At 41.0% G+C, this 144,179-nt stretch overlaps 1 protein-coding gene across 2 annotated transcripts; it reads right to left on the bottom strand.

The window, feature by feature from the left end:
• Positions 1–26,341: 26,341 nt before the first annotated feature.
• On the bottom strand, positions 26,342–142,374 carry THBS2 (thrombospondin 2). Of its 2 annotated transcripts, XM_075597052.1 has the most exons (22): positions 142,054–142,374; positions 107,157–107,231; positions 105,330–105,886; positions 103,198–103,282; positions 79,258–79,448; positions 69,578–69,718; positions 65,121–65,214; positions 63,878–64,048; positions 63,161–63,337; positions 62,237–62,410; positions 60,060–60,187; positions 59,816–59,968; positions 58,104–58,322; positions 57,099–57,206; positions 53,800–53,959; positions 53,048–53,166; positions 45,535–45,769; positions 40,458–40,685; positions 38,920–39,191; positions 37,819–37,916; positions 34,357–34,496; positions 26,343–29,220 (listed from the first exon to the last, which is right to left on the bottom strand). In XM_075597052.1, the coding sequence occupies exons 2-22, from the start codon at positions 107,224–107,226 to the stop codon at positions 29,213–29,215; spliced, it is 3,528 nt and encodes a 1,175-aa protein (XP_075453167.1). In that variant the 5' UTR covers positions 107,227–107,231; positions 142,054–142,374; the 3' UTR covers positions 26,343–29,212. The 2 variants fall into 2 exon arrangements, with proteins under 2 accessions (XP_075453168.1, XP_075453167.1); XM_075597053.1 differs by lacking the exon at positions 142,054–142,374 and having other exon boundaries at positions 26,342–29,220.
• Positions 142,375–144,179: the final 1,805 nt, after the last annotated feature.

Here is a 144,179-nt window from a genome sequence, read left to right as displayed (position 1 = left end):
TCACACTGACACACACTGCACACTGCACACACACTGCTCATTGCTCACACTGCACACACTGACACACTGCTCATTTGTCACACTGCACACACACTGCTCACACTGACACACACTGCACACTGCACACACACTGCTCATTGCTCACACTGCACACACTGACACACTGCTCATTGCTCACACTGCACACACTGCACACTGCACACACACTGCTCACACTGACACACACTACACACACACACACACACACACACTACACATATACATAAATCAGCCTTACCTTGGGAATGATTGGTGAGGCATGTGGCTGCAGGGGGGGGGGGCGTGCCGGTGGGGGTGGTGCTGCGGTGGAGGGGGATGATGGCTGCGGGGGCCCCCGATGCTGCGGGGGCTGGTGGGATGGCCCGGTGCAGCGCGGGGGGGTATGGGGGGGGGCAGGACGACCCTGCGCTACGGCAGGGCCAGGGGGCCCTGTATTGCGGCGCGAGGGCCCTGTGCTGCGGCGGGGGGGAGCCGGACCGGAGGGGAATCCCCCCTCCCATCTCCTGTCACGCGGTGACGGGAAGCGGAAGCCGGAGGGGCATCCCCCCTCCCATCCCCTGTCCCGCGGTGACAGGGGAAGCTGAAGCCGGAGGGGAATCCCCCCTCCCATCTCCTGTCACGCGGTGACAGGGGGAAGCTGGGACCGCGGGGTAAATATGCACTGATGCGGCGGCCATTTTTTTTTTTAAAATTAGCGCGACCCCGTTAGTAACGCGGTGGTCTCGGGGTGGACCCCGAGGACCGCGTTATAACGGGGTTTAGCTGTATGTAGACGTTTTGAAATGTGGAGTATCATTCAAATCATTCAATATTGTGCCTCTAACATATTTCATAACATTCGTTTTTGGGACAATAGCTATTACTGCATGACAATATTTGTATGAGTTAGAGGTATATAGCACTCAAGTGTTCCTTTTTAAACATAGTTTTCATTTAGGGGTACAGAACAATACGGTATTCATGAACGAGTGACAATCTGAATATGTACATCATGGTTACAATATAATGTGTAATACAATGGATTATGTGTACTTAAATTTGATTATACATGTGCATAACACGTGATGATATTGAATGGTTTAAAGTTCAAAGTATATCCTATTTGTATGTTATTGTGTGAGACAGAATTTTGAAGGAACAATACCATGACATACAGGCATTGTATTTAATTTCATGTGTGTATGTTGTTATTGGCATGTGTTTAAAGTCAGTCAGGTTTTGTTATCAATCATTGGATGATTTTCTAAATGTTTCTATTTTTGCTCCGTGTATTAGGTATTTATATGCATGGACATAATGTTTTGATAATGATGTCTACCTTTACTATAATATAACCATAATGTTTTAATTTCATCATACTGTACATAATAACAGCAACAATAACCACAAATACTGAACAGTCATATTTATTTATTTTGTGACAGCAGGTTTTGTGAATGAGTCATTGGACGTTGAATTAGTTTCTCTTCTGGATGTGTTGGCTCTCTGCGCCACATTGTAATATTTTTAGGATTCACATTTGTTGATTCCTGGGTTGTGTTTGGGGTCACAATGGCTGAGTGTGTGTCTGCTATGCAACTAGGCGTGATCATTATGTTTGCAGGTTGATCTGGCATTGGTATTGGTGTTGGCGTGGTCAGGCTGCTTGATTGTTGGTCTGGCATTGGTGTTGGTGTGGTCAGGCTGCTTGAAGGTAGTAAGGCCTTGGTGTGGTCAGAGTTGGTGTTTGTTCATGTGTGAACCATGTGAATGTTTGAGGACACCAATATTTCCTCTTTATCTTATGTACTTTTTTCTGTTTTTTCCTAGGTGGCTTTGCAATTTCTACTTCTGTTGACACCTCAATGGCTGTTTCACGAATCACTTCCGTGGGTGTGTGCGTCAAGGATTCTTCTTCAGGAGTAGATTCCATTGGTGGTTGTGGACACCATTCCATTTCTGGAACTTGACCTGATTCTAGTTATGGCACTAGACATGATTCTAGTTGTGGCACTGGACACGATTCTAGTTCTGGCACTGGACACGATTCTAGTTCTGGCACTGGATACAATTCCATTTCTGTTTGTGTCGAACATGGCATTCGTGGGGGTGTAGACAGTTCTATCGTTTCAGCAGGTTGCCCAGTAGATTTTGCAGGAGAAAATAGTGATCCCTGTAATGTGCCTACATAGGTAGCAGGAAATAATGAAGATGCCAGTGCAGAGTAACGAAGATCATTTTTTTTTACCAAACTGGTAGCAATGGATTCCATGAAATTATTATGGATGCTGAATTCAGCAGCATTCTTCAACAAAATTTCTTTCACCTGTCGAATTTCACTGACCATTTTCTCATGAAAAACCATCAACTACTCATGACGTTCTACCTGGCTTTGCATTAAATGTTCCTCGGCTCTTTCTATTGATTCCAAGTGCTCCTGGTGGGCAGGATCAGGATACAGACGTGCAGGTTGGTGATGGCTTATCACAGGACTATCCATGAACGCTAAGCACGGAGAATTCATTAATCCAGATATACTTCCGGGACTCGGTATATCTGTCGAAAGAAAGAAAATAATTATTAGAACATTCCGTTCTTGAAACATTAAATGACAATGACAGTTAGTATTGCACATTGAATCAGTAGGCATTGGAATAGCTAAAGGCAATAGATGATGTTCAATTGTGTATCACTTTTATCCACATGGAAACAGAAACAAAATCATTTGACATTAATTAAATTAACTCACATTTATGAAAAAGCGGAAATAATTAGCTTGATTTAAGACTACACTATTTATATATTGCCGCTACTTCACATGTGTATTAGCATTGAACTCCAAACTCGGCCTATTTCAGTCATACTTGCAAGTGTCACAAGGTCATATGCAAGTGTTACTGTGGCATAGAAGGTGCTAAATTATTATATTATACTCTTCATTGATGGGCTCACCTTCAATTAATGGTAATTACTCCTGTGATACAGGGGATGCCGTATGTGAGGTGACTTGGGCTGCAGTTGGTGGCACATCTGCTCCAATCTGGGATGCTGGGCACACTGTGGAGTTACATAGTTACATAGTTACATAGTAGATGAGGTTGAAAAATAACGTAAGTCCATCAAGTTCAACCTATGCTAAATTTAGACAACAGATATTTTATCCTATATCTATACTTACTTATTGATCCAGAGGAAGGCAAACAAAAAACCCAATTAAGGGGAAAAATCAATTCCTTCCTGACTCCAAGAGTTGGCAATCGGATTAATCCCTGGATCAACATCCTTCCCATGTATACTTATTTGGTATATCCCTGTATACCTTTCCCATCTAAAAAGATGTCCAACCTTTTTTTGAACAAATTTATTGTATCTACCATCACAGTCTCCATGGGTAATGAATTCCACATTTTAACTGCCCTTACTGTAAAGAACCATTTCCTTTGTTGCTGGTGAAATTTCCTTTCCTCCAACCTTAAGGGATGGTCCAGAGTCCTTTGTACTGCCCGTGGGATGAATAGTTCTTTTGAAAGCTCCTTGTATTGTCCCTGAATATATTTGTATATAGTTATCATATCCCCTCTTAGACGCCTCTTTTCTAATGTAAATAAATCTAATTTAGCTAGCTTCTCCTCAGAAGTTATACTGTCCATCCCCTTTATTAATTTAGTGGCTCTTCTCTGCACTCTCTCTAGTTCCATAATGTCTTTTCTTAGGATTGGTGCCCAAAATTGTACTCCATATTCAAGGTGTGGTCTTACTAATGCTTTGTAAAGGGGCATAATTATGTTTACTTCCCTTCCATCCATTGCCCGTTTGATGCAAGATAAGATCTTGTTTGCCTTTGCAGCTACTGCATGACATTGGGCACTATTGCTAAGCCTGCTGTCTACAAGCACTCCTAAATCCTTCTCCATCAAGGATTCCCCAATATATCTCCATTTAATTTGTAAGTCGCCTTTTTATTCTTGCATCTCAAATGCATAACCTTACATTTATTTGTATTAAACCTCATCTGCCATTTACCTGCCCACGTTTCCAGTCTCTCCAAGTCCTTCTGAAGAGAAATTACATCCTGCTCTGATTCTATTACCTTACACAATTTAGTATCATCAGCAAAGATGGAGACTTTGATCTCGATCCCAACCTCAAGGTCATTAATAAACAAGTTAAAAAGCAGGGGTCCCAGTACCGATCCCTGAGGTACTTCACTCACGACTTTAGTCCAACCTGAAAAAGTTCCATTTATGACAACCCTCTGTTGTCTGTCCTTTAACCAGTTTTCAATCCAGGTGCATATATTATTACTGAGTCCAATTTTCTTTATTTTGTACACAAACCTCGTGTGTGAAACCGTATCAAAAGCCTTTGCAAAATCTAAGTAGACCACATCAACTGCATTACCCTGGTCTAAATTCCTACTTACCTCCTCAAAGAAACAAATAAGGTTAGTTTGGCAAGATCTATCCTTCATAAATCCATGCTGATTATTACTAATAATTTTGTTTTCCATTAGATATTCCTGAATATTATCCCGTATTAAACCTTCAAGTAGTTTCCCTACTATTGAAGTCAGGCTTACAGGTCTGTAATTTCCCGGTTGTGATCTAGCTCCCTTTTTAAATATAAGCACCACATCTGCTTTAAGCCAATCTTGTGGAACTGAGCCTGTGGAAATGGAGTCCTTGAATATTAAATATAATGGTTTTGCTATTACTGAGCTTAACTCCTTGAGAACTCTTGGAAGTATGCCATCGGGGCCAGGTGCCTTATTTACTTTAATTTTTTCAAGTCGCTTATGAACTTCTTCCTCAGTTAACCAATTGTTCATTAATATGGAGGTTGTGGTTTCCTCCTGTGGCACTACTATTGAACTTGATTCTTCCCTGGTAAACACAGAGGCAAAGAATTTGTTTAATACCTCAGCTTTTTCCTTATCTCCAATAATCTGCCTACCCATCTCACACTGAAAGGGTCCTATATTTTCTTGTCTCGTTTTTTTGTTATTAAGGTACTTAAAGAACTTTTTACGGTTGACCTTACTTTCTATTGCAATCCTTTTTTCATTATCCATTTTTGCTAATTTGATTGCCCTTTGCAATTTTTGTTACATTTCTTATCATTCTGATACGATGTCTCTGTCCCTTCTGACTTAAAGAATCTAAACGCCTTCCTCTTCTTGTCCATTTCCTCCCCTACCTGTTTATTTAGCCACATTGGTTTTGACTTATTTCTTTTATACTTATTACCCAAGGGTATACACTGATAAGTGTGCTTTTCTAACAATGTTTTAAAGACTGCCCATTTATCTTCTACATTTTTCCCTGCAAAAACATCATCCCATTGTATTACTACCAGATTAGACCTCAGTTTATTGAAATCTGCCTTTCCAAAGTTGAAGGTCTTTGTTGAACCCAAGTAATCTGTTTTTTGATAATTTATTTCAAATGAGACCATGTTATGATCACTGTTACCCAAATGTTCCAGGACTTGAATATTTGTTATTACTTCTACATTGTTTGATATGAACAAATCCAGAACTGCCCCTCTCCTGGATGGTTCCGCAATAATTTGGGTCATATAATTGTCTTTAAGCACCCCCAAAAACCTGTTTCCTTTTGTTGTATCACTAATCTCATTGCCCCAGTCTATGTCTGGATAATTAAAATCCCCCATTATGCAAACATGACCCAGTTTTGATGCCTTCTCCATTTGTAAAAGTATTTTAGCTTCCTCAATCTCACAGATATTTGGTGGTTTATAGCATATTCCCACATACATTTTCTTTATACTTTTATCTCCACTGCTAATTTCTATCCACAAAGTCTCTACATTTTCATCATTCCCTTCATAGACATCATCCCTTATAATAGGTTTTAGATCCGGTTTAACATATAAACATACTCCACCTCCCCTTCTATTTGTTCGATCCTTCCGAAACAGAGAATAACCCTCTAAATTAACTGTCCAGTCATGAGTTTCATCCCACCATGTTTCAGTAATGCCTATGATATCATACTGCTCCCTTGCAGCTATTAATTCAAGCTCCCCCATTTTATCTGTCAGGCTTCTTGCATTAGCAAGCATGCATTTAAGTTTTTTTTCAGCCTGTACTATTATCTTATCTGCTCCATCCTTTCTGCGCCCACTTGGTTTAGTCTTTAGAAGTTTTCTAGTATTATCTGTATTTACTATGGGTGTCTCACTGCTTGTCAAACTTGCACTTGTCCCCATTCTATCTCCATACCACCTTGTATCCTCATCTATTCCATTTAGTTCATTATCTGTTTCATTCCCCTCCTCCCTCCTTCCTAGTTTGTGAGGTGACTTGGGCAGCAGTTGGTGGCACATCTGCTCCAATCTGGGATGTTGGGCACACTGTGGAGTATATAAATGTATTTTGTTACCAAGCAAGTATATGCAAATTTAATTCTCACAAACAGTAATAAAATAATATAATTAAAGTATCACCTATCCAAATATTAACATTAATTGAATTGTGAAAGTCATCACCTGTTTATGGTACATAGCAAGAATGTTTGTATATAACTAATTAAGTTTCTCTAATTATGTAAATATGTTATCATATAATAGTTGATTTATAGTAACATGTGTGTAATAGTGTAAATTTATAATCACATAATAAATATGAAATGATGACACAAATTAATGTTGCCATGTATTATGAATAAATTACATGTTATGACTACAAATTAAACTAATTGATGAAAGAGTATTGAGAACAAGCAAACTATATTAAAATCAACATTTTATTTTTATCAACACTAAAAATAACCTTGTGGAAACTGATGATCTAACACCCCGATATCCAGATCCCCTGGCAAGCCTTCAACCTGAATAGGCGGCAATTTCGCACTCAACTGCTCCTCCAAGGGAGTAAGGCTTAAATTGGCTGCAGGTGGGCCTCCCCCTGTGCCTGAAGCATGTAAATGTATTGCTTGTATTTTTTCTTTCAATCTCGTTTTGATATTGTCAAACCTCTTGTGGCAATTATCATGACTTTGAACTTGATTCCCACAGCCAGATACTGACACTCTAATGTGTTGCCACAATTCCCTCTTCACCAATGCCGATGTCTTGCCTTGAAATATACAATAAAATAACCTTGATCATGAACATATCTTCCAATCTCTGTTTGATTGTAATGTTAATGTTTGAACTCAGCTACAATTTATGATAGATGATGTTTAACAGAGTGTATATTAAACACATGTATCTATAAACTATTTGTAGGCATACGTCTACAATCAATATAGATGTAAATATAATATTTACATAATATAAAACAGTGCATCTATTTGTAACATTGATGCTAACACTATAATATAACATGTTTGTACATATACACAATGACATTTATGTTAATGTCAGTTCAATGTGAATGAGTACAAAAAATATAATTGATTTGAAGATAAACAGTGACATTCATTGAGGATTAATTTCTTACCTACTAAATGACCAAATAGCCGATCATAATGCTCCAAAATACAGTACAGGTCACGAGCACTCTGTTTTCCTCATCGTTAAAATTTAAATTCCTTTTTTGGCAATAGTATTTGCCTGGCCAGATCCAGCCCCTGGCATTTGCTGCTTACTGCTCTCTCCCTCTCCAATTCAAGAGAGTGCATTAGAATTGCACTCTCACCACCACCACCACCACCAGACACCATACCACCACCACTCACCCTACCACCACCACTCAACCTACCACCACCACTCACCCTACCACCACTCACACCAATCACCCCAGCACCACCACTCACCACAACAGTCACACCACTACTCACCCCAGCAGCACCACTCACCACACCACCTTCACTCCCACTCCTACTCCCACTCCTCCCTTCCATACCTCTAACACTCACAAAGAACACAAATAGTATGAGCGTTTAGAAAGAAGTAAAGCTCAAAACTATACTGTGGCAGTGGTGCCAGCCCTTGGTTTGAAATTGGTTTTATTGTTTTCTAATTTAATTTCAGTTGATATATTTTGGCGTGGGAACTGTAGGGGAATACGATGTGTTATATAGGGAGTTTGGGGTTCATTTTGGTGTTTAAAAAACATTTTTAGTTTTCACCAAGAAGCTGCAGTGATTCAACCCAGCACAGCTATACTTTAGCTGGGGTGGTAACTGCAGCTTCAACCCCTATCCTCTCCCTCACCACTGGTTGTTTGTTTTTCTTATTCACTTTTATTTTAAGTTGATTTGGATTTCATTTGGACTTGGGAGCTCTGTGTTTTTAAAGAAAAGAATACTGAGGTGCTGCTCCTTGCTAGGGAGAGAGGTATTAATAAGGGAGGAGGTGCTCGATCTTGAGGAGCGGTTGTCTGTGTCAGGGGACCAATACCTGCAGAATGCATATGTAGAGAGGAGGTGCGCTCTTCGGGACTTGAAAGATTGGAGAGCTCAGGGGGTATACATGCAATCCGACATCCAGTTCCTTAGGGAGATGGGTCGCGGGTCACACCTCTTCTATGCGCTGGAGAAAAAGAGGGGAAACCGTAAACATGTCACCTGCTTACTGGCAGAGGACGGTTCCCCTCTGATGGAGCTGGAGAGCATCCGGGACAGAACCCAGATGTTCTACATAGACCTTTTCTCTCCGGAGTCTATCCAGCCAAACGCATGTAGGGTCTTATGGGAGGGTCTTCCCACAGTAGGCGAATGTGGAAGGCAGAGGCTTGAGTTTCCATTGACTCTGGCCGAGCTCTCTGAAGCCTGCCATCTCATGTCCCGCGGAAAAGCACCGGGGCTAGATGGGCTGACTGTGGAGTTATTCCAGCTTTTCTGGAATGAGCTATACGGGTTTGTTTGGACCCCGCGATCTCAGAGGTGGTAATGTTTATATATATATGTATATGTATGTATATATATATATATATATATATATATATATATATATATATATATATATATATATATATATATATATATATATATATATACACATATACAAAACCAAGAAGTAGCGCTATCAGTGTGTGAGTGTTAGTGCGTTCTAAAATATATGTTGTAACTGATTGTGTTATAAAAAATGTGTGGTGATGTGAAAAAGTGAAAAATATATATAACAAAAATTGGTTATATATGAATAACACAAAAAATAAATAGAACAGAGTCCAGTGAAAAAAATAAAATAGAACAGACCAGTCCAATGTGATAGATGAAAACAAGTCCAGATTGGTATTCCAGTCACTGTATGGAGAGGCAAGCTTCTATATGATCTAGCCAGATCAAATGAATCTACAAGAACAAAAGAAAAAGAAGCGCCAGCTCCATAGCATAATACTGTATGTAAAAGACACAAATTTATTCAAAATTAAGAGAGGCCGCCAGGACATGCACTCACTTAAAATATATAAAAAACATTCATGGGAGACAATCTGTTAGCTTCCAGGAACTGCAGGGGGGTTGGGGGGTGGGCGAAGGTGCAGCCAAGGTGTAGTTGGAGCAGTATAGCTGATGATATGGGTGTGCAAGGCAGATACTTATCAGTATAAGATGTCATCAAGTCAGGAGAGGGGAGAGATGCTGTTTTCCACTTCAGTGGTGGTGTGACTGGATCCAAGGTGTCGGCACTAGTAGCACTAATAATGGACTCCCAGCATCACTAAATGAATGTCCACACTCTATGTCTCCAATATGAGAGCGCCCCCCCAGCAATGCAGCATAAACTGTCTTTCTCCTCTCAGTCTGCTTCAGAAAGAATCGCCAGCTCTAACTCACATGTAACTGCTGCAGACTCCTCACATACACTTCCTGGTTAGCGGATGACGTCAGTGCGTCATGCGTCACGACGTCTGACGCATTTTGTCACGTGAGTGACTTCTTCAAGGGATTGTATATACATACAGTTGTGTGAAAAAGAAAGTACACCCTCTTTGAATTCTATGGTTTTACATATCAGGACATAATAACAATCATCTGTTCCTTAGCAGGTCTTAAAATTAGGTAAATACAACCTCAGATGAACAACAACACATGACATATTACACCGTGTCATGATTTATTTAACAAAAATAAAGCCAAAATGGAGAAGCTATGTGTGAAAAACCAAGTACACCCATACTGCTTCATTAGGAATTAAGATGCTAAGTAGCAGACAGGTGCAGCTAATCAAATGCCCTTGATAAATTGATCATCAGCAAAAGTGACCACCTCTATAAAAGCCGAAGTTTTAGCAGTTTGCTGGTCTGGAGCATTCAGGTGTTTGTTAACACAATGCCAAGGAAGAAAGACATCAGCAATGATCTTAGAGAAGCAATTGTTGCTGCCCATCAATCTGGGAAGGGTTATAAGGCCATTTCCAAACAATTTAAAGTCCATCATTCTACAGTGAGAAAGATTATTCAAAGTGGAAAACATTCAAAACAGTTGCCAATCTTCCCAGGAGTGGACGTCGCAGCAAATTCACCCCAAGGTTAGACCGTGCAATGCTCAGAGAAATTGCAAAAAAAACAAGAGTTACATCTCAGACTCTACAGGCCTCGGTTAGCATGTTAAATGTTAAAGTTCATGACAGTACAATTAGAAAAAGACTGAACAAGTATGGTTTGTTTGGAAGGGTTGCAGGAGAAAGCCTCTTCTCTCTAAAAAGAACAGGACAGCACGGCTTAGGTTTGCAAAGTTGCATCTGAACAAACCACAAGACTTCTGGAATAATGTCCTTTGGACAGACGAGACCAAAGTGGAGATGTTTGGCCATAATGCACAGCGCCACGTTTGGCGAAAACCAAACACAGCATATCAGCACAAACACCTGTAACGAAATTGTGGGTAATCAGTGCATTAATAAAGGCAGTATGCTCAGCTGGTTACCCCTATTTTGTATTGGGGATGAAGGGGTTAATTTTACTTGCACTGTACATGTGTTATTTTTTCCTTTGCCCTTATTGTCCCCATTTTGCAGGAGTGTATGTGCCTGCAATAGTGTATAACCTAGTACACTGACGTTACTGGCTTTGGACACAAGATGCCGCTGTAAACGCTAAACCACAAGTTAAGTGGATAAGCGTGGCGCAGTCTCTTTGTTCCATTGCCGAGTATAAGTATCCATTACTGAGACTGGAAGCCGCAACCGCAGAGTCAATTGAATCAAAGGGCTGCGGTTTCCCGTCTCAAGTGGTACTCGGATACAATGTATCTCCATCCCGGTTAATGGCGCGTCTTGAAAGGCAACTCGCAATTGGTGTGGGAACTCGGTCAATTGACGTGAGAACCCCGCAAGTCAATTGAGAATTCCATAGCCCAGCATTACCAGTTCAAGAGGAAGGCATAACTCGGGAAGAAAAAGGGGCCAGCAACCTGAAATTTTGAATGCAGCCCCAGTGTAACACCCTAAGCATCCACATATTAAAAATATATTTGTAGGATATGGGAGACATGTATTTTTAATAAAGTGTATTTTTGCTGCAGTTTTAAAAGGGCAGGCAGGATGAGGCTTTTTTCTACTGTCATTGAAATGCACACAGGGACCAAATGTTTTGACACCTATGAGCTGGGACACTTTCCTATGCAAGCTTCTTAGACCTTGCATATGAAAGCCCCAGAGTCAGATGGTGTGAATTAGCCAGGATGGTTGCTAAATAGGAAATCCTGTTAGCCATCTGGGCTGGCTCACACCCTGAGTTTCCCTCCCAGCCTGGGAGACGCAAGGTAGAAAGGGGGGTACACATATGCTAAGCAGGCCAGGTAGCAATGTCGCAAAGGCGTTGTGTTAGCATGAAATCCCTAGAGTGCCCACTCTCCAAACTGTGGGCAAGTTGGGGATTGGGGAATGAGAAAATTCCCACGAGGGGGACTGGGTGGGTATGTTGGAGATAGGCTCTCAAACCCTATATACATGCTGCCCACGCTATCCCCATTATCTTTAGTTTTTCCTTCTACAATGTGAGCGGACTTCCATCATGCTTCTCAGCGGATAAGAGCAGCAACAACCCTGGGACGCAAAGAGTCTTATCACATCGGAACCAAAGATTAACTCTGCGCCAGGACTCCGTTATTGCTGGGGGTATCTATCAGACCCCAATGGACCAGAAAGATCTTTGCACCGTTCACAGAAGGATTGGGCTGGCAATTTGCGCCTTTGCAAAAGGACTGCACTTTAACGGACAATATTCTGGTGCTTTGCACTTTTCTGGAAATTCTATCCCGTTTCTCTATTCAGTGTGTTTTGGTTAAGGATATTCTGAGGTTGTCGTGTGTTTGTCTAGTAAGGAAATAAATGACAATTTATGTTGCTCAACTTGTGTGCTCAATCTAGTTCCCCAAAAATATAAAATTGTATTACAGGTCTGTCCCCGTGACAGGCTAATAGTAATTACTGGTGGCAGCTTGTGGGATACTGATTGAGCCTATATTGCAGTTTCCTGCGGGGTTCTGTAATATAGTGATGACCTCATAGATTGCGAGCTCCTCAGACAAGTGGCAAGTTACACACACTTCCAAAGAAGCACGAGACAATTCACTGGTCTCTTGACCCATACCCCGGGGGCACCATGAGTCTACGCCCAGGAAGGTTTTGTTCCTGGAACCGAGAGCAAGTCGTGGAGAAATGTACGGGATATGGCTTAACGACAGACGGTCGTTCCAAGAGTCAGCTGGAGGAGGATTTAGAAGAATATGAGGGCAGAGTGGCCGTATTAGCTGCTTTGGCAGCGGACAGTACTCAGCACGGAGTGCAGGAGGTCCCTCCAACTCTAGGGCTGCAAGGACAGGGGGAGGATGTTGCCGACCACCCGGTCGTGGGTGGCTTGGTGCCAGGGGTTGCGGATGGGTTCGCGGCTGCGGCCGCCGGACTGCCGGCCAATGGACTCGGCTCACTGATCACCACCTGGGGAGAGGGATTCAGCTACGAGCAGCAGTTAAGGCTCCTCATGGTAGCAGTTGGAAAAGGTTCCCAATCCCACCTTGTAAACGGGAAACAAAAGCTTTCCCGGCCGGATCACCACAGTTTTAGCAAGTTCATTGATGGCACGGATGACCTGGACTCATTTCTTAATGATTTTGAGAATCAGTGTGGCCGGTTCCGAATACCAAAGAGGGACTGGGTGGTCAAACTACGACCACTACTATCCGGCAAAGCCAAAAGAACCTTGCAGGAGCTTCCCGGTGTGGATGCTGAGGATTATGGGCATGTCAAGCATAAGCTGATGGTCCAGTATGCCATGACTCCTGAGGGGTATAGGAGCAAGTTCCGGACGGGGGATTTGAACCCCGGGGAATCATTTGCAGACTATGGCAACAGAATGGTCAGGCACGGGACCCAGTGGGGTATGAGGTTACCAAATACCATACTTTGCTGGACTTAATATTCCTAGAGCAGCTGATGCAACGCTTTCTCCCCAACATGTGGTCTTGGATCTTTGACCATAAACCCAAGACCTGGGAGGACGCTGCCCGGATGGTCGACGAGTATGTGGCAGCAGGATATATATACATACATATATATATATGCAATGTGTTATATAAAATTAGATTATATATATATATATATATATATATAAATATATATATATATATATATATATATATATATATATATATATATATATATATATATATATATATGCAAATATAACTGTATGCTCATCTGCATGTCTTAGGCAGGTCTGCAACCCCGCCTTTCCCCATTATCACCCAGCATACAGCACTTCCACTGCAGCAAGGGATTCTGGGATATGACATGCAAATGAGCACACAGTGTCACTTTTTGCCTCAATAACCATTTTTAACATGGTTCCCTATAGGCTTAAGCTTGCTGCATGGTCACAGCTTTGAGCACAGCCAGGGTTAAGGTGCATACCCAGAAAACCACCCACAGACAGCCGTTTCGACCTTGATGGGTCTCATCAGTGTGGGGTTGATTTTACTGGGAATGCAAGAGAGGCTATGGGATAGGCTAAACCATAATACTGAGTTAAGTTATGGTGAGTAAAAAAAGTGACAAAAACCCTCCACAGGAAAGCAAATATGCAAATATAACTGTATGCTCATCTGCATGTCTTAGGCAGGTCTGCAACCCCGCCTTTCCCCATTATCACCCAGCATACAGCACTTCCACTGCAGCAAGGGATTCTGGGAAATGACATGCAAATGAGCACACAGTGTCACTTTTTGCCTCAATAACCATTTTTAACATGGTTCCCTATAGGCTTAAGCTTGCTGCATGGTCACAGCTTTGAGCACAGCCAGGGTTAAGGTGCATTTTTTGTTTTGAAAATTCTTTTATTATGCAGCGAATCTTTACAACAAGATTATAACAGTACACAAATCATTTTCCAAACGAAAAAAAAACCGCGACGTTAACAACGGCGCAGTGCATATCCCACACAACTCACATACATTTTTATTAATGGTTTCCCCAAGAGTAAAAAAAACTGTGTCGAACACGGCGGTGCAGTGCATTTATACGTATGCACCGCACCACAGACATGACATATCATACACACATTATCTCTAACTTTATTGCACAGAAAAACTTTTGGGGCGGGGGAGTAAAGGGGGGTGGGGAGGGGGGGTGTTTAGTCCTCCTCCTCAGGGCCGTCAAAGATGGAATAGTCCTTGAGCAGGCTGTGGAGCAGCCTGCGACAGTCCTGTACCGACATCCTCTTCTTCCCCTTGATCAAACGTTTCCTGGCGAATAGTAAAACGTCCTTGAAACAGCACATTAGACGCCAACCGGCTTCGATTGCGTCCTCTGTGTGTGTTCCTGTGAAAAGTCCGTGGAACACCGAGTAGTACGTGACGCACTTCCTCGGTATATAATCGTTTAAGTCAGTGTCCAGTGCGCGCAGCAAGGACTGCGCAAAGGGGCAGTTCCAGAAGAGGTGTATGATGCTTTCCTCCACTGGGTTGCACCTGGGGCAGTGCCTCACAAGGCTGAGTTTACTCTGGTACTTGTCCGCATTCACAGGGAGTCCCCCGTGTATGGCCTGCCAAGCAATGTCTTTGTGTTTGTTCATTAGTCTTTTCGATGCCACATTCCTCCACACCGTTCCAAAGGTGTTGGGGTGGAGACCTGGGACCGATTCCATGATGTCTTTAGCCCTGATCATTTTGTAGATGACCTTGGGCTTCCACAGGTCTGGTTTTACTCCCTCCAGATTGTTCTGCCGCACAAACTTCTTCACGTCCTTGTAGAACCAGGGCGTGCGCCAGCTGTAAGGGATGGAGCTGTCCCACTTGTCCCACCCCAGTGCTCTCCAGAGCGGCAGGAGTAGGAGGCGGGACATGGAGTAGCCAGAGGAGTCTTTGTCGCAGTCTCTCATTGTAATCCGCACGCAGTTGCTTACAAAGAAGGCGCGCAGCATAGTGGGGATGTCGGGGATTCCTCTACCCCCCTTGTGCGGCTCTTTGTACATCACCTCGCGCTTTCTCCTCTCAAACTTGGCCCCCCAGACAAAGGGAACACTGCCATGGAGATCTCTTGGCAGGTTCTGGTCGAAGGCGGGTATGCCTGGGCCACGTACTGCAGGGAGGATCTCGTTCAGCAGTACCAGCTTTTTCCCCTCAATGGTGAGGGGTCTGAGGCGCCACAATCCGATCTTCTGCTTCACCTTGTTCAGCCTCTCATTCCAGCTCTTCAGGGCAGCGGCCTCGCTCCCCACACCAAACCAGACTCTAAGGATTTGAATGAGGCCTGCTCTGATGGGGAAGGGGAGGGGATCGGCAGACAGGTTCCAAAGCCCAAATAGCTTGGTCTCTGACTTCCCGCAGTTGACTTTTGCTCCTGAAGCTTTCCCGAAATCCTCGCACGTCTGGACCAGCGTCCTCACCGACCGGCTATCTGCGCAGAAGATGGTGACGTCATCCATGTAGAGCGAGCACTTCACTTCGCGTCTCTGGGGTCCTGGCACAACGATCCGTCTGATGCACTGGGCGAAGAGCTCTATACAACAGACAAAAAGGAGAGGTGAAAGAGGGCAGCCCTGCCTAACCCCTGAGCGGACAGGGAAGGGGTTAGTCTTCCATCCGTTCACGATCGCCACACTGCAAATGTCAAGGTACATCAGCTTAACATAAGAACAGAACATCTCCCCCATCCCATACTCACGCAGCACCCTGCCCATGAAATCATGGGAGACACGGTCAAAGGCCTTCTCCTGATCAAGGGTGACCAGGGCCGCGTGTACACGGCGGTCTTTGATGTAGTGGACTGCGTCTCTGATTAGGGCGAGGCTGTCCGCGATCCTGCGTCCGGGGATGCCGCACGTCTGGTCTGGGTGGATGATCTGGCTGATGACCTTCTTCAGTCTGTTCGCTAGGACTTTTGCTAGGATCTTGTAGTCCGCGTTCAGGAGGGAGATGGGACGCCAGTTCTTGAGGTCGCACCTCTCCCCCTTCCGTTTGTACAAGAGCGTCAGCATTCCTTCCCTCAACGTTGGGGGCATCCTACCTTCTGCTTCCATTTCCCTATAAAGCTCGAGCAGGTCCGGGCCGATCAGGTCCCACAGCTTCGTGTATAACTCAGCTGGGATACCATCTCCGCCCGGCGTCCTACCCTTCTTAAAGGATTTGGTTGCAGCGTGGAGCTCCTCCAGCGTCAGGGGGGTGCTCATGGCTGCTTTTCCTGCCGGGTCGATGGTGTTTGTAATCCCTGACAGGAATTTGTCAGCCTGGTCTCGGTCTGATGCTTTTGGGAAGTAGAGGTCTTCATAGAAATCTTTCACGACTCCCATGACTTCCTCCTTCCCCTGCTGCACGTTGCCATCTTTGTCTCGCAGCTCCCTCAGGGGCATGTGGGCAGAGTGGAGTTTCTTGAAGAAGAAGGCATTGCATTTCTCCCCCCTCTCAAGGTTCTCCACCTTGGAACGGAAGATGATTCGTCTGGATTCCTCCTCAAAGTGCTTTTGCAGGCTCTCCTTGGTTTCCTCCAGGTCGTCATCCACGTTCCATCCAGCGTTTGAGGTCATGCAGGGACTGCAGCTTGCGCTGCAGGCCCTCGAACTCCCCCTTCCTCTCACACGCCAGGCGTCTGCCCTTTGCCTGCAGGAAGCAACGGATCCTTATCTTCGTGAATTCCCACCACTCTGCAGTGCTGGGGAAACAGGCCTTTTCTTCTTTCCATGCTGTGTATGCTATTCTCAGCTCCTCCATGATCTCATCCCTTTCCAGCAGTGCGCAGTTCAGCTTCCAGGATCCTGGCCCTTGGGGGAAAGCTCCTCCCAGGCGCCCCTGGAGATGAATGGCTCTGTGGTCAGAGAAATGTACTGCGACCATGGAGTGCTGTCTGTGCTGTACCTGCTTGGTGGTCAACAGGAAGTCAATCCGAGAACGCACGAAACCATTTGGGTGGCACCAAGAGTAGTTTGCGGCACCTGCTCCCATAGATCCCACCACGTCCTTCAGGGATGCCTCCCCAATCATCGCCGTGAGTAGCCTGGACGTCACATCTATCTTTGATGATTTGTTGGGGGGCACGCGCCCCCCCACCTCAATCGTGCAGTTGAAATCCCCACCCATCACCACTGCCCTGGAGGTTGCGAGCCAAGGGCGAAGGTGCTGAAAAAGTTCCAAGCACTCATTTCTCCGGGGGGCGGCGTACACATTGATGAGCCTAATCGGCTCCCCTGCCCACGAACCGTCTACGACAAGTAGTCTGCCGCAGACAAGTTCATGGACAGAATCAACAGTGAAACATCCCCCCCCGGATCAAAATGGCTACACCCGCGTTCCTGCACCCGTTCCCCCCAGACCAGTAGGAGGGGCCGTGAGACCACTGCCCGCTCAGGTGCCTGTAGGATCGAGAAAAAGGTAAGGCACATTCCTGTAGCATATACACATCACATTTCTGTAAAGAAAGGAATGTTAGTACTCTGGTACGTCTCATCCGCTCTCCTATGCTCCTTACGTTAATGGAGAAAATGTTAAGAGACGCCATTAGTTTGGGGATAAAGGGTTGGACAGACATGCAGTGATACTAGTTACCATCCTCGCTGGCGTGGGTGGTCTTGTTGATCTCCTCGCACAGCTGGACTAGCAGATCCATGGTTTGCCCAAGGTTGTCATGGAGGAGGAGGGTCTCTGCTGCCTCTCGCCCCTCTCTTATGAGCTCTTCCACGGTCACCTGTGTCTCGCTAGGTGGCTGTTCTAAAATGGCCGCCTGCTCCTCTGCAATGGCTGCCTCCTGCATCTCTGCTTCCTCCTCCTCCAGGTCGCTTTCAAGGTCACTTTCAGCGTCGCTGGAAGTGGGTGAGTCTCCGATTTGCATTAGGGTTAAGGTGCATACCCAGAAAACCACCCACAGACAGCCGTTTCGACCTTGATGGGTCTCATCAGTGTGGGGTTGATTTTACTGGGAATGCAAGAGAGGCTATGGGATAGGCTAAACCATAATACTAAGTTAAGTTATGGTGAGTAAAAAAAGTGACAAAAAACCCTCCACAGGAAAGCAAATATGCAAATATAACTGTATGCTCATCTGCATGTCTTAGGCAGGTCTGCAACCCAGCCTTTCCCCATTATCACCCAGCATACAGCACTTCCACTGCAGCAAGGGATTCTGGGAAATGACATGCAAATGAGCACACAGTGTCATGCAGCAAGCTTAAGCCTATAGGGAACCATGTTAAAAATGGTTATTGAGGCAAAAAGTGACACTGTGTGCTCATTTGCATGTCATTTCCCAGAATCCCTTGCTGCAGTGGAAGTGCTGTATGCTGGGTGATAATGGGGAAAGGCGGGGTTGCAGACCTGCCTAAGACATGCAGATGAGCATACAGTTATATTTGCATATTTGCTTTCCTGTGGAGGGTTTTTGTCACTTTTTTTACTCACCATAACTTAACTCAGTATTATATATATATATATATATATATATATATATATATATATATATATATATATAATTTTATATAATTTTATATAACACATTGCATCATTATTCTAATTCACTTATTTATATATAGTTTTTTTAATCACTTTTACACATTATATTATTATTTTTATTATACAGTTAATCAAGCACATCATATGGTCTATTTTTACCATTTACTATTTTTATAGAGTCACAATCGCTTTCTTTGGTATAATAAGTGCCTTATTTCTCCCATACATTCATTTATGTATGTGAGGCTCACGCCGTCGGGGTGCTCCCCACTCACTTTCACCACTGTGGGCTCTTCCGCAAACTTCGCAAACTATTATCGCAGATTTATCCAAAGTTTTTCTTCTACTGTACAGAAGCTCGCATCACGGTCTTAACCAAGAAAGGTGTAGATTCTGCCTCCGGGTCCGCAGTTGCCATCTTAGCCTTTGACCACCTGAAGAAAGCCTTTGTGTCTGTTCCTACCCTCATCCACCCAGACCCAAAACTACCCTTTACCCTGGAGGTGGACGCGTCAGACGTTGGGGCCGGGGCTATCCTGTTGCAAAGAAAATCACCATTGGCTAGACTACATCCAGGTGTATTTAAAAAAAAAAATTCTTCAGCTGAGTGAAATTAATATGTGGGGAACCGGGACCTATTGGCAATCAAGTTTGCTCTCGAGGAATGGAGACACCTCTTGGAGGGCACGTTAAATCACATGACAATATTAACCGACCATAAAAATCTCCTTTACATACTATAGAAGTTGCTCGCCGCCTAGGCGCTAGACAGGCGCGTTGGTCGCTCTTGTTCTCCCGCTTCACTTACATCATCTCTTTTGTTCCTTGGTCCAAGGACCTCAAGGCAGATGCTCTCTCTTGACAGTTCCTCGCTGAGGATAAGTCCGAAGATCTACTGGACACTGTGCTGCCTTCTAAATTGTTATCTCTGCCAACTCCTTTGATGTTATGGACCAGATCTGTCTGGATCAATCCCATCACCCAGAGGGTCTCAAAGTCCCGGAGGGCCACCTCTTCACCGCAACTCTATACCAAAAAAGGGTCCTTGAGTGATGTTACTCCTTTAAATTGTCTGGACACCCAGGTGTTCGTAGGACCACCAACCTCGTACAGCGAACCTTTTGGTGGCTAGGTATGCAGGCAGACATCAAAGAGTTCGTCCACGCATGTGCCACGAGTGCCCGTAACAAAACGCCGTGAAGCAGACCCCTGGGACTTCTACAGCCACTCCCGATTCCGGACCGTCTTTGGAACCATTTGTCTATGGACTTCATAGTAGACCTACCTCCTTCCAAGAATTCAACCATAATTCTCTTTACAATGAATCCATCCAGGAGTCACCATTTTTTATTAATTATGAATTCAACCCTTCCCAACTGCCATTGGCCTCTTGTTCCTCTGAGGTACCAGCCATGGATAATCGAATCCATCTCCTTCAGGACTTATGGAAGACTCTTCTCTGCCTCCACAGTCTTGCCTTATCTTGCTCCTAATCTTCCTGTGTACCAACCCAGCTTCCCTCGACCATTCCACTCTCTCCAAACCTAACCTCGGCAAACGGACTAAAACGATTCTGCGCTCTCCAAACCTAGACACGGCTAATAGTACCTGAAACGTTCCGTACCTCTCCACCTCTGACCCCGGCAAGTATCTCGACCATCCGCACCTCTCCAACACCAACCCGGCTACCCCGACAAACTCTACAATCCGGCTGTGAGTGGCGTAATATCCATTCCCACATCAGCACCGTGGCCCCACCTTGTTTGTGGTGAGGACAGCGTGACAATGTACTTGTAATTGTACTTATTAATTATGTTATGGCATTTTTCTTTTGGATTATTCTGATTGTATAGTTACTGAGTAGGTTTCCTGGCTATGCACTTCTTTAACAGAGGCTATGCTAAAAAGCTGTGTAATACGGCATAGCTCTTATGGATATATGTTAAAATGGATAAGAAATGAAAGGTGTCATTTATTTTCCCTGAATGCTAAGAGATAAAGTTGTAAAGCAGTGTTACAGACCTGTCTGAGACATGTTAATGTGCTCATAAGTGGTATTTTTATTTGCTATACACTGTACAGTGGAGGATTATTTTCACTTTTTTACCTACCATAACTTAAGGTGACACAAAAATAGATTGAGGTAACTGCCGCTCCAGAGAAAAAGGAGAAAACTCACCAGGTGTATACTGTAGGTGTGCAGGTGTGTAATATATTAAACGTTGTGTTTTATATGTCCATGTTGATACTATCATTATTTCATCATCATAGATATGATCTCTATTTTACTATGATCTATGTTATCATGGATATTTGTTGAGTTGATATATCTACATATATCTTGTCCTGAATGTGAAAATCAATTTGCGATCCATTAGGATTACGACATAGCATACTGAATAATTTATGGTCAGTGGTACTCTCTTTTTTGGATACAAACAACAATATGTTGGCAGTTACTATTGTATTCCCACATATCTGTGGATTACTGCAGTATTATCCAATTTAGTTTTTTCTTTTCAGGACACTATATAGTATTGCATTTTGGTCTCAGTTTTTAATTTGTTTTTCACTCCTTTCGTATTTTATTATTCTGTTCATGTTCTTATTTATGTTTTATTCCTTTGTTATTCTTTTTATTTTTCGCACTTTAATTGAAATCAGTTGTCTGATCATTGGTGGTGGCAGGTATATATATATACTATTCACCTCCCCAATGATTTACTCCCTGAGAAAGTGCCACAGTTGGCGTGAAAGGCATGGGAGGAGTGTCCTATGTATTTGCACATTTTTAAAATGTAGTTAAATTAATTGTTTTTAACTTTTTTTCGGCTGGTGAGTTTTCTCCTTTTTCTTTGGAGCGGCAGTTACCTCAATCTATTTTTGTGTTACCTATTTGGAGCGATTGAAGAGACGCCTTCAGGGGACCATTGGAGGATCCATGCAGCAGGCAGTGTTTCATAGAAACTATCATGAGATGCAGGACGGTGATTTTTCGTGATTAGTGGCTACTCCACACCAGGCATACTGGGGACTTAAGGGTTGTATATAGTGAGATCTAGCCATGTGTGACACTACTAGCTAACCCAGGATAACATACTTGACTGTATATTTATTAACCCCTTATATATGTCTCCTCCTCTCATTATCTCTGCATATATCATAGCTGCATTGATTAGCCTCTCAACCCGGCTTTTTGCCCCGCTAATTACATCATATATTTGTTACCATTTTATGGTCGTTTGCCCTCCTTGAGCCTAAATTCCGTTTTCTCTGGTGCATAACTTATGGTGTATAATGTATACTTGTGAAGAAGGCAATGGTACCCTACATAAAGTTTGATGAAATGTTTAGTAACCACCTCCTGATGGCATACGTCATGTGTCCGAAACGGGTTGAGGTTCTTACATTGTTGCGCTAACACGAGGTTCAGAGGTTGTTGGAGCCACAGCATCAGAGACTGCTGCTACTTTGGAGGAAAGCAGCCGGGTGCGTTTCCTTGCTGAATAGCAACAAGTTGCATCACTGTTTGCTTCATCCGAGGTGTGCACATGATTGATTTTACTATCTTGTAAGTAACTGACACATGCTTTAATAAAATAATTCTACCATTTTATTAATTAATTTCTTCAGTTGTCAAGACTCTGTTGTGTGGTCATTTTGGTACAGCGGTGTGGAGTAACTGCACATAGGAAGATGCTGCAGCGAGAGATTTGACTATACTGTCATTATCAGACCACTAGATTAGGACTCTTCACAGTAAGCTTTCACCCGTTTCCTGCTATACAAAGATTTCAAGGATTTTACACAATTTAGTATTTAGAAGCAGGAACAGTTAAGTAGGAATGAACTTGAGAGGTTGAAACACATCTGCCCATTTCCTTCCCAGGAGGAAAAGTGAAGTCATATTGTCAGTAAAACCACAGAATACGGGAAGAGGTATCTTTATCTAGACTCACCACCAGTGAATAATTGCACCTAAACACAAAATAGATCAGTGTTCAAACTATTCTTGTTCTTCATCTCACATAAAAAACTATTTTACCCATTCCAGCATTACATAGAATAAGCAAACCCTTGTTATTGCCTGAATTGTTGTACAGATTTAATAGATGTTATTACCCCCGTTAACATGGAGAAATGCAGGACAAACATAATGGTAAATATCATGTGCGTTAAAGAGATAACACACGTGTTCCAATTTTTCAATGGGGCTTGTGGTAAAACTTGCATTAATAATTTGGTAACACGAACGTATCACGTTAATTGGAATAATAATGTCTGCTACATTTGTACCTACAAAACTTTGCAAACCACACTTGTAGAACACATGATGCTGTGCAATTGTGTTATACAATAATAGTTACATAGTAAAAGAGTTAAATAGTTGATGAGGTCGAAAAAAGACGGGCGTCCATCAAGTTCAACCTATGCTAAATGTAGACGACAGATACTTTATCCTGCATCCGTATTTACAGTATATTTATCTAGAGGAAGGCAAACACAAAACCCCAGTGAAATATCATCCAATTATATCTCATAAGGGGGAAAATAAATTCCTTCCTGACTCCAAGAATTGGCAATCAGATTACTCCCTAGATTAATATCCTTCCCATGTGTACTTTTTGGTGTATCCCTGTTTACCTTTTCTTTCTAGAAAGATGGCCAACCTTTTTTTAAAAACAAATCTATTGTATCTGCCATCACCGTCTCCATGTATAATGAATTCCACATTTTAACTGCTCTTGCTGTAAAGGACCCTTTCCTTTGTTGCTGGTGAAATCACCTTCCCTCCAACCTAAAGGGATGACTCCGATACCTTTATACTGCCCTTGGGATGAATAGTTCTTTTGAAAACTCCTTGTACTGTCCCCGAATATATTTGTATAATTATCATATCCCCTCGTAGATGCCTCTTTTCTAATGTAAATAAATCGAATTTGCTAGCCTCTCCTGATAAATTAGATTTTCCATCCCCTTTATTAATTTAGTGGCTCTTCTCTGCACTCTCTAGTTCCATAATGTCTTTTCTAAGGATTCGTGCCCAAAATTGTACTCCATATTCAAGGCGTGGTCTTACTAATGCTTTATAAAGGGGCATAATTATGTTTACTTCCCTTACATCCATTGCCTGTTTAATGCAAGATAGGATCTTGTTTGCCTTTGCAGCTAATGCACCCCTAAATCATTCTCCATCAAGGATTCCCCTAATTTATCCCCATTTCATTTGTAATTATTTATGTTTCCCAAATGCATAACCTTACATTTATCTGTATTAAACCACATCTGCCATTTACCGGCCCAAGTTTCCAGTCTCTCCAAGTCCTTCTGGAGAGAAATTACAGTAAATCCTTCTTTGATTCTACTACCTTACACAATTTAGTGTCATCAGCAAAGATGGAGACTTTGCTCTGTATGCCAACCCGAAGGTCATTAATAAAAAAGTTAAACAGCAGGGGTCCCAGTACCGATCCCTGAGGTACTCCATTCACAACTTTAGCCCAAACTGAAAAAGTTATATTTATGACAACCCTCTGTTGTCTATCCTTCAATCGATTTTCAGTCCAGGTGCATATATTTTTATTGAACCAAATTTGCTTTATTTTGTACACTAACCTCTTGTGTGGAACCCTATCAAAAGTCTTTGCAAATTTTAAGTAGATCACATCAACTGCATTACCCTGGTTTAAATTCCTACTTACTTCCTCAAAGAAACAATAAGGTTAGTTTGGCATGATCTATCCTTCATAATCCATGCTGACTATTACTAATAATTTTGTTTTCCATTAGGTATTCCTGAATATTATCCTGTATTAAACCTTCAAGTAGCTTCCCCACTATTGAAGTCAGGTTTACAGGTCTGTAATTCCCTGGTTGGGATCTAGCTCCCTTTCAAAATATAGGCAGCACTTCTGCTATACGCCAATCTTGTGGAACTGAGCCTGTGGAAATGGAGTCCTTGAATATTAAACGTAATGATTTGGCTATTACTGCACTTAACTCCTTAATGAAACCTTGGATGTATGCCATCGGGGCCAGGTGCCTTATTTATTTTAATTTTATCAAGCCGCCTATGAACTTCTTCCTCAGTTAACCAATTGTTTAATAATATAGAGCTTGTGGCTTCCTCTGGCGGCACAACTACTACTACTATAATGTTAAATAAGCTATTCTGTAGTTTTTCTTTTATTATCCTACCTGTATCAGAGGGTTCCCCAGAGCTGATCTGTGGTCCCCCAATGTTTGGAAAACCTCAGACACAGGAGAAAGCCCTGAGCGAAACTGGTAGACTAACAATAACTGTGGGGTCATTGCTTATCCTTTCAAATGTTTACATTACTTATATAATAAGTAAGACCAAATAACAAATAATACTTTATCACCAAAGGGAGATCTTTGTGCCAGATTTTTTTTTTACAGACTCACTAGATCTAAATGATTAGAAGCTACAGTAACTGTGATTTGGTTATGTACTGTAGATATGACAATTTAAGTACTGTAATTTATAACAAATATTCCATCCTTCATGATTTGTCTAAAATATACTGTTCAATTTTGCAAAAAGTAAACAAAGGGGTTAATCCCATATCTTAATCGGGATAGCTTTTATTGATAGAGGTGACACTTTCACTGTGGGGATAAACTCAGAATGGGTCATGTGTGTATTAATCTGATATATACAGTACAGTATGGTAAAAATAAAAAAGTGAAACGTGAACTCTTTTCCTTGTGATAAAAAAAGGTTTTAAACTTTTATCTTTAGTATCTCTCTTGGCTCTTTAATAAGGACAGGTCAGGCTAACGGGAAAAAAAACACTTTCCATGTCAGCAGCCAAACCTTTACTATTAGCAGCGTTGGATTTGTTTAGGAAAGCCAATTACACTGTTGTTTACAAAAGGTTGTTTTCTGGTCGGCTATGTGGGATTGCACCTTTAAGGAGCACTTTGTGAACATACTGTAGTCTTCCTATTTTGCCTTAGAGCACATCTGATGTTAGGGTTATTTCCCATACTTAGGGTACCCACATATCGAACGTTTTCAGAATTTTAAAGTGATCACTATTTGCAACAGCAAACTGATGAAAAACATACTTGTAGTTTATACTAAGATCCGTATTGAGATTTTTGCTTTTATCGTTAGCTATTTATTAATTAATTGTTAACAAAACATGTAACACATTGGCTCATAACACTATCAATTGTCAGGGAGATTTGATTTCAAACAAGTTAATTTTACAATTGTCATTCAATGCAATTTTTGATTTTGTGGTCCTAAATTGTATTATATTTAACAATTTATAAATCCCAGATTGCACTGGGGTGAAAGGCAAAATTCCAGTTCTGAATTAAGTATCTCTCCAAAGGACAACCAAACAAAAATTATGTACAAAAGAGAAATAATTTTACTACCAAGACAAAAGGTAAAGAGAAATGTTTTGTTGAAACCTTTGTTTATAGTTTATTTCCTATAACAAATCTTTAAAAATGTATAAAAAGGTAGTAGCTGGCTAAATGAAGGACTTTCAATTGTAAAACTTCGTCCACGTAAACAAATAAATAATTATTTACAATCTTTGGCAAACAAATTTTTTTTTTGTTACTTCAACAGAACTAAAAAATAAGAGGAAGAGAGAAAAAAAAGACATCATAAATAATTTACAAAAGCAAAAATTATGGTACAGTCTATTAATATTAACATCTTCTTTCCCACTCAGAATTTTGTGGAGCATGACCCCAAATAGACTACACATCAATTACAATGCATACATTTAATGAAGATATGGAATGTGTTGTATCAAACAAAAAAGACACTACAAACTTGACAATTTAAGGGTAAAATATGGATTCCTTAACAGGACAATAGTATAAAATGTGCAATAAAACCAGAACACAGTGGGTTTATTCTAATGGATAAAGCAATAAAATGTAAGGAAATTAAACGCACAGTACTGTAGATCACAATTAACAGGTGATTCTTTTTGATCAGTGACCAATATAATATGATTCCCTTATTAAATCCTATCTGTACATCAAATACTCTTAGTAAATGTTTTCTTTTAAACAAAGCTCTGAAAAAGTAAAAAAAAAAAAAAGTGTATATTGTAACTGACCAACTGTTGTTTCTAGCTAGAACAAATTCTGGCATCCACTAGCATTAGCAGAAAGTCATATTTACACTAGTCATACAGTACATAACTACAAAAACTACTATAATCAAGCAATTAAAAGTTATCAAAAACTGTCAAAGTACCATAGTCCTAAATCAGCAGACAGAGGTCAAGAGAGTGTGGTGCAGAAGAAAATACTTGCATTAAACCTACTTTGAATATCCATTTCTTGCCATTGAAACAATATACTGCACCAACATGTTTCAGTAGGCAGCTGTCATGTAAGCCCAAAGTAAAACAATGTGTGTTACCTGTCAACATGTCAATGCACTTTAAATCAGCAGGATAACAAATGTGCATTTTGCCATGGCATATGTACAAGGTTAATATGTTTTGTTTGTTAGGTTTCTTATGGCATACAGTACAGTATGAGGAAAAAAAAATATCAGTTTGTTATGATTATGAATTGGGGTTTTGTCTGGAAGGAAAGTAATAATAGTAAAAAGGTGACAATACTCTTTTCGTTACATTCTAAGCTAGTGGCATAATTAAGGTACTGTATTTCCCAGGTTCATTAAGGTTCATTTTATACCAACAATAACAGCTGTTTCATTTTAATTCATAAAGTGCCATTTTTCCAATAACATGTCAGCTATCAAATATAATTGTCTTCTTTATAATGTCAAGAGAATCATTTTGAAAATGAACCTCAACATCAGTATAAAGAAAGTATGTTGGGGTTATTCACAACATTTGATATTTGATGAAGTTTGGTTATCAACATGTAGTCAATAATTTTATTTGCATCAATTTGCCCTGGGTGCATTGGCAATGAATATTGCGGGTGATTATGTAGAACAATAGGCAGAGCTCGCGGCAAAGGAATTTCTTAACATAAAAATGTTAATTGGATATATTTGTGTCTGCCTTCTTTTTTTATGTGCTATGAAATTGCTCAGTGGTCTGTTTACACTGGAAACTTGCATCAATTGCATCAAACATGAATAAGAAGTGTTACATTTCACACGGATGTTCCAAGACAGAATAGCAATTTGGGGAACTACAGGAGTTGCAGTACACAGTTCATGTATTGTTCAAGAGTTTCATGCTTATTACCAGCAACAAACTAATAAGGCTACAACATTAATCAGCCAATTTAACTGATTAAGAAAAAAATACACCTACATTTACTGGCTACTTATATGTACATTACATTTTCTCTTTGCTTATAGATGTCAAAAAGCAAATATCTGCATACTCTGCTGAAAACTGTTCCTAGCTCCAAAAGATAGCTACTAACCACCCGTTCCCATTAGAAACATATAAAACAGCCTCAAAACATTTTATTAACAAACACCAGAATCACAAATGTAGTAATTCTAATGTTGTATGTAAGTTAAGCACAATATGAAGCTATTTTCATAATTTTATAAAACAAACATTTCTTTTTGTACATATCTTTTTTTTTTTTTAAATTCTGGTGGGATATGTAATAAAACTCAGTCCCTGAAAAATTAAATGTAAATGGAATCTTGCTTATGCTGGTTTTGTTACAAATACTCAGTTTATTATATTGTAGTGCGCTAACAATAGTCTTCCCCTTTCACTAAAATATGGGGAAATATCTACGTACTGTAGATTGATATAATATTGGAATCAGAGATGAGAGGGAATTTATGAGAATCTGTCAAAATTATATGTACTGTAAACAATTTAGAACTGTCAACATATCCATGGAAGTGTATAGTGTGTGAGTACTCTATGTTACAAAAATCTGCAGATTTCAGAAGACAATAATGTTACAAATATGTTGCAGATACTCAAATAATGGTGAGTTTGGTAGACAAAGGAAAATTATGGTGAAGTATGTCAAAATGTATACATTAATACTTATGTTTTTGTTTATATGGGCCAGGAATTATATATTATATCCGCATCTTATATTATACTGTTATATCATATAGGTATCTATAGAGAATATTTCAAACATTCACCCATCTCTATATGCTGATTTAACAAACCAAGAAATGTCTAACATGTCTTTTTGTCTCCTCTTCTCTGATGTGTTTGATGTTCATCATCTGTTCCTCTTATATTTTGTTCTCAGAAAGTACATAAGGTGTTTCCCTCCCTGTGGAAAAGAGGCATGCAAAGGACATGTGGGTGTACCAGGGTGAGCTGAGGTGTCTTGGTCGCATAGGATATACAGTACTTTCCAAGTATTGTGGCAACCAAAGATCAGACATCTGCAAATAAGAAAACAAAATTACTGTTTAGTTACCATAGCTGTTATTTGCAATGATATTGAGAGTGCAATGGTAATGATTTCTAAAACAAAAAATTGCAAGGTCCTGAGTGTACTCCAAGAAACCACACAGATAACCAATTCCAGAAAGTACCAAAAAACATGTATTTAAATTTGCAAAAAGTAATTCTGTCTGCTAAACACTTACTCTAGTTAAAAGTGAACTTCGCTCAGGTTACAATAAAATTATGCTTTCGTTAAAAATCAGTAACCCAACACTGGCATTATATAGCATTTACAAACAACTGTTCCAGCTCAATAGTTTTGGGGTGTCATCTAAAATTCTGAGCAGCCTTTAAGAGGGCCAAACGATGTGCTTTAGTTTTTTTTTTTTTGTTTAAATCTCTCAAGCTTCAAAGAAGGGTTCACGAAAGCAAATGGGCAGCAATTTTTTTACAATAATTTTGATGATAAAAAAATAAAAATAAACAGATGTTGAGTGTTTAAATCACCCAGAGACTTCATACACAGTTCAATTACAAGCAAATACATTTTGGATGCTCAGAGAACGATGACGTACTGTATGCCATTGTACAAACATATGGAATTATTAATGAGAATGCATAATGAACAGGCTTGTTTCCATCATGAAGTTATGGTGAGATCAGAGACAAGAGCAAAATACTAGCCAGCACAGTTTCCATGGTGAAGTGTATTATATGTATAGTGCTGCCCCCCTTTACATTAGTTTTCTGAAGCTCTGTTTTATAACTCAAAGTCTTTCTTTATGCTCAAAGTTCGACTCTCTCCCTTTTATTTTATACTGTACTCACTCTTTAGAGTTTCAGGGACAGTGGCAGTTTTTGTCAAAAACATGAAACTTTCGTGAAATCAAGTGACAATGATAAGTGAGTGACTTGTAAAGACTAGACCTTCTTAGGCCGCATCCATGGCCGGCGAGACCGTGCGACGGTGTGTGCAAGGCACACGACCAATTATATGTGCCTCTATGAGGCAGTCTTTAGAGGGCACTACAGTGCGCCAGTCGAAGCTCAAAAGCGTGCAAAATAGAAGGATGCAAAAAAACTGATTTCTCGCACGACGGCCGGGTCATGTGAGAGGTTCACCCAATGAAGGCGAACCACCTCTGTGATGTCACGGTCACGGTCACGCCCACTGTTAGGACCAGTAGGTCAGGCCAGAATATGCACTTGTGTTAAGCCATCCATTTTGTCTGTTCATAACCAGTTAAGATTCTGTAGTCAGCCTTTTGCTGAAATATAATTTCTAATGCACTCAGTATTCTGCCAAGTTACATTTCCTTTTTCCCTTGTTCAGGATATTGCTAAGATACTTTTTGTATTGTCAGTTTCCTGCTGTTTTAGTCAGTAAACAATAAGACTGGTTCTTTTAGAGAGGCAGATCCGTATAACTTAGTTGCTAGAGATTCAAGGTCTCTTTTGATAACAGTCAATGAATAAGCTATGTATTCAGACAGTGCCTTTATTGGGAGAATCACGTCCCAAAATCATGCCACTAATATGTCCTGACCCTAAATCACGCCTCTAATCAAAGCTGCGCCCAAGCTACACCCAGGTTACACCTATGTTATGCCTTTAACCAAACCCCTCTGTTTCCCTGTATAAAAATCATAACCCTATGCTTAATAAACGGAGACAAAGGAATTTGAAATCTGGCTTCTGTTACATTTCTTTTCCTTCGTTTTCCGGGCCCGTGATATCATCAAAATCGGAGATAACAAGTGTCAGTGCGTGAAAAGCTTCCCGGGGGAGTCTGCTGCACGGTGCAGATGTGTATCCAGTCACAGAAGCCTAGGCAGGGAAAAGGTTTCCCTTCACCCCCGACACGCCTCTCCATCACATTTACCCAGGCCACAAATTGCTGCAGCTAAAACGCGGGTGACGTTAGGGGCACAGTTGCGTGTGTGCGATAACCATGGACCCAGCCTTAGGGGCATATATTGAAGTTGCAATAAGTGAAATCACTCAGCCCTTTAACAACTTCTGCATAATGTTTAAACTGTTTAAGATGTTTCTTTATATTTTTGCCAATTAAGAGTAGCAGCTGTGAAAAACACAAAATACAATATCAACTGTATTTACAACTTGTTAATTATTATTAACTGAACCAGTACATTACAAAGCACATAACTAGGATGAAAAATGCAAAGTACACACAATTTGTAATAAAAAAGGGTTTTTATAAATGGCACTGGATCCTTAACACTTCTGTAAAAATGGGTGAAATGTGAAAATCAGTGGATTTTTGGCACTGATTTTGCCAAAATCCAATCTGCAAATGGAAATCTATATTTGAATCCTGTCTCAATCACCCTTTGATCTGTCTCTTAATTAAATTCAGCTTTTGCACTTAGGCTGGACAACACCCTGTTTAGAAAAATCATTTGTTTTAATGTGCCTCACATGTGATAATTAAGCAGGCTGGGCTGAACTTAATTCAGTCTGGCGTCTTCTTAGGCCCATATAATCACAAACATAGTAGCCCTTGCTGTCTGCAGCCCATGTTCAAGTAGCTCATTGTATGTAGCAAGCAAAGTGGAGATTAAAAAGGAGGAAAAAAGGAGTGGACAAGTGTACAACACCTACTGGTCCTAATACCTGAATTTGATCTACGCTGGAAAGGAGGATATTATCTACACCGGACTGCACATATCATCACTCTGCTATTGCTAGGATGCCGCTTTTACTATTTATATTTGCTATGACCTCACTTCTTTTCAAATTATCTACTTCTTTCTACCAGCCTCATTATGTCTCTAACTGTATTCATATATCTCCATCTCTCCTTCCTTCTCAACTTATCAGTTCACATGAACTCCTTTCTTACCTGCACCCTCTGTCACTACACAGCTATACCCCCTGCATCAAACCGCACCCTACAAATCCTTCTCATGGATTTTGTGTAATATACCAACAGATTTGAGCCTAAATCTGATTCCAGCTTTGTACAAATCCGAATCCATTTACTGATTCTGAATCCCTGAAATATGGCTTTAAGTGGAGAGAGAGTCAGAGGAGGAGGGGGGGAGGAAGGAAAGAGGGGGGGAAAGAGGGGGGGGAGAGAGGGGGGAGAAGGGGTAGAGAGGGGGGATGGGGGAAGAGGAGAGGGGGGAGAAAAGAGGGGGTAGAAGAGAGGGGGAAAGGAGGAAGGAGAGACGGGGGAAGAAGGGAGGAGAGAAAGGAGGGGATAAGAAGGGGGAGAGGGGGAAGGGGAGGAGGGGGTATTTAGAGGGATTCAAGCACTATAGATATATTCCCTCAAACTTCCCTCCAAATAACATTGAAGAGACACCTGGCTCAAAAAAGAGCACACCTAAATACCTGGAACTTCCATAAGAACTATATTGACAAGACCGAGCTCATGGTGGCTGTGTCACTACGCACTTTAAGGACTCTTACCTGATTGTCTAAGGTAGTTCCTCAAGTGCCTGTAGCGCTTCGCGTGTTGACGCAGCGACATTTTGCCGCCACAACAGAAATTGAATTTTCGTGCTGCAGTAGTGTGACATCAGCATCATGTGAGCTGGTTCAGTATATGAGGGCAAATCAGATCCGTGATGCGGACGTGCTGCGTTTGCATGCCCTCGTTACACCCCTGATCGCCGTGACCCATCTTCTGCAGCAAGCGCACACTTTGCTGGAGATGCACGAGTGCATGTAGGGTGCACATGGAACTGCGCGCCCGAGCCGCCACTGTGAGCTCGTCCTAAGGCTGCGGCAAGGGCATGAGAGCATGCTGGCGCTCGAGCTCAGCGCTCATTCTGCTCAGAGGATCTGTCTCCTGCTTGTTGCATGCACAGGGGGGCATATCGGGGGGGCATGGCCATGACGTCATGGATGTCACATGACGTGCCAGCGAGCTGCAGATAAAAATGTACTTGTCTGAAACCAGCTGTGCGCCATGTGCTCACGTGCAAGCACTCGCGAGCGCTCATGCTGGACAAACACATCGAAGCAATGTGTTTGATTGCGCTGAGCGTGACTGCGCGCACCCGCTCAGCGTCACCCTGACCGCAGCCTTAGTCACCTTGTATGGAATGGGGTACTGGTGTCAGTCCCAACAGGACCAAAACCCATAACTTCTGCTAATCTTGGCAGAAGCTAAACTTATGAGTTCAACCAACTTTAGTGTGAGCTAAACCCGCTGATGGGTAGCATCACTGTCAAAGCATACATTTGAGCTCTCCTGCTCACACCGTGGCTAATTCAGCTATTAGCATATCTCAGGTGTGCTCCTTTTTGTGCACAAGGAACATTGAACTGGCAACCAGGAAATGGAAGTGATCTGCTTTTAAAGGAAGCCAGGTATGAGCAGTGAGAAGTGAAGCTTAAAAATATGCTGCCACAGTGATGCTAAACAGCAGCTGGTTTTGCTCATACTGCTAGAGTTGCTAACCAGACTAGAAAAGGTTGTGGGTTCTGATCCTGTTGGGCCTGACACCAGTACTTTTTCTCTCCCCTCTCCAAAACCCACATTCAAGGGATTTCAGTGATATTTGGAATTATAACAATCTGAATCTGCCCAGCAGATTTTCCGTGTGAGAAAAAAATATGTTTTTTGAAACTGATCTGCAGTTGAAAGGAATTTACAAATCTACGGCAGATCTGAATTTCTTTGAATATTTCGCCCATCTCTACACTTCTGCTGATTTATTAAATGTATATGACAGCAGAAATATTACATCATTGGGTGAAATGGATCATTAAACATGAAGGTGATAATCCACATAAAACAGAATTCATTTGTGTACTCCAATGTAATGGTTGATAAATAATTGTATTTTAATATTTTAATTATCAATAAACATAACTTGAAAGTTCATATAAGTACAGTAACTAACTTGTTCAGGACGGATTGCTAACAGTTGTTAATTCCCACACACTGGCAGCCCCCTCATTATACAATGTCTGAGAACTCAAATGATTGTGATTGGAATTTATAGTTCAAAACACCAAATCAATAGTAATACCATAATTTGGCTTCAGTGTCACAGAAATAGTAGGAGAGCCTGATAGCTAAGCAATTACTTAGTTTGGGAATGTGGCTGTATTTACACGTGTATCATGTAGAATTGATTTTGCAGCAGATTACTAACCTTTACATTCATATTTGAGATCAGAGAAGAAAACCATCTCTTGGGAGAACACAAAGAGTCCCAGCCGTCCGCCAGCATACGTTTGGTCATACAGTGGGCCAGAGTCTGCCATTATCTGTTTCCCTTCAAACACTACCACTCTGTAAGGCAAAATAGAAACATTATATATATCATAGGAACAGTCAGGCACTCCTATCTAATAATTAACATGGCATTGTGAAAAAGGTCACGAAACGTCAATCACTATTTAATAAATACTAATTTCACCAATACTGGTCCTCCATTTACTGTATAATAGAATAAAGATATACTTCACCAAGAACCAAAGCACAAAGAAGAAGACACAGCATATCAAGGTATGTGTTTAAACACAAAAAGTGTATTGTACAATAAATAAATCCAATGTTCCGGTTCAGCTTGGGAACCTTCATCAGATATAAAGGAGATAAGACCGCTCATCCCATATATACACTAAACACAATCAGAAAAATATGAAACAGGTGCTCAGAGGGGATAGTGCAACTATTATAACAGGATTGATCCCAGTAGGATCAGAAAGGATTCCCTCTATACTTAGCACTCAATGTTGGAATACAATGGGCGGACTAACAATGGTCCAACAGGTAAGTACTGTGAATAGGTCAAATTGGCCTATAAAGACCAGGAAAACCAGGGAGAAAAATAAAAAAGTTTTATTCAATTATTTTGGTTAAAAAACATATATATCGCATTCACACATTAAAATAACCCCATAATGAAGTGGCTAGACATGCAATCTATCAAGGTAAGTATCCTTTTTCATTTATAAATCCAGATTGCTGTCAAAAAAGCATCTATTTACTTTGATCCAAATATCTTACAGGTAAGCAGATTAATGGTATCACTGTATAGCCATATACAGCATAGATTATCTCTAGTAGGAACAGTCAATACAATTAAATGTCAGAATTCGTAAGGACCGTCCTGTTTCTAACAGGTATATGTATCAGCATAGGCAGTAAAACTATTGGTATGTTATAACCAAAAGGCACCCAAGAATTATATGGATTGTCTATGCTTGTGGCTTAGAGTGCTCCTGTGTTATGATCATAGGTGCCTTTGGCTATACAGTGATACTATTAATCTGCTTACCTGTAAGATATTTGAATCAAAGTAAATAGATGCTTTTTTGACAGCAAGCTGTCTTTATAAATGAAAAAGGATACTTACCTTGATAGATTGCATGTCTAGCCACTTCATTATGGGGTTATTTTAATGTGTGAATGTGATATATGTGTTTTTTAACCAAAATAATTGAATAAAACTTTTTTATTTTTCTCCCTGGTTTCCCGGTCTTTATAGGCCAATTTGACCTATTCACAGTACTTACCTGTTGGACCATTGTTAGTCCACCCATGGTGTTCCAACATTGAGGGCTAACTATAGAGGGAATCCTTTCTGATCCTTCTGGGATCAATCCTGTTATAAGAACCTTCATCAGAGTTTTGTATTTACATGAACAAAACATACGGATATATACACCCTCATACCCGGAAGTAATACGGCATCTTGTCCCTGCAGCGTCCGCCACAGCGAGCGCTGCAGTAGCCAGCGGGGACCTGGCCTTAACCGGCAGAGGCTACAGCTACCCTTTGCTTGGCTAGCTGTAGTAAACTGTTTAGTTAGTTTGTTCCAAGCAGCCATAGATACATTTACTGTATATATTTAGTTTCCTCTACTGCATGTCATAATCTACACTGAGTTGTTAACACTTGTTGCTTAGCAACGCTGTGGAGTGAGCGTGGCCCTTGGATTTTGCGGGCTTTTACAGCTAGTATTACTTCCGGGTATGAAGGTATCCATATATGTATGTTTTGTTCATATAAATACAACACCTTGATGAAGGTTTCTTAGCTAAACAAAAACAAGGAACTTTTTTATTGTGTTGAGTTTTTTGTTTAATTACCTTCCTGGATGTGCTGTCTCTTCTTCTCCAAGTCGTTATTGATTAAATCTCTCTCTCTCGCAAATGAGGGGGGCACACAAGTACTGTCTCTTACAAATGCCTGGGCACCTGATAATTGTCTTGATAAAGGTCCTAATGGGGGACTGGCATGTTGGCCTCTAGTCAATAAATATTTTTATTCGCAATAGGTCCTTTAAGTGCAGAGCCATTTCTATATATATATATATACACTGAAAACACAATCTCAGGTAGGGCTATAACAGCTGTCTGAAGTTATTTCTGTTATTTTCGCTTGGCTGGCCTCCAAATATTTCCAGTTTTTCCCCAAGAAGCCAGCTTTGTAGAGCACATTAGGCTGGCCAAAAGCCAAGATTCGTTTAAGAATCAGTGTTGGTGTTTCTCGATTTATTCTAGCTTGGATAAGACACAGAATGTCTGCAGAGACTATTAATACACTGTAGCATATCCCTTGACATAAAGTATCATTAAAAGGGTTTGCTTTATGACCCTTCCCACTTGTAATTACATATAACATTTTTTACCAAGTTTAGTATATTATAACAGACTAAAAAAAGTATTTTAATCGCTGGGCAGTGCACTGTGGGTGTGTTCGCTCCATAAAGGAACGTTCTTTACAGAAATGTTTTAGGATTATATGAAATATACATTGATATAATGCAGCAGTTTTTGTACTGTAACCTATTTTCGACTGTGTAACCCTTGAAAAATGTCTTGTAACCTCTGTTTTAGTTATGTACCTAAGAAATCATTGTTTATGTAGTATGACCCAGTGTAACCTGTTCAACGACTACATCAAAAAGAGACGTTTTGCCCTTTTATAAAGAGATAGCGGTGTATTAAGTGCTGAATTGCATTACATATACAGTATATCTCTATATATATCATCTATGGTTATTAATAATAGTTAATAATATTCAATATAAACACCTTTTTGCATTCCTTGATAGAAAAGCCCCAACACATTGCCGTCGAGAAATGGTGGTGTCATGAAAAGCAAAGCATTCGCTATTACCACATTTTTATGGAATCCCTGTCTACCTCCCAGTAAACGTCTGGGTTCCATGGAACAGAACTTGAAAAGCACAATTATTTACTCATGATTGCTGGATCTGTAAAAGACCTTAGCAGAACTGCACAACAAAATGGGCCTGGAACCACTAGAAGCTTGTCAAGTTTTGGCCAGGTTCTGAATCACGTTTTAGTGACCAAAATGGTTTATGAGCTGCAGAACCGGCACACATTTTTTGCTATATTTACTAAAGAATAAGAATGCTCTATATTGCAATGAGGTCTGAGGGTCTAAATAGAATATAAATTGCACACATTTATATATCCACATTTCAGGTGCAACTGAAGTGAAATATTACGAGCAAATCTGGTGCACCTTTCCTTGTCTCAGAAATGCTTCTGTTTTGTACTAAAAACATTAGTAAATACCACAATGTGTCAGTTAGCTGTGGGGACCTGTAACAAATGCAGTGTTAACTTGCAATTACCTAATGAAACCAGTCTTAGGTCTATGGGTCAGATGCCACCTGTAAGCAGTATAATCCTTCCACCCAACATTTTTGGGATCATGCCACAAGGTTCTTACCTAGGGATAGAAAAGGAAATATTTCTGTATAATATATAGTCAAAATACTGCTGTGATTATCTTAAATATTTTGGTCTCCTTACTTAACATCAATTATTTAATTTCAAGTGATATATTTTTATGATGTGACTTTTGTGATCTCAAAAGTTTGACTAAAATAATCTATAAAATGTGCTATATTTGACCACTCAGTCAACCCAGTCTTCTGCAGGTAAAAAAAGCTCAACTGCAGTTTCAGCAACTTCATAGCGCCACATATTATCATGGATATGCGCTGCTTCCACTTTCTGGGACAGTCTGCCATGTATAGTTCGAGAGGTTCCCACTTTGGAAATCTATAAATACAGACTAGTGTACAGTACCTGTTTATCCAGTCATTTAATTATTAAACCACAACTTGTCTGGCATTTAATAACTACATTACTGTCCCAACCTGTATTGTATATTTCATCATGTTTGATCTCTTTAATAACCTTAAATGTTTTTTTGTTTTCCCTCTTTGTAACTGTGAAGTGCATTGAGTCCCATTGGGAGAAAAGAGATTAATAAATAAAGTTATTATTATTATTATTATTATTATTATTAATAATAATAATAATAATAATAATAATAATAATAAAAAAGTTATTTTTAAAAGTTATAAGTATATTTATTTGTATTCTGTTTAAGCTAGTTGTTTGAGTATCTATCTATCTATCATTATAGCTCTCAAATGAATTTACTTTTTATTGTTTTAAAAATGAAATTCCATTTAATTTAATATGAACTCCCGTCTTTATTGAAATTAAATTGGCAAAAATCTTCAGCCAATTAGTACACCTTTTAATATCTATTCTACTGTATGTGTGCCCTGTAGGATTCATCAACAACATTAGGGGCAGCATTATTAGATATAAAAGTGAACATGAATACATAGTTACAGTACCTTTGCTAATAATTGCTTAGAAAAAGGAATACTGGAATTACAAGAACCTCCTATTTTATCTTTTTTTATATACTGTACCTCTCCAGGTGTGTTTCCAGTATGCCAGAGGGCATTTCTTAAGTGCTCCCCAGTGCCTGTCGTGGAGTTCACAACTTTCAGAGACACACCGGAGTATCCATAAGCCCTAGATGGCTTATCCTCCCAATAGGTCTGGGTGACCTGCTTCCACATCAGCACGTAGAACCTACTGCTGGACTGATAGCCAAATACAAAGCCTGCATAATCATCATCACGATCGGTGTTCACATAGAAAGTACCACTGAAGTCAACTGAACTGAACTCATCAAAGCCTGCACACAAGAAGAAAAAAAATGAAGTGCTAGTTTAAATGACCTTATGACATACCCCTGCATTGCTTATATTTTTGATTGCTATAGTTTTATAAACAGTAGCCAATTCCCAAATTCAATAATGATTTCTAAGATATAATCATTTGTCGCACTCTCAAGGCTGCAAAATTAATAAGATATACAAAAAGCATCCGGAGATCTTGATAACAAAATGTGCTAAATAGATTTGTTTTTTCCATAGTAGGACATTTTTGATAAATTGTCCTGATATGTATTTTACCACCAAAGACCAATGCTTGCATTTTTCTTATTTTAAATAAACAACTCCTACTGTAAGTAGCCTTGAAACTAAGTTTAGATACACTAGGTTGCACATTGTTTGTTCTCTCCTGTATATTTTCTCCTTCCTTCTAAATGTACTGAATATTTATAATGTCTGAGCTTTAGGCTGAGTCCCCGCTGGTGCTAAGCTCGCTCAGCGGGCAGAGCTTGGCGCGGTTACATGCATATATATATATATTTGCAAGTTCTGGCTCATGTGATGCGCGCGCATGCGCGGGAACACATGCTAGGTGCTTTTGTAAATCAAAATTTTAAACTTTCCCGCTTGCTCAGATAGCCCGCAATTGCGCCCCCCTCCCCCCCGTGCGCAAGTTTCAGAACACCCGGCGCTCATGCTCTAAGCATAGGCACGTCAGCGCCAGTGGGGCCCAGCCTTACAAGTGGGAGAAGCATCATTTTAAATTTAAGGATCAAAATATCACCTCCGTTACAATGCTATAAAAGTATATTGCATAGCACTCAGTAGTCATTTTTTTTTGTGACTGTTTGGAAAATACCATTCTAGAGGCCTTATTGATTAAGTAGTGATTGTGCCAATTGCTACAAGATTGCGGGAAAACTGGCCTTCAAGTCAACAGCAGTTTTCCCTCGATTGCAGCACTACTGTACCACAGTGTAATGAATAAACCCCTAAACAGGCCATGCATTGATTCTACTTTCATGTACACATGTTTCAGGCTGGTCGAAAACCTGCTCATTATAATGTTACATATCAGTTTTAACGCTGTACAGCCAATTCATTGAATAGAATATTTGTTCATGTGTCACTATTCTTCCTTGAAATAAGGAATTGTAGATATGACGTTGCATTTTCCCTTAATATCTGTGGGGACATCAATGTATTATCACATTAGACTTTCTCAACCAGAAAGCAATGGATGTTTTTCAGAGAAAGACATTGGGTGACAGGCAACATTGACTTACCAACAGCTATGCCAGGATCTGAGTTGGCAGTCTGTACCAGCTCCTTGCCCTGATGTCGAATGACCCAGTTAGGATCAATCTGAGCTGTTCCCTTTGGATCCAGGGGAACCATTTGGAATTTTCTGAAGTCAGTCTCGCTAATGCCACTGTTCTCCGGGCAGACGTCAAAGATATCAGGAATGCTGTCATTATCAAAGTCGTCCTTGCAGGCATCACCTCGGCCCCCACCTGCGAGAATAAAAGGTTACTCAGCAGAAGTGACATTAGGTGCTTTCAAAATTAGAAAGCTACAGTAGATACGTTGCTGCATGCAGAAAACAGATGGAAAGGTTCAAGAATGTTTTTTCCCGCCCCTCTAACTGTTAACAATCAATTGAAAACACTCAGATTTAAGCAACATTTTCCCCCTGAATCATTTCATGTGACAGTTGCAGTCACATCTATCACAAGAGAGCAGCATTCATCTTTGTGTCTCGTTCTTAGTGATCTTGGGAGCGATGCCTGGTACGGTGAGATCTTCCTGATTCATTATATTCTGGCTTGCTGCAAGGTATGTTATTTAGAGGTGAATGACTTCTGCCTTTTATCCCTGACGAGGTCGCCTGCAGCAACATTCCACGATGGATATTTAATATCAAGCACATACTCTTGTGGCTTCTCGATCAGGAAAATATACAATAAATCATAAAAAGTGCTGTAGGCCACATGTGTTTGCAAGTGAATAATGAGTCACTTTGAGAACACAGTCATTAAAAAATGCACGGCAAAGGGGAAAGTAGTAGTGAAACTGGAAAGAGACACATCCAACGCAGACCCTTAATATATCAAGTCATGCTATATCTTGCGATCAGACAAAGGAGAGAATGTGTGGATTAGTAGCAAAATCACAATATTTTATTATTTGCGAGTAACCTATTCAAGGTGAGGTATGACTACAGTAGTACTGAAGGCACACTCTTTGTAGTGAGAAAACCTAGTTCAAAATGCACAGCACTGTAGTCAGTGCGCTTGACAGGGTTGGAGAGCAGGGACTCCTGTCCCAGGCCCGGCGACCACAGGGGGTCTGGCAGGCTGGTGCTAGAACTTGGGCACAGCCAGAAGTTGGTATGAGGCACTGTATTGGGGAGGGCTATTATGTGTATTGGGGGAGGGGGGTATGTGAATTGGGGGGGTTTATGTGTCTTGGTGGTGTGTTCTGTGAATTGGGGGTTATGTGTATTGGTTGGTTGCTATGGTTATTGGGGGAATATGTGTATTGGTAGGAGGGGTTAGTGTGAATGGGGGAGGGCACTTAGTGTGCATTGTGGAGGGGGTTATTGACTGTGGGGGTGGAGATGTGGAGGTAGGGGGTGGGAGGGAGAGATACAGGTGGAAAATGGAAGATAGTTGAGTGGGGTGTAGGGGGATGGGAGAAGGGGGAGTAAGAGAGAAAGAGAGAGGTGATGTGGTAGAGAGTGAGAGATGGTGTGTTTGAGGGAGAGACAGGTGGGGGTGCGAGAGGGAGAGAGAGGTGAGGGTGTGAGAGGGAGAGGAGAGGGTGTGGGAGGGAGAGATGAGGGTGTGGGGGGGAGAGAGAGGTGAGGGTGTGGGAGGGAGAGAAAGGTGAGGGTGTGGGAGGGAGGGAGAAGAGAGGGTGTGGGAGAGAGAGGTGTGGGTGTGGGAGAGAGAAAGGTGGAGGTATGAAAGAGAGGTGGGGGTATTGGAGAAAGAGAGAGGTGAGAGATGGTGTGGATGTAAGAGAGGGGAGGAAGGAAGGAGAAAGAGGGTGAGAGGGAGAGGAGAGATGGGGGTGAGAGATAGAGGGGAGTCTCGCAAGGCTGTCAACAGGGGGGTGGAGGGAGGCAGTGGAAAGATCAGTTGTAAAGTCCAGGGCCCTGGGAAAGCGGTCTGCGTCCCTGACTGTAGGAGGAGATTTAATAGTAGGGACTGCACCAGAAGACTATGACAAGGTGCTCTGACATGGTCTGAAAAAACCTGTACTGCCGTATTAAGCTGTCATAGGAAAACCAGACCATATGGTATCTTGAAAAAATCAATTTGCATTCCATCTTCTAGCCGCATCGCCTTAAGCACACTGGGGGAACTAGCTTGACTAAAAGCTGCATTAACACCATAGATTTCATGTAAACCAATAGAATGGTATGCCTAATCATTTATAGATGTATCTGTGATAATTTGTATCATATTTGAATGTATTCATTTTAATTTAAATAAATCATGATAAAAAACATTCCTGTATTTTTATTGCGTCATACAGTAGAAATCACAGATTCTGCATCACCTATTAGGTATACACTTCCATTGGTTTGGATTAGACATCAAGTCTATGGTGGTAAAGCAGCTTTATAATAATGTAGTTCTTCCAGAACACCAGCAGATATACAGTAGCAAGCCTTACTGTCCTTGTGGGGAGCACATTTTTTTTAAATTGCTTCCACAGGGACAGCACGTTTTGCGGTCCGGAAGGGTTAACGCTGCGGGGGTCCATGCTTTTGAATGTGAGCATTAATGCTTTGCTTGAATTGGCTATCTGCAGGGAGAGAAATACTGATACTCGCCTTTCAGATGAGCTGCATAGCCGTCTGCAGCCATCTCTCCATCTGGATCCGTGCCCCTGCAGCGCTGAAGGTAAGAGATGCAGGGCTATACTGTAATTCCTTCCCCTGAATGACGTAGATGCCCCTATATGGGTCTCTATAGCAGGGGTGCACAAACTGGGGGCGGAAGATTTTGCTGGGGGGCGCGGGCGGTTGCAGTGGCCCCGCGCTCTTCCCCCAGGCATTTAATTAAATTCTAGGGTATCGCGTGAGGCCCCTGCAACACTCTACTTACCAGGATTCAGCCGGCTGTGTGACGCGTCGCCATGGCTGCGGGGCCATGTGACGTCACACACGTCAAATGACGCTGCAGATCAGTGACGTCACATGACCCCACAGCGTCATTTGACATGGATACAAGGTGAGGGGAGGGGGGCGTGAGAGCCAGGGAAGGGAACACAGGGGGGCGCAGCTTCAAAAGTTTTTGTTCACCTGCTCTACAGCATAGGGGATGATATATGGTCATATCTGGTCATCTACATCATCAAGGGGCTTTACAGTGTTACGTGTCCTGACCGTCTTCCTTGATGATGTAGGTGACCAAATATGGCCACATAGCCTCCCCATCATGCATTAGATACCCATATTAGGGCATCTACGTCATCCAGGGGGAAGGAATTACACTACAGCCCTGCATCTCTTACCTTCAGTGCTGTGAGGACAAGGATCCAGATGGAGAGATGGAGACACGGCTGTAGCTCATCTGAAGGTGCATATCGGTATTCTGTCCCTGCAGATGACTTCAAGGATTAATACTGTGGGGTCCCATTCAGAAGCATGGAACCCCGCAGAGTAGATCCTACTGGGCATCTTGCTCTCCTCGAGGCCACGAGAGCTGTAGCCACAGTGCAGCTGTGGTAATTAGAGCACTGAGGACAGTAAGTTTTGCTACATCTGTACTTAAGGCAATCTGTCCAGAAGATTAATTCTGTAGATGGAAGTGTGCTTAGCAGATACCATCTTATATTAAAATGAATTCATTTAAAAAACTGGACCAAGTCTTCTGCACATTGTGTCTTTCCAAGTTGGACCAGGTTAACCAGCAGCAAAACAAGATGCTTAAAAAGAAAACACCTTCCAGCTACATATATATATATATATATATATATATATATATATATATATATATATATATATATATATATATATATATATATATATATATATATATTAACAATTAATGGCATTAATAGAGAATGCTTCATAGATAACCCACCGAACAAAGGTTAAAATGGAATATATAAATATACACAAATTGAATTCTGCGCATAATGAGTCCACTTAGTACAGTATCTAGGTTCCATTGTGGCTCCTGATTATATTATTATGTTATCTATGTGTATTTTTGTAATACCTTTAATAACTTATTATTAGGAATGGTGATGTGGAATTGACAGTATAAGAGAAACAATTCTGTGGTTACTATTTTATGGAATAATACAAAAAGCAGAACTGTAAATTCAGAACTGAAATTCTGACAGTGAAAAACTCAGCGTTCGCAGCATAAACACATTTGAAATTAAATGGAATGAAAAAATATAAAATAAGTATAAAATTGCATAACCCCTATGCACTTTTATACTTCTATCATGCCTGAGCTGATACTGATATAATATACTGCAACTGTCAAAAAGGCCTTTAGCATTAGCTTTCCTGTGGATTGACCACTATTTTCTTATTTTCTAATCAATTTGACATCATATTTCCTTAGGACATGCTCACACCTTTAAACCAACTACAGATTGTTCAGGATAGTTTTATCCATTGCTGCTTTTTAATTCCTGCCTATAAACATTCTGGAATTTGTAGCCCTGACTAAAAAAAAGGAGCAAATTCCAGAATGCAAACATATGTCAGGTTTAAAACCAAGACTGGATCAAGTTGTCATGACTATTTATTTGATAAAGCGCCTCCATGGCGGGAAACGCGTCAGAGTTTTTTTTAATTGTGTGTCTGTCCATATGGCTTATATGCCCAATAAATAGTTTATTTTCATTTTTTGCCTCCAGCCCTTTTTGCAGTGCTCTACCTTCACTCCCGTTTTTCATGACTATTTAGTTGACAGGTGTGCATGCATGTATGGCCTTTATTTTTCAGTTTAGTATTCTTGCCAACCTCAATTTATAGACAAATTGAGAGATTTTCGACATCTTTTCAAATAATCTTCTGTGCAACACATTGAAATCTGAGGGTTTAAACATGTCTAAAAGACTGCTAATAGTATATTGTTTAGGATATTGCAGCAGTCAAACATTCAAGGCAAATATTTTGAATGCATACACCCATCTTCTCCTTGTATACCAATACAGTATTTTCAAGGGACAAATAGGTGGATTCACAAAGCTCTGATAAGGGATATTGGAGCTTGATTGGCGTTAACTGATGGCAGTAACTAATGGCAGTTAACCTGGATCAAGCGTGGATTTACCTTATCAGAGCCTCTTGAATCGCACACAAAGATTGAACCAACCAAGTCTTACCACTGGAGTCCTTTTGGTCAGGGTTATAAACAAGCCGGCAGTTGTCTCTATCATCAGGAACACCGTCATTGTCGTCGTCAGAATCACAAGCATCGCCTCTACCATCCTTATCGTGGTCGGCTTGGTTTGCATTGGGGATATAAGGGCAATTGTCCAGGTTGTTCTGGTAGCCGTCCTCATCAATGTCTTCATTATTGTCACACTGGTCTCCAACAAGATCATTATCGACATCCGTCTAAAAGAAAAAGGTATATTTATTTAGGAGAGGCCTCAAAAGCTACGGTTAGAAATTGCACAGGAAAGGATCAGAGAAAAAGAATAACTACGAAAATAAGGTAGGACCAGTCAATTCTGAAGACATTTAAACTGAATATATTCATGTTAGAACATCATTGAATACATAGGGGCCTATGCAGTAAGCGCCGATAAGCCACTAACCGAGGCCTTTTCGCCAAAAAGCCTACTGCTATTCAATAAGCCCCGATAAGTCGCCGATAAAAGCCCTTCTTGGAAATTTTTTAAAAAAATTGCCAAACAAGCGGCGAGAAGCCACTTATCGGCAAGTTTTCAAACTCGTGCAATTCTAGTAGCCACGATTAGCTTATTGAGGCTAATTGCAGCTCTAGAACAGAGATTTCCTCTCAAAATTCTCCCCCTAGGAAAAGTTGGCAAGAAGGTGGTGGGAAGCTGCCTAGAAGCGATGAGAGGGAACTTGAAAAAAAAATGCATTTTGCCTGCATCGGATTGATGCCGGGAGTCTCCGGAGCTGAAACCCATTAATACTGTATCAGCACCAGAGACCCCCGGCATGAATCCCATGCAATAAAAATGAATTTAGAGGAAACTTCATTACCTTAGCGGCTAACTGCTAAGGCAATGAAGGGGTTAGGCATCTTTATTGGAGGCAGAGGGGGTGAATGAAGCTGGTACTTGGCCCTTCTCTCACTCCCTCTGCCCTCAATAAACATTACAATATGTACTAACCACCAATACACAACCCACCAACCCCCTGGACCCCCACATAAAAGCATTTTTTTATACATAGGATTGATACCATAGACCAGTGGGGGTCCCCGGTTGGTCCCTGTGAGTGTCCATGGGCCTCCAGATGGTCCCTGTGAACATCTGGGGGCCCTTGGGTGGTCCCCACTGGTGTCTGGGGCCCCTCAGTGGTCTCCGCAGCTGTATGGGGGCCCTCGGATGGTCCCATGGGTATTTGGGGGCCCTTGGGTGGTCCCAATAGGTGTCTGGGGGTCCTTGGGTGGTCCCTGCATGTCTGCGGGCCCTTGGTTGGACCCCACAGGTGTCTGGGGGTCCTCTGGTGGTTCCCGCGGATGTCCGGGGGTCCTTGGGTGGTCCCCGCTGGACTGCTGTACCAATCCTGTTGCATAAAAATGTGGAATACATTGCAAAAAATACACCTCCCCCCTCCCCCTCCCAACACATATAGTACAGTAATGGGCAAAATAACTATTATCCCGATATGGATAATAGCTCATTGGTCCATTATAAACTCAAACATTAGCCAGCCAGCATAAATAAAGTAAATAAAACGTTCAACTTACCCCTGCCATCATGAAGGGCATACTAACCAGCATACTGCAGGTCCATGTCATCCGTTACCAGAAAGAATACAAGAAAAAATACAATCTAATGGCCCCTAACCCCTTAATCACCTTAGTGGTTAATAACTGCCATAGTAATTAAGGGGTTAACCCCTGTCCCACACTACCTACCTGGGAGGCCTAAGCACCAACCCTGGACTCACTATACCCACCCTGTACCCATTGATTGGCACAGTGGTACATCATACTCATATAATATGGGCATGATAGGTCACTATATCACTCAATGGTCAAGCTAATAAAAATAATTAAGGCCAAAAATATACAATAATCACATAAATACAGAAGCATCTAAACACCACAACAATAAAATAACTAAATAGTCTAATAGTACACATCACAAATAATTATCTATCACCAAAATAGCTCAATTACAATTATGTTATTCCAAAACAATACAATTAAATAAACAACTATCCAAGCAAACTATTAAACAAATAAAACCACAAACCAAGAAAAAAATTAATTAATTTACAACACTAGCTAACAAAACAAATAATTAATTAAAACCAGTAGCCAACAAAATAATGAATTAATTAAAATCAGTAGCCAACAAAACAAATAAATAATTAAAAATGCTAACCAATCCTAAAATGTACAAAAAACAAGCCATCCAAATTCAAAACAATTTCATCCAAACAATAAATAGAAATCGAAAAAAATAACAATCAACAGAAAAAAAGCATTTGCCAAAATATTCATTGTCTGTCACTGTATTTATCTGTACCCTAAACAGGCACAGATTAATACATTATCAGTCAATGGGCAATGAAAAACATAAAAATAAAAAAATACAATAAAAACACCTGTAAAAATAAGATTACATACAGGGTACATTCAATATTTTTCTTACCTTTAGAAGTGTTGTCCCTCTGAATCACGGCGATTCTGCAAGCTTTCGTACCGCAATGTCATCAAAGTAAATCCAACGCCATCCACCTTGAAGATCCCGAGCAGGTAACAAAATTCTTCTTTCTTTTATCTTCTATCACCGTCTTCTGTCATTATTTCTTTCTTTTCTTTAATCTTCTATCTTCATCTGTCAATCCAAACCCAATGGTAAATCCAGAACAGGATGTTCTCTCGTCATCTTCTTCCTGTTAAATGAGGCATCCAGGCCTTATATAGGGCCTTTGGCGTCTCATTTTCAGGTCAGATGGTAGAGCTCCAATCTGATTGGATGCTGTATCATTTGCCCGTCACCTTTTTTTTTGGCTAAGGATGTGACGTCATCTCCAAGGGAGGTACGTCACATCCTTTCAACCAAATGGCTATATCACATGGTATTACAGCCAATGGGATTGAAGACAATCCCATTGGTTGCTGTACCATGTGATAGGTTACATTAGTTCAAAAGGATGTGACACCACTTTAAGGGATGACGTCACATACTTTTGAACTAATGTAACCTATCACATGGTACAGCAACCAATAGGATTGTCTTCAATCGTATTGGCTGTAATACCATGTGATATAGCCATGTGGTTTTAAGGATGCGACTTACCTCCCTTGGTGATGACGTCTCATCCATAACAGGAAAAAAAGGAGGCGGGCACATGATACAGCATCTAAACAGATTGGAGCTGTACCATCTGACCTTAAAATGTGACGTCACAGGCCCTATATAAGGCCTGGACGACTCATTTAACAGGAAGAAGACGACGAGAGAACATCCTCTTCTTGATTTACCATTGGGTTTTGGATTGACAGATGAAGATAGAAGATTAAAGAAAAGAAAGAAATAATGACAGATGAAGAAAGAAGAGGGTGATAGAAGATAAAAGAAAGAAGAATTTTGTAACATGTTCCGGATCTTCAAGGTGGATGGCGTTGGATTGACTTTGATGATGTCACGGTACGAGAGCTTGCAGAATCGCCGGGATTTAGAGGGTCAACACTTCTAAAGGTAAGAAAAATATTGAATGTATGTAATTTTATTTTTACAGGGATTTTGATTGTATTTTTTTATTTTTATGTTTTTCATTGCCCATTGACTGATAATGTATTAATCTGTGCCCGTTAAGGGTACAGATCAATGCAGAGACTGACAATTCATTTTTTGGAAAAATGCTTTTTTTCTATTGATTGTTGTTTTTTAGTTTTCTGTTTATTGTTTGACTTAAATTGTTTGTAATTTGAATGGCTTGTTTTTATTTTATTTTCTGATTATTTAGCTATTTTAATTAATTATTTCTTTTGTTGGCTACTGGTTTTAATTGATGTGTTGGCTAGTGGTTTTATTAATTGATTTGTTGGCTAATGGTTTAAATTAATTAATTGTTTTGTTGGCTAATGTTTAAAATTAATTGTTTTGTTGGTTAGTGCTTTAATTTATTAAATTGATTGGTTAGTGCTTTTATTTATTAAATTGATTAGTTGGTTACTGCTTTTATTTATGTATTTAATTGGTTGGCTAGTGCTTTTATTTCTTGAATTGGGGTGTTTAGGTGCTTGTGTATATCTTTTATTATTGTGTATTTTTGGCCTTCATGCTTTTTTTATTAGGGTGACCATTGAGTGATATAGTGGCTTATCATACCCATATTATATGGGTAAGATGTACCACTATACCAATCAGTGGGTTCAGGGTGGATATAGTGGTCCCAGGGTGGGTGGTTAGGCCTCCCGGGTGGGTAGCGGGGGAGGGTGGGTTAACCCCTTAATAACTATAGTGGTTATTAACCGCTAAGGTGATTAAAGAGTTAGGGGCCATTTGATTGTATTTTTTCATGTATTTTTGCTGGCATAAGAGGACATGGACCTGGAGTTTGCTGACGAGGATGCCCTTCATGATGGCAGGGGTAAGTAGAAAGGTTTATTTACCTTATTTATGCTGGCTGGCTAATGTTTTTTTTTATAATTGGCAAATTAGCTATTATCCATATCTGGATAATAGTAGTTTGTCCATTAGTTTACTGTATGTATTTGGGGGGGGGAAGGTTGTATTTTTTTAATGTAGGCATATTATTTTTTTTTAGGCATAGGATTGATACAGCAGGCCAGCGGAGAACCACCCGAGGAACCCCGGACACCCATGGGGACCACCTGAGGACCCCCGGCCACCCATGGCGACCACCTGAGGACCCCCGTACACCCACGGGGACCAACCAAGGGCCCCCAGACATTTGTGGGGACCACCCGAGGGCCCCCAGACACCCACTGGGACCAACCGAGTGGCCACAGGCACCAGCGGGGACCACCCGAGGACCCCCAGACACCCGTGGGGATCACCTGGATCACATCAATCCTGTGCAGAAAAAAAATAAAACGTTTTTATGTTGGGGCACAGGGGATGGGTTGTGTATTGGTGGTTAGTACATATTGTAATGTTTATTGGGGGCAGAGGGGGTGAGTGAAGGCCAAGTACCCCTTTCACTCGCCCCCTCTGCCCTCAATAAACCTGCTATTGTGCCTTAACCCCTTAATTGCCTTACCAGCTATCTGCTAAGGCATGAGTCTCCAAACCACGGCCTGGGGGCCACATCAGGCCCCCCACAAGATTTGATCTGGCCTGCAACAACTTGAAATATACATATTTTTACTCATTATATATAATTTCCCAGTGTAAGCACGGCTTCCTTTCTGTGTAATTCAGATTTCTCTTTTGTTCTGAATCATATCATGCTGATTACCCCAAAAATATCCAAATAAAACTTATTCATTCATTTATAAAATATATAAATATATAAAAATTATAAAAATATTTTTTTTCTTTGGCCCGTGAAAATGTGTAGAATATACGATGTATCCCTCGTACTGAAAAGTTTGGAGACCACTGCACTAAAGTAATGAATCTGCTTTAATGTAATTTTTATTAATTGTGCGGGGGAGCAGGTGGTCTCCTGAGCTAAACCGCTTTGATTTCGGCCTCTGGGACCCCTTGCTTCCCGAGTTACAGGCCCCGGTATGGGGTATCGGGTGCCGGTATTGCCACCATTTTTAAATCATTGGCGTCATGTCACCGTGGGATTTAAATACTTGAGATACTGGCACCCCATTCCAGGGCCTGTAACTCAGGAAGCCGGGGGTACTTGAGGCTAAAATCAATGCGGTTCATCTAAGGAGACCCCCTACTCCCGCACACTATTAATAAAAATTACATTAAAGCAACTTCATTACCATAGTAGATAGCCGCTACGGTAGCGAATTATTTAAATTTTTTAATTTGAGTTTTAATACTAGTGTATTGTAATAGGGGGAGTCCGGAGCATTGCTGTAAAAACTGGTGATTTAAACAGCCCGGCGATGTTTCCCCCCCCCCGGCGCTTAGTGCATAGGCCTCATAGTGTTCATTTATAGGTTAGTGTAAAGTATACTTTGGGTTTTTACATTGCCCTATAATGTTGATCCAGAAGATAGAAAAACTCTGCGTAGAGAAGACAGTAAAATAATTGCAGACATTTCCCTTAGCTACAGAGAAACAGCATACAGTAAGCCTGGACGAATATAAAACGTATGGCCATGTTACTAGGTGATGCTAAGCGTCACTTCAATGGGCCATAGCCCATAGTGGTTTAGTTTAGCACCACTGGGTAAATATGGTCCTTTATTTTATTTTTTTTACTTACTGTAAATCAGTGCATTGATGTGTCATCCCATGACAAAATAATTTGGGATCATAAACTTTCAATATAAACTTTTGCTTTAGAAAAACAAGAGGGTTAAAGGGAGAGTAGGAAGAAGTTCCTTGCATAAGAAAGTTGTATAAAATAGTACGTTTAATTGCACTTTGATGAAAGCACAGTTTTATATTCTCAATTGGAATGTGTCTTAGTGAAGCAACAAAGGAGTTCACTATGTGCCAAGTTCATTTATTTGAGAGTGCTGGACAGAGATGTGTAGTTTGCAGTTTTTCTGGTTGCAAAGTTTTCTTGTTTTTTGCAATGTTGTGCCATTTTTTGTCTAGGGGGGTTTATCTTACAAAAATTGCAGACATTTTGCCCTTTTTCCTGAAATTTGCCAATTTTGTTGTTATCTGCATTTAAAAAAAGCCAAGGTCACATGACTGATGTGACCTGATCATTTGTTATGTGAACGCTGTGAATATTTCTGCTGAACGTTACTGTTTTTTCACACATTTTTCAAGTGCTAACGGTGTTAGGGCAGGTTTGGTACTTTTAGAATGTGGATCACTAATTCACTTTATCTCTGATCATTCTGGAAACATTGTCAGGTAGGATAATATCAACCACATTCCTAAAGATATCTACCACAGCCATTGTCATTTTACTGAAAATGGTGCTGCTGTATGTTTAGTTTGAAAGCTTAAAATTAAAGGTCTGTGTTGAGATGTACAGTATATTAGTCCAATTATTTCTGGGAAATGCTGCAATCAATGCATATTGCTTTCATATAGTATAATATTCTTTACTTGGAAGTGAGTTACAAGAAAGTCAGATCAACTGGTAGACAAAACTAGTAATATTTGTATTATGTAGCCCACAACTATTTCCATGTATTGACTAAAAGTTTTTCTATCATCGAAGTGCACAATAGATATTTGTAATTTTATACAAGATTGAGTTTGTATGCGAGACATTCTAAAAGAGAAATGTGCAGCTCTGAATTTCACATTGAACTGTCTTGCCCAAACAAAGTCCTTAGGCTCTGAATGACTGGCATTGACTCTTGCTATGTGCAGCTATTCAGCCTAAAGGTACAGTTGCATGTAATTCTACATTCCAGAGCTAATGTCTGGGCTAAACCGAATAGAAAATCACCTCACAATCGAGTCTGGAAATTGTCAAGCTGTTTTAATTAGACTGTTAACTCAGTTTACAAGAAACACAGACATTTACCGCTTTGTTGATGGATGGGGTGCAATCTCTCTATGCATATGGTAATCATTTATGGTGTTTTATAGGCTTTTTGTTCTATTCAATACATACCTGGTCAGGATTGTGCAGTAATGGACAATTGTCACACTGATCCCCAACTCCATCCTTATCAGTATCAATCTGGTCTGTATTGTAGACATATGGGCAATTATCCAGCTCATTTAAGATGTCTGAAAAGCATTAAAGAAAAGAATTAAGATACACCCATCAAACATCAATTTGAATAATCAACCACTCATCAGTTGTGATATCTAAAAAAAGGAACATCTGTGCATTACAGTACATTTTTGTATTTGCTGCATTTTACACTGGATTCATATTCGTCTCCCACTTTCAAAACTCATTAGCAAATGAAAATATAACTTGTGAGCACATTCGCATGTCTCAGACAGGTCTGCAACCCTGCTTTTCACCATTCTCTCCTAACATACAGTGCTTCCTCTGCAGCAAGGGATTCTGGGAAATGACATGCAAATGAGCACACAGTGTCGCCTTTTGCTTCAATCCCATTTTGACATGGACCCCTATAAGCTTTTGCCTGCCGCATTACACAGCTTTCCAGCACAGCCTGGATTAAAGTGCATAGCAAGTAAATGTACTCACAAACAGCTATTTCAACCTTTTGGGTCTCATTAGTGTGCGGCCGGTTATACTGGCATTGCAATATGAAGCTGGGATGGCTTTGAACCACACGTTAAATAAGTTATGGTGAGTAACAAAAAGTGACAAAAGCCCTCCACCGTTTATACTGTATATGGTGTGGTAAAAATCATTAGCAAACTCCCCTTGAACGAGGAACATACCATCACCATCGATATCCACTGCACAAAGATCCCCCTCTCCATTATTATCTGTGTCAATCTGCGCAGGGTTGTGCACGTAGGGACAATTGTCACAGCGGTCCCCAACTTCATCCTTGTCATAGTCAAATTGGCGGGGATTGTACAGCAGAGGACAATTATCCTGAAGGAAAAAATCAGGTTCCTTAAAGATCATCCTGACTAGGCACAATAAACTTCTTATTATATGCAGTATTTGTATACTTAAAGATTAATTCTATATTGTCCAACACAGCCTTTCAGACTGTTTTCTGCAGAGAATCCTAAAATAAGTCAGTGGGAATTTTAGGCTAAAAATGGCTCAAACGGCCGTCTTGGACAATATAGAAGGATTCCCTTACTATAAATGCACGTGATGCAGGGTTACAAAGTTATGAGAGGGCTAAGAATATAGATGAGAATGAATTGTATGACATAAGGATCCCAGCATTCTCTCAACTTGTAATTAAAGAGATCTTTCTAGCAAAGCAACAACCTTTTCGGAGGATCAGTGTTGTTTTGGGGAGTGTCATTAAGAAGCAATAGGTTGCATTACAATGAAATATACTATATCAAATTCTGCATATCTGCTGAAATGATCATTTCTTTCATAGTGTTAAAACTCTGCCAGGTTAGCACCAACGTTAACAAGCGTGGTTAACAAGCGCTTAAAATGTGAAGGGGCACTAGACAGGATCTAAAAAAAGAGAATACACCATAAGGGACAGCTCATTTGCTTTAATACACCAACTCCTAAGCAGTGTACAGTATTGTTATGTATTACACTGCCTTATGAATGGCATAACAGTACAGGTGCAAAAGAGCCAACAAGTTTGCTTGTACCACTGCAGACATGCTGCAATGAATCAGTAGTGGACATTATGATTTATTCAATTTGTCTTTAGTGCTATAGAGTAGACGTGGCTTTTGCTGTAAAAAAAAGAAAGAAAAAAAGGAGGGCAGGATAAAGAGGAGGTTGATGTTGAAGCTTGCTAACAATGTGAGTTTCAAACTTAAATATCTAAAAAATGTTTAAACCTAGAAGGCTGCTAAATGAAAATGCTTAGAGTTGGCCATCCTATATCACTAGCAGCTGTAATCAATTTTTTCTCAGCTACTGTATGTTTCTGAGATCCGTGTAAGAAAAATACATGTTGGAATAACTTTACTTTGCTTTTTGTACGGTATCTTAAAAAAAACTGTGGTACCGTTATGATTGCATATAGGACCCTATTTTTATGACCCAAGTGTAGAAAGACTCCATTAATTTAATAATAGTTTAGTTTAATAAAGTTCCCATAAAAGTGACTAGATACTGAAATTAAATATTCAATGACTTCTGTTTTCAATTTACAATATTGACAGTGTTTGTAAAAGTAACTGTGAATTCCTTTTTTTCTTGTAATTTGAATGTGATACAACATTCAAAGTGAAACGAGACACCCTTAGGTCCCACTGCTCTTTACTAGATAACACTGGACTAATCCCATCACTGCTGAATAGTATTTTTTTATGCCTTCCAGTGCGGGACAAAGGACAATGGAAATCACCACCTCTCACGTCCTTCTTCTTTTCATTTTGTTTATAATTATTGGCTATTTCCAACGAGACTGCCGTTTCCTGCACATAGGCACCTCTTTAATTACTTTATCTCTGTGCCCACGTGTGAACATGCTTTATGCACATTAATTTATATTTTATATATAAGTATATTCTGGTCTTTTTCATTTTTATCGTATTATGACACTTAGTAGGTTGCCACCCTATAAATAAATGCTTACAATACCTGCTCACATGAACCTTTTATATCATGAAACATTGATTTAGACCTAGTTTTCTTTTCTTTTTTACTTCAATAGTAGTTTCTGTGCGACAGTGCCCCGACCAGGATTGAGGCAGTTTAATGTATACTGTAACCCTCAATAAATCTACATTGCTTGATGTCAGCCTAATGGCTAGATCCAAAATCTGATCTAATCCGATCTAAGCATATAGAAACTAAGCCAACCGACTCATGATCTGAACTGACAACACATATATTTATCTTGGCACACCTAACATGCTATTATCCCTATATGATGCAGCAATTACTGGGCACAAGTATCGCATTTGGACCAATATTTCATTATACTGCATTCCCTTGGGTTTTGATCCAGTCGCAAATGGATTTTAAACAGATGTATTCATTTAGCCCTTTGTCAAAAGAGCAACTGACCATATACTGAGGGGATTCAAAAATGTATTAAGGAGTTTCATTTTCTAATTTATTCTACAGTTGTATTCCATATAGTACACACTGGGGAATATTTATCAAAAGTTTTGCAGCTGCAAAGTTCTGTCAATACTGATTTATATAAAACAATTAAACAAAATCTGTTGGTTTTTTTTTGTGATAGTTTAAAATCTGGTACTATTTTTAAACTAATGTTGCACCAATTTCCAAACTGGGAGAACTTGACAAAGAGCCTACTATGTTCTACAAGTATAGGTCTAGGGTAAAAGATGTAATACAAAAAAGCGGAAAAATTACTTTTGAACTATTTAAAACCTCTTTTCTCCACTCCCTTTCTTCATATTGTATTAAATTTCATGTAATTTCATGTAACTATGCTGTGGTGCAGTTCTGTGTTATTGGTTTATATATGCATTAAATATATAATTAAGAACTGTTTGTTACTGAATGGCCTAGAGAGAACGAATGAACAAGTTGTAAAACAACTTTGAAGTGGAGGTTACTCCTAGCTACTGTAAGGAGCAACTGTATGCCTCTGCTTTTCAAATATTTGCATACAAAAAGCTGAAAATCTAAAGTTTTCCTCAAGCAAACATACATGTATGGCTCAAATTCCAACCAGTAAAAATTATGAAAAAATATCTTACAAAAATCAGACAACCATAAGACCCCTGCCCAGTTAGAAAGGTTTTAGAATGCACTTGCAGTGCCAGGTAATATTGGAGACGTTTATCGATTGAAAGCAAGAAACAGTAATATGGAATTGGTGATATGAAATTGTAAGAGAAAATCTAAAAGGCAGATAAGTGCATTGTATGTTGGCTTGACAATGATCTGCGGGGTTTATCAACCAAAACGCAAACGCTATAATTGAGCATTAATGACCACTCGCTTTAATGGCCATTAACATCAATCGATAAATGCTACCACACCTACAAGTTGTATCTTGCCTTAATAATATAATTGCACATGGTAAAGAATGTCTAAACCATGGAACTCTTTTGAACGTTTGACGGAAGAAAGGATATACAGATATAGGGCATTCACTTACCTTTTCATCATCCACACCATCATTGTCATCATCTTTGTCACAGGCATCACCCATCCCATCCTTGTCAAAGTCCTCCTGTCCTGAATTAGGTAGTAGGGGACAGTTATCCTGCAAAAATAAAGAAAATGCTGTAAGAAAAGAAGTTTGTGGTTCAAAATCTTCACTGCCGTAGGGGCCAACAATTCACAATTCGTATTACATTTTAAAGCATGTAGTGGGGATAATATGAGGAGTCCTAGATTTTGAGACAATAAAATAAACCTCTGAATTGTCCATCATCAATATACAATATTGTGAACTGTTTCACCCATATCCTCCACTGCTAATGAGTGAGCACCTATTATTTTTTTTTAAATATTTTCTAATGTTGGTTTTTTTGTAATTTATTTTATTTTCAGAGTGTGACCCTGAAGAAATTAAATCCATACGCCTGTTTTAAGATCTGAGTTGCAATAGTTCCAATTCTCTATTGGCTTACTGTAAGCTATATAGACCTTTTACCCATTAATTTACCATGAGTTTTTCAATACACTGATGCACATTCTCTGCATTAGCTGTGTTAACAACTGATAACGACGGACTGCTACTCCCTCACAGTATTTGCAATGAAAACCCAATTACTACATTATTTTACATATCCTATTATTTTCAGATAAAGGCCGAGATTTATTGAGCAGTGCAGAGCCATAAGGCCTCTTACAGCCAGACGAATGGGTTCAGCATTACTTAGTAAACATAGCTATAAGTGCTATTGCCAACCGTAACAACTGAGGATGTCATTAACACTAAACATTTAGAATTTACAGTACTGTACATCAGTTGGGGAAATACTGACACTAGATAGAGCATTTACACTGAAATGTAGTAGAACCGCATACTGGTTTTAGCAACAACAAAAAACTCAGCTATTGTAGAGCGTATGGAAGCTCAATTCTAAAGAGTGCTGAATTCAAAGTAGGCTGTAAACTTTAGCAGCTTTATTCATATTAGCTGAATTGTTCTTACTTTAATGCAGTGATAAGTGGCATTGGCAGCGCAGATCAAGTTATTATTGGGCCATCCGTCCAAATCAGAGTCTTCCCCACAGATAATACCATCACCGGCATAACCTGTTCGACACTCGCACTTATAGACTGGATCACTGAAGTGGCCGATGTAGATACACTCTGCATATTTGTGGCAGTTGTGGCTTTTGTCTTTGCATGGATTTATAGGTTCACATACCTAGGAAGAGAAGATTATCAATATGCAACAAATATTTGTTTTTCTTATATAAATTTGGTATTTCCCATGCACAGGATATAAAAAAATAAAGGTGCTCAGGCAAGTTATTCCACTTCGCCATAATACAACTGCTCTGGACAGATACAGTCTTAGCAAGCTCAAAACTCAAACCCATTTTATTATTTTATTATATATATCAGGGGATATGATAACTATATACAGATATATTTGGGGAAAATACAAGGAGCTTTCAAAATAACTATTCATCCCAAGGGCAATACAAAGGACTCGGGCCATCCCTTAAGGTTGCAGGAAAGGAGATTTCATCAGCAACAAAGGAAAGGGTTCTTTACAGTAAGGGCAGTTAAAATGTGGAATTCATTACCCATGGAGATTGTGATGGCAGTTACAATAGATTTGTTCAAAAAAAAGGTTGGACATCTTTTTAGATAGGAAAGGTATACAGGGATATACCAATTAAGTATACATGCGAAGGATGTTGATCCAGGGATTAATCCGATTGCCAATTCTTGGAGTCAGGAAGGAATTTATTTTTCCCCTTATGAGATATCATTGGATGATATAACTCTGGGTTTTTTGTTTGCTTTCCTCTGGATCAATAAGTAAGTATAGATAAAGGATAAAGTATCTGTTGTCTAAATTTAGCATAGGTTGAACAATAAGTAAGTATAGATAAAGGATAAAGTATCTGTTGTCTAAATTTAGCATAGGTTGAACTTGATGGACGTACGTCTTTTTTTCAACCTCATCTACTATATAACTATGTAACTATATATATATATTTGATTGTGTCAAATGGAGTGCTACTGGGATAGTGACCCAAAGTATACAATGATAGACAAACAAGCCCCAATGTTACATCCAATACGTCAAAATATTTAGTTCATTATCATCTGTTTTGACTCTGTTTGTTCTTGTCCTTAGTATGGGTCATTTAGTTAATCTAGCTTCTCTGGACAGAATTTATTTCCCAAATCTGAATTTTACCATTCATTATAGGAATTTGTTTTCTTTAATAGGCTGCAAAAGGCAAACTTCTGATCTAAACATTTGATCTTAAAACACTAAATAAACAAACTAACCATATTAGGCCACATTCCAATTCTCTTTCACCAGCAATTTCCCATTACCCCTTGCAAGCCCCTATGAATCTAACTGTCACTCTTTATGGGTAATTATGTGCTAGTGATTTTGTTTTGACAGGTGTTTTTCATCTGGATTTCTAGAGGAGTTTAACCCCAACATGGTGGAGAGATTAATGCTAGTGTGACAGTTATCTGAAAGAAGGCAATTATGCCTTGCTTCTGCCTGCCCTTTCAATCCCTAGAGGTTTGCTAAAAGAAACCAGCAGACAGATTCCTGACTTCATCAAGCTTCTGGTTATAAGCGTGCTGTAAAATGGGTATCCAAGTATCATGTATGCATATTGACCTATAACCTTTATGTCCTTAAAATTAGTACTCTTTACTTACTTGCTTATCTTTCTTAGCCACTTCTAGTCCCACACCATAGGGCTGGCTTCCACCATAACGTGGTGGGCATGGCAGGCAATGGAAGCCTGGATCTGTATTCACACAGCGATGAAATCCCCTCACTCTGAAGCAGGCATCTAATACTAGAGCACACTAATGTGGAAAAAATTATATATTTTAAAGGACACAAATGGTCGGATTAAGACAGTAGCAACATGATAAATAATATCCTTGCCTACTGTACCTCATCAAGGTCCTCACAAAATGTTCCATTTCCAATGTAACCATCAGGACATGCTCCACAGGACCAGGATCCATCAGGGTAGCTATTGCATTCAGCTCCAGGAAAGCAAGGATTGGACAAGCACCCATCTAACACGAGATTGAAAAAGAAACTCAGCCAATTTCCAAAACAGAAATAACATATCCACAAGCACCTTGGATGTTTTCTGCTTTGTTTTTACAGGTACAGTATTATACCCAAAGATGTGTGGAGCTGTTCTAGTTTTCTTTGCTAAAATTCCTGCAATTTTGTAAAGAAATGAGTGAATTCTCAAAATGTTGCTGCCAAGGCTATTTGTTGATTCACAGATTTAAAATTTAGTAATTCTAATTTATTTATGCAAATATTTGTCAAATTTGCCAAATTCACAATACTCCTCAAAGTTCACGAGTACAGTATGTTCACCAATATTTGCCATCATTTTTTTAACAAAATATTCACAAAATATTGTGTCTAGATGCTCTCTAACAAAAATATTTACAGTTGGTGATTTCTGGTGAAGTTTCATATGTTTTGTGAATTTCCATACAATCACCAAATTCATCTTTAATCATACTCACCAAACCAGACATACGGTAATTAAATAATGGTGGAGAAAAAGATGGGACAAAATAGACAACACAATACTGTTTCAATTTAGAGCAAAAGATTGATACATTTTGCTTTACTCACTGAAAAATATTGGAAGCTAATACAGCTGCGTTACCTTGAATCATGGACTCGTCTACACCAGGGCACCGTGAACGATTCTTAACCACTACAGGCAGTGTTGCTGTTTTTATTTGAGCTGAATGTATTATATCATATGTTGTGCAACAATAGGTGAATCATCTATGGCAGGGGTGGGGAACCTTTTTTCTGCCAAGGGCCATTTGGATATTTATAACATCGTTCGCGGGCCATACAGACACAGAGAGGCTGGCACACGGCAGCCACACAGGACCCCGCCCCCCTACCTCTGGTAGTTGCTGCTGCTGCTGGGGGGATCGTGTATGGCGGATGCTGGGGTAAGTGCGGGGGGAACTGCTGGAGAAGCATGGGGGAAGTGCGGTGAATGCTGCGGGGACTGCTGCAGGGGGAGTGCGGGGGAAGTACGGTGGCTGCTGGGGGATCGCTTGGGCTAGTACGGTGGCTGCTGGGGATCGTGTAGGGCTGCCGGCGCCTCACACCACCTCCTCCCTCCTCCCGATCAGGCGCGCGGTGGCCATTTTTAAAAAAAATTAACGCGACCCCGGTTATAGCAATTGCCTTAGCAGGGCCAGACCAAATGATTTCGAGGGCCTTATACGGCCCTCGGGCCTGACGTTCCCCACCCCTGATCTATGGAGATCTTATCTCCACAGCATTACTTCTTCCCCTCTTTCATTAATCCCCCTTCCCTGCAGCTAATCTCTAACACTGTCATATCATAATATTCCGAGAGTCACAAATAATAGTATCTGCCAGAACGGGATTTTAAGTTCTACACTTACATTTTCAGCTGACATATTATTTCACTGATATATTGCTAAGCGCTTGTAAGTTTTACAAATCTGTTCTGTTGTGAAATCATATGATATCAGTTTCCACAACAAAGATAGAATAACGATGCACGGATTTATATAATATGCCTAAAACATGGTTTTACACATAAAAAGGCACTTACAGTAGGTGAGACTATGGACAGCTATAGATATGTCTTTTTTTGCTGACAAATGTGAATTGTGGTGTTTTCGAATCATCAATATATTTGCACATTTAAAAAAAAAACATTCAATCTTCTAAAGGAATTCAATCTAGATTAAAAACATACATACAGATGTAGAAGATATTATTGCACTCTCGGTGTGTATGCTCCACAGCAACACTGCAGCGGGAGAAGTGGCCATTGTCTTGAATTAACCACATGCAGATAGGGGCTAAGAGCTATTTCACCCGCAGGAGAGCACAAGCAGGTTCACTAATGTCTACATGGATACAGTATACCTGCATACAGTACTCTATGTGCAAGTTATAGAAAGTACTGTGTTATATTTAGAATATCAAAAAGTTAAACTATGCAAGTAAACACTTTTATATGTTGGTATGTTGATTAAATTAACTGTATAGATACCAGATCATTTTACAGAAATATGTATTCCTGCGTCTATTATTCTCACCAATAGGGCAGTCCTGCTTGTTGCACATTTCCTTTTCTTTGAGATCTCCTGCACATTTCTTCCCAGCATACTGTGGTTTGGGGCTGTTACAAAGACGAGACCTTTCTCGCAGACCTCCGGCACAGGTAACACTGCAGCTAGACCATGGTGACCAGGGACCCCATTTTCCATTAACTGAGATAACACAATGGTGCAAATTAGTTTATATGATTTCGGCACTACAAGTACAACAGGTAATATGATACTGCAGCTTCGGTCAGGATTCTACAATGAAGGAGAGAACATGTTTAGTACATTAGCTTACCTTTCCAGCAACAAGAGGAGTTTTACAATAACACTTTTTATCTTTTGATTTATAAGTTATGTTATATTTTCCTACATTATATGAAATTAAAAATAAAACTGCTTTTTGCAAATGTTCAGTAATTGCATGAAAAGAGCATTGTTATATTGAGCTTTATTTTGCCTGTTTCAATCTGTATTATCCATGCCCTACACATTGTAATTTGCCAATGGGGGACAATCAAAGCAGAGCACCCATTGGTGAGGAACATTGCCATCATGTAAAGAAGAAATAATTACTTCTCTTGCCTCAAATGCAAAAAGTGACAATACTGAGTGGTTTGATAACCAGGTGGTGTGTCAGGACTAAGTAGGAATGGCTACACGCTGCATTTATTGCATCGCCAGTAAGTTACCGAGTGTGAGTGTAACAATAATTAAAAAATCAATCTAACAATAATGAAACGAAATACCAATAATCATTTCTTAATAAACACGCAGACAAAGTTTAATGCTGGTCAGGTGATACACCTATTAATTATTATCGATTATCTTATTCACTTATTTGTATGGCCTTTAGTTGATCACTCCCGATCACCATTTCCTTTTGCCCAGTAAGTTACTGTCTGAAAAGAAGCTTACTCGGACATGGAGCTCCTTCACACTGTTTCGTTTCCCGTCCAGTCCCAGTACAGTTTTTCCCTGCCAGCTGTGGCATGGGAGAGTTGCAGAGACGTATACGGGTGATGTTGCCTATTCCACAGGTCACAGAACACGCTGACCAGGGTGACCAATGACTCCAGCCACCATCCTGACGTACTTTTAATGAGAAAAACAAAACAATCTGTTTAGTGGTATTCATAGAGTTTTAGGAGTATACATTTTTATGGGGGATTTCCAAAATCTTCTACTGTTGTTACTGTCAAGCATGATAACATTTTTACTGACAGTTTACAAATTAGCATGTAGTACAGAATTTCAATAGCTTTATGCATTGGAAGTTATCATACAAATTACAGAACCAGCATGAGACCTCAAAAGTCTAATTTTGAAACATCTGAACCTATTGTCCTCAGACTTTCACAAAAAGACTTGCAGAGTCTAAAAAGCTCAAGTGCAATATATTCTGTGAAGAACTGTAGTGTTGGTCTAATACAACATAGGACCTCAAATATTGGAACAATGAACTACATTAGAATGTGTGAATTGTGAAGCGTTGTGAAATGTGCCAAGTAGTGTTCACCATTATCAACAGTAAAACATTAATATTCTTGTTATAGATTCTTGCAGCACAAAACTTACTATTCCGGGTTTCAAGCATTGCATTTTTCTGAATAAGAGTCAAACTTTGTAACTTACTGCGGTTGTCACATTTCCCAAGGTTACATGTCCTAGTTTGGATTGAGGAGCCTCTACAAGTATTGCTGGTGACATCACATGATCTTCCTCGTTGCTGTGTTCCAGCGCCACAAGTCATAGAACATTCTGTCCATTCAGACCATGGGGACCAACCAGCATCACTATCCATGGCTAGAGGGAGCAACAAAGGGATACCAAAACAATTAAACTATGGAGGTCTGCTAATGCCAACTACATGTGATCATTATGTTTCTCATCATCATATGAACACAACCAATTATAACTGTGTTGATCTGCAGATGTAGCAAACCTTACTGTCCCGTGACTGCGCAAAAACAAATGTTGTACGTAAAACAGTTACGCATTCCCTGGAATGCACAGTCACTAAATATATTCACAGGGCATATACAAAAAAATCACATTAAAAGAAAAAACACCACCTAACAGTAGGATGACATTAAGTGGCCTTCTAGCAGCTTCTTGCGGCTGGAAAGCGGTACACAAAGTGTTCACGCATGTGGAATCTTGTGTGTTGATGCGGTACAGGGAACAGTAAGTAATGTTACATCTGTATTTGCTCACTAGTCTTTTTGGTGATAAGAGGAGAGACTGAATAACAACACAAGCATGATTAATGAGGACTTAAATTCAAATGTAAAATAAAACACCATGGGGGATATGTATTAAAAACAGTGCAATTTGTTCCAAAACAAACATTTAGCTCTGTGTCAACTTGAGCCAGTGACATGCAGAAGTAGCCAATGTTATTGCTACAAGCCCCCTTCTGGCATACATTTGACTCAAAACTATACTTCTTCCACTGTGTGTGTTGTGCATGTCTTGCTGCAGCATGCCACATGTTGCAATAACATTGGCTAAATCTGTACATATGAAGCTTGTTAATAATACATCTTACAGTTGGCACATAACGTTTTGGAATAGAGGTTAACACCACCTGAACCTGCTGGATTTGATGCAAAGAAAGAGGAAAACTGCACCAGTTATGGGCACAACTTTCCATGCATCTCATTAGACTATGACTGACTATTTCTTCCCCAACTCCTCCTATAACCCCCCCCCCCCCCAAACGCTCATGGCACAACTGGAACAAAAAAATGGAGCGACACCTTGATACATTGATGCAAAGTCATGCAGTATTAACATAACTCAAACTGCACCACTTACTCGCTGTACAAGGTTAAGAGTGATATCAATTTTGATAGTACACAAGAATTAAACTTACGGTAGCAGACAGGGCAGCACTCGCCTTCAATGAAAGATGGACTGGCACAATGAACTGAAGGGCAGGAAATTTGATGACAAACTGTTTTTGAATTCTGCCCAGGGAGAAAAAAATTATTATAACTACACTCTTTATGATAGACACACAATGTTGTAGCAGGCTCCATAGTTCTGTTTGTTGTGATATGTTGCTATATGTTTTGATATTCTGCATCAACACTGCCCTTGAATTATGACTTATAATGTGATATGTTGTGTTATCTGATGGAACAATGTCATGCCCTACATCTGCACATTGCACATAACTGCAAATACAGTTAATAATAAAGTTTACCTTTTGGGAAGGATATAAATTCAACTTGACTGCATTTGATTTACTGAGCAGTTATGACATTACAATATTTTGCAAATTCAGAAAAACACTTCCATTCTTGGCTACTGCTGGTCTAATACTGATTTTGAGGTCATAGCCTGCATTCCAAGCTCAAGAAACATTCTACAACTGGCCCTGTTACACTGTAGCAGTAGGCATCTAATGTTACCGCAAGAGCTGATTCTAATTTTCTGGCTATCACTAGAGCTGTCTACAATTTGCTGTACTCACGGACGGGAGTAAGCTGAACCAACTCCTTTAAAGTCACTTTGCAATTAATTGCGCTGTGTTAATAAGTTCTTTGTCAGAACATGGTAACACAACAAAAAAAACTAAACTTTTCTATTTCTAACATATTTAAATATTTATTTTGTGTTTATTTGCAATCAAAGTTTCAGACCAAGACAACATTTATCACAACATTTTATCTATTGAAGTCTACTAATGAAAAGAGCACTTAAAAACAGAAGAGAAAAATTGCAAGACATATGTCACAACTTTGTAGGGGTCCATGTTAAAATGGGCAAGAAGCAAAAGGTGACACAATGTGTGCTTATTTGCATGTCATTACCCAGAATCCCTGGTGGCAGTGGAAGCACTATATGTTAAGAGATAATGGGGCAAGGCAGGGTTGCAGACCGGTTTGAGACATGTGAATGTGCTCACAAATGTTATTTTTATCACTGGATTCTGCAAGATATTTTGCGGAATCACCTCCGCTACAGTATGTCAGCTTTTTAAACCTCATTCTCTATTAAATGTTAACATTAAGGGAGAAAAATATAACACTTGCAGATTGTAAAGTAAGATAAATAAGATTTATGTACCACGGATTCCCAGTTATTAGTAGAGATTGGCGAATCCATCCAAGTCTCTTTATCAAATTTCCCCCCCAAAAAAATCTGTTTTGCGTTGTAAAATCCACAAACAGATTTGGTCGGTTTGAATCTGCACGGGTTCATAAAAAATCACCATTGGATACAACCCATGGACAGATCTTCAAAATCCAATCTGCGGATTCAGCAATCTGTGGTGCCAAGCCAATGGTGCCAAGCCAATGGATTGCTGAATCCGCGGATTGTATTCTACAAATCCGTCAAGGGATTGCAAAGTCCGCGGAGTGGATTGCTAATAATAATTTAAAAAATCGGCAAACCGTGAATCGCCCTTTTTGAGATTGACCCGTTGAAATCCGCGGACCAAAGGAACCGGCCAATCACAATGTCAGTGAGAGCAATTAAGGCTATGACATTGGGTATTTCTTCCACTACTTAATTCATGAGCATATATGGAACAGTGGCAATAACAGAGACTTTATACTGTATATTAATATACATATTTATATATATACATACATAACTGTATTACTGTGTTTTAATGGCGGATCTTAGATTATATGATTGTACACATTACTCAGATTTATGATACGATGATAAACAAGTTAGGAGAGGCTGGGAACCCTGATCTTTTTTTTCCTTTCAGAGTGCAATCTTTGATATCCTTTAACATTAATGTTAGTCAGCAGAAAACTTCACAACGATTTTAAAGACACTGATAATGGCACAAAACCGTGCAACAACAAACGCTGCAAACTCTGCAAACATATTTGCCAAGATCCCACAGCCAGTCACAACCATAGAACATTCAATGTTAAAGGATCATACAGCTGCACATCCAGGAATATAGTGTATATGATTCAGTGCAACAAACGTGACCAAGGTTGCTACATTGGGGAAACCAGCCAAAAACTACAAGGAAGAATGAATATGCACAGACACTCTATACTCCATCGCGAAGAAGGAAGATACTGCTCACCTGTGGGACATCACTTCTCACAACCAGATCATTCCATAAATGATTTACAAATCAAAATCCTCAATGGAATGTTTAAACGCACCCAAGAACGGAAAACATTTGAACTCAGAATGATAAGACTCTTTGACAACAAAACCAAAGGACTTAATGCGGACATGGGTTTTCTCACACCCTATCAAAATTGTTTGTAATTATCCTGCTTGCCTCTATTCTTATCCACACGTTCTCTCCCCCCCAGCATCCCTCCCCCTCCCCACCTTTCCTTGTCACTGTCCCCTGGCTTCAAACACTTTTAACACCCTACCTTATCTACAGTCCATATTTGTTTTTGTTTTTTGCTTGACCTGAAGAAGAGAGGTTAACTCTTGAAAGCTTGTCCTATGACATAAATTGTTAGTCCAATAAAAAAGGTATCACCTAATACTGAAGAACTCATTTATTCTGCACTATATATATATATAAGACACACAAAGGATGCCGCAGTCAAATCACCCCTAGTTGACTAGGTACTCAGTTAACCAAAGGTCAGGGTAGAAAGTGACCCTCTGGTGGTGCTACCGACCCAAAGGGAATATATAACACAGAAAAAGAAAAAGTAGGGTCAAAAAGGTGAACTCAAACACGTATAATGAAAAATAGAAAAAAATGGACTTTATTAGCAAAGAGTATAAAAAACACATAAAACAGACCCACACAGATCATATAACAAGTCGCTGTGTGACACAACGTTAGAACACCAAAGAGGTACAATAGATCATTATTCTTTGTATTAGATCGGCCGATCTAAGTCACACTACTGGGGGAATGTCTTTTCCCCTGGTTCTGATATGGTATATTTGCATTAACTAATTTTTTCTTTGTTTTTCTGTTTTGGTTCTTACCAGACCTATTGTACCTCTTTGATCTGTGTGGGTCTGTTTTATGTGTTTTTTTATACTCTTTGCTAATAAAGTCCATTTTTTTCTATTTTTCATTATACAGTGTTTGAGTGCACCTTTTTGACCCTACTTTTTCTATTTCTGTGTTATTTATATATATATATATATTTATTTATTTATAATTAGAAATGCATATATTGAATTTCCATTTACTGGTATTTAGCATATTTTTTTTGCATTTGACGGGTAGCTGACAAAATAATTTGTTTACTTATCATTGTGAATGGTATTTATTTTAAGAAATCTTGGGTTCTTCTGATTTTTTTATGGAAATGTCTGGCAGATCTGATTTATTTAAGAATTTTGTACAAATATTTTCCATAATTTAGAGGGTATTAAAGGGGCCTTGAAAAAGTCTAATGAGATTTCCAGAATCAGGATGCTACTCCACTGTGCATACTCATAAATTAAAATTTGTGTCCTAGCCTAAGGATGATTATTTATAGTCCCTTAAATAATTTAAAGGAGTTACATTTATCATTTGCTATGCATAGTTTTGAATAACCACTAACCTGTGGCCCAGAGGAGGATAGCTATGGTACAGTAGGGCACGATAAAAAATCAGTCAAGTTCACCCAGCTGCTGTCCCACTTCATGTACAAGTCCCTATGAGTGCCATGGCCGGTAGACTCACTGCCGCAATGAATTCTGGGGCCAGATTTTTCCAGCATCTAAAGTGATAGGCAGTGCCTCAGCCAATCACCACAGAGCTTGGCAAAGTTATATCCCACACATTCAGTTCTGCAATGCTGTACTTCATGTCCTGCAGCTTCTTTTCTGCCATTTCCATTCCCTCTCTTCCTGCCTTAATCCTATTAGAGCCACAAATATGACAGCCAGAAAGGGTATGTAGAGATACAAGGGAGCAAAGGAAAGGCGCAAAAAGGCGCAAAAAGGAGAAAAAGGGACACTAGTGTAGAGTGAAAGGCAAAAAGAGAGAAGATTGCATGAAAAAGAGGATAAGGCTACAAGAAAAGTGTAGGAGCAAGTAAAGAGAGAAGGTTAATGAGGAGACAAGTGGCTACAGTATGCACCTGATAGCCCAAGCTATTGGTCATTTTGATATGTTAAGATATATTGCAATATACAAATTATGACTTAATCCAATGTGAAATAATCTGGGATATTTTTATAAAAACAGTATACAAATATATAGACAAGCTTCAGAATCCAGAAGAGTAGCTTTCATGGCATCCAGAAGAGTAGCTTTCATAGAGACATTGTTCTTAAAAACGTAACAATGCATTTCTATCAAACAATGAATAATGTACAAACTAATGAGCATTCTAGTGCCTTTCTATAACAGTTCTCATTAAAACGCAGCAGCCTTACCTGACAGGTACACTTTGTACAGCTGTCTACAATCCAGTCTTCATTATTGGCAAAGAGACGTCCATCTTGCCAGCACATGGACTGATTCTTAAGGGTTTTGTTGGGTCCGATCAATTCCCACAACACTTGGTTCTCTTCAGACTGAAATAAATTATTCAATAGCAAACTTTCAAAGTGGAATCTTAAGAAATATTTACTTACAGTACTGACATATAAATCTATACTTACTATGTTGTGCTATCCTACAGGACACCTTCCAGCAATTAAAGACACCTTATAGCACATATGGCTCCTCCTCTCCTCTATCTGCCGTTACCAAACCCTTCTTATTCCTCCTCTCTTTCTTTTCTCTCCTTCGAGGCTCAGACTGTCCAGCTTTTCTCTCCTCTCACTGTCCATGTGATGGTCATCTATTGCCCACTTATTTCTACTCATTCCCTTTTGTCTTTCCCTCTCACTTTGATCCTGGCTCTCCTTCTTTCTCTCCTCTGACTCCCCTTCCTTCTCATTGGGGACTTCAACTGCCATATTGTTACCCCTCTCTCTTGGGCTTTCCATTATCTCTCTCTAACCTCTTCTTTTGGCCTTCAACAGTGGACTGCAGCCAACACCAAAAAGGATGGCCACAGCCTAGACCTGGTTTTCACTAAAAACTTTTCTCTCTCTGATTTCTCCATTTCTCCCTTTCCTCTCTCTGACGATAATCTCATCTCATTTTCTCTCTCTCTCAGTTCTCCCCTTCTCCACCTCCATATACCCCTCACTTCTGCAGAGACCTGCGCTCTATTAAACCAGCAGCTTTTGATTCCACTTTACACTCCTCCCTCTCCTCCAGACCCTGACAACATGGTCAGGAACTACAACTTTGCCCTATCCTCCTCTCTTGATCTACATGCCCCGCTTTCTCTCTGCCGTTCTCGCCCTTCTAACCCTAGACCCTGGCTAAATTCCCACACGTGCATGCTGCGTTCCTTCACTCATTCCCTTGAACGCCTCTGGAGACTTCCTTCACTACAAATGTATACTATCCTGTTTCAACTCTGCCCTCTCTCAGGCTAAACAATCCTACTTTTCTTCACTAATCAACACACACAAGTCTAATCCATGCCAACTCTTTTCTGTCTTTGACTCCCTACTCAGTTCTTCCTCTGCTGCCTGTTCTTCTTCCTCCATATTTCCTCAGTACTTCGCCAACTATTTCAAGGAAAAGTTGGAATCCATACATCAGAACATCCCCTCTGTATTCTCCTCCCATCCTACACCTCTTCCTAACTCTCCTTCTGCCTTCCTTGAGTCTTTTTTTCACTGTTACAGAGGAGGATATGTCATTGCTGATCTCCTCTTCTCCCTCTACTACCTGCCTTCTTGACCCCACTCCTTCCCATCTCCTAAAACCTTTTTCTCCCACTATAATCCCTACGCTCACACACATTTTTAACTCCTCCCTCTACACTTGTCCATCCTTAAAACATGCAACAGTTATACCATTACTCAAATACATAAAGTTTGACTCTACCTGTCATTCTAAGTATCGTCCTGTCTCCCTCCTACCTTTTGCCTCTAAATTCCTTGAACGTCTTGTATTCTCTCGCTTGCTCTATTTTCTCACCACCTATTCTCTCCAAGACCCTCTACAATCTAGCTTCCACACTGCTTACTCCTCTGAAACAGCCCTCACTAAAAGAACTAATAACCTATAGGCTGCCAAAGACAAAGGACATTATACGCTGCTCATATTACTCGACCTCTTTGCAACATTTGATACTGCCGACCAATCTCTCCTCCTTCACATTCTTCATACTCTTGGTTTTCGTTAAAAAGCTCTATCCTGGATCTCCTATTACCTCTCCCATCATTCTTTCAGTGTTTCATTTGCTAATACTCCCTCTACCAATCTTTCTGTGGGGGTACCCCAGGGCTCTGTCCTAGGACCTCTTCTCTTTTCTCTTAACACTCTCCCTAGGTGACCTTATCACATATCTTGGGTTAAAATATCACCTCTATGCTGATGACACACAAATGTACTTTTCAACCCCTGTCTTTACACCTGCTGTACAGATCAACGTTTCTGAAACCTCCTAAACCTGGCCCTACTACCTCCTCCTACATTACTGTTGGAAGTACTATCATACACCCAGTAGAACAAGCATGCTGCCAAGGGGTCACACTCGACTCCTTTCTGACATTCTCCTCTCACATTCAAAGGGTAGCTAAAACCTATCGTTTTTTCCCTCCACAATATTACAGATACTCCTTTTCTTTTGCTGCTCAACAGCTAAAACTCTGACACAGGCCCTCATTCTCTTTCTCTTGATTACTGTAACCTCCTGCTGTCCGGCCTTCCTGCCTCTCACCTGTCTCCCCTACAATCTATTCTAAATGCTGCTGCCAGAATCACTCTACTCTTTCCTAAATCTGTTTCAGCGTCTCCCCTGCTGAAATCCCTCTCCTGGCTTCCTATAAAATCCCATATCACACACTCAATTCTCAGCCTCAGTTTTAAAGCTTTACACTCTTCTGTTCCTCCATACATCTCAGCCCTAATTACTCCCTATACACCATCCCAACTCTTGCGTTCTGCTCAAGGATGTCTTTTCTCTACCCCTTATGTGTCTAAAGCCCTCTCCAACCTTAATCTGTTTTCACTGACTGCCCCACACCTCTGGAATGCCCTTCCCCTCAAAATCTGACTAGCACCCTCTCTATCAACATTTAAGACCCATCTTAAAACACACCTCCTTAACAAAGCATAAAAGTAGCTCCGTGGCTGATACTATACACCTCTTACATAAACCTTGGCCCCATGCAGACGCACTTACCAGAACACCTTCCTACTGTCTCTGTACGTTCTTCCTACTGTACCTACAAATTAGATTGTAAGGTCTTCGGGACAGGGGCACCTTTTCCTAAATGTCACTTTTATGTCTGAAGCACTTCTTTCCATTATGTGTGTGGCCAGGTCCCTTTGGGCTACTAATTCTCTGGCCCCTCTATCACTGTAAGTCCCAGTAAAGAGTGGGCAGTGTTGGGAGCAAACCCTGCAGGGCCTGGTTATGTTGTAATGTGTGTGTTACCTAATATAGTTCAGGTATAGCCTGGTATTAAAAGAGGGGCTTATGACTGATAGGAGGCCGGCTTACAAACAACTCCCTTGGCCATACGGCCATGTGAGTGTTATATATTGATTTACTCATTTATCAATTTATCCATATTTCCCAACAACTTTTTTGGAACCAATTCCTGCTGTCTCTCTTTTTCTGGGGCATACATGGAAGCCACAAAGAGACCTGGTGCCATATCAAAAGAGTGGAAGCCCATCCAGTCACAGAGTTGCTAACTCTGCTACAGATACACTAGCCACTCACACATGGCCGTGTGAGTGTTATGATCTTAGCCATTGTGATCACCACCAATTGAATTACCCTCGCCCCCCCCCCACTCCCAATTCCCTTCCCCCCCCTGTAATTATTGCACATGCACCCTGGAGTCATTCAAGACACGTAAATTTTTACCAACTTTTATGATCTTTTTCCTCTCTTTGCTCTCACTGTTATTCCCCTATCACTGCACTAGCAGGAACAGCAATACTGGCACATAGTTACTTCCTGCTTTTAAAAGGCTTTGGCCATCTTGTTAAAGGCGCAGGTGCATTTAAGTCTTGCGCATGCGCGTGGTCAGGGCAGTGCGGTGGCCATTACCATAGGCTCCACGTGAGGAAATACATATCCCATAAGCCTCTAGGGCTGATACACATGGGCCACACCAACCAATAGGGCTGGAGAGGCAGGAGCAAGTGCAAAATTATACATTTGGCGCGCTCAGAGAAACTACGCCAGTTGGAGCCAGGACACAGAAGGGGAAGGTAGGGTTTGGGTGTCAGACTAGGCCTAGATTGCCCCTTTAGGTCCCAGATAGGCCCCAGCTCACGTATAGTTTGTGGTTGCTTTAGGGAAGGCCCCTTAGATAGGGACTCTTCCCCATTTACTGATTAGTGTCAGGGACACAGAGGAAGACGCCACGCTGTGATTGTGGTCTGTGGTCTGTGACCAGACCACCTCCATTGTAAGAGACCCTGTATGGGGCTATTATCCACACCGGAATTCACCCAACGCAGAGGCGGATGCTATCGTGGACAACATCGCTGGATCAGCGGATCCCTGTTCTTAAGTCAGCCGCACCGAGTACTGGAGTACTTGGCAGGTACCTCAACTAAGTGCACCAACACTCCACGGATAGTGCTATCTCCTACACTTTTGGGTGGGCCCTGACAATGGTGGAAAAGTACATCAAGATATTGGTGCTAAGCACCCTATGTACTTTGGGGGACACTCACTAGTGGTATCAGGTTGGGGCATTGTTATACTGTGTGGTAAATGGTACTGTGGTCTGTGTTCAGTAATGGTTGTTTTTATATACCAGACTGTGTGTATTATTGTTATTGCTCCTGTAAGGGACCTAACCCACCACGTTGGGATCCCTTGCAGATGGAGGCTGCACCGAGATGGAGCAGAATCGCCACAGGCTCCCTTGTGGCGGAGGCTCAGGGCTCCTGGTGCAAAACAGTAATAGCAGCACTGGTAGTTCCTTCTCGGTTACAGGGGAACAAGGGCCACATATATATACACATATATATATATATATATTTATATATATATATATATATATATACACACATATATATTATATATATATATATATATCACAGAAGGATAGTCCACCTGGAGGATAAACCACCTGGACCCCAAATGCATGCATCAGCTCCGAGTCTGCAGGGACCGAGGCTTCCTGTTCAGAGAGAGATCTACGTTGGAACTGCTGGGATGCAACAAACCCACACTACAGACAAGCCTGTAGATCTGAAGTTTGCCTGGAGAAACCGGAGACACCGGACCATCATACAAAGTTAAGACTTTTATATACAGTATATTGTGCCCTGATACTGTTTTGTGTTTCAGACTGGTAACTGGCCTATCCAGCCAATGAAGTAGCTAGGGTCCGGTCAGTCTAGTAAGTCTCTCAAAGAGATATAGGCTTTGATCTTATGCTTTGTTTTGGCTTAAAGGGAAGAGGCACACAATATTTTAGTTTGCCTTGTGTTGTAAAAAAAAAACCCCATGAGGGCTTTTTAAAATATAAGATCTACTATACCTGTATATGTTTCTCTGACCTCACCTACAGGCCAGTCCATTATATGTGTGTGTGTGTGCGAACTACTTTACCCAAAATTTAATTTCATGAAGACGACACAGCATAGCAGCAACAGTGATCAAATAAATATACTGCCATAACAGAATTCAATGTTTAAATCCATTATGGGACCTTAATCATATTGCATATAATGTATATATAAAATTTGCATTTAATATTGAACAGCAGCACTTGTGTGATGCATCTACAGCCAGGGGTGGGAGTGGGGGGAGTATCCTTGATTTATTTAATTTAAAAATACTTAAAATTTGGTGTTGTTGGTTGGGACTTTCCTTCTGGGGCAACAGAAGAAACGAATTCTGACCCAAAGCAGACTGAAGTATACAGCTCCACTGAAGGTGAAAAAGAAGATGTGCCTGTGTCTGCTGTAAGTGCTATGGAAGATAAAGAGCTTCCTTCTTATGAATCTACTTATCCTGCATTGTGGCCTAAAGAAAATAAGACTTTGGAGCAGAGATACTGGTGTCAACGAGGTCCCGAAACATGTAGAAACCTGAATTTAAATCAGAAGAAAAAATGCACACAATGCGCACCAGAGATTAAAAATAGTAAATTATTTATTAATAAAACAAAAAATAACCGAGGAGATCCAACCCCACCTCAGTACATATGCGTCACAGATCAGGGTTCAGTTACAATGAACAAAAACCACTAGAATAATCAAATATCAGAAAAAGGGGAAGGGGAAACACAAAATGGATGCGCCCCCTAAAAGAATTCACTAAACTGCACACCAACAAAGTGTAAAAATTAACTTTTAATAAATTTACTTAAAACATATATTACCAAAACGTTGTATACTGTGAATTAAAAATAAATTAAATCAACAGTACCCAGCATCCATGTCAGTGAATGTATGATTATACAATCCCAATTAGCAACTAGATGTTGGTGGGATGTAGAGGACAGAGGATGCTATAAGTCAGGGTGTTAACCCCTCTAGAGCAACTGTGAGACCAGATGGTAAGTATATATAAATGTATACTAGTCAGTGAGCAATTACACAGATAAAAGTCCAGCAATCCTGCTTGAATATATACCACTAGGCACTTGGAGTGATAATTTATGATATGTAAAGATACACGTGCTTAAGTGGTAACACTGACACATGCAATGATGATAATAGGGAGTTCACAGCATAGTGAAGCTGGCACTCACAGCATTATTATCAGTGAGTTACCCAGCAATTTTGTCCCTGAAGAAGCTCCTTTGCTGGAGGGAAATGCACGTTGGACGCGCAATGTTGTCAGTCTCCTACTTGGAGCTGTTTTAATGTAGTGTTTGTAGTCTCCTGGTTCAATCTGTGTAGACCTTAGTAGTTGGTTATTTATTCAAACAGTCAGTGAGTCTGCCTCCCTGCTTCTCATGACATGTGTTCACTTAGAGTTTTTGCTGGGTAACTCACTGATAATAATGCTGTGAGTGCCAGCTTCACTATGCTGTGAACTCCCTACTATCATCATTGCATGTGTCAGTGTTACCACTTAAGCACGTGTATCTTTACATATCATAAATTATCACTCCAAGTGCCTAGTGGTATATATTCAAGCAGGATTGCTGGACTTTCATCTATGTAATTGCTCACTGACTAGTATACATTTATATATACTTACCATCTGGTCTCACAGTTGCTCTAGAGGGGTTAACACCCTGACTTATAGCATCCTCTGTCCTCTACATCCCACCAACATCTAGTTGCTAATTGGGATTGTATAATCATACATTCACTGACATGGATGCTGGGTATTGTTGATTTAATTTATTTTTAATTCACAGTACACAACGTTTTGGTAATATATGTTTTAAGTAAATTTATTAAAAGTTAATATTTACACTTTGTTGGTGTGCAGTTTAGTGAATTCTTTTAGGGGGCACATCCATTTTGTGTTTCCCCTTCCTCTTTTTCTGATTCACTTTTCAGTTCACAGTTTGCACCCACAATTTTGATTACCATATTTATTTATTTGATTATTCCACTCAATTGGTGTGGTTCTGTGATCACTCCCCAACCCCTTCGTGTTGTTCCTTAGAATAATCAAATATAACTAAATGAAACTAAATCTATAAACAACATAACAATTGGTATATAAAATAATTTTTAAAAAAACAGTGTTCAATAAAACGGGATAGATGAATCCTGGATTGGCTAAAAATATAGCTAAACAGCTGCCTGAGGCTGACAGGGGGAGACGGAGACTTACATTGAAGCCCAGAGCGGGTTCCGCGGCGAACGTATTGGGGTCCGGACCACGCCACCGCAGAGATATTACCACCGCCCGAGCTTCCTGCAAATGCCGTCTCAGCCTGTCAGAATACGCGCATAGTAACCTGTCATGACCTCTACGCGTTTCGCACTACGTGCTTCGTCAGGAGGTCACGCACAAGGTCACGTACGCATATTTACATAAACAGCAGCCAATCAAATACCAGGTTGTGAATTAGAAAATATTGGGTACCAGACGTGCATGTCCTCCCAAATGCTGGAACATTTGAGAAATGTTAAAAATATTCCAAAAACTATAGCAAAAGGTATGCCTCTTACTCCCCTATAAAAGCACTTTAAAGAAGCCCATAACAATGACCCTAGTTGTATTAGATTTAAGGTATTGGAATGTGTTCCATTTAATATCAGACAAGGTAATAGAGATCTTAACCTATTAAAACGAGAACAATATTGGATTTACACATTTCAAACTAGGTACCCCACTGGTTTCAATGAGTTAATAGAACTTACCCAGTTTCTAAGATAAATATATAATGTGCATGAAATGTTTATGCAGTAAATTGATTGTGCTTAATATATATGTTTTTCTTTTAGAAATTCTGATCATGACTATATTCAGTTATATGTTATAGATTATGCATGTTCGGTATATAGCATGCTTTATATCTAAGCTTAGTAGTGAATGAGTTAATTAATATACATTCTAGTGATCTCTTTGGATGTAATATCTATATACATTGTTGATACTGTATGTATATGCTGTTCTAATTGATCTTTTGCTTTATTTTAGCTGATTTTGGCAAAAACTGCTGCCCTTAGTATTATTGGGTTATAGATATCCCTCGGGAGGACATACACGTCTGGTACCCAATATGTTCTAATTCACAGCCTTGAGAAAGGGCTCTTAGAGCCTGAAACGCGTAGGAGGTTGTGTGTTTTTTGTATTTTGTTTGTCCTTTTTCATTTTTATGTAGTCCAATAAACGAATTTTAATTTTTCACTTCTGGTGAGCTGATGGTGCTTCTTGGACGTTGCAGTCTGTTTCCAATCCATTTTTCTACTTGTTCTAATTCACAGCCTGGTATTTGATTGGCTGTTGTTTATGTAAATACGCATATGTGACCTTGTGCATGACCTCCTGACGAAGCACGTAGTGCGAAACGCGTAGAGGTCACGACAGGTCACTCTGCGCGTATTCTGACAGGCTGAGACGGCGTTTGCAGGAAGCTCGGGCGGTGGTAATATCTCTGCGGTGGCGTGGTCCGGACCCCAATACGTTCGCCGCGGAAGCCGCTCTGGGCTTCAGTGTAAGTCTCCGTCTCCCCCTGTCAGCCTCAGGCAGCTGTTTAGCTATATTTTTAACCAATCCAGTATTCATCTATCCCGTTTTATTGAACACTGTCTTTTTTTTAATTATTTTATATACCGTTTGTTATGTTGTTTATAGATTTAGTTTCATTTAGTTATATTTGATTATTCTAGTGGTTTTTGTTCATTGTAACTGAACCCTGATCTGTGACGCATATGTACTGAGGTGGGGTTGGATCCCCTCGGTTATTTTTTGTTTTATTAATAAATAATTTACTATTTTTAATCTCTGGTGCGCATTGTGTGCATTTTTTCTTCTTTTCTTTTCAAGGCATCCCCCTTCTGGGGGTCACCTTGTTTTAGGAGCTTACTGGGGAGACGCTCCGCACACATGCTGCAAGGGGATTTACATTTCCAACAAATGATATATCTGCAGCACGAGCGCTGAATTTCCTACAATATCTGAATTTAAATCACCGTGCTTCAGAGAGGTACAACGCTGCTGAAGTAAAGAGTTATTTAACTAAGGATATGTTGGGACATCTCATGAAAAATAGAGAGACTGCTAAGAGACACTACTGTACATCATATATTCTCATTTTCAAGGCAATACTTACAAGGGTGGCCCTCTAGTGGGCCCACCAGTGCTTCAACGCTTTACGGGCCACATGCCCCAAAGATTGTAAGTACTTTGTGGGGGGGACAGGCTCATATTTACTAATCGGTGCTATTTTATAAGATACATTCCAGCATCAGAAGACGCCTTGTGACCAATTCTAGTGAATATGTCGTAAGAAGCTATATTTACTAACAAAGCAAGAAGGCGGAGTAGCACTGTTTGTAAATAAGGCCCATTGTGCCTGCAAAATGTAACATTCAGGATTCTGTATGTTAGAGCTATATATGACGTAAAAAAAACTATTGTCATAAAGAAACATACCACTTTTTGTAGGTTATCAAGAAGGTTGTTAACAAGAATTCTTAGCCCAGTCAGCTCAGTAAACATAGTTCCCAGCTCCTCACAGGAGCGATCACAGAAATCCACCTTCTTGTCTGTCTTCTGCCCAACGTACTCCGTGGTAATAGGTGTGAGGAAGATTTCAGCTTTTTCACTGATGGTGTTAACATCACCTATTAGAGAGAGGAATAAGGAACTTTGTCTATATGTGCCCACAATTTTAATTCCGCTGCAGCATTGGAAGAATTGAGCATCTTTGTCAAGAAAACTCCAGTAAACTTAGAAAAACGTATCCATCTAGTAATGAACAAGGAAATGGCATGCAAGTTAAACATCAGCTGTTTCTCATTATGCGTTTCTCTTGATAAATAACAAACTGGTCTCCAAGTCATGTTTGATTACATCAACACAGCATAACTGTGTGAGAGCAAAAGGCCACTTAACAATCTGCTGAAAACCGATGCTGAGAATTCTTCAACTGACAATTTATGGATAATGCATAAACTATATATTAGTTGAGAGAGCTATATATATATATATATACTGTATGTGTCCTATAATTTCCTAGAAAATCATGTAAAATGTTACAATAAAATGTCTTGCATATGTTTAAAAGTGCAATCTTCAATAAAAAAAAATATTTAAAGAAAACCAAATGGAATCAGACCACTACGGGGGTTATCTCCTGGCTGCAAAATTGAAGAGAAACTAGTTAAAAAAAAAATTACACCAAATTTTTGAAAGGAAGAAAAGCCCAATTGCTTTAAATGGGATTCCTTTTATTTGATTAATATGGTATTATGTTTGCACTGGTTTTGCATCCAGGATACTTTATTGAGAGACCCCACTGCATTTCCCCTCCTTTAATCTAATAAAAAAGAAGCAATATAAATTAAAGGATATAATATTTCAAGGGCAAAAAAGAAAGCTGAGTAAAAAGAAAATAACCCAGTATAAAAAAATATTCCATATATTGCACTTTCTACGGAAAGTACTATATAGTGGGAAAAGAAAAACAACATATCAACGTAATTGGCTCCACCGGAAAATACTTCTCTGTCCTGTAAAAGCAATTCATGTTTTTCTTTTTACTAGATCCTGCATAGTTCCTTCTTATTATCCTACAGGTTTTTTTGTCTGTTTGGCTAATAGCAGCATCACAGTTACTTTAGACCAAGCATGTCAAAATCGCGGCCCGCGGGTCGCATGCGGCCCACGATGAATATCTATGCGGCCCGCGGCCCAGCCAATATAACGGTGCAGCGAGCATGTGCGTCGGTGCGTGGGCGGCGGTAGCAAGCGTGTGACCGGGAGTAGCGAGCACGGTGGCGGGCGGATGTGGCAAGCACGGCTGAAGGAAGAGCTGGCCTGCTGGGGCTGTATGGTGGCCGGGCACAGTCATCCTGCACTCGTGGCACGTGTGGGATGTGGAGAGGACAGCGGGGGCAGAGCCAACACCCCGACGGAGAAAGCTTCAGAGACGTCTGTGGGACTGCCTCCTGCCTGGAAGCCTGGGAATAAGGTAAGGACAATATTTTTTTTGGGGGGGGGAGGCCGAGATGATAATGGGGCGGGCAATATGATGATGGGGCATGGGAGCCAGCCTGGGCAGCTAATAATGATGGGGGGCAGGGGGTGGGGGATAAGATGCTGATGAGGCATTGGGGCCAGCCTGGGCAGATAATGATGGGAAGGCAGGGGGTGGGGGATAAAATGATGATGGGGTATGGGGGCCAGCCTGGGGTCACCCACCCAGCCTCACCCCCTGCCCCTGTCACCACCTGCCCCTGTCACCCCCTGCCCCTGTCACCCCCTGCTTCTGTCACCCCCTGTCACCCCCTGCCCTGTCACCTCCTAGCTCTGTCACCCTGTCACCCCCTGCCCCTGTCACCCCCTGCCTCTGTCACCCCCTGCCCCTGTCACCCCCTGCCCCTGTCATCCCTGTCACCCCCTGCCTCTGTCACCCCATCACCCCCTGCCCCTGTCACCTCCTGCCCCTGTCACCCCATCACCCCCTGCCCATCACCCCCTGTCCCTGTCACCCCCTGTCCCTGTCACCCCTGCCCCTGTCACCCCCTGCCACTGTCACCTCCTGTCACCCCCTGCCACACCCTGCCCCTGTCACAACCTGTCACCCCCTGCTCCTGTCACCCCCTGTCACCCCTGCCACCCCCTGTCACCCCGTCACCCCTGTCACCCCATGCCACCCCCTGCCACCCCCTGCCCCTGTCACCCCCTGCCACCCCCTGCCACCCCCTGACCCTGTCACCCCCTGCCACCCCCTACCCCTGTCACCCCCTGCCACCCCCTACCCCTGTCACCCCCTGTAACCCCCTACCCCTGTCACCCCTGCCACTGTCACCCCCCTGTCACCCCCTGCCCCTGTCACCCCCTGCCTCTGTCACCCCCTGCCCCTGTCACCCCCTGCCTCTGTCACCCCCTGCCCCTGTCACCCCCTGCCCCTGTCACCCCATGTCACCCCCTGCCCCTGTCTCCCCCTGCCCCTGTCACACCCTCTTACCCCCTGTCACCCTCTGCCCCTGTCACTCCCTGTCACCTCCTCTCAAAATATAGCATTGAAGGAATGAGGTACCTGGAGTTTTTGTTTTTTTGCGGCCCACATAAACTTAAACCTTGTTTATTTGGCCCGTATTAGCCTTTGAGTTTGACATGCTTGCTTTAGACAGATAGAAAAACCTGTAGATTTCAGTATCCATAAACATCCCAGTCTCATGACAAAAAAAATTGTCAAAAATTTCCTAAGCATTCGGGTTACCATAAAATCATACGTTTAAAAAATGATATATTTAAAAAATACTGTATACCCGTATGATTTTTTTAAAAGCTGCCAATCAAAACGTAATATTTGAGATGGGCAAAATTTTCGCCAGAATTGAAATTCCTAAAGTATTACTGAAAATCCGTCCGATGGATACAAAATCCCAATCCAAACCAGCAGATGCAATCCGAATCCGCAAGCTGATTTATTATGGGAGGAGGAGTATATAAATAGGGGTGCAGCCTCATGTTTAAGCCATTGTGTTGTCCCACAGATTGATGGATTTTGAAGAATCTGTGTGGCCTCAATATGATGACATCCGACCTCGGATTTCATTATGCGACTCGGATCTGAAAAACCCGGGAAAATCCGTGGATCAGGTTCAGACAGGTCTGCCGGTTTCTACTTAGTATGCAGTTAATTTACTTAGATTTTATGTGGAACTGCCACTGTAAAGCAGATGGAACACATATCAAAATATTTTTTGATAAGGTGTCATATTATTACTTGCTACAAGCATGTAATCCCATCAGTGTGCCCAACAGTAATATGGTGGAAAGAAGGCGAAATATTAGCAAAACGTTGCTGTGACTATCTGAGATTAAAGTCATGGTGGGCAGTGATTATTTTGTGTAGATATAAAGTTGCCTTCGTTAGTCATTTTGAAAAATTTGCTAAACACGTGTAATGATTTTTTACTTAGCAAGTCAATACTAAGAGGATTCGTTTCCACAGTTACCAGCTGCAAAACAAAAACTCCAGGGTCTGCCTTGCCGTGGCTCACAGGCTTACAGTGCTTTGGCCAAAGGGTTAAACTAGATGACCCTTTTTCAAGAGAGTATATAAGTATTTTACTGTGTATTTTTGTCATATTGGATGTAGCACTGGGCTCCTCTGTTACTTGTTGCAACAAAAACTGCACCAGATTTTTTAAGGAAATTCATACTTATCTAAGCTATTGGGATTTCTTCATTGATAAATCTGATCCAGTGTTTTTTTTCACCACTATTGACCTTGTTGTGCAACCAGAAGACTTGGATTTTTTTTCAAAAACCTCCATACTCTGCAACCAAAGAGTTGGTACTTTCCTATAAATGTAAACAGCCCATTTTCCTGTCAACATCATACAGCAGAGAGAGAAATCTGAGATTCCTTATTTTCACTCACTGCTGCATCCTATGTTATAATGAGTACTTTATAAGATGTTCATAAAACATCTTCGCAGTAACTCGCTGATGAGGAAGATTCTTTACTTACAATTAAAAAGTTTTGGTTTTATAATTTATAAATGGGCTATAAACAAGTCATTACTTAATTGTAAAGAATAATGGTGCTTTCTTCAGCTTGTACGAGAATCAATGTAATACTACAGGCCTTATTCTATAAAGTGTGATAGCACATATTTGGCGCTACCATATGGAAAGTCCCGTTCATTTCAATGGCGCTTTTCTTGCTAGTATGGTATCAGCTCAACAGCACTTTATAAAATGAGGCCCTTTGGATCCATATAATAAGATATTTATCTTAGTGACCTAGTGATAATGGCAGTGTTCTTGAAGTGAAGCAAAACCAACTGAAGGGCCAGTTCCAGCTCCTTGTGACCTTGAGCAAGACGCTTTATTACCCTGTGCTATGAACAACAAATATGTGACTCTAACATCTAGCAGGCAATTGCCAATTCTGCATTTTAAAGTTTTTGTACCACTCCAATATGTAAATATAATAGTTTTTTCTATCATCAATATGATACTTTATTTATGCCAGAATGTGCATGCAAGCTTCTAATAGCACTTCAAACTATAATACGTATACTGTCACAAAAGAAAAACACATTTATGGGCTTTTTTGGTGTTCACTCTTATACATCGAAAATAAAAAGGCCTCAAAAATGATCCAAGGTATGAAACGTTTAAGATAAATAATATTTACATTATTACTACACAATTTAAAAAATAATTGAGCAGAACAAGATCATGGAAGTGACACACAGAGAATAAACCATAATGATATACAGTAACAATAGCTTTTCTTTTTCTTTCTGCCATTCCAATTACAGAGTTACAAATATTTTGTTTTCATTCATGTATGTAATTTGTATCTATTCATGTGTGTGGATAGAGCAGAAGTTTATTCATGTATCAGTTGAGGGAAAAGCAGCCCTGTTAACGCTCATGTAATTTGCGTGGTGATGTTTTAGGACTCAGTCTCACGCAGTACTATGTAGAGATTGGAGAACCAGTCCAAATTCGTTTCCCAAAATTTCCTGGATTTTTTAGACCAAATCCGTCCCCACCCACCAAAATCTGTCTGCAGATTGGGCACTAAAACATCCTTCCAGAGCAATCCAAATCCGCCATTGGATACAATCCGGATGGATTTTTAAGAATCCGGTCTGCGGATTCCACAAACGGTGCCCAGATTAGTAAAAAAAATCCACACACGGATTAATCCGCGGAGAGAGAAACATTGGATTTCGGATTGCTCTCTAAAATGAAAAACACAGAAACTGTGGATTTGCCTTTTTGAGGCTGATCCGTGGACCAGAGGAATGAGCGATCCAAATCCACAAAAAAATAAAATAACCCATCTCTACTACTATGTCAATCTCACATTGATGGGAGACCCTGAGACAGAGTCTAAGAACCCTGCACCCATGAAAATGCTATCTCCTCATGTCCTAACCCCACCTGTGGCACATGCTAGATCCTCTACTCCAGAGGCAAGTGGGGACTCAGGCAAATCTTACATGTGTGAGGGACCTTCTAATGCTCCAGAGAGGAGACCTTGACAGCTCTGGAAAAGACTTTGCTGAAAAACTTTAGCATTATTTTTTCAACTCCAGTAGGTATCAGAACAAAACATCTAAATAGAGCTGATGGAGGAGACCTAAATGAATGGTGCATGAGCAGAGATCTGTTGGAGGAGATGAAAATATCTGTACTGTATATTGTATTGTGCTATTTTTTATGTAAGCATTTGCGAATTTGTGTTGTGGTTGTGGCATTAAAATGTGAATAAGTGACACTACAGATCTGACATGGGATAATGCTGTAATCTTGTCTCTTATTGTTCCAACACATCTGTTGTCATTTTAAGAAGCAATACAATTCTGAAGGAGAAACTGGGACTCACTACCACTATTCAGAAGCTTAGTTGAACCTTGTCTATCACTCTAAAATCTCATAATTAGCAGAAATATGAAGACTAGCAAACTGTTCACACATTTATATTAAAACAAAGATTGACTTGTTTTTACAACACTAAAATGCCTTTTTCAAACTCTTAAAGTTATTACAGCTAAACCCCGTTATAACGCGGTCCTCGGGGTCCACCCCGAGACCACCGCGTTAGTAACGGGGTCGCGCTAATTAAAAAAAAAAAAAATGGCCGCCGCGCACCTGATCGGGAGGGAGTGAGGAGGGAAGGAAGGAAGAGGTGGCCGGAAGCCCTACAAATGGCGACGATTCATCTCTCCTCCCTCCCTCTCCCTCCCAGCCCCTCCTTTCTCCCTCCCTCCCAGCCCCTCCCCTCTCCCTCCCAGCCCCGTGGTTTTTTTTCTTCAATGGCAGCCTGCCGGGGAGGTCAGAGCATGTGTGTGTGTATCTCTGTCTCTCTATGTGTGTGTATCTCTATCTCTCTATGTGTGTATATCTCTGTCTCTCTATGTGTGTGTATATCTCTGTCTCTCTCTGTGTGTATATCTCTGTCTCTCTATATGTGTGTATATCTCTGTCTCTCTCTGTGTGTGTGTATATCTCTGTCTCTCTCTATGTGTGTGTGTGTGTGTATCTCTGTCTCTCTGTGTGTGTATATCTCTGTCTCTCTATGTGTGTGTATATCTCTATCTCTTGACTAGGTCAAGTGATGAGCAGTTTAACATTAAACCTTTGTCTGCTTTTTGTGCTGTTCAATAAAAAATAAACAGAAATGTTTTCTTCTATTTCAAGGCAGTTTTACTCCATAAGGTGAACTGACAATGCAGTTTCCTTTGTAGTGAATTTATGAGAGTAGAATGGTTTACATGTGATCTTTAGTGCCTTCTTTGTGCATTTCTGTTGTAAATAGGTTTGTCTGTGTTACTTGGTGGTCTATGCATTTTGAAATCCCACATGCAACAAGGCATTGCAAGAGTTAATCAAGTGTCGCTTACTGCTCCAACCCTTCAGCCTGTTTTGTTTACCACTCAACCACTGTTCCTGCATTTTTGTTTAAAGCCTAGAGAGGAGTTAAGGACCCTTTGTAGTCTGTAGAAGAATGCAGGGGAAAAAACTGAGGATGCGATCAATTCCTGTGTAGACAGGCAGTGTAGCTAGCGCAGGCTTCAGGGAGTTAATAGCTTGACATACAGTGTAGATATTTTTCAGAGCAGCTAGCTGAGCTCACGGCTGCAGCCATTTTTTTTCCCCCTCCTTTTGCAATGAATTTTCTAGTCCTGCAGATTACGAGCGTCAGTTTATGCAACTGCAGGTAGAAAGCCACGCAGTGGACTGCCGTGAGCTGCTGTTTTTATCTGCTTTCCGAGATTTCATTTAGTAAACCTATTCATGTTCGAGTTGACTGTTTTGCCCAGCTGTTATAATGTTTTTCAGACAGCTGCCATTATTTATTAGAAGGGGGGGAAGAGTTTGACCGACTGGGCCCCTCCGATAGGAGGAGTTGGATATCTGTCAGTTTGTTCATGTATAACCGTTCTTAGCTGTATGACACAAAAGGACAAGATCTGTCTTTGCACTTGTGTTGCTCCGTGATATAGGAATTTAGGCTAATGTCACATCAATGCTGTGCACGTAGACCTTTTCTAAAGTCTTTGGCAAAATGCAAACAAAATGCCAGTATAAGGCTGTGCAAGCAAAATGTGTATAGTGGGAGAGTGGTGTGTGGCACCAGTTTGTATGCATAATTCAATTTCATAGTAAGCGTGTCATTTGTAATCTATTTGTGCTATAGAAACACACCATTGTAATTATTTGTAAACACTTTTTTTTACATGCAATACTTTCAGTTTTGGATTGTTTCTTTATTTAAAAAAAAAACATACATGTCGTTCAGCTGTATTTCATCAAGAGAACTGCTATTGCATGACTTGTATTGTGAGAGCTGTGAGTGTGTGTGCAGTGAGTGTGTGTGCTGGGAGTGTGTGGTGTGTGCTGGGAGTGTGTGGTGTGTGCAGTGTGAGTGTGTGCAGTGTAGAGTGTGTGCTGGGAGTGTGTGCAGTGTGCAAAAAAAAATTAAAATTTTTTTTTTAAATTAAATTTTTTTTTTTTTTTTTTTTTTTTTAAAAACGGGAGCCACAGGAAAACCGCGTTATAACCGAATCGCGGTATAGCGAGGCGCGTTATAACGGGGTTTAGCTGTATTATTATTATTGTTATTATTATTAAAGCAATCGATATTGAAGTTGTACTGGAATAAAAAGAACTGCTATAGACAACACTTTCTGCTATATTTACCGTGTATTCTGTCAGAAGGTCCATACAGTAGCACCTGAGAGCCACAGACTTTTCAGCATCGTGACCATTTGTTCATGTGGTCATGCCATGCTCTCTAATGTCATAAATGGGAGAGGAAGCTGTCCTCTTCCATTTCAATTGCGTTCGCTGTTCCCTGTGATGTAAATTTTCCCCTCCATGAGAGTATATCCACTCCTCGAAAGCTACAAACGTGCAAAATGTCTCTGAACATCATAAGGTCCCCTAGTTTGCTGTCACTTGTGGCATCCAAAGAATGAGATAAGGGAGAAGTTGTAATAGGTGCAATACCACCGCAAATTTGAGCTAAACATAAGTTATGAAAGGGAGGCAAGTACTACCTAATTACTTTCCCATTTCTCCCACAACAAATGGAATTAGGGCGCTCAGCAAATTCTATCTGCCATATCGTTCATGGTCAACTTCAAGGAGACTAAGAAATGGTCTGTAGATATGTTGAGGGATATTATATTCCGAGGGTAGAGGTGATTGTACCTTTACCATGTTTTTTCATAATTCAAAGCATATCTTAACACATTGTGTCTTTGCATACGTGAGGCTGGGATATACAGACTATATTGCCTTATTCAAATTCAATCTACACATATTCATTAGCCACTCCCTGCTGCACACTACATTCTTGTCTCTCATTTGTCAGGATACATGTGGACAAAAGTACTATTCAAATCCCATGTCTGAAACACTACAGTATGTAGAGAGGAGAGAGCATCTGGAATGTGAATGACAGCAGGTGACCCAATCTTCAATTAACACAGATCAGGTAATGTTGATAAATAGTTAAGCAGTTTGATTTTTTGTAAATAAAATGACCTAATGCCAGAGTTCAGTTTGTAATCTGTTTGTGACTAGAATTCCTTTAGCACTTCCCTTTCTGCTCATTTCTTTTTGAATAAGCTATGGAATTGGAATCAAAACCACGGTTTTGTATTTATTTATTTTTACAAATGCACATGAAGCCCACTCATAATATCCCCATGGTCGTAGTTTTCTGGGCAAGCTGCCCGGAGTTTAAAAAGAAGCAGCTGTGATGTAATTTTTTTTCCTGTGGCTCAAGGGAAATATATTTGGGCTACATCTGTATATATTTGTATTATGTGATGTCTTCCCCAACACAGCCCTATTTATCTTTATCACTATATCCAGCAGTAATATTTTTTTCTCAATTACTCAAGACCCTGGGGTAACTGAGTTATATGTGAAGCTAGACTCTACACATTTTAAGAGATGTAACCAAGTACAGATAAAGCCTCTGCCATGGACCAAATTGATAGCACAGCATTTTACAGCATAACAGAAAATATCACTGACTTTTTATGCAATTCAATTGTAATTTTGACACCACAATTTTTTTTTTTCAAATAACGCACATTACAATCATTACATGCATGGAGAATAAAATGTCATGCTACAGTGATTTTCCACATGTTTTCGGTGGATCCCTGGGGCTCCTTGTATGAAACATAATCAATACATTTTAACATTTTTTTTTATCCTTCTTATAATAAGACTGTACTACAGTACTTGACTAAGCATAAACCCACAATGGTTTTATCCCACATTGCAATGCAGTGGAAACTTGTGAGATATAACCATTTTACTAATGATGGAAAGTAGAGACTACTGTATACAATGTTTCAGAAACAATACACTTTCTAGAATTATACATGGAATTGTCATAGGGAGAGTTGAGTAATGCTTCTCAGAAACTAATTTTGTAAAAATCTTAAAAAAACATATGTTGCGTTAATCATTCAAACTTTTTATGATAAAAATAGATTACACTTCCCAATAGCCTTATGTTCACCGAGCGCAGAAGCAAAGTGTAACTAAATAATATATGTATTTGTCCTCTTATTTTTTTTTTAACTTATAGAACCCCTGAGATATTTACTGTATGAGAACAAGTACAAATAGTTGCCCCACAGGCTAAATAGTTCATGATTTTTCCATCTATTAATGAAAGAGAAACAGTTTATGTTTAGCTAACAGGTATTTTAAAATTAAATCTACATTATCTCACTTTAAAGCAGCAGCTCATGATGCTCTATTTGGAGGGGGGTGTATTTTTTGTACCCCCTAAACTGGGGAGCACTCTGATCTCTAGACTCTAGGGACCCCTGCTTCACAAGTTGCAACTAGTTTTGTGCACCGGGCAACAGTACTTGCCTGGAGTACCAAATATGGCCATGAGGTCCCCATCAGACTAGCTACAGCGGCAAGAAGACAGCTGCAAAAACGTTCTGTTGCTGACCCCATGGCTATATTGTTGGTTTTGTTCTGCCACACAGTGACACAGTAAAATTCAAGTATCTCGAGAACCAAGGGGACCCCAGATCAGCACCGGATACCCATCAGTTCTCGTACAAAAGAAAAAAAAATCAATAAAAAATGGGGATTCCTGCTTCAACCTTTCAAACACAATCAAATGATCAATAGTGTAAATTACATCAAAAGCAGGCTGAAAAAAACCACAGAATTATGTATTATTTCTAAAAAAAAATTGAACTCTAAAGGAGTATTACAAAAACTACCTACCATGCTTTAATTCCCTTTACGCATTCAGTGTCTGCAACACATTGGCAATAAAAACTTTATAGACATTGCAAGTATCTTCCTGGTTTTTATGCTGCCAAGTTCTATAACCCCAGAGACATTCCTTATTCAAAAATAAATGAAAAAAGTTTTAGGATCATGAACAGATGTCCATATGACTGTATTATGTTCTATTTAATGTGATAGGGATGTACAACAATGCTGTTGTTTCAATGATAGTTACCTGACTTCAAAGGGTACATGGAGATAGAACTACTATTAATCTTAGAGAATGCCCAGGACATACTTGAAAACGAGAGGTAAATCTCAATGTATTACTTCCTGGTAAAACATTTTTATAAATAAATATAACTATAGCTTGTAGAGACCAGATTCCACTCTATTCTGTCTCTATTCTCTAATGATTTTAAAACTGATTACGGTTCTCTCAGAATTCAAGACTTTACAGTTCGTTGATCTAAAACACTGAAGCAAGGATTGCTCCTTGACCTACAGTACTGACGGGATCCTATGAAAATCCAATACCTCTTCAGGGAATGCAGTCCCTGTTAACTTGCATTAAATCCACACCTTTCCCTGCTGAGCATGGACGTCTGAAACAAGGAGAATTAAACCATCATCATGCTGAGTTATGTTCCCTCCGGTATCTTGACTTCTGTGGCTTACTACTTTGTATACGTACATGGACCTCCCAGCAAATAATCAGTCTGAACCCTGTTTAATACCTGTGGAGTTTCCTAACTTTTCTTCCTGTACATTCCTAGGTAACAGAGTAACTAGAGTGATGATATATTAGTTTTGAGTAACTTTATACTGAGAAACAAAAATAGCCTACTGTATGAGGAAAATTAGAATGAATGAAGTAAGACAAAACCATATCACTATTAGTATATTTTGACATCTCATACAAAAGTTTCTGATTTTTGCACATTCTTCCCCTGCGGGATGGAGGAAACTGCTTGCCTCCTACTACCCTAGAGACAGGACAGACAACCGTCAATCATTTGGTGCAAACACAGCTACATTTCCCTTTGCTGAATTCCTGTAATTAAATCCTATACCATATAAAAGGAGTTGTACTAATAGAAAACCATTTCTCTGCTTTGGTTGAACAACTTCCCAAGATGAACTTCCTACAGTGTGTAGATTTGAAGCATAATGATTTTAAATGAACTCTTTTTATTCAAAGAGTTGCATAATGAATGTTTTATTCAAGTAGTTTCTCTATCCCTCAGCAAGGGGGGGCATGACACGGGGAGGGGGTTTTGAGGCCCATGAGATTAGGGTGTATAGGATTAAGTTTAGGTGATGGTCATAGCGGGGGGGGGGAGTTTAGCTGGAGGGAGGGTGTAAGAGTGAGGGAGAGGAGTTACTCTCCCTCTTTCCTGATTGTGGCCACGGGGATCCAGACCTCCTGCCCTTTGTTTGGGGTATAAAAGAAACAAAAACATTTGACTGTATTTGTAATGTTGTAATAAGTTTACATTTATATATAAAAAAGAGTGGTGATCAAAGAGAGAAATTCACATTCCTACGGCAATAAGGTACCAAAATATAGTAGGCTTTAATATTGAACTCCAGACAAATGCCCACTCATAGGATATAACAAATGTCTTCCACATAAGGGGGCCTATGCAGAAAGGTCTGATAAGTCAGTTATCGGCAGCTTTTGGTAAAATAATAATAATCGCGAAACGTGCGGCGATAAGCCATTTATCGACACTTATCGGCAGTTTCTCAAATTCGCTCATTTCTAATAGCCCCGATCAGCTTATCGAGTCTGATCGCTGCTCTAGACTTGAGATTTATTTTCGGAATTGCCTCGCCAGAAAAAATTGTCAAGAAAGTGGGGAGAAGCTGCCGTGAAGCAGCGAGACGCATTTGGGGTCAACGCTTCTAAAGGTAAGATAAATATTGAATGTATGTACTTTTATCTTTACAGTTGTTTTTGACTGGACTTTTCTTTTTTTATGTTTTCATTGCCCATTGACTGCTAATGTATTAAACCGTGCCAGTTTACGGGTACAGATGAATACAATGGGAGCCAATGCATTTTTTGGCAAATGTATTTCTTCTATTGACTGTTTTATTTTCTATGTATTTTTATTGTTTAGATTAAATTGATTTGAATTGTGATGTCTTGTTTTTTTCTTTTTACAGATTGGTTAGCGATTTTAATTAATGATAAATGTTGGTGTTGAATGGTTTTAATTAATGTGTTGCCTAGTGGTTGTATGAATTAATTGTTGTGTTGGTTACTGCTTTAAGGTATTAAATGTACTCACAATAAGTACATAGGACATGTACACATAGCGTTTTTCGTGAGGCAGTAGGAAAGGCTGCTAGGAAAGGCTCTACGCGTTTCACTGTGTTCACAACAGCTTCCTCTGGAGCACACTTGCTCCTGAGGAAGCTGTTGTGAACACAGCGAAATGCGTAGAGCCATTCCTAGCCTGCACAGCTGTTGTGAAACTGAAGGCGCCGAGTCTGCTGTGTCTCCTTGCTGTCCGCTTCCTTGTTTGCCATACCGGAAGTCATCAACCCTTCACCGGATGTGACGTCAGACGCCATCCACCGCGATCCGACGGGGGTCACTTGGAAGTGAAGCAGCAAGAGTTCCATCTGTTCCAGCACTCTACTGCCTCAAGAAAAACGCTATGTGTACATGTCCTATGTACTTATTGTGAGTACATTTCCTAAAAGTGTTTTTAACCTATAAACCTGAATTTTCGATCTACACCATGGTCTCTCCTTGTCTTCCATGAAACACCTACTCGAGTGGGATTTCTCCTTAATACCAGCTGTTCGGGTCCCTGCTACTGCGGTCTACTACCTACCTGCTGTTTTGCCAAATGCTGATATAACCACTTACCTGTAAGTAGGCACTTAATAGAGCCAAGATTTTCTACAAACTGTATGCTATTGTACTGCACCATCATTTTTTACTATCTTTTATTCTGGGTGTTCCTGATACCATCGCTCCCTTCCAATACCTGGACCTACATTATCTTGAGGGGAATCTGTACATATTCCCTGTGAAGGTTGAGAATCCGTTTTTGTTGCACCTTACAATTCACTTTATATTTTTAATTAATCACTTAATTCACCAGAACTGTTGTTTAGCGCCGTTCTAAGTCACTTTGGTTCACCATTGTATTATTAATGTAATGATGCCCAGTAACATGTGTGTGTGTCTCTGTCTGTCAGTCTCTGTCTGTCTCTGTGTTTGTCTCCGTTAGTAATAAAGCTTTGGGAAAAAATATATATAATTTTTTATATGCAGCTTAGCTTTTTGAAAACGGGAGCCACACTCATACTGCGTTATAAGCGGATCCGCATTGTAGCAGATCGCGCTATTACAGGTTTGAGCTGTAGTTATTTTGTACATTACTGTATGTGTTTGGGGGGAGGTGTATTTATTGAAATGTAGGCCATGTTTTTGTTTTTTTAAATACAGGAATGGTACCGCAGACCAGCGGCGGCCCACAGGGACCACCCAAGGACCTCCGGACACCAACTAAGACCAGCCAGGGACTCCTGTGGTGCCCCCTGACACACGCAGGGACCACCCAAGGGCCCACAGACACCCATGGGAACAACCCGAGGGCCCCCAGACATCCGTGGGAAAAACCCAAGGGCCCCCACACAACTGTGGGGATGACCTGTGGACCCCAGACACCTGCACGTGACCCAGACATTTCAATGCATAGGACATACCGGCACCCCATAACGGGCCTGTATCTCGGGAAGCAGGGGGTCCCCGGACCTAAAATCAATGCGGTTCTGCTCCGGAGACCCCCTGCTCACGTACACTAGTAATAAAATTTAAATTTTAAAAAATAATTTCCGGCGAGATTGGCACAGGGAGAGGTGTCTCTTTCTCTCTCTCTGCAGCAGAATCAACTCGCCAGGTAAGCCCTTTTCGGAAGGCAGATCATCTCGTCCCCGGCTACTCGCCATTTTTGCAAATGTTGCTATCACTGGTATTCGGACCTTTCTGCATACCGTGATAGCAATGCTGTCAAAAATGGCCCCATATTGTCAAATGCACAAATGGAAGAATTTACAGACTCTGTGTCAGAGCCAGTGAACTTGTGAAAGCAAGAACTGAGTCCACATAGGTCCTGTGATTAGCATAGTCAATGTAATAATAGCAAACACTGTAGAAGTCCAATATTATCAAAATGACGATATGAAGCAGAAATCCTTGAAGAAAGAGAGGAAAACTCTCAAAAGCTTGTTTTATAATATCTATTGAAAGTCTAAATAAAAAAAGGTATCACCTAATACTGAAGAACTGAAAGTTAGAAATGTTGATTGCTCATGGATTTAAGATTTGAAAGTAACAACTCAAAGACAGGGACCAGCTTTTAATTGTTTTGTTGCCAAGGGTAGGTGCCCTTGCAAAGTCCAGCAAATTTGGCAATACATTTATTTAACTATAATTCCTGTGAGATACTTTATATTTACATATGAAGCCTATATAATGTTTTTTAGAACACATATTGTCTATTTTGAATGAATTACATATTATGTGACTAAGATATGATGGCATGAATATATGTATATATAAATATTTTTGTCCTAAATTTCATCAACCTTTCACAAAAAATAATATTAGATTTTATTGACACTGGTTCCCTAAACGATACCCTATATGTTTAGATTTACATACTGTTCCAGTGGTGTAGCTAGACATGTGCGGGCCCCAGAGCAAACAAAATTCAGGACTTCATTAATATTAATACTGACTGCAATTTTTTTCTCCCTCCTCCATCCTCTCCCTGATCATCACTCTCATCATCATCTCTCCCCATCATAATCATCATCTCTCCCTCTCCTCACTTTTACCCCTCATCTCTCTCTTTCCTCATCTCTCCCCTTCCCTCCCACTCTCCTCTCTCCCCACCATCATCACATCTTCCCCACCATCATAACCTATCTCTCCCCCCACATCATCACCTGTCTCTCCCCCACCATCATCACCTCTCTCTCCCCACCATCATAACCTCTCTCCCCCCACCATCATCTCTCTCTCCCCCACCACCATCACCTCTCTCTCCACCTACCAGCATCACGTCTCTCTTTCCCCACCATAATACCTCTATCTCTCCCCACCATCATCACCTCTATCTCTCTCCACCATCATCGCCTCTATCTCTCTCCACCATCATCACCTCTATCTCTCTCCACCATCATCACCTCTCTCTCTCTCCCCCACCATCATCCCCACTCTCTCTCCCACCATCACCTCTCTTCACCACCATCACCTCCCTCCCATCTCCCCTCTCTTCCCCCATGCCTACCTAGCAGGGTAGGAGCATGCTCTAGTGGTCTGACCCAGAAGTCTGCTGCTAGAGCGTGCTTCTCTCCTGCTCTGCCTGTGAAACAGCTGCTGATTCCTCTGCCGGCTTATCCTCTGTTTAATGTCGAGGGCCCGCCGTCGCATACCATCTCCCCCGTCTGACTGAAGAGATCAATGGGCCGCTGACAGAGGGGGTGAGACCGGGCCCCCGAGAGCATGGACCCCCCTATAGCTACGCTCCTAGTTTTGGCTAATACAGTCCACAAATGGCAAGACTGTTCACATGTACATTTTTCAGGGGTGAATATAAAAAGGTGCACATGTCAAAACTACCCACTAGCATACAATTAACCCTACAAAAATACATACTTTCTGAAAGTATATGCCACAACGAATTAAAACTTGCAAAGCATGTCTTTTGCACAAAATGTTCTGGCTGTTGAAAACAATGTAAATGTATGAAAAAAAATGTAAAGACCATTAACATCAGACTTTGCTTTACAATTTATCATAGATGTTCAGTGTAATAATATAAGCAAATACTAAATCTTATTGCCCAGAGTCTCCTGGGTACATTCATATTATATATGTATAGGTTTACATATTGTTTTGGGTAAAACAGGTCCCCAATTAGTAAACTTTTGTACGGCTCTTTATTTTACGCCTACATTTTTCAGACCTGAATGCAAAACATACACACTGGCAAGGTAAAACATTCTCTAGCGTAAAAATACCCCCATAAAAGTATGTATTTTGTGAAAATATATGCCTCAAGGAATTTAGACATGTGTTACACACGCAGACACATTTCCTCCTCACAAACCCTACCTAAACCCCCACTCCTTCATATTGTACATATCATCATTATCAGCGTAATTTCCAGCCCTTGTTGATTAAGTTCTAGATGACGGCCTCCTTAACGATTTCCACGTTGTTCCAACAAATTATTTGATTTCATCATCCCATTTTATTTTTGATTGTTGTCTTGGTCTTTTAATATCCTGTCGAATCCCGTCAAATCCATTCAAGTACCATCCCTACCCAACGATGATAACTTCTTCTTATGATATGTCTGGACCACGGACATTTTCCTTTCTTTACTCTTATGGTGATTTCACAGACTTTTGTTTGGTTTCAAACACAATAATTAATTTTCTTATCACTTCAGGTAATACCCAACATACATCTCCCCATCTGTCTTTGAGTTGTCTGAAGCTTCTGAATTTTTTTTGCATTTAAGGTCCAAGTTTCACATCTATATGTGATCACATCTTGGATACACTGGTCAAACACTTTCCATTTAAGGCACATTGGAATGTTCACTTGTAAGATTGTCTTGTTTCTTAAAAATGTGCTCCAGCCCATCTTCATTCTTCTTTTGATTTAATTTTAAAGGATCCCATCCAGTGATTCTTGCTGGCCAAGGTAGATATAGTCCTTGACTTTTTCTAGTTCCATTCCATTTCTTTCGATCTTTACTGTATATACTGGACATATTTGTCTTGCTAAGATTCATATGAAGGCCCAACTTCAGACTTTCTTCACCCAGCTCCCTGATTTGTTTCTGGATGTCTTCTGGACCTGTGGCCAAAAAAAAACAACCAATCTCATCTGCAACTCATGGGTGACTTAACTATTCAGTGTTGATTTTGATTCCAAATTCTTCCCAATTTAATGTTCTCAACAATTCTTTAAGTGTTGCTGTGAAAAGCTTAGGTGACATTGCTTGTATCTTCATGTAATCTAATGGTTGATGTGGCATTCTCACAAATGTTCCTGATAATATCAATGTACCCGTCTTCAATGCTTTGTCTTCTTATTTTGAATGCCTTTAAAACTTCAGAAATGTAGGCAAAAATCCAATACTTTTTCGTAATCTACGAACGCTACGTTGTGTGGTAGATCATATTAATTGCTTTGGAAAACCTTGTCCATTGTATTGTATCCACTGCAAAATCCATAATGTTCTCTAGGCTGGACAACGACCTGTTCTGTTGCAGCCGATTAGTGAATATATTATTAGTTATTTGTGGGTGATTGGAAGTAGACTGAATAGTCTGTAATTTTTAATGTCTTCTTTGTTACATTTCTTATGGATGAGTATAACTATAGAATTGCTCTATTGTTTTGGAATTTTACTGTAAAGAGTTTTTGATTTTCTCTACTTCTTTGCCAGCTTTTTTCAAGATTTCTGTTGTAATTCCCTCTTCCTCAGGAGCCTTACAATTCTTCATGGATTGAATGCATTTGCCACTTCTGGAAGGACGCATGGCATTGGTGGTTTCTTCTCGCTCTATCTCTACAGGATTATGCCCTGTGTTATTGGTGTTCTTGTACAATTGAAGTTCTCAACTCTCTCAACTCAGTCTTGGGATTGTTTAATTTCTTGTAATTTCCTCAGTAACTGCTTTGTCTCATTTAATATTTTCTTATTCGTTTTTTTGTTAGCGATTCTGCCAGTTTTTCCTGCGCTTTCAACTACAACTTTCATAAGTTCTTCATAATTGTTTAAGGGTCCCCATAAATTTTGAGCAAGCTGAAGCGAATTTTCAACTCTAGTTGAAATTGTCTGCTGTTATTCTCAAGGTTCTTGATGTTGATTGTTTTTGTCTGTGTTACCCTTCTGTTAACTACCTCAGACTAATCTGTTTCTTGCTGATGAGGGGGCTTGCGTTCTACTCCTGTTAGTGCTATGTGTATTTACCAGCTGACCACGTGATCATACAGTATGTCAGATAAACCGTCATGACACCAGGGTAGTTATAACAATGTTATAAACAATAGAAAAGGTATAAACACAACCATCACAACCATCACAGCGAACCTCGCTGGTTGAGGACCACCACTGTATCATTGTTACACTTACAGTACAACCCCAGTGCTGCGCAATCCTAGGTATTGGAGAGTCTTATATTACCCCTGACAACCCTGTGTCATAGAGAATCCTGGTATATGTGCTTGGTACATGGTGGTTAGTGTGGTACTGTGGCAGGCCTGTGTTTCACAAAGGCTTCAGTACCTTTTAGTTATCTTGGTGATGAAGATCCTCTTTGTAGTTTCTCACTGTTTCCTCAGGCTGGAGGCTGATGATCCCCTGATACTTTTCTCAAAGAGCCTTTCTGCAGGCTGCTGCTACTGCTGGGCTGCTGCTCTGTCTGCTGTTGTCTGTTTCTGCTTACTGCTGCTGCTGCTTTCTGCTGCTGCTGCTTATAACAGAAACTATTCTGTGCAGGGTTCCTCTTCTCCCTCTCTCTATGTGGGGTTCATGCAGATCCTTTTGTTTAGGAGGGATCTGCACATAACCTCACTCCATTAGCTCTCAGGAGAACTCCCAGCCTCTCTCCCTCTTCAACTGTCCCCAACTGTAATTCCACTGACTAAGCACAGTCTCATGGTCCAGTGGAATGTAATTCTTAAAGGGACCATGTCATGTGCTGATAGCAGACACAGGGGGTTACATCTGTTTTTAATCAGTTTTCTTCTTTCCATCTTTGCATTCAGATTTAATTTGTAGCAAACCAATCATTCACTTCTTGTGTCAAAATGGTTACATTGCAGTCTTCAATCACGTGTTTCTTATTAGCTAGGATATAAAGGGACCTCAACGTGATGTGGGTGTCACATGATGGTTATTTGTCTGCTGGATAATAAACCACTACAGTTAAGCTTTACACAGTGTCTTAGCATCTTACTGACCCTGCCGCTAGGCCATCCTGCAAACAATAATATATATATATATATATATATATATATATATAAACAGGGCTTGACAAATTCCCTCGCCCACATGCCAGGGGTGAGTGCATTTTGGCCGCAGGCAATCCGTCATGACCGCCTATCAACATGCGCTTTTTAAGCCTATCTCCCGACAATTTGGAGCTGTTGCGGAAGATGGAACGGGAAGGGGGGAGTAAATTGGCACGGTTCTTCATACTTTACATTTACTAGCCTCTGTGGACATCCCCACATAGCAGTGAACAAGCAGCCGCCCGGTCACAAAATCTTTCCTGAGCGGTGCTGCTCTATCTGAAGGCAGCAGGAAGAGACCTCTCACCCCCTGCTCTGCCGCTTGTCCGTCTGCCATCACGTTCCGATAGCTACATTACAGTGATCAGCTGGAGTCCTTACAGAACTCTTGGTCTAAGCATCTACTCCTCCTCAACCAAACACTAGCATTTAGACTTTGGATTGTGGACTGTAGGCTCAATTTGGAACACAAGTACATTAATTGCTTTAACAACTGACTTACAGTTCCGACTGCGAGTAGCTTACATCAGTACACTGCAGCAGGAGAAACCTGTTATCCCCCATTTTATCATCTGCTGCCTGCTATTGCTAATTACCGGCTCAGATCGCTATCATGCTTTGATCAGTCGGAGCCTCCAACTAACTCTGTGAAAAAAAGTGTGTACCTCACTGTCATTATGATATTATGAGATATTATGTAGTTAATCCCTGTGGTGCTTGAGGGGTTAATGAGCTACACATGTGTTAACAAAATACAAAATGCTGGGTTTGAAACAGGTCAGGCCTGTTTCTTTGGTCTGCTCTGAACTTCAAAGGGACTTAATTGTGGTGGGGGTCCATCCTGGATATCCCACAAGGTGTCAACTGTTCTACACAAATTCTATAGACATGGTCTGGGTTGAGGAGCTTCAAAGCCTCCTCTACAAGGGGTGGGCTTATGCCGGTGCCATGAGGAAAGAATGTATTTAAGTCAGGAAATGCTATATTCTAGCGTAGTTTAGCACTGATATATAGCCAACAGAAAGTCTAGTCTAGCGGCTAGACGATAAACCCAGTAATTGCCACAAACAATAGATCAATTATCTAGACCATCCGCAGCTCAGACCATCATACAGGGTTTTATTGCCTTTCTGAAAGTACATGACTTTAAATCTGTATACCTACCACACCAGGGATTATATTAAAGATTCAACAGTAACAAATAGTATTGATCTGTGCTACTATAGGGCTCTCTCTCCTATAAACCAACTGCAACAATTTTATCATACCTGCTACAAACAGGAGACTATGAGCCTCATGCAGTAAAGTCCGATAGAAAAAAAATCGCCATGATTTTTAATTCGCCATTTTTGACAGAATTGCTATCATAGTATGCAGAAAGCCCCGCATACCAGTAACAGCAACATTTACAAACATGGTGAGTAACTGGCAGCGAGATGATCGGCCCTCTGAAAAGGGCTCGCCCAGCGAGTTGATTCTGCTGCAGAGAGAGAGCCGCCTCTCTCTGCGCAAATCTCGTCCGAAATATTTTTTTTTTCAAATTTCAATTGTATTACTAGTATAGATGAGCAGGGGGTCTCCGGAGCAGAACCGTGTTGTTTTCAGGTCCGGGGACCCCCTGCTTCCTGAGATACAGGCCCCGTTATGGGGTGCTGGTATTTTTTATGCATTGAAATGTCCCGGTCACGTGACGTGGGACATTTCCATGCATAGGAGATACCGGTACCCATAACAGGGCCTGTATCTTGGGAAGCAGGGGGTCCCCAGACCTGAAAACAACGAGGTTCTGCTCCGGAGACCCCCTGCTCATCTACACTAGTAATAAAATTGAAATATGCAGTAAGCACCAATACACAACCCACCCCCTGTGCCCCCACATAAAACCATTATTTATTTATTTGAACACACGATTGATTACACAGGCTGGCGAGGGTCCCCAGGTGGTCCCCATGGGCATCCGGGGGCCCTCAGGTGGTCCCCGTGGTTCCCCGCTGGCCTGCATTACCATTCGTGTTATAAAAAAAAAAAAAGATGGCCTCTATTTCAATAAATACACCTCCTCCCCCCAACACATATAGTACAGTAGCGGGGTGGTGGTGGGTTAAGGGGGTAGTAGCCCCAAGCATGGGTGTTTAAGCCTACAGGTGCGTAGCGGGAGGGGTTAACCCTTCATTACCGTAGCAGTATTAACCGCTACGGTAATGAAGGGGTTAAGTCCACCCGCAAACCCCCCCGCAAAGCCTAAACACCCGCCACAGGGCCAAATACCCCCTTCACCCACCCCCACTACTCACAATTGCCTTAGCGGTTAGCCGCATAGGTAATGAAGTTGCCTGTAAATGCATTTTTAGTGCATGGGATTCATGCCGGGTGTCTCCTGTGGTGATATTAATGGTTATCAGCTATGGAGTCTCCCAGCATCAATCCAATGCAGGAAAAATTCATTTTTTTTCTAAGTGCCGTCTTGCTGCTTATCGCCAGCTTCTCAACACCTTCTTGCCAACTTTTTCTGGCGGGACGATTTGGAGAGGAAATCTCAATTCTAGAGTGACGATCAGCCTCGATAAGCTGATCGGGGCTACTAGAATTGAGCGAGTTTGAGAAACTGGCGATAAGTGTCTTATCGCCACGCGCTTGGCGTTTTTTTCTCTCTGCAAAACAACCCGGTGATTTTTGCTCTTATCGCCGGCTTATCGTGTTTACTGAATCGCTGTAGGCTTTTTTGGCGATTAACTGGTGATAAGTGGCTTATAGCTGCTTACTGCATGAGGCCTTATAATTAGCGGTTCTTCGTACTTTACTCACATGGCAAGGGGGGCGCTAGAGCAGCAAGTGCTAGCACATGCTGTGTTTGTTTAAGTGGGAGAGTGTGTATGTGTATGGTGTGTGTAAGGGGGAGAGTGTGTGTGCGTAAGTGGGAGAGTGTGTGTGTGTCTTTGCATGTGTGAAAGTGGGAGAGTGTATGTGCGTGCGTGCATGTGCGCACACGCGAAGAGTGAAGGGAGGTGGGGGAGACGGGGGCGATGGGAGGGGGTTGAGAGATGAGGGACGACAGGAGGGGGGTTGAGAGACCAGGGGGACGAGAGACAGGGGCGAGGGTTGGGGTTCCCCAGAATTTCAAAATCGAATTCTGGGGTTCCCCAACCAAAAAAAGTTGAAAACCACTGACCTATGCATTAAGCAGCATCAGCTGCTCTACACAAAGGGTCATCAGTTCCCTACACAGCATAGGATGCTGAACACAGGCAAGGCACCTCTCCCCCCACTGCCCCCCCCCAAAAAAACAACCCAAATCAAAGCAGTGATCACCATCAACCCACAATAACACATTAATAATAATAATAATACAGGTAAACCCCGTTATAGCGCGACCCGTTATTACGCGAAATCGGTTATAACGCTGTTTACCTGTATATGTATATGAAGTCCAAATCCAGCAGACTTTATTCCAGCAGTAAAGATATGTGCAGGGATGGATACATGAATTGCTGATATTAAATGACCTCTCTGCCTGGGTGGGCAGGCGGGGGGGGGGGGCAGGGTTATTCCAGAACAAAACAAAGTCTCCCAAGTGAAGAGGTGGGAGACAGAGCTGCTGCTGGGAGAGTTCCCTGGGAGGAATGACTGCCGCTCCCATAGCTAATAGGCTTGACATACTGGTCACCTTCATCTGACTGATATCCCCACTTCTGACTAAATATTCTACAATGACCAACAATGTTCTTATGTGTCTGGCTGATTTAGGCATGTCCAGATAAACTTTGCTTGTGAGGAGCATGCTTTGGAGCATGCCTCCAGCAATTCTTTATACCATTTTGACCTACATTTTATTTACATTTCTAGTTACTGGTAAAATAAGAAAAAATGCATCAAAAGTTTAATTACAAATAGGTTGCAGCCTATCAAGCAGCAACAGGGTTAAACATTGCTAGATAGTAAATACAGAGATCACAGATCAGTGAAAGAATAGAAAAAAGATTACACAGCCAAAACACTGGTATCAGGTAACGGAAAACATAACTATTTGGTATGCACAAAAGTATTTGTACCTGTGTGGCTTAGCTGACACCCTTTCTTCCTCAAAACATCTTCAATTGAAGTGTCAAAAATTAAACGGACACTTTGAAGCAGTCCCTGAAAGAAGTAATGAAAAAGAGATTAACTGGGATAATGCATAATTAATACTGTCATTGTCTGTGAACTATCAATGCAGTGTTGTAAGAAAAAAAAACACATTGTCCAAAAATATTCACTGAAGTCAAGAAACAAATATGTTTAAAATAACATCAGACATTGCTGCAGGTGTTGGAATTGTTGTCTGTAGTTAAAATAACACTGTACTCTCTTGTTGGCTCATTACCACCTTCATCTTGTCATTTGCAAATATCACAATTCTATCCAAAGTTCACAAATACTTTCACTGCATAAAACCCGCAGCTGGACGTCTGAGCAGAGGGTAAGGCTGAGGCCCCACTGCACGCGCCTGTACGCCCGCCTTGTGACCTGGCGCCGCGTGCAGAGTGCTATACCGCGATCTGTGGTCTGCAGGCGGCGTTCTGAGGCGTGGGGGGTGTGCCACCCACCCTCCCCACACACACACACACTTCTGTGACACACACGGAGCTCAGCAGACTTCTCCCCCCCTTGCTCCCGCTCACCCGCCTCTCTGATTGGCTCCCTGCCACACCACGTGACGCGTCACCGCTCGGGATCACAAACTGGCTGTAGCCCCTGCCGGCTGACGCGTCACATTGTGCAGTGAGCCTGGGAGAGCGGAGGGACCGGAGACAGCCAGGGAGCAGGTAAGGGGCTGGCGAGAGGGGCGCACGGCCGCACATGCCGCCAGCTGCACTTGGGACCTAGCCTTATGGTGGCATCATACCCTTCCTCTCGACTTACTATATCTCATGATGAGCTTATGTTTCTAACGATGTTTGTAAGTGTATATTGCTATTAGTGTTTTCAGATATCTTTTAAAAACCATATTGCACTAGGGCTGTATATTTCTATATACATGCGCATCTCCCACTTCTATCAAGGCCCTTCTGGTTCTTTTTGGAAAGATCCATTATCCTATTGGGAAACACATTCTTGTTGCCTTTTTAAGGCAAATAGAATTGAAGATATCAGCTTCAAACTCTTGGAAACCATACCATTACATGCCTACTTTGGGCAATTCATGTGAGTGCAATTTGTGTAGTTTTTTTTGTATTTAATTTTTTTATTACATACTACACCAAAATGTTTTTTCTTCGTTCTCTCTTTTTTGTATTTTTCATATATTTTTATTTTAGATTTTTTTTGTAGAGTAACCCATTTAAAGCACAGACACTTCGGATTGCATAACAATCCATGTTAGAAATCTGGATGGAGCATTTCAAATTATCACGCCCCAATCCACCAGGATTCACTGAACATAGCACCCCAATCTGGTATTAATTGTCATTGGAAAACAAATATAGAATTCCAGCGCTTCTCCCAAGTTAGCTTGTGATTTTTTTGTGACATTTGTATATCTTGAACGTGTCTAATAACAATGGCATTCTTTAGTTGAATTTTTTTTAATCAAAACATGATTCAAACCTGCTTTCACATACTTCACAAAGTTTAGTCCATAGGACAATAAGAAATTGTATTAATTTAGTATAGGTACCTGCTATATTTGAAGTTTACCTTGACAGGGTTAGCAGGCTTGAATCATGTTTTGATCAAAAGATACAACTACATGGTTCCTTTGTTATTAGACGTATGTTCTAAATGTAGAAATGTCACAAAACAAATTGTAAGCCAATTTGAGAGGAGCGCTGGAATTGTATATTTGTTTTCCATAATGGTTAGGCCATTTTTTTTTACCAGCTGCATACTTCATAAAGGTAGGAGTGAAGGCTCTATTTATTTGTTTTCCATTAACTGCCATTGACCTGAATGCTAGTTAACGCAGGATCACAGTGCGATAACCTGTATAAATTGCACCTTAGTGACTCTCCCCCTTTGAAAACACAATTACAGAACTCTCTCAAGGTGAATATGTAGAAAAAGTGCAGAAATCCTAAAGTACAGTATAAAACATCTCACTTGACTACTTTTTATCCTGTATGTTCTAGTCAAATGCAGCAAATGGTACTAAACAGTGATATACAGATAGAATGTATCTTCTAACAGATTAAATTGTTTTGCTTACCCTGAAGTGGTTTTCTCGTATTGAACCCTTAGCCACAAACATCTTGCTGTTATCAACTTTAAGATGCTCATAGAAAGATTCCTCCAGGCGAAAACTGTCAATAAGATCACAGCCAACATAGAGGTTGTAGTTTTCACCTGTCACCTGGACAGTAATGTTTTTCCACTGAGAATCTGCCAGGTCAACATCCTCCAAGGATATAACATTCTGGGACCCGTCTACCCAATAAATTAGGTCCAGCGTATTAGCTCGTCCATTTGAAACAAGCTCAAACATTCTGTTGGAGATGCCAGGACCCTCCATAGCAATTAAGGTTCCCCTGTTTTGTTTGTCCTGTCTAAAAGTGGCTGTAAGGATAAAACCTTCATTTTGCTGAATCAACTCAATTATCTGCTTCATCTTCTCTGAGTTAATTGGCGGTATATGGTCAAACCGTAGGAATCGAAATGCTAGCGAATTTGTGTCTTGTCCGCGAAACATTTTGGCTCCAATTGTCTTCTTGTTTATGTTACTGATTTGGAATACGTCGAAATTGGTCTCATCTTCCTTCTCTGCATCTAAAAGCACACAACATAGTTAGATGTATTACATGTTACTGCAGACATGCTTAATTACATGTCATTACACAGAATCCCTGGCTGCAGTGAAAGCATTGTATTCTGTCCTGGGTCAGGTGCGTTTAGAAGACCCTCTTGTGATATTCTGTATGTATATGCTCAGAAGTGCCCTTTATTATTGCAAAACGTCTACATTTGTCAAACTGAGGAAGACTTTATAAATGTCAACATCCAAATTTATAGCCCCCAAAAAACTGGCTGAATGCCAATTACAAGTACTATCCTAATATATTCAATTTTTTTTTTTTAAATCTACTGGCTTAATGTATAAAGAATCTTAGTTTTATGGATGCTGATGATTGCATATGCTCTCCAAAATTCTCTTGCTTGTCACATCCTCAATGTTAATTGACTCTCCTTTTCAAGTGAAAACAGTGACATCATCAGACTGGAATTTCAGCTTCGTCTGATTCTATCCTACCATGTTGTTCTATCCCAGGCAGCAGGAATTTTTTTAGAGGGTCTTCATCCCATTTAGAAAGATTAAAAGAGGTTCAGGAGTAGTTTGCAGTAATTTGGAAGGATGCTCTATCCCAGGGGTACGCAAACTTTTCCCCGTGCGCACCCCTGCCTGTTCTTCTCTGCGGCTCGCGCCCCCCGGCCCTGGCGTCAAATTATGCTCGGGGTCATGTGCCGTAACGTTGCCATGGTAATGTTATTTGATGCCGGGTTACCATGACGATGTGTTGCTGGAAGGCAAGGTAAGTATGTTATTGAGGTCTCGCGGGGTCCCCCAGCTTTTAATTTAAATGTATTGGGGGAGAGCGCAGGACCTTTATAACAACCGCCCCCCTCCCATAAAATCTAGCGCCCCCCAGTTTGCACACCCCTGCTCTATCACAAACTTTTTTTTAATAATGGAGGGGGGTATTACCTTTATTCTTTAGATGCTTTTACTTGATATTTTAGTGAATAAAATAATTGCATAAAAGCACAACATAGCTAGTGTTTGACACCTTAAATAACACAGTACATAAAATCACAATTGCAAACATAATGATACATAACCTTTATCAGCTTCAACTTCCGTTGTAATAGGACATGTATTCTTTTTTAATTAAAATAAATTAAAATGACAATATATTTGGGGCTCTTGGTCTTTTCTACATTAGATCTCTTTGTTGAACTTATGTGTATTGAAGTGTGCCTCAGATGCCAATTTGATTTTTCACTAGAGAATGTGTGGTTATCATGAATGTAAATAGATTACCTTCAGCGTGTGAAGAAACCCACAAAGTTAGCAAGACAGGTAGCCACAGCAGTCTTTTTCTCTGTAGCATAACTCCTACATAAAAAAGAGCACACAACACAAAAGAGGTTAACATATATTAGTCACAAATCTAAAAATGGATGTAGTACTTGACAATTTTAATATATAATACATGTAATAAACATTAATGCCATTACAGCTGTAATTACATATTCACTAAGCGGTGCTAAACGACAAGACACTTTATGGTCCATTCACATCTAAGGTGTCTTACGGCACCAGAATGTATTTTATGGCTTAGCACCATTTAATAAAAAGGCATAGAAGGGAAACCATGGCCACATCACAGAGGTGAATGTTAGTGCATATGTTATAGTAGTTGAATGGACTCAGGTGTATCAATATACTGTACATAGATGAGATGGGTGCGGATGTGGAGGATACTACTTTTAGGAGTTAGACAAGAAGATGGAAGAATAGTTACACAGTTGGGAGGGTGATTAGATAAAGATGGCAATAGACACTTTATTTAGTACAGAACGGTAACTATAGAGATGGGAACTTGGCCAGGGATTTTGGTTCTAAATAATTTTGTGGATTTGGTTTTGATTCCAAAAATGATAAGTGTTTTTGGGTTCCTGATTTCGCAATAAAGACATCACACACAAAATTATAGAACCCGTCTACCCAAATAAATTGCACTCTAGATTATCATTTAAAAATTGTACACACTTATTGTACACATAGATAATTCATATGCAAAAAAGAATATAAAATCAATGGAGGAGATAGGTTACTATAGGTTAAATCTAAGACGCAACAAGAAAATCTTGTGCAGTCCCTAACGAAGCCATTCTATGGGTGAAACGCGTAGGAGGAGGAGTTACAGTGGGTCACGTTCTAGTTGGGTGGATACACACTTGCTCTTGTGTGCCCCCAGATACGTAGCAGCCCTAATTTTTTCTGAGCCTGCATGAATAAGACAACAGATGCAAGTCTTCGTGGAGTGGCAAGCACCAGAGTCATACCGGTTGCGACGCTGTAGCCCTTCAGCCTGACGTCATTTCCTGTGAGCCCTGTGAGGAGGTAACCAGCACCAGCCAGCCATAGGAGTAAGCAGCTTTGAAGCAAGGGAGCAAGCCGACTGAGGCAAACACCCCAGGAGACGCTCCCCAGCATAGCAGCAGCACTAATTCGGCATCTATTTGGCAAGATGAGTTTCAACTTTCATCCTCAGAAACACCACAGGCTCATTTTGGAGTTTCATATACAGACTTCATTTCAATATCAGGTATATCAGCACCAGTCCTTACCTAGCAGGCAAAACTTTTCATTTTTTATTGCAGTATATCTATATTCATTTTCTGAATTACTCTGCTGCTTTTCTCCCTTTTTAAGAAGTTTAGCTCATCAGAGAGAGAATCCTGTTTCTGGAGCTTGCTCTGAGTGTACATCAATGCATTCTTCATTATATTTTGGAGCTCTGCGGATTTCTTTGCTCGGGCCGCAGCTGCTTGCCTCAATTTCTGGACCTTCTTGTGCTCCCTCTTGTACCGAGTCACCTGGCCTCTAAGTTTGGCCTCTAGCGATACTCAGGGTATCCTTCAGTTTCTCATGCTGCTTTGCTGGGACACACTGGGTAATCAAACGTTCCTGCAGTACCTGTACTTCTTTAGCAGCCTGCATATATTCTTTCTGCAGAGATAGCTGCTTCTCTTTGGCAATCTGTAGGTGCATATGCAGAACTTGCAGTTGGTTCTGCAGTAGGTGCTCAGCTTGTGTGCGTTGCTCCAATGCTTCTAACTTTTCATCTTTCAGGCTTGTATTTTCTCTTTTTACAGTCTCTATCTACATCCTTAAAAACACCACAGGCTCATGTTGGAGTTTTATTTACAGACTACATCTCTACATCAGGCGTATCGGCCCCATTCTTATACTCAGCAGGCAAAACTTTTTGTTTTTTATTGCAGTCTATCTATTGTCATTTTGTATTGCAGTCTATTTATTTTTGTTTTGTATTTTTGCATTGTGTGCTTTTATATCTTTCACCATAACTATAAACAACAACTTTTTGCCAAACTTTCGCGCCTTTTCTCCTTTTTTTCTTTTGATGCAAATGCATCTGTAGGCAACAATAATATCTTTTTAAGAAATGTAAAAGGAAGTTATTGGTACAGAGGCTATAAACACCTAATTACATTAATTTATTATATGTCAAGATCTGCCCGAGTATCTGTATAATAGGATTGTGATCAAGAAGATTGAGGTTGCAGACTGTTAACGAGGAAAGTCTTTGAAGCTGTTTTTCATTGGTGCACAAACACTAAAATAATCTGCTCGGGGGAAATAAAAAAAAGCACATTTGTTTCAGATTTTAGACATATTAAATCGTGTTTTCAACCAGAACATCACATTTGTGTGCAAATGTTCTATACAAATTGGCACTTACCAAAAAGTAAACAGAATATTTGAAACATAATTTGAGTACAAATAGTGTTCCCGTCATCTTGTTTTGGCCTTACGTAGTTGCTTAGTCTGCTTATGCTCTAGCACCACCTTTGAGGGAAATTGACCATGTATCATCATCAGTTTTAATACAATCCTTGATTTCTGATTCCAACTCAGGGAAAACATTTCTATTGGAAATTGAAATTGGGCTAATGAAGATTAATGTCAGACCTGAAACAAAGCTAATGTCTCTGCTACTGAATAAATAATATATGGAGTTGTAGTATGTGCTACTGAATAATTTTGTTATGATTAGAGATGGGCGAACCATTTCTTGGATATTCTTGCATTTTCCCCCAACATCTGTTTAGGGATGTGTAAGGGGGTGAAGGAGTTAACTCCCTTTGCAAGGATCAGGAGTGCACACTGGTGTGAGGTTTCGTGCCTGAGGTGTGAAATGAACTGATTAAATAGGGTTTAAAAGGCAGGAAGTTAGCACTTGTCAGAGTCACTGTTGGAGTCTCTGTTAGACTTCCGATTCCTGGCCTGCAAGAGAGGAGGGTCACCGAGTATTGCCTGTGACCAAGCTGGGATTCATACCCAGCAACAACGGAGCTCTAGCCCTCAGGGATCCAGGCTTCTTGTTCACTAGTGGAACCCAAAGCCCCACACCACAGAGAAGCCTGCACAGAAATAGGGCAAGATACTTCCTGGGAGCAGCAGGACTGCAACAACTGCATCTGAAGTTTGCCTGGAGAAACCGGAGACGCCAGATCAGCATACTAAGATAAGACTTTCATATACATTGTTCCCAGATAGTCTGTTATGTGTTTAGGCCAGGGAACTGCCCTATCCAGCTAGTCATATATGTAGGGCCTGTACTGTTTTAGTCTCCAAACTGGGGTAGGATTTATTTTTATGCTTTGTGTTTTGCCTTAAAGGGACAGTATCCCCCAATGTTTGTTGTTGTTTGTGGAGAAAATAAACGATTCAACGTTTTGGTTCTCCCAAAAATGCATGTGTTAACTCTTAACTGACATCGCCTACAGGTAGCTCTGTCACAGGGTGTTAAATCCGCAAATGGATTTGGTCGGTTTTAATCCACGCAGATTCATCAAAGACCACCTTTTGAATACAACCCGTGGACAGATTTGTAGAATCCAATCCACAGATTCAGCAATCCATTGGCAGATTCTTAAGAATCCGCCAATGGATTGCTGAGTCTGCGGATTGGATTCTACAAATTCATTGACGGGTTGTGGAATCCGCGGAGTGTATTTGTAATAATAATAATAATAATAATCTGCAAACCGCGAATCGCCCTTTTTAAGATTACAAAAAGTATGTGAGTTAGTTGGAACTCAACCACATTATAAGTTAAATGAATGAACAAACCAATAGTGTGGTGCAAGGGAACAGAGATGGACCTCAGACCCCCTAAGGGAAATGACATATATACATAGTGGTTCCCAGCACTCCATAAAGAAAAACAGACAAGAAGTCAATTTTGAAATAGCAATGATATATTGAATAAATGTGCAGATACAGAGCCAACCCTAATAAGGGCCTGGAGGATACTTTTCATGGAGTAAAACAAATAAGTGAAAAATAGAATGGGAGAGGGAGGTGGAGGGGGAACAAGGAATCTTATGATGATATGGAGTGCAGTTGGCAATACTCTATGCTCCAAATTACTTTGTCAATTATAGTGTCATTGTTTCTTTGCAGGAATTCATCATGTTTATAGCATGGTATTTTGCAAACAATGCTGTATACTTTGACAACATTATAGAAAAATTCTGAAAATAATAATATATTGCAGAGCTGTGTTGCAAAAAATTCCAGTGCTTTCAATGGTACTAAGATCAGAAAATAATCAAAAATTGGGGTACAAAAACAGATACAAAGATAAAAAAAAACCACACCATATAGATCAGAGATAAAAATTACATTTGTTTGAATACCCTAAAATAATTAGGACTGCTGAGGTTTCAAAAGTACAGTGGATTGACGGAACAGATATATCATAATGACAGTTTGTTCTGGTGTTTACCATATATTTTTCATTTGTAAAAATAGCAAAACATGCATTTAATGGTAGAGCCAATTATCTATTATCTTTTAAAATGAGAACAAGAGTTCCATACAATGACTGGGGATCATTTACTAAGTGCCAGACAGAACTACAGACACAAATAACCAGTGACCATAAAAAGTAATGGCACTAAGACAAGAGTCATTTTAAAGGTATAATTCGATGAAGAACTGAATTGAATGAATGAATGACAATTACATACAGTAAGTTCTAGATGATTTGATGCCTTTACAAAAAAATAGCCTGGTATAAATATTTAAAAAAACCACGTTTGGAGGTGTATCCTGAAGTTTATCTCTGTCTCATATCTCCCATAACTTTCCTCATAAGTAGCCCTCAAAGACGGAGAGGGTGTCCATAAATCTAATTACAATAAAATTGGGGTGGAGCAATCAAGAATGACCATTAACCCCCACACTCTGAATCCCCATTATTAGAGATGGACGTATTTGCCAAAATCCAATCCATGAATATTCCACTGATTTTTGGGTACAATACAATTCACGCATGGAAATTCACAGGCTTTTTAGGCGGTCCTAAATCTGTGCAGATTCTTCAGAATCAGCCATCGGATTCTGTTCGCATGGGGAGGGATTTAATAGTAATTGTTTCCGCATATTTAAACATTTTTTAATCCAAGTGCATTCGTTTTGCCACTCCCAGTTTCTGTCTGTTGTTTTTCTTACACTTGTCATAGTGAGGGAAGGGAAAGGGTGTGGGGGACCCTTTATTATTTTTATTATGCATAGTGGTGACAGTCAGAGCAGGACGGGTTCTGCTGGTGCCCCTTGTTTGAGACTAAGGAGGCATTTTTCAAGCTCAGTAGCAGTGCGGATAGAGAAGCAGGGCAGCAGCATTTCTACCAGTTGCCAACAGTAGGTCTATTTTTGATCAGTTTGAACTGATTGGCCAGCTGTGAAACAGCATACTCATTGGCCAGAAATAAAAAGTTGTGGGTAAAAGTGCAGCTAGAAGTGCAGGAGAAGGCACCTCAAGGTGGATAAGAGGGGCTGCAGTCTGACACAACTAAAATACAAATGATACACCGATTCTCGCTCACCACAAAAGGAACAGGTGGCAGGGGAGTTGGTGAAATGGGCTAAGTACTCTCTTATGCTCAGTGCACCGTGGAGGAGTATCTAACTCAGATCCCCGTTGGGGCGGGAACCAGCTTAGAGTAAAGTTCCCTCCATGGGGCATCTTGTCCATGTTAGCTGGTAGTAGATAGTAGCTATCAAGCAAGAGAGAGTACAGCGCCTTTCTCTGTGTGCCACAGAAACATGCTGGGGACGAGTTCCTCCTACTGAGGTTAGAAAAAGGAGAAGCCTGAGGACATTACCATAGTTTAGGTCCTACACAAAGATCCAGAGAACTGGGGGTGAAAGGTTTGCATTGCTGTTCAGTCTGGAAGATCCCTTACAGGAAGGTGGGTAAATGGTGTCCTTTATCTCTGCCTCTACCCAGTCCCATCACTCATAGTCCAGGAGATCCCCGACTCTGGTCACTCATGCCAGGATTATTTGGCAGTGGATACTGGGTGACTACAACATCTGAAACCCCACTGCCGGAAAAAACAGCAGGACATCAGCAAAGAAATCACCATCCTCCATCTCACCCCCCTGCCCCCCACATACCCGCCAGCGACGCCTGCCTTTCCTGGTTGCAGAACCTAGCGGATTCCTGACGAAGCTTTCTCTATCAAGCGAAACGCGTAGAATCCAGGAGGGGAGTGGAAGGAGTGACACTGAGAGAGCCCCGTGGACTGCAGCTGCTGTATCCAGGCGGCCGCAATAGGAAGCAGCACCCACCCAACATCGGTGTTCATTGGCGCACATCCAATCTGTGCGAGAGGGGTGGTGAGATCGTCTTCGCTCCATGATTTATTCTACAGTATGTGCCTTGTTGCACTAATTGTAAGTGCACATTTTTGAGATTTTTAACTATTTCTTTATTAAATGATGTTCGGATAGTATGTGCTATGGTATTGTCCTGTCTTCTACCGTAGCATAACCACAAAGTGTTCTACCTATGAGGTCATCTTACAAAGCATTGGACCATTTTCTGCACACCAGAGTATTGAGTGTTACACGCTCTATTTACTCAAACTTTTGTGAGTATAATGTTTGAAAATTAACACCACTGTATCTTCAATTTTTATCAACAGTAGTAAACTATATATTTTTCTCTCACTGAATTTTGCATATTACATTTCCCGCTCCTTCATCCCATTTGACATCTATCTCTAAGAAAAAAAGAAGACTCTTTTCTATTGAAGGTTGAGTGGGACGTTTTTGCTGAATTTAACATTAATTTCATACTTCTATACTACCTACAGTATAGATTTTCCACTGTGAAGGCTTCTTCACATGTGCTGTGGTTTGAGTGTTCACCATCTACCAATGGGGGGCACTATTAGCATATAATTGTGTATCCTTTATACATCTTCCTGTGGTAAGAGTTAAAGCACACTGTTATAAGTGACAGTCCTGTTGTTTTTTGTTGCAAAGCTTCAGGTTTTTAGTAGGTCCCAGTAATACACTGGCAGCACTGAGAGATCTCTACCTAACCCCTTGAGCTTGATCATAAAGAGTTGTCTGTAATACCCTATATTGTGCAGCTGGTAAAGAAAAGTGGCACCCCTGCGGAGGCGTCTATGCTAACAGGACTCTACGGGCATTGGAGACAGAAGATGTGTATTTGGGACCGGACACACACCCCTACCTGTCTGTCCGCTCTAGCAGGTACAGAGGAAGAATCAGCATTTGCTGATGTGGGGGTTCAAGAGGTGGAACCACAGACAGGAGGAGTGGGTAGGGGAGCAGTGAATGCTTCCAGCAATGAGGAGGTCACAACTGATGAAAGCCCATCTGTGCCAGGGTATGCATCAATCAAAGTGGGAGAGACTAACATTGGGGTGGTGACCGTGGCTCTTCCGATGAGCTTAGCAAAGAGTGTCTTGGACCAGGTGAAGTGGAGGAACATGGATGTGTCTCTCAAAGACATCAAGGTGGTAGTCCCCAGGTTGGCAAGCTTTATATTCCAGCCTCCTCCCCTAGCTCACAGGCAACAAATGTTAAATTGTAAATCATAAAAACATGATTCGAAGTTATTATAATTAATTAGGAAGAAGAATGTGACTGTCCAATTTTTTTTGTCATCCTTATATTTGTTTTATCTTGGTGAAATGGGTTGAACAGAGGGGGCATTTAGTGATAAGGATATATTTGAGAGAGTTAGGGCTGAGATGTAAGGGGATAAGCATTTTTGAGAACTTTGAAAGTCAGAACTAGGGTTTTACATTTAAGTCTACAGGATATGAGAAGCCAGTGTAGGGATTTGCATAGTGGAGCATCAGACGTAGTGCTGAGTGATGTACATGAGTCTAACACCAGCATTTTGGACAGATTGAAGTTTGGACAAGTGGATAAGGGGAATGTCAAATAGAAGAAGGTTGCAGTAGTCATAGCGGGACAGGTTTAGAGATGGGCAGAACTGTCAAAATCCGTTTGATGAATTTCCCGAGCTTTACATTCAAAATCCTTTCTGCGGTGTAAAATTTGGCGGCGTATTGTTCCAGTTTAAATCTATGTGGATCAAAAACTGCCATTGGATACAATCCACTGGTGGATTCACGTATTGGAATGTCGGTGATTAAAAAAAATCTGAAAAAGACGAATCACTCTTTTTGAGATTGGTTCGCGGAAATCCACGGACCAAAGGAACCGGCTGATTTGCAGTGGATCCAAATCTGAAAAAACAATTCGCACATCTGTAGATAGTACAAATGAGTTAATAAGGATTTTAGTTGCATCGTGAGTGAGAAAATGACACATGCTAGCAATATTTTGGAAGTGAAGGCAGCAGGACTTAGTGAGGGCTTGACTGTGAAGAATGAAGGAGAGCGGAGTCAAAGATGACCCCTTGGCAGTGGGTTTGGTGTGTTGATTAGATTGCGGTATTATTGACAGTGAAGGAGAGTTTGGGTGTTGGGTGACCGTGGAAGAGGGAAAGATTATTAAGTCTGCTTTGGACATGTTAAGCTTCAGGCAACGGTGTGACATCCCAGAGGAAATTGCAGAGAGAAATATGGTGACACGGGATAGGAGAGAATGGGGAGAGGTCAGGAAAAAGAGGTAGATTTTTGTGTCATCAGCATAGAGATGATACTGAACGCCACAAGATTGTATTAGTTTACCAAGAGAATAGGCATAGAGTAAGAAGAGCCGAGGGCCAAGGACAGAGTATTGTGGAGAGAGGGCTGCATCACAGAGGCCAATGGAGTGTAGGGTGTGCAGGAAAAAGAGGCGATCAACAGTATGTAAGGCAGCAGAGAGATCATGGAGAATTAAACATAGCTGTTAGTAGGTCATTGGATACTTTGGTTAGTGCTGCCTCAGTGGAGTGTAGAGTGTGGAAACCAGATTGCAAAGAGTCAAACATGGAATTGGAGGAGAGAAAGTGACTCAAGCGGCTTTATACAAGCTGCTCAAGGAGCTTAGATGCAAAGGGGAGAAGAGAGATAGGGTGGTAGTTAGACAGAGAGGCCGGATCAAGAGAGGGCTTCTTTAGAATGGGTATGATGAGTGCATGTTTTAAGGAAGATGACAATGTGCCAGAGATGAGAGAAGTTAAAAAGGTGAGTTAGGGTGGGGCAAAGTGTGCTAGAGGGGGAGCAAATGAGATGTGAGGGAATATGATCAAGGGGTGCAGGCAGATGAGAGGAACACAGAGACCTCCTCTTCGGTCACAGGGGGAAATGAGCTGAGGGTGGATTTAGGTGTGTGCAAAAGGAGGCAGGTTTTGCATGTGGAGCATGACCTGAAGAGATGATATGTTTGATAGACATATTACTGGTGAAGTAGGTGGCTACTTCTTGAGCCATGAGTGTGGAAAGGGGTGAAGGTGCAATTGGGCAGATAAGGAGCTAAAGGTAGAGATGAGCAGAACTATCAAAATCTGTTCCTCGCAATTTCCAGTGTTTTCCCTTCAAAATCCGTTATGTGGGGTAAAATACATCTGCGGAATGGGTATTAAAGATCCCCCTGGATAGTATCCAATTGGATACGATCTGGGTGGATCTTTAAGTATCCGCACACAGATTCCATATTGAATCTGAAATTTGTACCGCGGATTGTTAAAAATCCACACTCTCACATTCACAATGTAGCAAAAACCTATTATTTTTACCTCCGCAACATTGCAAAGAAACATCTTTTCCTCTGTCTCTACTGCTAAAACCCTAATGCAGGCCCTCATTCTCTCCCGTCTTGACTATTATAACCTTCTACAGTCCAGCACTCTTGCCTCTTACCTGTCTTACCCTGTGTCTGCATTCCTGCACCCTGCCCCCTAGTCCCTTCTACTATGACGGGCTTTTTGTCTAACAAGACAGACCTTGATTCCTGGCAAATTGAAGCCAGTGATGTGTTCTCTATTACGGGCGTCATTGAATCAAGTAATACTTCAAATATACATAACTTTTTTCAGTCTTTAGGCGCCCTTTATAGAGCACAATCTAAGTCTTGGTGGGAGATTTCAAGTCTGGAACATTTTATTGAAAAAGGCTTGGTCCCACGAGGTCTTAGAATCAATCTTGGACCCTCACATCTTATCAATGATGAGGTGTTCAATAAAGCTTGGGAGAGCACCCTATTGAATTGTTCTAAACAATTGATGCAACAACTTATAGCATATGAGCAAACTAAATTAGCAACAACACAGGAGGCAATTGATAAATCTTTTATCGAAATTCGTTATTGGCAAAGCCATAGTGAATTTAGTGAACTGGAATTAAAGCTTAAGGAGAATACGGAACGCTTTAAAAAGGATCTTAAATTATGAAATCAGAAAAAAATTCTAAGAGATTCCACGGATTTCAAGGAGGGAAAGATTTTTAAATTTAAACTTAAACGCAAATCTGCACCCACTGATCCCCTTGAAACATCTACTGAATGGGAACGCCCAGGCAGTGAGCAAGAAAGTGATAGAGACTTACATACATCAGTAAGTCAGGAGACTGTACCACAAACCTCCTCTGCACCCCAGGTTCCTTTTTTAAGGAACACACAGTACAACACCCGAGCAAACTCAAAATACCAACGAGACGGGAAGGGCACAAGGCCAAAAGAGAGGCGACGAGGGGGCTCCAATTACAGGAGCAGGCGCCCGTACAGGGGGAGATATTAGACAATCAGAGTGAGCTGGTTGATTTACAGATCACTAATCCCAGTGAGTCGGATGACTTACAGATCATCAACCTTTCTAAACTCACTTTATCTGAGGATCATATACGGGTCCTTAAGAAAGGACTGTCTTTCTCTCCAACAGCCAGCTTCAACAGATTTGATTGGGTTAAGGATACACATCTCTTTGCCCGCAAAGTACTCTTACACAAATTTTTCATTAACAGACTCAGGACGGATATGAGAGTCACCATCATATCACCTACTGACTGTGAAGATTTGATGCATTTACAAGACGCAATTGATCTTCTGGAGGAAAACGAGCGTGTTCCAGGTATGGCACCTTTAACCGACTTCATACCCCCCTCCACCTTTACTCCTGCTTTTGCCACCAGTCCAAATATTCAAGTATTTGTTAATCGGGTTACACGAGACTTTGAGCTCCTTTCTCAAATTGTAACTCAGTCCAATTTGACTAATAATGAACGGATGGCTCTTTCAGACCTACAAAGCAATCAGGACATTATAATCAAACCCTCGGACAAAGGGGGTTATGTCGTCATCCTCAACAGGGATGACTATGTCACTGAAAATTTACGATTACTGTCAGATCATACATGTTATAGGGTTCTCCCTTCAGACCCTACGGCTATATTTCGTGCTAAACTTCTCACCATTCTACAGAATGGTTTACAGTCTGCAGTTATAACCAAAAGGGAATTTGAATTCATTTTGGGGAGGACACCACGTATAGCTACATTCTATAGCCTCACCAAAGTTCATAAGATACAAATACCCCCCCAGGCAGACCTATTGTGTCAGGCCTGGGTAATCTGACTGAGAATGCTAGCAAGTATGTCGATAAAATTCTGAGGCCATTCGTAGAGAGTCTCCCTTCATATCTTAGGGACAGCACAGATATGCTTCGAAGGTTGGAAGATATCTCGATTGATCATGACACATTCTTGGTGGGTCTGGACGTTGAGGCCCTCTATACGTGCATTCCACACAATAGGGGGCTCTCTGCCATAGCACACTATTTGCGGGGACGAGGAATTCATCTGCTTCATCACAATGACTTTGTGATTCAGCTGTTGGATTATGTCCTAACACATAATTACTTCCTGTTTGATGGCCGTCAATACCACCAGATCCAGGGTAAAGCTATGGGCACAACATGTGCACCTTCATATGCTAATCTGTACCTTGGCTGGTGGGAAGAGACGGTCGTCTTCAGTGAAGGTATGCAGGACTATACCCAATGGATTGACCTCTGGTGCCGCTATATAGATGATATATTCATTCTGTGGCGCGGCACCAGAGAGTCACTGACTCAGTTCATCAGTACCCTTAATAATAACGGACTGAATTTGCGGTTCACGTCTGATATTCAGACTGACAGTCTGACTTTTCTGGATATTGCCTTCAGCAAAGATCACAATGGTAACATTAACACCACACTACACCGCAAGGCTACTGCTACTAATAGCCTTTTATTGGCGAATACACACCACCCTAATCATCTAGTCAGGAACATCCCTGTGGGACAATATCTGCGTATCCGGCGAAACTGTTCGACCCACAATGACTTTGAGGAACAAGCTAAAATACTCACAAGTCGTTTCCTCCAACGGGGGTACACTAAAGGCTGTGTTAGGAAAGCCTATTTAAGAGCTAAATGTTCCCCACGTACCACTTTGCTATATGGGACAAACCAGATAACTACGGCCACTAAACTGGTTCGATTTGTGGGTACATATAACAACAAGTGGAACAGTGCCAATATGATTCTAAAGCGTCACTGGCATTTACTCATGGAGGACCCAGATCTCAGACCAGTTTTGAAAACTTATCCGACACTTGTTTGTCGTAGGGCCAAGAACTTGAAAGATCGGCTGGTACAGAGAAATCTTGGCAATGTGGCCACAAAGACCTGGCTGCCTAAGCGCCCTATGGGTACCTTCAAGTGCGGTACATGTAAGCATGTGAATTTGTCATTCCCACAAAGACTTTTTCCAACTGGGATAACTCTCGTCACTATACAATTAGACAGTTTTTTTAACTGTAAAACCTCCGGAGTGGTGTATTTGGCCACGTGTGGTTGTGGCAAAAAATACATGGGCAAAACCCGACGTGAGTTCAGGCGACGTGTTCTTGAACACATTGGTTCAATAAGAAACCACCTGGACACCCCACTTGCACGTCATATCAACGAGGCACATAACGGCGCTACTGGGAACTTACGCTTTTGTGGTATTGACCACGTTACCATTGGCCCCAGAAAGGGGGACTGGGACCGTATTCTCCTTCAAAAGCAGAGTCGTTGGATTTACGATTTACATACTTTAAGTCCCAACGGTCTCAATGAGGGCTTTCTTTTTACCCCTTTTTTATGAGATCACTCATTGTTCTCTGCATTACTCCATTTAACTTGATTATATTACTACATCTATGTGTCTAACTGGGACAAGTGGCGAACACAGACTCATTGTTCACTTATTGACTAACATTCAGCTTTTAACTTTATTATGTGGGCACAGCTCACTATTTTATTATTACTACATTGGTATCTTATGTTTTTCTACCCTTTGCATATTCCTTTCCCTTTCTGTGACTTTAACACATTTTTATTCCTCCCAGCAGAGCTCTATAAATACTGGCCACTGGGGGGAGTGAAGATCTATCCCTCTCTTGGAAGAAGCTATAGCGAAACGTACGTCAGAGGACGTGATGACGTCACATCTCACGCTTTCCAGCATGGATGCCTGCAGCTTCTAGCAGACCTCACCGCATCAAGGCTTGAGTTCCCTTCAGCTGCACACTCCACGAGGCACTTACCCAGGCTGATTGAAAGGATCGTGTACCCAGGACCAGCACAGATAAGTTATCAGGGTCTTCTTTCCCTCTTTTCTGTCCTCCAACCCCCCCTCTCCCCCCCGTGTGTTGTAGGGGTATGTTATTGAGGGTCAGAGCCAGTGGATTACACGATCCTGCTGTATTATTCTTTCCCCACAGGGTTAGCATATATTGGTGTGTAGGGCATTCCCTTTCCCTCCTTTCTGCCCCTGTGTGTAGTTACTAACTAGCAGGGACAGTTTTTGTGGGGATCACACCACTACTGTTATATTGGATCATTTAATTCAGCTATATTAATATTTGTGTGTGTTATCATTGACCATCTTTGCCACTGTTTTGTCATTTGCCTCTCAAACCCATCATTGATGCATGGTTTACAGTGAGCTAGTGTTCACACACATTTTAGTGCCTCTAATGGGTGTATATACTTTATATAGCGCTCCAGTGACGTCACACATTACAGTTAGCCTTCACTGCCTTAAACCATAGGCATTGATTTTGTGCTTTCTTTTATTCATAGTGCTTATGTTTATTGCTCCATTGTTTTGGCTAAACATTCTGGAGATTTGCCTAATAGCACTCACTGTATTCAGTTCATTCCATTCACCATATACTCTGGTACCAATTTTTAACTAATACTAATAAAGCATATTTAAACACGATTTCTAGGTTTGGTTCAGATTATTTCTGTGTTGTTGCTTTTTTACTAGGGTGTCTCACCTCCTCAGATTTTGAGTGCATTAATAGGGCCTTATCTGTATGTATTGTGTCTTTACATCATACAGTGTTCTCTGTGTTTTGATTAGTCTCCCTGCCCTATTGCACAGTCTGATTTAGTGATCTCAGCGGTCACACTAGGTTGAGCAGGTGCAATTCTTTTTTGTTCCTCTTACCTGTCTCCCCTACAATCTATCCTAAATGCTCCTGCTAGAATCACTTTACTCTCTCCTAAGTCGCAGCACCTCTCCTTCTGAAATCCGTCTCCTGGCTTCCAATTAAACTCCTAATCCCTTACAAAATTCTCCTCGTCACTTTTAAGGCTATACACTCTTCTGCCCCACCTAACATCTCAGCCGTAGTTTCTCGCTATACACCTGCACGACTCTTGCATCCTGCTCAAGGATGTCTTCTATCTAGCCCTTTTGTATCTAAAGCCCTCTCCCACCTAAAACCTTTTTCACTCACTGCCCCACACTTATTGAATGTCCTTCCCCTCAATAGGTGAATCGCACCCTCTCTCTCCACCTTTAAGATCCAAAATCATACCTCTTTAACAAAATATATGGGTAGCTTCTCTGGCTGATACTACAGTATACATCTCTCATGCACTGACCTTGACACCTTGCAGATGCACTTACCAAAACACCCTCCTACTGTCTCTGTAACTTCTGCCATGGCAGTACCTTATTCAGCAGCCACAAAACTTATCTATATTAAGTTTATCTCAGACTCTCTCTGACCAGCTATTCTTATTTACTTATAGTCTGTTATTGAAGTATTCCTACATTCTACATCCAAAGTAACTTGGCCATGTGGAAGTGGCTTGGTCAATGATTCACATATACAGTTGTGTGAAAAGAAAGTACACCCTCTTGAATTCTATGGTTTTACATATCAGGACATAATAACAATCATCTGTTCCTTAGCAGGTCTTAACATTAGGTAAATACAACCTCAGATGAACAACAACACATGACATATTATACCATGTCATGATTTATTTAACAAAAATAAAGCCAAAATGGAGAAGTCATGTGTGAAAAACTAAATACACCCTTACTGCTTCCATAGGAATTAAGATGCTAAGTAGCAAACATGTGCTGCTAATCAAATGCCCTTGATTAACTGATCATCAGCAAGTGTGACCACCTCTATAAAAGCCGAAGTTTTAGAAGTTTGCTGGACTGGAGCATTCAGGTGTGTGTTAACACAATGCCAAGGAGGAAAGACATCAGCAATTATCTTAGAGATGCAATTATTGCTGCCCATCAATCTGGGAAGGGTTATTAGGCCATTTCCAAACAATTTAAAGTCCATCATTAAAACATTCAAAACAGTTCAAAACAGTTGCCAATCTACCCAAAAGTGCACATCCCAGCAAATTTACCCCAAGGTTAGACCGTGCAATGCTCAGAGAAATTGCAAAAAAGCCAAGAGTTACATCTCAGACTCTACAGGCATCAGTTAGCATGTTAAATGTTAAAGTTCATGACAGTACAATTAGAAAAAGATAGAATTAGAAAAGAATACTATTCTTGAGTTCTACTGAGTATATTTTATTTAGTCCTTTGAGCCCCTGGTACTTCAGTCTTGTCCCTCCCGTCGTTCAGTCAATTTGGTGCGGCGCCTTACAGTGACATCACCCGAGCGCCGACGGAATTCTCGGCGACACACGTGGAGACAATGCCCGCAGTGGAGACACGCTGAGACAGACTGAGCCTGCATCTGGGAACTCTGAGTTCGGGACATACGCAATTTCATTGCCCTTACCGCACCTACTTGTGGACCAGTTTTTTGTCACTATAGTGACATGTGGACTGCCCTAACCTGTGGAACCAGATGGTTGCTGATTCGTTACTATCCAGATCCTCGTGTGGTGTGGCGTATGGATAACTTGTCCCATGACATGTTGTTTTAAATTTTCCTTGATGTACGCAGATTACTTATCCTTGGGTTAAAAAATATATTTAATCTTTATATTTTTCACTATGAGCGTTGTGCTCTGTTTTCTTCTGTTTTATCTGTTTTAGTTTCTGGTGGTGTCGAGCCACCCCCTTATACAGCTGCAGACGCTCCTTCTCATACAAGTTCACGTATTATAATATTTATTTTCATTTGTTGTCACTTCAATATATATATATATATATATATATATATATATATATATATATATATACAGTATATATTTGTGTGTATATATATATATATATATATATATACAGTATATATATGTATATATATGTATATATATATATATATATATATATATATATATATATATATATATATATATATATATATATATATACAGTATATATATGTATTGTGACAAACGGCTTACTCCGGGGCTCCGCCGTCTGTCCGGGACTGTTAGAACACGGTCTTTTAGGGTAGGTTAAATGATGAGACGTCACGTACTGTTCCTTTAAACAGGCTATGCCTGGTTTATTCAGTCCCAGGCACTGAGACTGCCACAGTTTAAACAGAAAACAAAGCCAAACAAAAAGCTGCTCGTCTGAGCGATAACTTAAACTTAGATGTCCCTGACTCAGAGTTGGAAGTGGCTTGTCCACTTCCACCAACAAAATAAGTACCTTTGCAGTCTTTAGACAAACTAACAGAATGAATGAAGCGATTTGGGAAAGAGGCTTTCTCACCCCTCTGCAGTTCAGCAGCCTTCCAGGCTCTTGGGCGGGGCCCAGAGGAAACAGGAAACAGGTCTTATATACCTGAACTCTAATCAGCATGACAGGTGACAGAAAACAGGCAGCAGACAAACTGTGGAATGGAGTGCCTGTACCACGAGGCTGCCCTGTTCAGCTTAGACAGGACAGAAACTGTTCAGTATCCTGGGAGCCCTGTATATGGAGTTTATTACCAACCCCTGGTTTCTGTCACATATCCTCCCCCCCAGCTCAGACCTCGAGGGGTGAGCGACCATGGATATTAGGGAGTGCATCCTTGACAACCCGTCGGCATTGCCATGTTTGTGCCCCGACCTGTGTTCCACAGAAAATTTAAAGGGCTGTAGGCTTAGGAACCACCTGGTCACCCTAGCGTTCTTCTCCCTATTTTGACACATCCAGGTAAGGGGTGCATGATCTGTGACCAATCGGAACTTTCTCCCCAACAGATAATACTTGAGTGTCTCTACAGCCCACTTTATTGCGAGACACTCTTTCTCGACTATGGAGTAATTTTTCTCCTGGGGATTTAGTTTCCTACTTAAATAAAGGATGGGGTGCTCCTCCCCTTGAGACTCCTGGGAGAGTACCGCCCCCAGCCCTACCTCAGATGCGTCGGTTTGGACTACGAACTCTTTGGAGAAGTCAGGTGTGACCAACACTGGTTGGGCACAGAGAGCTTCTTTCAGGCTTCTAAAGGCCTGTTCGGCTTCGGGGGACCACTTTACCATTAGCGGTCCTCTTGCTTTTGTGAGGTCGGTTAGTGGGGTTGCCTTAGTTGCAAAATTGGGAATAAACCTCCTATAGTAGCCAATTAACCCCAAAAAGGTCCTTACTTGTTTTTTTGTGACTGGCCTTGGCCAATTTTGTATCGCCTCTACTTTGAGTGTTTGTGGTTTGAGTAACCCTCTACCAATAGAATACCCCAGATACTTGGCCTCCTCCAGACCAATAGTGCATTTAGCGGGGTTAGCAGTTAGTCCAGCAGACCGAACTGCGTCGAGCACAGCTTGGACCTTTGGAAGGTGGGACTGCCAATCTTCACTATGGATTACCACATCATCCAGGTAGGCGGCAGCGTACCGAACATGTGGTTTTAAAATTTTATCCATCATTCTTTGGAATGTGGCGGGAGCTCCATGTAAGCCAAAAGGCAGCACCTTATATTGAAAGAGGCCGTCTGGGGTTGAGAAGGCTGTTTTTTCTTTTGCCCTTTCTGTGAGGGGAACCTGCCAGTACCCTTTTGTTAGGTCTAGGGTTGTGAGATATCGGGCTTTGCCCAGTCTCTCTACAAGTTCATCCACCCTGGGCATAGGATAAGTATCAAATTTTGACACCGCGTTTAGTTTCCGGTAGTCATTACAAAACCTTGTTGTACCGTCTGGCTTTGGGACTAAAACTATAGGGCTGTTCCACCCACTTTGGGATTCCTCAATTACGCCTAGTTTTAGCATTTTTTTAACCTCTAAACTTATAGCCTCTCTCTTGGCCTCTGGGATTCGGTACGGTTTAAGGTTAACTCGGACCCCCGGTTCAGAGACTATGTCATGTTTAATTACGTTAGTTTTACCTGGCTGTGTAGAGAAGATTTCTTTGTTCCTTCTCACTAAACTCTGGACCTCTCGTTTCTGATGCACGGACAGTGTTTCAGCTATGCTAACCTCTGGGTCAGTTTCTTGATTCTCTGACGGACCTGGGGGTACTAGGGTTAACAAGACCTCTCTATCTTTCCAGGGCTTGAGTAGGTTTATATGGTAAATTTGCTCAGGTTTCCTCCTACCTGGCTGCCTTACCCTATAATTTACTTCTCCCACTCTTTCCAAGACCTCATATGGCCCATGCCATTTAGCAAGGAATTTACTCTCCACGGTGGGAACCAGAACTAGTACCCTATCACCTGGAAAAAAAATTCTGACCCTAGCACCCTTATTATACGTATTCCTTTGTGCTTCTTGAGCTTTCTCCATGTGTTCCCTCACTATGGGTAGGACTGCAGCAATGCGGTCCTGCATTTGGGCAACATGCTCTATTACACTTCTGTAAGGGGTAACCTCGTGTTCCCAAGTTTCTTTGGCTATATCCAGTAAGCCCCTTGGATGTCGGCCATACAATAGTTCAAACGGGGAGAAGCCTGTGGATGACTGGGGAACTTCCCTAATGGCAAATAACAGGTATGGTAACAAACAGTCCCAGTTTTTCCCATCCTTATCGACCGCCCGGCGTAACATGCTCTTTAAGGTTTTATTGAACCTTTCCACTAAACCATCTGTTTGTGGATGATAGACTGAGGTTCTGAGATGCTTGATTTTTAGGAGTTTACATAGCTCTTTTGTTACTTGGGACATAAATGGTGTTCCCTGGTCAGATAAGATCTCTTTAGGAATTCCGACCCGGGAAAACAGAAGTACTAACTCTTTTGCTATGTTTTTAGCAGAGGTGCTACGTAGGGGAACTGCCTCCGGATATCGGGTAGCATAATCTAATATTACCAATATATGCTGATGTCCCCTAGCAGACTTTATTAGGGGTCCTACTAGATCCATAGCAATCCGGTCAAATGGTACCTCTATTATGGGAAGGGGTACCAATGGGCTGCGGTATGCTTTGAACGGGGCGGTGAATTGACATTCTGGGCATGAGGAACAATAGTTTGTAATTTCTGCCAGAACCCCAGGCCAATAAAAGCTTCGGAGAACCTTTTCTTTTGTCTTTTCCACCCCTAGGTGTCCCCCCAATGGATGACTATGTGCGAGGTGTAATACTACGTTACGGAATGTCCGTGGTACCAACAATTGTTTAGTTGTAACTGATTTTCTTTTATCAACCCGATATACTAGGTCGTTCTCTACCTCGAAGTAGGGGTAAGCAAGTGACCTATCTGGTTGGCCATGAGTACTATTCTGGTCCCGTATATTTCCCCTTGCTACCGCTAATGTGGGGTCCTCCCACTGGGCCTTCTTAAAACTCCCAGGACTGACCTCTAGGTCAGCGAGGGTCTTATCCTGTACTGGGGTGGTAAGTGCCTGATCAACATCTTGATTTGGGGTATTCCCTACCAAAGTAGTGATGGGGAAGGGAATTTCACAGCACTCCTCCTTTTCCCCCTTCTTATTTGGGCCCTCGTCAACCTCCATTTCTGAAAAAGGGAAAGGATTTGTTTCTTCTAACACTTCGTTATGGTCTGCTATTGAACTCTGGGCGCTATTCTGAGCTGGGGACCACATTTTTAGAAAATGGGGAAAGTCGGTCCCTATTAACACATCATGTGCCAGTTTGGGTACAACACCCACCTTGAAATCTAAAGAACCAAATTCTGTTTCAAAAAAAACATCAACAGTGGAATATTCATGATTATCCCCATGTATACAACAAATTGCCACTCTTTGTGAACTGTTTACCTGTTTCTTCTTAATGGGCAATAGGTATTCGGACACTAGTGTGACCATACTCCCAGAGTCAAGAAGTGCCCGAACCCTCTTACCATTAACCTTTACAAATGCCCACAGATGGTTATTCAAGGGGTCCTCTGGGCTAGGGCCCATACATTGGGACAACAGCGAATAAGGTTCCACGCTGTTGCATTGCATGGGCTCATCATTTAGTGGGCAGATTTTTGCTGTGTGGCCCCTCTCATGACAATTTACACATTTAGGTACATAGTCTGTGTCCCACTTAGAGCCTTTTCCCGGCTCCCCATGTTGGCTATTGCCCTTAGTGTGCGAACCACTGTTGCTGGAGCGGCGTGAAGGTGGTCGCCGCTCTTCAGCGCCCCTTAACCCCGGTACCCTTTTACCGTCTCTGGAAGAGTCCTGGAACCTCGGATAGTGGGGTTGCTCCACGACTGTGGGTTGCGGGTGCTCTTCTGCTGCACTGTACCTTTCTACAAGGGCCACAAGCTCATCCGCATTGTGGGGGTCACTCCGACTGACCCAACGGCGTAAGGCAGAGGGAAGTTTCCTCAAGAACTGGTCCATGACCAACCGTTCCACGATGTGGCTTGCTGAGTTGATCTCGGGTTGTAGCCACTTCCGGGCGAGGTGGATGAGGTCATACATCTGGCTTCGGGTGGCTTTATCCATCGTGAAGGACCATGCGTGAAACCTTTGGGCACGAACAGCCGTGGTTACGCCGAGGCGGGCGAGGATCTCGAACTTCAATTTTGCATAGACGTTAGCTTCGGCTGGCTCTAGATCAAAGTAAGCCTTCTGGGGTTCGCCGCTTAGGAAGGGTGCGATTAGACCAGCCCACTCAGCTTCTGGCCATCCCTCTCTCTGTGCCGTGCGTTCAAACGTGAGAAGATAGGCTTCCACATCATCCGAGGGTCCCATCTTCTGAAGGTAGTGGCTTGCCCTGGTCATTTTCGGAACTGGGGCTGCCTCTGCCAGTGGAAGGTTACTGATAGTCCCCCTCAGGATCTCGAGTTCCTGCTGTAAGCCCTGAGCGAACCGCTTTTGCTCCTCTCTCAGCAGGCGGTTTGTCTCTTGCTGGTTTGCATTAGTCTCTTGCTGGGCTATTAACAGCTGTCGCTGGGTTTCACTCGCCTGTTGCTGGGCTTCATTCGCGTCTTTCTGGACAGCGACATTGCGTACCAGCGCACTCACCACGTCTTCCATCTTGTTTGGAGAGAGAGAAAAAAAAAACCTTCTTTTTTTTTTTTTTTTTTAAAGTTCTTTAACCCCCAGACCTTTCAGTGTTCTGCCCGCATTCTCCACCATATGTGACAAACGGCTTACTCCGGGGCTCCGCCGTCTGTCCGGGACTGTTAGAACACGGTCTTTTAGGGTAGGTTAAATGATGAGACGTCACGTACTGTTCCTTTAAACAGGCTATGCCTGGTTTATTCAGTCCCAGGCACTGAGACTGCCACAGTTTAAACAGAAAACAAAGCCAAACAAAAAGCTGCTCGTCTGAGCGATAACTTAAACTTAGATGTCCCTGACTCAGAGTTGGAAGTGGCTTGTCCACTTCCACCAACAAAATAAGTACCTTTGCAGTCTTTAGACAAACTAACAGAATGAATGAAGCGATTTGGGAAAGAGGCTTTCTCACCCCTCTGCAGTTCAGCAGCCTTCCAGGCTCTTGGGCGGGGCCCAGAGGAAACAGGAAACAGGTCTTATATACCTGAACTCTAATCAGCATGACAGGTGACAGAAAACAGGCAGCAGACAAACTGTGGAATGGAGTGCCTGTACCACGAGGCTGCCCTGTTCAGCTTAGACAGGACAGAAACTGTTCAGTATCCTGGGAGCCCTGTATATGGAGTTTATTACCAACCCCTGGTTTCTGTCACAGTATATATATATATATATATATATATATATATATATATACAGTATATATATATATATATATATATATATATATATATATATATATATATATATATATATATCAAAATGGGGCAGCCCTCAATCTGGCGATTCCACCTCAACCACCATAATGTAAAGTCTGTGACTGTATAGGTTTGACTAGACAACTATGTATGGTAATTACCAGGCAGAAGGCAGAGGTTAAATAAAGAGTTTATTTTGACAGGAGCCAACTGGAACAACACAGTAAAAAAAAAAAGAACAATAACTCCCCAAGAACAGGCAATATGGGGGACTCCTAGCTCGCTAGGTGCAGGGCGCTTCCGTAGCTAGTTTACACTGGAAGCTGCATCGATCCATCCGTTGCAGGATATCCCTGTAATTTGGAATGACCGCCCTTGGTTACACAGTTCACATAAAGAACTGTAAAGAGAAACCCCCGCTACTGCTGTAATATAATATGGGATAGATGTATGTAGGTGCTAGTGGGGCAGAATTAAATGATACACTAGAGATAAAGAACCCTAATGAAGCACTCATACATTGTGTTGAGATGATTACTTGAAGTTAAAACTAGATTTTATTAGGAACATGATAAAATAATGGGATTAAAAATAGGATTAAACTAAATGACATTGTCTCTCAACACAGTGTAAGAGTGCGACACAGTTCACACTCATGTTTGTCTCTAGACACCAAGACCAACCAAAAACAACTTTATATACTTTCCTGACCTCCCTTGGAAATATGGAGAACAGGGTGCTGACCAAAAGTGGAGACCATTACTCTGCTGAGCCAATCAGGAGCGTGGGGGGCCCCTTCAATAGACCAACCAGGAAAATGGGTGGAGCCAGCATCTTAGGGTGGCCCATAGGGGCAACGCCTAGGAGCATGAGAAATTGGAACTGACCAATGGGAAATGGGCCAACGTGGCTAGGACCCAAAGCATGATCCCCAAATTCAGTTCTATACCTCCCACAGGGTTAGACATCTCACTGCCAGGGAGACATCAATGCTTCGGCATTTGAGAATGTATTCTCCCAGCAGGTGGGTGCATCTTTCCCAGCTTTCCATTGTCCCTAAATACTGAATCAACATTTCACTGTTCTTTCACACCTTTGTCAGGACTTAACAAGAGCAGAACATACAGTGAATTAAACAGGTAACACTATACAACAAACAAAGTAAATAAAACCGTCAAAGTCAAGACTCCTCACTGGTGACATCATGAAAGCAGTGCACAACATAAGTATTGTGGTTAAATTATGAAAAGATTTTAAAAAGTCAATCAAATATATTCACAAGTTTCCCTGAATTGTCTCTATACAAAATAAATATTTATATATCTTCTTAAAGTACACACATAGTACAATAAATAAGCGAACAAGAGCAATTGTGGTAAATAGCTAAACTTATTTTAGCCAAAGATATTCACAATGTATGATATGATATTGAGTATAATTGACACTCTATATTTTGTGACATTCATGTTTAGTAGCATCACAGAAACCTATTTAACTTTGTAAAAGGATGGTCTGTGACCTCAACTAGTCTTATGAAAAAACAAAGGAAGAGAATATCTCGCGCTTAATTGTTATACAGTACATCACTCTGACCCATTTTTCAGGCGCGATACCAGAAACGTGCTTGACTGAGATTGTTACATAATGTATAATAAAGATTTAATGAGGAACTCCAGAAGTATATGATCTATAATAGACTATAGGGATCACTAGTAAAAATCTAGGACCTAAATATAGTAATGTTCCTATGCCCATAATGACAGGGCTATATTAGATTCCAAGGGGGAGGAGCTATCTACGTCCGTCAGGCTCATAAAGCCTCTATGTCCAATTATGCAAACGCGATCTGCAAGTACTGCTTCAGAGAGCAGAAGATGGAAAATAATATGGCAAATGGCTTCTAACGCTTCTGTGTTATAATAGCTGCTTACAGTTGATATGCTGTATTACATGAGGAGTGCTAAAGAATGTAGAAAATAGCATCATTAATTTCCCATTGATTCTGTAATCTAGTTATCAAATGTCAGTAACAATACTTACACAATTGTACAATACAGTTGAAAAAAAGAGGCACATAAATACAGAGATTAAAAAAACACCTAATTATCAAGTAGTAGTAATTATGAAGCACACAGGAATCAGAATTGTAAAAAGTTTACTCTGTTTTAATCCGTAAGCAGAGCAGGTACAAACATAATGTGACGTTTCAGACTCTACTGAGGAAACGGCATTTGTGCCCTGAGACATCACATTATGTATAGTATTATGTATTATAGTCGGTGCACCAGCACAACCACTTTCACAGATTTAATTTTATCAGATTCATCATCATCATCACCACAACAACCACGACCAAAACTATATCCACCTTTTCTTGCCTCTCTAAGTCCACTTTCAAAACATTTCTTAAAACAACTTAACTGGTATTATGGTATTACTATTAGACATGTTAATATTATTTGTTAACTTCACACACACATGTATAGTGATACAGTCACTGTCTCTGTATGGGCTGAAGTGGTGAAGCTAGTGTGCTTGCCAGCCTACGAGAGTTAACCTCCCCTGGCGAGGCTTGTTGCAGGTGCAACAAATCAACAAGCAGAACTCCTGATTGAACAGGAGGGGTAAAAGGCAGACAGAGACAGGGCCGCCGACAGGTGGGGGGAGGGGCGGGGGGGCAGCCGGGACAAGCGTCCCGGGCCAAGTGGCTTTGGGGGCAGACAAAGCAGTTTCCGCCGGGCCCCGACTCTCCCCAGCTACAGGCCTCCCTCCCCACTGACTGCTCCATTCCGGACCCTGTGACTTTGGCGCATGCCGGGCCTCCCTCTCATGACGGCACGCGCCGGAAGCTGAGCCAAGCTTACTTCTGGCATGCTGATGTCAGAGAGGCCCGTCGCGTGGCAGCAAGCTTAGCGTCGGACAGAGTATGGAGGGAGGGTTGCAGCTGGGGAGGGGGTTATATGTATTACGGAGGCGCGGTTTTTTGTATGTATTTGGGGGGTTTGTATATATTTGGGGGGTGGGGGGTTGTATATATTTGGGGGATGGGGATTTTTTGCATGTATTTGGGGATGGGAAGTTTTTTTTTATTGGGGGTGAGGTTTTTTGTGAGGGGGGGAATGAGTGTGAGGAGGGAGGAAAAGAGGGAGTAAGAGTGAGAGGCAGGGGAGAGAAATACATGTGAGGCGGGGGTCAGGGATTGAGTGAGAGTGGGGTAATTGATGGAAAGGGGAGAGTGCGATGTGAGACATAGGGGGAGAAATAAATGGGAAGATGGAGGGAAATAGAGGCGGCTCGCGAGGTGTGAAATGGGGGTACTCACGAGGTGTGAAATGGAGGGCTTGCAACTGCTGATGAGGGGGGTGGGTGGGGGGGTGCTGGTCATAACTCTAGTCCTGGGCCCCGGGAAATCTGTCTGTGGCCCTGAACAGATAGCAAAAAGAAAATTTCCAGGCATTCAACTGAGACTGCATCTTTAATCAATGGGGATATATATATATTACTCCAAGGAGGTAATGCACAAGTTCATGCAGCAATAAATAGTGCATTAGCATTAATGCAAAACACCTTTCGTTAGGGTGCAATATCCTCTGCTACATTTGTGGGTCCATGCACACCATTTGTTAAGGTCTGTGCTGCACTTATCCTGTGGAAGCAGAACAATGAAGGATCCTTTGAAAACAAAATCCATTTACTTGAAAGATTAAGTTTAAGTTTAGGTCTGTAAGAACAGGTACTTGTGGGGGAAAAAAATATTTTACCACTGCTAATGACGTTTTCTTGGATGGTATACATATCTGACATACTTCTATCTTGAAGATTTTGTCTTAACAAGAGTTTGCAGCAAAAGTTGCCAAACTCTATAAAAAGTGATGTACGTATATATCAAAATATGCAAGTGTATCGACTTATGGCCCCCTTTAATTCATTGATCTCTTCATCAAAGGAATGATAAGACATGCTCATCTCTACTATACTCATCTCTTCAATATTATAAAAGATACAGGAACTACAATGGATCAATTTGCATTATTTGGCTAATATAGAGGCACCAATTTTTGGTTGCATTAACTCAAAGAAAATATATGTTGCAATGTTTAGCAAATATGACACCAAAAATATTTACAGCTGCAAAGCAAATATAAGACACATTGGAGAAAATTAACTTAAGAACTAGGAACGTGCAAACTTTTCGGTAAAGTAAATAAGGTAAAATTTCCAGGGTTTTCTTTCGCAAGAAAATGTTTTTGGCCAAACATGAAGAGTCAGTATGCAAGGTTACATGGCCCTTTACATACAGTACTGCAATTGTCACTACATTTCTGGTGAAAAGTGGCAAAACTCTGACAAAATTGAACGTCTCTTAAACTTCTGTAAAATTGTGATCAAATATTTTCGAACAATATTGCACTTCACTAATAAGCTCTGGTGTGGTGTATTTCCCCACAATCTGCCGTTAATTGACCTGTCCCCCTCCTGCCTTTTGCCTCTAAACTCCTTGAACGTCTTGTATTCTCTCGCTTGCTCCATTTTCTCAACACCTATTCTCTCCTAGACCCTCTACAATCTGGCTTCCGCACTGCTCACTCCACGGAAACAGCCCTCACTAAAATAACTGACGACCTCTATGCTGCCAAAGACAGAGGTCATTACACTCTGCTCATATTACTCGACCTCTCTGCAGCATTTGATACTGTGGATCACCCTCTTCTCCTTCACATTCTCCATACTCTTGATATTCGGAACAAAGCTCTATCCTGGATCTCATCCTACCTCTCCCATTGTACTTTCAGTGTCTCTTCTGCTAACACCTCCTCCTCCTCTATTGATCTCTCTGTGGGGGTACCCCAGGGCTCTGTCCTGGGACCTCTTCTCTTTTCTCTGTACACACTCTCTCTAAGTGACCTAATAACATCTTTTGGGTTTAAATATCACCTCTATGCTGACGACACACAAATATACTTTTCAACTCCCGACCTTACACCTGCTATACAGACCAAAGTTTCTGAATGTCTCTCTGCTATATCATCCTGGATGGCCCTCCGTCGCCTTAAACTCAACATGGCTAAAACAGAGCTCCTCATACTTCCTCCCAAACCTGGCCCTACTACCTCCTTCCACATTACTGTTGGAACTACGATCATTCACCCAGTAGCCCAAGCACGCTGCCTAGGGGTCACACTCCACTCCTCTCTCACATTCGCCCCTCACATTCAAAACATTTCTAAAACTTGTCGCTTTTTCCTCCGCAATATAACAAAGATACGCCCTTTCCTCTGTTGCTCGACTGCTAAAACTCTGACTCAGGCCCTCATTCTCTCCCGTCTTAATTACTGTAACCTCCTGCTGTCCGGCCTTCCTGCCTCTCACCTGTCTCCCCTACAATCTATCCTAAATGCTGCTGCCAGAATCACTCTACTCTTTCCTAGATCTGTCTCAGCATCTTCCCTCCTGAAATCCCTCTCCTGGCTTCCAATCAAATCCCGCATCTCACACTCCATTCTTCTCCTCACTTTTAAAGCTTTACACTCTTCTGCCCCTCCTTACATCTCAGCCCTAATTTCTCGCTATGCACCATCCCGACTCTTGCGTTCTGCTCAAGGATGTCTTCTTTCTACACCCTTTTTATCTAAAGCCCTCTCCCACCTTAAACCTTTTTCACTGACTGCCCCACACCTCTGGAATGCCCTTCCCCTCAGTACCCGACTAGCACCCTCTCTATCCACCTTTAAGACCCACCTTAAGACACACTTGCTTAAAGAAGCATACGAATAGCACTGTGAACATTCTGAACACATGATACATAAAGCTTGGCCCCCTGCAGACGCACTTACCAGAACTCCCTCCTACTGTCTATGTACGTTCTCCCTACCTACCAATTAGATTGTAAGCTCCTCGGGGCAGGGACTCCTCTTCCTTAATGTTATGTTTATGTCTAAAGCACTTATTCCCATGATCTGTTATTTATATTATCTGTTATTTATTCGATTACACATGTATTACTACTGTGAAGCGCTATGTAAATTAATGGCGCAATATAAATAAAGACATACAATACAATACAATACAATTGCCATTCAAGTCAATGGCAGTTAATGCCAAATTGTGGTGCTATGCTTAATGAATCCACACGATTGCATCATTTTAGTGAGGTCTATTAAAAATTAGCTTCATAGACCTGTAATTGAAGAGACAGATTTTTTTTATTTTTTGATTCTCTGGAATGTGCCTTACACACTTCTGCACTTTTAAATTCCTCTAGATAATGACAAAGAGAGTTTCTGTAATATGAGGAGAGCTATTTCTCAGCCTTACATCCTGATACAAAAGCTTGGCACATGCAGGTAAGTACACGTGTTAAATTATAACAAAGGAAGTCACTTAGCATTCTATAAAAACCAAGTGACGTTGTGTCAAAAAAGAAACAAATATCTGCAAAACTAAGGGCTAGATTCAATAAAGGGCACCAATTTGGCAAGCATTGCCAATCACTCAAATTGGGTTTGCTCGAGCTGGTTAATATTACAGCACCTACGAACTACTGTAGATGAAACTTACGTATGAACTTGTACATGCTTTTCATTATACTACTGCACGTATATACTGGATAAATAGAGTATACAACTGGTTATTCATTTTTAGTGTGTGTACATACTGTATTAGTAAAAGGAGCATATACACACCAAGAAGAAGCAATAGTATGACATTTCCTTTTTTACTTACAGTAGCATATACGTATAGAAGCTGGCTTTAAAGTTTTATGATATATATATTTAGCCTCTAAAATGTATATATTTTTATTTATATAGCACCAACAATGTACACAGTACTTTACAAAAGAAACAACACTATACAATACAGTAACAATATTACAAGCAAATACTGATGCAGCGGCCGTTATTCGAACACTTCACGCGTCATGTACATCGCAATCCCGATTTGAAACCGCGGGATGAATTCCAGCCTTCCCGCACTAAGATGCGAGCGCGGCGAGTGCAGAAAAATGAATTTTAGTGTTTTGGCTTTTAAAAACATATATCATCCTAGGGAAGAGATGTAGCTTTATCTAAAGATGTTTCCCAACATCTACTTGAGCAAGACAGCAGCGGATCCAAAGCACAAACTCTCTAAGGGTTCATAAAAAGAAAAAATATACACAGTGCAAATTTGTTACCAATGGATAAGAGAAGTGCTCAAAGAATATTACTGTATGAATTGCCCACTCACGTGCTACAGTATAAGAGAAATTCAGGTGTTTTTCAAATACATGAAGGGTATATGGTGGAGTCTTGAATCTTTCCTTAAGGACATTTATAAATTCATACTCCAATAGAGTATGTGAGAAAAGAGATAGAGAGAACATACTGCAAAACTGTTTAATAAAATTAAAATGTACACTAGAGCAGTGGACAATGCACTCATATGCTTCAGGAATTTAAAAGCATATAGACCACCCAGGGTCTTATAGCGCATCGTCCTTGGTACTCGCTTGGAAATGTAAAAATGTCCTAAAGGAAAGATTCAAGACTCCACCAAATACCCTTCATATATTTGAAAAACGCCTGCATTTCTCTTATACCATGTGAGTGGGCAATTCATAGTACTCTTTGAGCACTTCTCTTCTTCATTGGTAGCAAGTTTGCACTATGCATATTTTTTCTTTTTTATGATTCCTGGGAGAGTTTGTGCCTTTGTTACGCTGCTGTCAAGAATATTTTATAGTTAGAGCGCTTCCTCTTTTGTTGTATATTCATATTTGTTGTTCCATTAGGATAGCAGCCTACTATTTACTAGTTAGAGCGCTTCCTCTTTGTTGTATAAGAATATTTATTGTTCCATCAGGATAGCAGCCTACTATTTACTAGTTAGAGCGCTTCCTCTTTTGTTGTATAATAATATTTTTATGCCTGCCTGTAAAGATCCATACATGATACATAAAGTTGCACAGTCCTTGAACAGCATGACTTGGTGAATAAGGCTAAGGTCCCGCTCCCAGAGTCAGCGCACCCGCACTGCAGACAGGCGGTGCACTGAGATACACAGACCGCGATATGCGGTCTGTAGGGAGCGGGAGCCGGAGCGGGAGGTGGGCGGGAGTGGGAGGCTTGACAGGGAGGGGGGGCGTGGCTTGAGCGGAGGGACCCGCTACTCTCCCCCCCCCCCTCCCTCCACGGACTCGGGCTGGAGCTGGAGCTGCTGAGGGTAACTTTAAACACACACACGCAGGCACTCATACACACACACACACAGGCAGGCAGGCACTCACGCACTAATACACACACACGCGCGCACACACAGGCAGGCACTCACGCACTCATAAACACACACACACAGACAGGCACTCACGCATTCATACACACACACACACACAGACAGAGGCAGGCACTCACGCACTCGGGCACACACATACACACACAGACAGGCACGCACGCACTCAGACACACACACAGACAGGCACTCACCTGCTTTCACTCCACACTCCTCCCCGCTCCCCGAAGCCTCTCCTCCTCCCGAAGCCTCCCCTCCCCATTGGCTCACAGCCACACCACGTGACGCGTCAACGCTAGGAAACACCATTCTCTTGTGTCTCCTAGCGGCTGACGCGCCACAGCGTGTAGTCAGCTGTGCCGCCAGGGGGGACCGGGACCGGCTCGCGAGGACTCCCCTGCTGGTGGGGAACTCGCGACATGGCCGCCCGCGCCAACGAGCGCAGCGGGACCGAGGCCTAAGAGCAGTTCCAAAGAATGGGGAAACAGTTTCAGGCGAGGAGAATCATGCTTGTGCAGCCAACACAATATACTGTAGACAAAGTTCTCAAAATGCAGTTCTCCTCTAGGACAGAGGTACAAAGTACATCTCCACTCACAAGTTCACAATGCAATTCTTCATTTATTGTAACAGCAAAGAACAGAGGAGAAACAACGTTTCAACGTGCATTTCATGACCTGATGAAAGGTCCATATGGGACCTGAAACGTTGTTTCTCCTCTGTTCTTTGCTGTTACAATAAATGAAGATAGGAAAAATAAGGGATGTCCCCATGGGACTGATGCTACAACTTTGTAGGTATAGTGTGGACACGTGGAGAGAGTCAGTAAGAAACCACCGCAGCAACAAGATAAACAATAAGTCCATAAACATATGATTGTAGACCTCTATCACTGATGGGGGGCGTATGGAGCACGGCTGGTAGAGATACCCCGGAGCCCTATCTGGACAGAACCCAGGAATAAATCACAATTCCAGCTACTGCTAGCCTCACCTGCATCTTGTGATCGAGAGGTAAATCCTGCCGGTAAACATCATTCTATGAACTGAAGAACTGCCGGGTGCTGCTGTGAAGAGGCGTTGCTTGTTGCTGTGTGATGCGGTGGTGTGCTCCTGCTCGCAAGTGGTGTAGAAAGGTAAGCAAAGGGTGAACAGACGGCGGTCACTGCTCCACTGAAAAAACTCTCCAACCAGGCGTGTAAAACAAAAAAACTTTAATAAATCAAAACGTACAACCTCATGTCAGTAACACTCTCTCATGTTACTGACATGAGGTTGTACGTTTTGATTTATTAAAGTTTTTTTGTTTTACACGCCTGGTTGGAGAGTTTTTTCAGTGGAGCAGTGACCGCCGTCTGTTCACCCTTTGCTTACCTTTCTACAATAAATGAAGAATTGCATTGTGAACTTGTGAGTAGAGATGTACTTTGTACCTCTGTCCTAGAGGAGAACTGCATTTTGAGAAATGTGATGGTGAATAAAGGGGAACACTAAACTTGCTCATTAGATGCGATTTGGTATTTTTTCACATTCATCAAAGTCAATAGAACATGATAAGATAAGCGCCAGCAGACTAACACAAGGGTGCAATTTTTAGAGCATGCTGGTGACTCTGCCATGAAAAAGTTACCCCCCGCAAAAAAAATCATACTCAATGAAGATAGCAGAGGGACATTGCCAAGCTTTTGAGTCATCCGTCATGTTATAATTTTTTACAGTCATCAAGAGACTTGTTCAGCTCACTCCACCTCTTCACCTACTCCAAAAAATAACTGCTATTAAAGTGGCAATCCAAGATAGCAATTAAAACAATAATAATAATTTTAACATACGATTGAAGCAGGGGCTTTTCACAGCTGAACCCCATTCGTTTCAGCTCCAGGGCCCCTTTTTCTGGTGATGCGTATCTCTGTAGGGGATCATCCCCATAGCCGCTCCGCTAGCAGTATTAATGTAATGGCGGAGAGTCAAAGCTCCCATGTCCTGCGGGCCAACAGGAAGCCGTGATGTCATCAGGTCCGGCTTCCTATTGGCCCGCATGACGCGGTAGCTTTAAGCTTTGCCGAGATACCAACAACCCGTTTGGTGGTCGGTTTCTCAGGAAGCAGGGGGTCCCTGGAGTTGAAATTAATGGGGTTCAGATCCAGGGATCCCCTGTTTCAAACCTATGTAAAAAAAATGCATGAATTGCTCTTTTAAAGCTGGCTGCAGATTACATGTAAAACTAAAATTAATCTAAGTTGCTAGCCCCTCTGGCAGTGAAAGGGCTAAAAAATAAAGCCTAATATCTGTAAAGGGGGGGGGGGGGGGGGGCATTTCCCGGTATGCTCCATTGGCTATAATGGGGACTGCAAAATGTCTTAAACACCTTTTTCTTCAATGTTACAAAAATGCAACTAGCCTACATCAAATATTTACATATCTTCTTTTAACCACTGCAGTAAAACTTGTAAAAAGAAACATAAGTCCAAATGACAGAAATGAACACTGCAATTGAATTCCCTTGTGTGTAGACTAATATAAGTTACTGTTAACCCCTTCTATACTGAAAGGACCTGCAAGGACCCTGTTTTGTGCCATTCAAGGTTTAAAAACGGTCTACTCTTCTTAAGATATTCAACTGTTCAATATTGTGCATGCATCCAGCATCCAATCGGTTAATATTGAACATTGCTACAGCAATTGGTTACAATGCTGTCAGTATGTAACTTTCCAATAAGTGTAAGACATGTAAATATTAAATTATAAACATTTTATAGAAATTGTAAATGTTTTAAGAAATGTTTAAATGTTCCATGTTCATTTTTAGCGATAACTTATTGCATTAGTTCAGTGCTTTATAACCTTTTTTTTTTAGTTAAGGAACCCTATAATTATATTGTAAAATTCTGCAGAACCCCAACCCTCTCTAATATCTTGTCTGAGATCAGATGCATTATACATTCTTCTGTATTTGATACAATTTTCAAATGACCTGAAAATTGCAGAGAACCCTTTAGTGATGCCTGGGGAACCCAATGGTTCCTTGCAACCCCTGTTGGAAAACACTGCATTGGGTGATCCAATATAGAAGTCTCCCCCTGCATCCCTTTAGGGCCAGCTACAGTATGAGGATAACATTCCTGCACAGCCTAACAGCCCCTGTGACCAGGCAGTCAATACAACTCCAACATGAAAGGGTCACAAAATACTTTCTAGTAAAATTCCATTCATAGTGAACAAATGAAATATAACATAAAACATACTAAAAATATTATTAGTAATAAAATCATATAATCTCGAAAACGCTTTAATAATGCAGTAGCAGACCAAATATGTTTTGTTAATAATGCAGTAATAGAACAAATAGCGTTGTGTTAATAATGCAGTAATAGAACAGATAATGTATGCTACAGGTACATGCAGGATTAGAACAGGATATCAATGGGAAATGTCCTTGGCTTCATAAAAACCAGCAGCTACTGTAGTCTGATGCTGTAAATTTCTCTTAACAAAAGGCATGAGGGAATCCCATGGAGTAAGTACTGAATATGTAACGCAATGGCTTTCACATTAACAAACTGCTGAAGAAGCCCTGCACTAATTAAATAGTCCACAGGAAAAATACTGTATATGTTTTATGTAACAGTAAGTAACTCGCTATAGCAGAGCTGCACACAAAACTCCTACAGTATAAGAATAATCTCTTTTATTAACTTAAGTCTTCCCTCATCTTCATTTTAAGCATATTCACCTCTTTACACATTTGTCCCAATTGAGAACATATCCATTCTTAAAGTAAAGAATAACCACACACTTTGCCCCTGGCGACTACAAGGGAATCACCCTCTTAAACCCTTCACTGCCCTGCTGGTACCGAAGGGGTTACAAGTAAAGATCACATAAATCATATACACCCATTGACTTTAATTAAAGTAAAGATTAGCATCTTCTACACATCAATTGCTGCATAAAATATAGACTACAGGGAATTAACTTATTAAAAATAAAGATCACACATTATATGACCCCACAAGCTACGACGGGAATAACCATTTTTATCATTGAGGTCCATAAAAATCAATTGCCCATTTTAGTCTTGAATTGGATAACTAGCATAAAAGTCAGACATCTCACAAATGACAGAGAATCTCTCGTGTGTGTGTGTGTGTGTGTGTGTGTGTGTGTGTGTGTGTGTGTGTGTGTGTGTGTGTGTGTGTGTGTGTGTGTGTGTGTGTGTGTGTGTGTGTGTGTGTGTGTGTGTGTGTGTGTGTGTGTGTGTGTGTGTGTGTGTGTGTGTATTATATATACTATATATATTTTAAAAAAAATACCTCTTAGTAAAAGAAACGTTGGTTAAAGCCGTATTGCTTTGCTGTGCCTCCAATCCAAATATCCTCAATAAAAAAAAGTAGACAAAAGAGACCATGAATTGCCTGGGTGTTCAAATTCAAAGGCTCCTGAAAGGGTCAACTTTACTTAAGGGGAGCCTTGTCTTGAATGGTTTGGAAGAAGTGTTCTGACCCCTTTATATACTGTGTTCTCCAGTGCATGCTGTCAATCAGCCTCATAAGGAAGCACTTTCAAGAAGGAACAAAAAAAAAAAAAACATCATTCCTCTGCCGGAATGACATAATCCTCCTTCCTTAGACCTGACAATATGCTCTCGTCTTGCTGAAGGTGATGCTGAAGCCTGCCCCCTTCTGTGAGTCAAGAGGACATTCCCAGTCTGGTAAGGAGGGGCCAGATGGAGCAGAGAAAAAGTCACTTGCTTCTTGCTTCTTTTGTCTTCTTCACTCCGACAAGCCAAAGCTATAAATGAAGTAACAGGCTAGTGGGAGATTACTTCTCTCAGTTCGTCTATTTTTTTTTAAAGAACAAACACTTTAAAGTTTACAGGGAGTCACCGTTAATTCTGTGACTTATAATGCAGATCATTGCAGAATAAGGATACATTCACCGGTTTCTGACTATGAACGTGACACATAAATCCAAAGAATTTTGCATGGAAGCAGTTCATTTAAATGTTCCTTCCATACTTGTAATCACAGGGAGGGGGTTAATTCCTTTGTTCCCACTGCTAATACACGTGTGCACAATGATTTAACTCCAAAATTCCCAAGTATGTAGCATTGTAGATAGGAGGTTAACTGAGGGAATAACTCACTTGTTCCTTAGGGAGATTGCAACATTGGTTCCCATTGTAGAAAGGTTGAAAAATAACTGGTTCACACGGAAAATTGCAGAGGAAGCGGTTAGCTATAGCTACTGTACTTAGTTTCTAAAGTATGTAAAATTGCCCATAAATTACTACGTTTTTTAACGCAGTTTTACAGAAAAAAGGGTTTATTTTTATGATTTCTACAAGGTATTGCAGAGACAGGATAAATGGTTAGTTGTTATAAATTATTGCAGGGATGGGGTACATGTTGGTTTCCACATAAAGGTGCATAGAAACAGTTGTCACTCTCTGCTTGAATATTGTGCTAAGTGAGGCAACATACCGTACATGCATCAACTTTCACTTGCAGCATCTTCATTTATTATATTAAATAGGACTCACTGATTTCTATAGAGAAAGACAGAGAAAAGGTTAAATGTCACCCGAGATCTTTGATCAGGGTATACCCGAAGGTCAATTTCTCCGATATAGGATGTTATGTTCTGAAGAGCACTCATTTTTTAAACACTCACAAAAATTAAGCCACAGATTTTCAGCAAGGGGCTATCAACAAGAAGATATACAGACAGCTTTTGAACAAGCAAATAATACAGATAGGAGACACCTATTGTGTCACAATAAAAATTCTAAAAGAATTAGAGAAGACATTTTCAGAGTCTTTATTTGTGACCAAATTTAACAAACAAGCGTATCAAATGCACAATATTACACATAGACATTGGCACACATTGAAATTGGACACTGATCTTACATCATTTCTACAAGAGGATCCAAGATTTGTCTTTAAAAAAGCCAAATCCTTAGCATCTTTTTTATCTCCTAGCTTATTAAATTCCAATCCCATCACTAATGGTATTCGTGGTATTCCCAATGGCTTTTACAAATGTGGCCGTTGTGGGTTTTTTCAATATGCTAAACCTATGAAAAATTCAGTAGCATGCTACCTAAATCTAACCACACAATCTCTACTTTCATTAGCTGCCACACTAGTCATGTATATACTGTACTATGGTGTGGTTGTGGTATGAGATATGTGGGCCGAACGATTAGACCATTAAAAATAAGGATTGCTGAACATGCTAGGCTTATCAAAAAGAATGACACATCACACCCGTTGTCTGAGACACTTCTCCAATTGCTCACAAGGGGGCATACATAATTTTCAGTTCACAGGGATGGAACATGTCAAATGACATATTAGAAGAGGTGAAAGATTAGTCACCCTGAACCAACGAGAAATGCATTGGATCTTCACATTGAATACGCTCCATCCTGGAG

This window comes from Ascaphus truei, chromosome 4 (assembly GCF_040206685.1).
Source record: "Ascaphus truei isolate aAscTru1 chromosome 4, aAscTru1.hap1, whole genome shotgun sequence".
Taxonomy (NCBI): Eukaryota; Metazoa; Chordata; class Amphibia; order Anura; family Ascaphidae; genus Ascaphus; species Ascaphus truei.
This window is presented reverse-complemented; position numbering and strand designations above follow the sequence as displayed.

Bases quoted from the DNA above. Each gene is read 5' to 3' on its own strand.
- THBS2 (XM_075597052.1), bottom strand. From the start codon at position 107,226: ATGCTACAGAGAAAAAGACTGCTGTGGCTACCTGTCTTGCTAACTTTG. The intron at 79,449-103,197 runs GTACAAATACTT...TCTCTCTAATAG, and splicing joins GTGTCAGCTAAGCCACACAG to GTGATGTTAACACCATCAGT. The intron at 34,497-37,818 runs GTAATTGCAAGT...TTTGCCTTACAG, and splicing joins CCTAAGACTGGTTTCATTAG to AGTGGTAGTGTTTGAAGGGA.